The sequence below is a fragment of the Durio zibethinus genome, chromosome 16 (assembly GCF_047325235.1).
Source record: "Durio zibethinus cultivar Kanyao isolate XHJ-2024 chromosome 16, ASM4732523v1, whole genome shotgun sequence".
Classification (NCBI taxonomy): Eukaryota; Viridiplantae; Streptophyta; class Magnoliopsida; order Malvales; family Malvaceae; genus Durio; species Durio zibethinus.
In genome coordinates, this window is record NC_143177.1 from 21680516 (window position 1) to 21808893 (window position 128378).

Consider the following 128378-nt stretch of genomic DNA (forward strand, 5'->3'; position numbering starts at 1 on the left):
TTGAAAGTTACATCTTAATCTTAGTATATATAAAAATATATATATGTAAATTTCATCTATATCCTTAAATTTGAAGCATAATTTCACTCAAATTCATTAGTTTGAAAAATGAATACTCCTCCCCAAACTTTTTGATTAATAAGACAATAAAGTTGTTTGGTCAATTATCTTTTAATTATTTCTCTAAAAATCTTATTAAAATATCATTTTACTCTTAAAAAATTAATGTTTTCAAATATTCATATAAAGTAATGATTTTATAATAATAAGTTTTTAAATTTTTTCTTAAAATATATTAATAATAGATAAAAATATTTTTAAGTGCAATATATAAAAACAAAATTCAAATTATAAATAAGCTAATATGTAAAATATTTATAATAAAATGAATATATTGAACGTGTAACAATTTTTTAACATGGAACAAATTTCAAAGAAAATGAACATGTAAAATATAATAAGAAAAAAATGTTCGGTTGAAAAAAAAAAAGAAAAAGTTTGGTTAAAATTTTTACATGCTTAATATATTCATTTTATTATGCATATATTGACATATTAGCATATTTATAAGTGCAAGTTTTATTTTTATATGTTGCATTAAAAATTTTTTTTATATTATTAATATATTTTATGTATCTTAAGAAAAAATTAAAAAAATTTATTATTAGAAAATATTGCATTATATGAGTATTTAAAAATATTAAGAGTAAAATGATTTTTTAAAGAGACTTTTAATGAAATAATTAAAAGATGACTAATAGAAGGACCTCATTGTCATATTAATCGAAAAGTTTGAGTTTACATTTTTCAAATTATAGACTTGATTGAATTATGCTTAAAACTTATGGATTTAGATAGAGTTTACCCAAAAATATATTTATTATTTATTTAATTTTATATTTATATATGTATTTTATTAAAATATTATTATTTAATACTTTAATTTAATATGTCCATGCTTCAAAGGGAACCGGACGCAAAGTACACAAGAAAAAAAAAATCGTTAACGGTCATTAAGTCGTGTGGGTCCCACCAAAGCCTCTACAATTTCGTTCTCGTGGAAGCAGCTCTAAGTATGACACTCGTGGAAACGTTAGTGCTATAGTCTGTGAATTTACTTGAATTTTTGAGTTGATGGACCGTGTGATAGTGAGTCGAGGGGCGAGTCAAAAGAGCAAGCGGTTTGACGTGTTTGATTTCGCCGACGAGGAAGAGAGAATTGAGAGGGAGTCCGCGGAGATTCTTGGAAGGTTTAAGAACCCTAAAAAATGCCGCCAGACAGCTTCTCCTCTCAAAAAATACAAGTTTCTTCAGTGCTGTAACTTTCTCTCTCTTTTTTATGTGCTGACTTGATCTTCTTGTTGATTGCTCTGTTTGGAAGCCGAAAAAGTGCGGGAACGCCGTTTGGTTTATTCTAGTTTGATATCTTTTTTTCTTTTTTTTCTTCTCTACTGAATTTTTAAAATTTTTTCTTCTATTTTGCCTCTTTGTTGTTTAAAATAGGACTCTGTTTGCATTTGAAAAAGGAAAAATAGTTTGACACATTAATTTTCGTTTTACAATTCCTAGTTAACGAACACACCGTAACCTAATGCATTCCATTTGTATTCGTGTCCTGTTCACTTCTTTGTTAACTGCCTTTAGTATGTGTATCTATGTAATATTTATATGTACGTTTATTTAATTGTAGTTGCCCGGCCAAATGAAATTATTAAGACACCAATTGATCTTGACGTTGAAGGTATGGAGTAGGTTTAGGGTTAGTGTTATTTTTACTCTTTTGTTCTTGATTTCTTGTGTAATATATAGCTGTTCAATCCTTTTTCTGTCTTCTTGTTCTCTAGTTGCAGATTGTAGCAGGACTAAGCAAAAGGAAATTAGCAGTGGACCCATTGAACTCGATTCTGAAGTTACAGAACTCAAATGTGGGTTGTTATTGTTATTGCTATTTTTTGTTTCCTTTGTCTGTTTATGGCTTTGCATGATATTTGATCTTGGTTTGGTTTCTGGGAACATATATTTCCCTTGTATCACACAGCATATTTGTAACAGTCCATTTACGAGTGTTTCCTTCCTTCTTAGGTCCTTATTTTTATGGCTTAGAACTATTTCTTTGCTCTTGTATCCATGGATCATCATGTGAGATGTAAATGTTCAATCATGGTCTCCTTGAATGCACGGGCTATTTTTCTCTAACTGCTTTACCTCTTATTGATTTCTCTGCATTTGTAACTTCCATGATTTGTATTTTATAATTTATTAATGGCAACTTCCATTGCTTTTGATTCTTTTCTTGGTTATTTGTGTTGGGAATCTATTTCCTTGTTATTTCACCCTTTTCCCCTGGTGGAAGGAGCAATCAGGGGGTATAATTCAACTTGGACTTTTGAAGGAGAGGTGTTGCAACAAGTTAGGCCTGGCAATGTTTTGATATGTTGTTGTTCCATTAGCCGTTTGCATGATGATTGCCATGGGCATGTGCATTACAATGACACATTTAGTAATTACTTTTAGTATTTATCTATTGTTTGCTTTTGATAGCTTTTATATTTTCAGCCCTTGTTGCTGCTGTTTAGGAATAGCTGAATTATAAATAAAGAGGTAAATGTAATTCAAATATTAGAGTAAGACAAATATATAAAATAATTAGAAAAGGTGTGGATGAGAAAATAATAGAGTTATTCTTGTATCATTGAATTACTCATGTAATAATGTTTATGTAGTGTAATGCCTCTGTTTCTTTTGTCTTTATTTATAGTTTTGCAAAGTCACAAGACTTGGGCAAAGAAAAAGATTGATGGACCAATTGACGTCGACACTAAAGGTATATGGCATCAGTGTACATCTTCATATCAGTGTTAAAATTTCTAATGTACATGTAACTTTGTAGAAGTGCAAGCGACCAAAACTGCAGAAAAGGGCACTGGATACAAATTTGGCGATGTTAATGCTAGTGTTACTGGTCAGCAATGCACATTTCCTTCAAACTGTCCCATGAAGATGAGACAAGAGGATATTTTCGACTTGGATACCTCTTTGCAGTCTTTTTCTTCTAGCTATAAGGTATATTTGCCCATCCTTAATATCTTGAGAACAAAAAAAAAAAAAAAAATTCAAACGGGATACATGCTTCAGACTGCAGTAAATATTTTAAACACCATTCTGGCTTATTCTCTGTGAAATATGAATCTATTGTTCTGATACTGAAATGCTTGCAAAAAAACATGCATGGGTCTTGAAACTCCCAGTTATTGTTCAATCAAAATGGATGCAGAATGAACGATTTGGTATGATTTCAGATGATGACAGGATCGAAATGAGATCATCAGCTTTTGCCTCTTCTCATGTAGAGTGTAGAGGTTATTTCCTTATCCTTTTAAATTTTGCTTCATAGGTGATGATACCTTATTTTCTCAAGCTTCTCGTTTCTGCTTGTGATCTTATACAACATTCTGCTTCTTTATATTCTCCAGAGGAGCAACTTTCAGTTCATGGTTTTGATGGCCATGGAATTGTAAGTATAGTACTTTCCTTTGTATTATTAACTAAGGAATTTTACTTTGGATGGCTGTTTAGAGGGAAGTTATTGAAACTACTGACCATGTGTTGATTATTTAATGTGCATAAGGTTAGAATGTGAAAAATTGTATTGAAAAAGTGTAGCATTATGTTTTATATATCTATATGCACGCATAGAGAATTTTTTTGGTTATTATGGTGACTTCATGCATTGAGATTCTTCAATTGTCGGTGTTCTAGAAGGCCCTCAGAAATTCATTAATATGTTGACTTAACTCCTTCATTAATATGGCTATTTTTTTTTCTTGTTATGTCATGGGTTTTTACATTTGCTTACCAGAATCAGTTGTTGAGTTGTTTCCTGTCTATGATTTTTTTTCATATTGTTTACTAGAACGGAAGAATCATTGATCTAAAAATTATCTCTGTTTTCCACATTCTGCTAATTTTTTATGCTATTAAGTTACATTTCTTGATAGGCCTTTTTATTTATTTTTTAACTTGTAGGAAACAGAAAATGCAGAAGTTGTCATTTCCCCTGATTTTATGTTTTGTAGAGGTATTTATTGCACAGAGGGTCAGTTAACTTTTTCAAAAACCTGCCTCAAGTTTGAGGGCTTGACTGTAAATGGGACCAAGAAAAAATTTAGTTTTGTATGGACCGTTGGTGATATCATCAGTATTGATGCAGAATGGATTGAAAGGGTAAGTTACAAGAGCTGTTCTTTCTTTTTTTTTTTCTTTAAAATTTTGAGGATATACTCTGAGAAGATAATCTTTGAGCTTCTTTTGCTGTTGGAAATAGGTTGAAACAGCCATTATGAATCTTGTTCTACAGTCAAACAATTCTAATAGGGCTGGAAATGCAAATGAAACTTCAGGTTTGTGAATTTTCAGATATGATTTGCATTGTACTCTTTTTTGGTATAGCATGATATTTCATTATCTAAGAGAGTAAATGAACTCTAATTAAATTATATCACCCTTTATAGCTGACTGCTTGCCTCATAACCTCGTATCTGTGTCGATTTTTTATTGTGCCATCTCAAAGAAATTGTCTTCAACTTCTATGTTTCCGATAGGAATTGTTTTAGAGGAAGCTCTGATCTCGTTTACTGATTGTTCTTTCTCATCAATAAATTTTGAACTAGGATATTCTTAATTGCTGCAGCCATTGAGTTGTTGAAGTTTTCAGTTTGTGATCCTTCTTGGTCTGAAAGGCAGGAAGCAATCAAATCGTTGAGTATGAGATACAGGGATATATGGAACACTGTTTCAGAGTAAATTTTCTACTGACTTAGTTTCTTATCAAGTTATTATCACATTTTTAATATAGATGTACAAAGTGATGGTTGGTTTTCTTGTATTAAAATATAGGTATTTAATTTTGACCAGTCACATATGTGATTTTTTATGTATCAATCGGTTTGACTTTTTTTTTTTTTTGGCTGTTGTATAGCTTGAATTCTTGTGGCTTTCACACTGTGTATTAGTCCCTTTCTCCTAGTGTAACTTCTTATTTATGTGTGAATGAGGCAAATTTCTTTTATAGTTTAATTGAATAGATTTAACCATTCATGTTTTGACCCTGCAGTGAAAATGAAGAAAATACCTTCACGGGACAAAGTAGCAAGTTTTTTTCAAAGCCATATTTTTCTGAGTAAGCTGAAAAGGTTTTATGTTATTTTCGTATTTGTTGCATTTGAGACAGAAGATCTGATACTGATTGGTTTCTTAATGCATTTTAGTGGCCTTTTCTCTCCCTTCTTTACCAAAACAAAGGAAAGGATAATATAAGCTTTCAGTCAGAAGCATAATATCTCTGTAAATGTCTTTACCATTGTTTTTCTTTTAGGTAGACTATAGGTCTATAGCTATGTATGTTCCAGCCCTGCACTTCTCTTTGATGATGGTTCAAGAAGCATTAAGATATAGTCCCATTTGAAAGTGCTATTTCAAAAATTTTAGCATAGAATGAATTGAGAGGTAACCTTCAAGTATCAGTATTGTACATGCATGTTATGCCATTCATTCTTTTAACAGAACTTACTTCTTTCCTTCTTTATATATAGGTGTGTGTATTATTTGGTTTTAATGCTTAAATCTTTCAGCTGTATTTTTTTTATTAATCACTTGACACTTTTTTTGAGAATCTGCAGTCGATACATCTAACTAATTTGTTGTACAGTTTTCATGAACATTTTGAAGAAGTTATCTATCCGAAAGGTGATCCTGATGCTATTTCAATTAGCAAGAGAGATGTTGAACTTCTAGAGCCAGAGACATTCATCAATGATACCATTGTTGACTTCTATATTAAGTAAGCTAGAGATATATATTCTATATTCTATGTTTTCTTATTCATGCTCTGAGTGTTAGCCTTTTTTAGATCTTGTATGTGCTTGTTTTTGTTCAACCTTGAGGATTGATATATGAAATATACATTTGAAATATACTAATGGGACTAGAAACATCTCTATAGCTATTCTAAAAGTTACATATTCGTATCTAGTGTATATTTTAGAAATCTCTTGTTGTCATTATCATCATGTATTCTCGATGCAGCATATTTAGTTCTTTTGACATTTTTTGAGCAGCATGCTTGTCTTTCTTCTGAAGAAATTTAAGTACTTTATAATTTTCGAAATGGTGATATGGGCTTATATAATAGACATAATTGAAATTATCATTTCAAAGATCGAAAGTTAACTCGCTGTTTAGACATCATAATCATGATTAATGTCTAAGTGCCTTGTGAGAGTTATTGAGAAACCATCCCTATGTTTGGTTTGTGATCCCAAACTTTTGCATTATTTTCTTGGTTGGTTCTATTTACTGATTTAAAAGGGCTGATGTTTGGTTTTATTCATTGACAGATATTTGAAGAATAAAATTCGACCTAAGGAACAATATAGGTTCCACTTTTTTAACAGTTTTTTCTTTCGCAAGCTTGCTGATCTGGATAAAGGTTTATCTAGTGCTTGTCAAGCCAGGGCAGCATTTCAACGTGTTTGTAAATGGACAAAGAAGGTGGATATCTTTGAAAAGGATTACATTTTCATTCCTGTAAATTACAGGTCATAAACTCTATCTGTTTTTTTTTTTTTTTTTTTTTTCCATGGTATGAGAGAACAATCCTTTATGTAGCTCTCTAATCTGAGAATTTAACGTATCTCCATGACAGTCTTCATTGGAGTTTGATTGTCATCTGTCATCCTGGTGAAGTGGCTAATTTGAAAGGCAAGAGCTTAATGGACTGTTTCAACTTATTGTTCAACTTATTGTAGCAACTAGGAATATCTCCACTTTTACCTTTTTTTCAGTTGTCTTGCAGATGATGAAGCTGAAAAATTACTTAAAGTCCCTTGCATCTTGCACATGAATTCAATTAGAGGAAGTCATAGGGGCCTTAAAAATCTTTTCCAGAGGTAATTTATTCATGATTATTTTCAATAGCAGTTAGTAAGCGATTGCTTTTTGCTTGACACAGAGAAAACCTTTTGGGGGCTTTGTTGTCTTTTGTGTGTCTGTGTGTGTTTTCATTGGCATTATTACCCAAAATGTTACAAAATAGTTAGTTTCAATGTGTTTGTCTGAGTTTTTTGCTTTCTTTCCAATCTTTCTAGCTTACTTGAGCAAAACAATATTTTGCCGAACCATAAAGGAAACACCATGAATTGCAATATTGTAACATAATTATGAACTTTTGCAGCTGTGCCAACCCTTTTGAATTTCTTTGTGCGTGCATTCTTCCAATGTGCATTAAATACCTTAACCATCTCTTTCTTTCTCTGTTTTCAAGGAAAAGAGTAATATGCCCAACATTCTGTCATTAACTTATTTGACAGTTTTAAGGTCCAAAACATACATGTATGAAAACCGCTATCGATACCAGAAGTACCCTATTGACTTCAAACTTTTAAATTCATTGCGTCTATGCAAGGGAGTTCATGAGGAAAATTATATCTATGGTTCTACAATTGGTCTCATTTACAACTTATCATGTATGCTCTTCGCTATGGCTTTGGTCATTTATTATACAAATGTTGGAAAATTAGAAGCTCTAATCAACCAAAGGATAGTTTTGTGATGGTCTGCAAATAATTACCCTTGTCATTGAAGGAACAGTTTAGCTGCTTCTTCTAAGATGGGTTGAGGAAGCAATATTAGACGCATGAGTAACAATCCTTTAGTAAATGCCTGACTGAACACTATACTCAAAGTTATAATTTCTTAAGTCTCATTTTTACAGCACCTTTCTCCTCAGCTTGTTGCATGGTTATTCTGTTATTGGAGAAGTGTCTCTGGTCACCATTAAACTCACCTAGCTGTGATATACTTTGTCAGATTCCTTAGTATAGCATTTTTTTTCTGCAAAGAGTCAACCCATTTTGTTATACTTGAGATGATCATTGGAATGTTTTCCTTTTGCTTTCATCTAGTTTTTGAGATGCCATCTCTTTTCACCAATGGGGTTTTCGTCCACCAACTACTGGGGAATGTATGATGAGAACTGGTATTGGTTTTGAGGTCCTGGCATAAGCATTTAGCAGAAGAAAGAAACAAGGAAAAGAATCATTGCATCACCTTTTATGAAATTAAAGATTTTGGTGTTAAACTTGCAAAAGATTGTAGCTATTATAGTAGAGCTGAAACTGTGAGGATCGTGCTGATTTTTTAAACTTATAATGACATGAACCATATAGCTCAGAATTCTGGCTTTTGTAGATTATGTCCTAATGATGATATTCTTCACTGTTTTATATTACTCAACAGGTGTTATCTATTTGTGAAAGTAATTGAATGAAGAAACATAGAAATTGTTGGAGAAATGATCTGGCATATGTTATTTAAAGGATCTGTCTATCTTAAAATTGTCTGCTCTATTTGAAATAGCCATTTCTCAGGCTTTAAAAGATCTTACTGTTGATTATTGTTTCCTCATTTGTTTGTCATGAGATGACAGTTACTTATCTGAAGAGTGGAAAGAGAGGCATAGAGAGGCAGCAGATGATGTTCCTTCAAAACTTCTAAATTTACAGTTTGTCCCTCTGGAGGTATTTCTTCTCTTTATATCCCTTTCTTTAAGTTCCCCAACCAAAATAAAGAGCCACGTGTTTAAAAATGCTCACTCATCGATAGGAAGTTGTTTTGGGGCCAATTTTAAAATTTCAGTACAAGGCTTAGTTTAATTGGGGAATTGAGGCAGAGGAAAAGCTCATAAAGAACTGTATTTTTGCATAGCCATGTTTCTTCTGTAGTGTCAATTAGCATGTTATGTCATTTGGTTCTATTAGAAAGCATCATTTCACATATGCCAAACTGGTTGACTGTTATTTTTTAATTTTCCTTCTGTATTATTCAGCTGCCACAACAGGAAAATTCATTTGACTGTGGCCTTTTCTTGTTGCATTATGTGGAACTCTTTCTTCTTCAAGCATCAACTAAGTTCTGCCCTTTTAAGGTAGTAGATCATCCAACTTTGTTAGTACTGTGGTGGCTTTCTACTGGACTTGAACTTGCACAATGTTATTCTTTTTGCAAGAAGTATATCATTATTTATGACTACCATTTTACTTTTTAATTTTTGCTTGGTTATCTCTGCTTGCTGCCATCTAGTCTTTCTATTGCAAATGACTTGGGAAAATAATTATTGGTGTTGTTTGTTCATTGACCGGTAACTGAATTACTAGTATGAACTTGTGAATATGGTCCTCTTACTGAGCTCTGTTTCTGTCCTATCTTTCTTGAACATCACCTGTTTATCTTATGGAACTCAAACCTCCCAAAAATGCTTTTGTTTTTAACATGAAAATGTAGATAAGATTTCATATGTATTGTTCACCTTTTCTAATATTATCTTTGATCTTTTTTCAGCTTAATATGAATTGGTTTCCACCTGCTGAGGCTTCCTTGAAACGCTCTCGTATCAGGGAGTTAATCTATGAAATCCTGGAGGAACAGTCTCCTAGTTCCACATCAGTTGATGTCATTTATAAACGTCCATCCTCCCTGTTACCTGGCCGAAGTGAGCAAGAAACTGGAGTACAATCTAATGAGCAGATTGGAAGTTCAACAAAAACATGTCTTCGTCATTCCTCAAATTCCAGTGTTAAGCAGGGTTCTAGCAAATTTGCACTTTCTGCATCCCCTCCTACAGTTCTACAAGGCCGTAAAGACTCAGGATTGGAAATGCTTGAGTGTTATGAGGTGGGATTTTGTGGGGGATTGCTCTCACAAGGAAATTATCATCAGATTAATGCACTCAGTAAAAGAAATGCCATGTCACCTATAGTGGTAACCTTTTGTTTCTTTATTACCAATAAGCTTAAAGCATGATATAATATCAATTTGCTAATGAAAAATAGATGAGATGCAAATCACCTCTCTCTCTTCTCTCTGTTGTATCGATGGAAATTTTACCATAGAAAATATAAGTTGAATTCTCTAGCTGTTTTTCATTGTTATGTAACCGTGTCTGCTTCCACCAAATGAAAGGACTGTTGTCAATGAGATTGAGCATGTTCACAAGATTGTGTTAATTTACGTCAAAGTTGCCAATGAGATTCTGTTAGCAAGGGAGAGTGAGAGTAAGGGAGGGACATTTAGCCCACGAATATTGACATGTAAAGGAAATGTAGTATAATTTTTTGTTTATTGAGAATTTTGGTCTGAAATAGTTGCACTTCTTTTTTTTTTGCTTGAAACAGGAAATAGAAGAGACAAGTGAAGAAATTGCTGCTGATTCGCCCTCAGATCTAGATGTTCAGCAAGTTGTTGGATCGGTAACTGAACCTGGCTTATTCATGCAATATCATAGAAAAGATTTCAGACTATTAAGAACATCATGGAACCAACAGACAACATTGCATTTCGAGGATTCAGCTTTTAACAAGTCAAGTGATTCCCGAGATTCATCAGAGATAGGGCTAGAAGATGATCAAGTTCTTCCAGATTTTGAGTCATATTCCCATCAGGGGGGAAATGATAAACCTGAATCTTCCTCAACCTCAAATGAAGTTTACTCTGATTGTATTGTTGAAGATTCTCAAGAGTCGAATGGCATGCATGATGAAAGTGTGAGTATATGTTCCCCTTCGTCCTTTCAGAGGCACTTTTCTGCTCTATCCCATCAACAAGAAGATTTGACTGCAAAAGTTGATCTTAAAAGACAATAACATGCTAATGAGCGACGGAAATCATGTTTCAGAAGGCGATGAACAGCCAGTTGCAAAGGTTCCAAAGCCAGATACTTGGCCGAGGAAAGCACTAACGAGAAGCCTTTCAGAAAAGTTGCATTCGTGATGGCACTGGGAATGGCTTTTGGTAAACTGTAAAAAGATAGTAGCTTTCTTTTGGTAATGGCTTTGTTTACTCTTTGAGAAAATTATTTTATCTGATGGTTGTTGTTACGGTTGCAACTTGCGGCTGTAAGTCTTGGCTCTCAGCTCCAAAAGTTTAACGTTACAAAATTTAAAAATATATATTTTAGCTAATTTTAACCAGCATTAGTACTACACGCAAAATTGCTATAGCAAAGAAATTAGTGGAATTAATGGAAAAAATAAGAAGAAATTATGCAATTGCTAAAAATTTTCCAATAAAAAACGCAATTGGGAAATATTAAAAAGGTAAAATAAAAAGGGGAAAAGTCTAATTATCCAAAAAGTCGTGGAAAACCGTCAAAAAATACATGCGGAGAGGCTTTTTTTTTTTTTTTTTTTTCTCTCTCTCGTATATATATGCAACGATATAGATTTAGGTCCATTGGCAACCACCTCTCGACTCGCCAAATCCAAAAGTGCAAGGTCTCTCTGTGTCTTCTCTCGTTTGTCATAATTTCAAGTTTTCAACCCACAGAGAGAGAAGAGAAGAGAAGAGAAGAGAAGCGAAAGGATGGGAGAAGAGAGAGTGAAAGAGGAGGCCATGCGGATTATTGGGATGTTCCAAGTTCTTCCTCGTTTGGTCGTTTTCGATCTTGATCACACTCTCTGGCCTTTCTACTGGTTTCTCTCTTCTTTCTCTCCTTCTTTTTATAATCTTGATTTTCTTTCTTTCTTTAAGTATATGAACAATTTGTGTAGTATTAGGGTTTTCAAATGAATACCCACAAATATTTATCTTAATTCGTTTCATTTTAGTACTTTGATCTTAGTTGTGTATAAATTATTGTAGTAATCGCTTAAACAAGGCTTAATAATGGCTTACGTGTTGAGTTGATATACGAATTCTGTTTGCGTATCCTCCGCATAAATTTCTGTAATCAGTGGTTGAAGAAAAAAGAAAAAAAGTCATATTTCACTGTTCTTTTTGATGAAATAGACAAATAGTTGACTTTTATTATGTTGAAAAATATATTCCACATCAGTTTCCCTGATTTGTCACCATTAACCAATGCTTGGATCATTGAAATAAACTTGGGGTTTCATCTTATTTGTCTAACTAATAGGACTGCCTTTGTTAGTGACCTTAGTATCTGGCCCTTGCTCTGTACCTTTCTAAACTGGACAGTGAAATGACATTTTTATTGTGGAGTAGTTTGGTTGGAAAATTGTTTCTGCTAATGGTTAGTTCATGCGACTAATTTTCAGTGAGTGTCGCTCCAAACGCGAAATGCCGTCTTTATACCCCCATGCGAAAGGCATATTATCTGCACTCAAGGACAAGGGGATTGATCTAGCTATTGCCTCTAGGTCTCCGACCTCAGATATAGCAAACACATTCCTTGACAAATTGAGCATCAAGTCTATGTTTGTTACCAAGGTGAGTCAGTTAGAATTCTTTCCTTGCAAAGTTTAATTCTTTAGTAACAGCTCCGGGTTTGAGGAGCATATTTACAGGCTATGTAGAAAGATATAGCTAAAAGATTATTCTTCTTGTGATCTTCTCTTAAATAAGACTATAAGCATTATTTCTTTCAGCATTTTCTTACTTTAGTGGTAGTCATTGGACCTCATGTGTAAACTATTCATGGAGGCCTTTCTTATGTATGTATTTTCTTTGTAATAATAATGGGTCTATGCTAGAGCTTGTTTAGAATCAGTTGCTCATATACAAGTTGGATTTGTGTTGGCCATTACGCATTTCTGATCGCAAAGACATGAATTTCATAATATTGAACAGTAATAATTTCTTTCTGATGCTGTAACATTCAATTGTTCTTCTTTGGGATATTCAGGAGATTTTTTCAAGCTGGACACACAAGACAGATCATTTCCAGAGAATTCACTCAAGGACTGGGATTCCCTACAACTCAATGCTCTTTTTTGATGATGAGAATAGGAACATACAAGCTGTAAGAATGACTTTTCCTACGTTCTCCTTTTGCTCTGTTTTTCTTTCTGGCTTGGTCACTTGCTGATATTTCTTGGAGCTAGATAGTTGGATCTTGTACCTTTATGCATTGTGGTTGTAAGAACCTTCTACCCCTTCTTTGTTATGGTTTTGAAAAGAGCTGGTTTGAATTATGCTTATTTCACTTGACAGAATTTGTACTGACAATTGCAGGTCTCCAAGATGGGAGTGACGAGTATATATGTGGATAAGGGGGTTAATCTCGGAGCATTGAGACAAGGTTTAACAGAATTCACTGAAAATCGGAATGCATCTGAGAAGAACAAGCAGAAATGGCTAAAAAAATACTGTCAGAATTCAAATTCATCTGAGAACATCAACCAGAAATGAATGTTCTTATATGATTGTCCTTGGTCTACAGTATTAGAAATCAGGATTATTTTCCAAAATTGTGTGGATATTTTTTGAACCCACATTCAGTTTATAAATTAAGATGTTCTTTATATATATATATAATTACTGAATGTTGCTTTTTAAAGTACTTCTGTCAGATGATTCTCCCAGCGATTCAGTAGAGTATCGATCTATCAAAAATTTCTGAGAACATCCCACACAAATGTTGTGCAGTAACATTTCTTCTGGGGAGCTCATTAACCATCTGGAGCCATTCAGCCATTCTCATTGTTTGGGAATGAAAGTTTATTGCTTCTGTTTCCTTTTCATTTTATGAATATTGATTTTTCCGTGTCTACTGAACTTTTCAATGATGTATATGACAATTTCCATGGTTATTCCATTAACCATCATGATCAGAACCAATGGTAAGTTTTCCAATCTAAATTTGCAAATTCCACCCTCACCCTGTTGAAAACGAACTCTGATTTAAAGTATGATCTTTTTTTTTGGATGTTGGATCCTGAATATTACTAATTGAGAGTGGCAACTTCTAGATTTTAACATCCACGGGATGACCCTAATTTTGGGGAAAATGATTTTCATCTTATTCAATAAAAATAATATTTGTTGATGAAGTTATTAGTCTAATTAATAATTATAATAAAATATTATGTTTTATATAAAAATTAATGAATTAAATCAATCAAATCATTAATAAATAATTTGTTGATTCTAAAATTTCATGATCACAACAAAATAGTCATTTTGATAATCAAACGGATGTTAAATGCCATCTGATACATATGTGACTGACTAATAGAAGAACTATTTCGTTATGATAATGAAAATACAAAGATCGACAAGTTACTTTTGATACTTTAAGACCAAAATAATATGCCACCAAAAGTTTTAAGGATAAGGAGTTTAATTTACCCTAACAGTGGTTAGGCCACTGAGAATCAATTTTCCCATTCCTGTTTCAGGCATCACCCCAACCTGTAAATTCCAACAATGTGAATCTGGTAATTCCAGAAGACTACCTTTCCAGAATGATCCCCATTTCTTGTATGTAACCCATAAATCTAACCTCATACCTAAATGCAACATTCCATGTTCCACTTGCTTACCTATTTCATTCACAACTTCTTTTCTTAGAATTGGTTGGTTGCCTTCCCATCCTGTATTCCCAAATTTCACATGCACTCTTTTATGTTCCTCAGCTCTTAAGTTAAAAGGCTCAATGGAAACAGTTGAAATCACGTTCTGATCATGGTCTTCATTATTATAAAAGATATAGGCCTTGATGTAATCGTAGTAAATCCCTGTGCGATCATTCCCTGATGTCATGTTGTAGTCACAGTTTTCGCATCCGAATGTGAAATCAGCTTCCCAATTGGCCGCCAGTCTGGAGTAGAAGATGGTGAAGTTGGATATGGCGAATGAGTTTGGATTGAACACTACGGTGGGTGAAGAAAGATTATATGTTAAGATATTGTATGAAATGACTAATGCAATAAATGCGAGTTTCGTGTAACTGGCGCAAGCAGGTTCGTTGTCTTGTGGAGAACAGAACTCGGAGGAGATTTCACCCACAAACTGTGGCTCCGGACCTCTTGATCCATGACCTTGAGCTGAAGGAAGCATTTCTATTAAAAAGGAGGATATGTCAGAATCATCTTCCCGTGGCAGGGGTGAAAAGGCATAATGGTAGCCATCGCCCTGTCCACTTTTTAATTTAATATTCTTGGATGGAGAACACTTTTTTTTGTTGTTGTTTTACTCTTTAATTCCTTTTTCCTGGATTGACAAAACCTGTTCTTGATGTTAATATATATAAAATAAGTAATGACGTTTGTTTCACTTTGCTGGATAAATAGGTTTAATTATCTTAAATTCTAACCATCTTTTTTCTCTAAACATTGTTTGGTAACAGAAATAGTTTTGGAACTGATCGATACATTATATTCTTCAAAATCGGAACAGTCTCAACGTTACTCAAACCCAAATCAAGTGATTAGCACTCCCAATTTTGTAAGAACTTCAATATATAGCTACGTATTTTATCATTAAGGAAAAATTTTTTTTCTTTTTTGGCAAAGAAAAGGTATTACACGATCGTATTGAAAATTTGGAATCAAATTTGTTATTGAACCAACACGAGAATTTTGGGGGGAAAAAAAAAAAACACTATCAAAATGGGAAGGGGAGAACAAACAATCATTGGCACGTCTATTTTTAAATTTTGATAACAAAATCAGTAAAAAAAATTGAATATACATTTTACGACAGTTCACTTTCAACGTGAAAATTACGTCCATTTTGCAATGGTTGCAGAATTTTTTCACTGTGAAAAAGGTGAAACTACAAGTGCAACAATAAACTCTTAATCTATGGTCCTTTAAATAACAAAATAATTAGGTCTATTTGTGTACTTGCTATTCATTATACAGCTTAACAAGCAAAAGAGAGAAGAATAGAACAGAAAAAACAGTCTTCATATCTTTGTCAAATGTAATGGGTTGCGAACCAATGTTAGTGAGTTGCATGCAGACTTTCTGCATTTGATGATACACCATGCATGCTGTTAGAATCATAAATCTAGAACAATATCTAGTGAAACTGATTTTCGATTCATTGTAGAACATTGGAATTCTGCTTAACAAACACAATGTAAATTGAATTCCATAAAAGAAATTCTAGAAGTAAACATTATATAGAAAAAGAAGATTTTATTGGCCAAATCGAGGCTCCCAGCATTCGTCCCGGCCACCACCAATGAGCGTTCCAACTCCTGTTGTAGCTGAAAACCTGACCGCCAAATCCCAACAGTATGAATTGACACCATGACCTGCACCATCCCACGACAGTACTCCCCATTTCTTAAATAAAACCAGATTGTCGATTTTCAATTTCAAATGCATGGTTCCATTTTTAAGATCTTTTTTCATTTGCTTCAGAATCTGTTGTTCTATCAGTAGTTTTTCACCTTCCTCTCTAGAGGTTGCAAACTTTAAATGGGTAGTCTTCAGCTCCTTCTTTCCCAAGCCAAAAGGCTCCACAGAAACCATTGACAGTATTCTCTCCTCTTTGTATAAGATGGCACCATTAATTCTACGGAAAAGAGTCGCGTAATCACAGTCTTTGCATCCAAATGTGAGATAAAAGCCGATCACCAGATTCGAGTCTGAGACATTAAACCTCGAAAATGAAAATGATCCTGGATGAAGCGTATGCGCATGTAGCCTAAATTGTTGGTCTAACAAACACGATAATATTGTTAGAACGAGGATTGGAATTGAAACTATGCCACCCAAAAGTTGTATAGTGGTGAGGATTTTGAAGTCTTCATCTTCCAAATCGTTATCAATGTTCTCAGCGTCATAACGTATAGGCGAAAAGGCAAAAGGGTGCCGATCAGTTTCAGAATTCAATTGAGACTGTGCTCGAGACACCATTTTCTTCACCCTTAAGATTGTTGAGATTGTGATAAAGAAGCATTTGTGAACCTTGATGGATGATGGCATGTACTGGCCATTTACTGATGGTATACATAGAGGATTCTACTGCCTGCACATTAAGTTGGAATTGCAACCGATTGGAAGCTAGTAATTAGCAGCTTATCCTTTGGGGATGTCACAAATTCCAAACACTACTATATCCTTTATTGTAACTAAAGAAAGTTGTTTTACCGCTGCTAATATAGTTGTAACCAATTAAGTTGTTTTAACTTGTCAGTGTGAAGAAAAGTATTGTTTATGATCATATGCTAAGGCTCAAAGTTTAACAGTTCATGGTTACACAAGCCATCGATCTACTAGAAGTTAGAGAAAATGCACGCGCAATAATCTATTGTATGTTTTGTAGAGACAATGTCATAAACTTCTAATCAAACATCTAATCTTAAATATAAGTAAATTACATGATTTAGCCGAAAAATCATGAGAAACCAACTGTTTTAGATCATAAATATACAAATACAATGATCAGAGTAATAACAAAAAAAAAAAAAAACCATATTAGAGAATTGTAATAAAAAGGAAATAGATTTAATCTAAAAATCTTTTTCCTAAAATTCTGGTTTTTTTTTTTTTTTCTTAGATGTAAACAAACTGAACTTCAAGCTTTTGAGGTTTTGATAATCTTTTGTTTAGATAAGCCCCCATATTTTTATTGAACTAATATAATTTTGGGTTTTTTTTGTATGTAAAAAAACTTTTAATTTTTGTATGGGTTTCATGTTTTTTTTTTTTTTTTTTTTGCTTTTATTTTAAATTTTTTTAATGAAAAAGATGCTATTAAAAGTATACATATTAGTTCTATTAATTTATATCTTTAAAATGGAATGAAAAATTTTATATTTTTAATGACAAAAAAAGATAAGCTATCTATAAAAGAAAACAAGATAAGGAAAAAGAAAAAAAAATTACAACAGATACTGTGTTTGCAAATATTAATAATTTAGAATAATTATTTTCAAAATTTATAAAATACAAATTAAGTTGTCTTTGGAATTTTTTTAAATACAAAATTTATCGATTTATAATTTTAAAAATAAAATATTGGTACCTCTCGGAGCAAAGAGATTTTACTATTTTAACTAAAAAATAATTATATCTTCCCTTTTATAATTGTTTTTTAATGAAGAGAATAAAAGATTATGACTAAAGTAATATATCATGCGGAAGCAGTACTTTCCTTTCAAATGCCTCCATATATTTTAGTAGTTTGGCATTTTTTGGACTATCGATGATTTAAATTTGAATGTCTACTTGGATGCTATAGATTTTGCATATAAATCATTTAAGTGATTAATGTAATTATTTTTTAAAAAAATGATATTTAATAAGTTTGAAGTTTAAAATTTTATCGTATATAATTCATTATTTTATTTTCAGATTGCAATCTCCTCTTTCTGTAAAAAAAAAAAATTGTTATTTTTTTTTAATTTATAAATTAGAAAGGGATAAAAATACCAGTATTAATTTGAGAAATATGGAAGCATAGCACTTCTCAGCTTAAAAGTTAATAAACAGACACAAACATATGGACCTATATATAAGTTTGCAAGCATGCATTTAGGAATGTTTTCGCTTTGCACACTGGAAAGGAAATCACCAAGCAATAGTCTTATAGTGGAGGAAGGGTCTAGCCAATCCATGGAAGAAAACCCAAAACCATGACTTGGAAGAGCGTTTTTCAATTGTTTATAGCATGAAATATTAATAGATATGACAAATGGGTCCAATTTTTTTTTGAGTTGGTTAATGGAAATTGGAAATTTCAGTTATGAAATATAGTGTGATTCCACCCTTTTAACTGATAAAACTTTTTCTTTCAATTCATAGAACCAATCGGTGGAATGCTAAACTTGCAGTAAGGCAATTTCTGCAAAATCTCAAGCTATTTTCTACCAAAAACTGCTGTATAAAGACTCAAGTCATTCCTTTCATTCATTTTATAAAAAAAAAAAAAAAATCAAGATATTGGCCTTAAAGACCATGATCATCAAGATTTTATACTAATTGCAGGCTCCACATTTCATTAAGTCAGTTTTCACGAATTAGGGAACCTTTTAAACAAATGCATCCAAGGGGAAACAGAAAAAAGTTCATCTATATCACCCCCTGGTTTAATCTGTAAATCTCCATTAATGCTGATCAATGACCTCGGGCGGCCTGGCACTCCTTTTGTCCCCCAACAAACAACCTTCCAGCCCCCGTTTCGGGTGCAAACTTTACCATCGAGTCCCAACAATATGAATTAACTCCAGGTTGTGAACCTCTCCATAACAAGCCCCATTTTTGGTATGTAAGGAATGTATTGATTCTCATGCTGAAATGAAACATTCCCTTTTCTTGTTCTTCCTTTATCTCCTTTAAAACACTGTTTTCTACAATGGGTTGATCACCTTCCCATCGTGAGGTCACAAACTTCAAGTGCACGTTTTTCTGCTCCTTCCTTCCCAAAGGTTGCCATGAAGTCATTGCCAACGCGATAATCCTGCTTGTAGAAAATGGTACCCTCAATGCCAGTAAAGAGAATTTCATAGCCGTTATCTTGGCTGACAAAGGCCAAGTCCAGCTCCCCAGGTGGCTGCCAACTTCGAGTTTGAACATTGAAATTAAACACAGAAAATGAATCTGGTTGTAATTCAGGTCCTTGAACAGCAAAATTAAAATCCAACATCATGAAGAATAATGGTATAAATAATGACCATTATTGACATAAACGTGATGAACATGAAATGAGAAATACTGTCCCAAGGCTTTCAGATTCATGAACCGCTTGCAAAAAGTAGAGTCTCAAGGGGACCTGAGGGACATCCTTGGGCAGAGGTGAATATTCAAATGGATTTTCAACATTTGCAGTTTTTGCTTGAGGCATAGCTCTTGAGTTAAAGAAAATGCCTTTTTTTCTGCTTTTTTCTTTCCCTCCTTTGCTTGATCGAAGAAGAAAAAAAAAAAAAAAAACAGGGAGTGACAAAAATATATGTTGGCATCTTTGAATTGTTTGTTTGTCTGAACTCTAACGTGTGGGCCAAGAATAGGTACCAGTTTAATGTTGTTCTAACTTCTTGTTTTGGTTAGGTTAGGATTTCCTAACATTAAATTTAGTAACTTTTATAACTATGAGTTACACTAAATAAAAAAAAAAAAAAAAAAAAACATTTTGCCATGCAAATAGTAAGTGTTCAAATTAGGGCAGAGTATAAATTGGTTTATACGGAAAAAATCGATAAAAATTATTTATTTTAATTTAATTAAATCGGTTTATTCAATTTAAATAAATAATTTAAAAAATATAACAATTTATGTGATTTCATTAATCGATTTTCGATATCTAAAAATTGACAATCATATAGATCGAATTAACTTATAACAATTATACAATTTTCTCAATCACCTAAAAGAAACCCTAGTTAATTATCCCAGAGATTCCCCCCCCCCCCCCCATTTTGCTCACCCCAATTTGGCAATTTATCATCTACTTCTGCAGGCTACAACCTTTTTTTTCGTTTGCGCTTTATTTCTTTCTGTTATCACAATTTTTCATCTCTTAAATTATGTTAGAAATAAGTGTGTAAATGATACATTAATACTCGTAAGTTATTCAGATTCAATTCGAATACAATTCGAATTCGATTCGATTATTATTGAGTTGAGTTCGAGTTCGAATAACTTGATTCATCAATCGAACCGAGCTCGAGTATTCTTATACCCAGTTCGAGTAACTCGCGAGCCTAATCGAATTTTTATATTTAAATATTTTTATTATTTTAATTAATAAAATATCTCGAATTCGAGTTCGAGTACAAATAATCAAACTCTTGTCGAATATAAAAATCGAGCTTATTTTTACATATTAATTGAGCTTAATCGAGCAAGCTCAAGTAACTCGATTTCGATTACAAATCAAGTTCGAGTTAGAAAAATAAAACTCAATTAAGTTGGAGTCGAGTATCGAGTCACGAGTTAGGAGTCGAATTCGAGCTCGAACTTCTTACTGTATCGACTCGACTCAATTACACCTTTAATTGAAAACGCTCTTAAATTATAATAAAATATTTAATTTAATATTTAAATTAAAATTTTTTTAATATAATATTTTAATTATAAATTTATTGATTAATATAATATTTATAAAATTTTTTATTTATTATCTATTATCATTTTGAATAATTATATTAAAAATAAATACAATATTAATTAATATCTTTATAATTAAAATATTATTAAAATTTTTTAAATTTAAATATCAGATTAGATAAATATTTTATTACTAATTTAAAAGCTAACAATTGTTTTAGTCCACAACTCAATAAAATTATTCGAAGCATTTTCCCGTACCATTAAAAAAAATCTTCCCATGAAATTATTATATCACAAAATATATGAGAAACCCATGTTTACCTGCAAATTGCCCACTATCCATACTTTCTTTTTTTGTAGCGAGCGGCCGTTCCACTCAAAATGGCATAAACCGTAAATATTCTTATTCATCAGGGGCCTTTTCTTAACCCTCTCATCTCCTTCTTCCTCCTCCAATCTTCTATTCTACTTCCATTCCGTCTCCGATTGCTTCACAAAAAATAATCATTTCCTAAACCCAGATTAAGAGTTTGGAAAAAATTTTCATTTATTGTTTTTTATAATTTTATATTTGTTAACGAATTCTCTTCTTAGTTTCTCCAATTGCTTTGTTTCCCTTTCAGAGAATTTTATTCTCTTGCATTTCTACTTGTTCTTTTTTTTTTTTGAGTTATTACAGTAGAAGTGTTTGGCAGTTTCGATGCAAAAGGAATGGAAATTTCGAATCACCAGCCAGAATCAATGTACGGTTCAGGTGCCATGAACGTCCAACAAAACATGGACGAAGAAGACGACGACGTTACAGGGGGAGGAGGAGGAAGGGAAGAGTCGGTGGATAACCCTCAGATTGGATACGGAGAAAGCGGCAGCGTTGTAACGGTTATGAATAATGGCATGGAAAAAGCTTCTCATGCCAATATTTATGGTCAAGGATCCGATTTAACCGCCGTTCCCGGTAATTCTGGCGTTGATCAGCTCACCCTCTCGTTTCAAGGGGAGGTTTATGTGTTTGATTCCGTTTCACCTGACAAGGTCCTTTTTTTTTTTATTATTAGTTTTGATTAGTATTATTTTTTTATATAGTTTTGATGCTAATTTTTCTTTAAATTGTTTACATTTTGCATCCGGGTTAGGTTGATTGGATGGATTAATGAGTTTATTTGTTAATTTGACGAATTATGCAGCAGCCGTTTGTTTTTTAATGCTAATTTAGCTGAAAAGCATTGGTTTTTGCATCTATGTTCTGGTTTATATAGTCAATTACTCAATTAGTTTGTTTAAAGTAATGTGGTGGGTTATGCATTATTACCTTTACTCAAATGAAGAAAGATCCTTCCCTTTCGCCCAAATTTACATAAAGTTTTTTAGTCCAAATCTGGTTTAGTTATATCTGCTTGGTATGATGTGCATTTATTCATTAATGATGTTCCATGTTAAAGAGAATAGACTTACCATTTGAGTTCCTGTTATGTTTTTCTTTTTACTACTTTGGGTTAATGTTTCAAATGATCCTAAATTATAGGGTGATATCTGAATTTTAAAAATCTTTAATATAGTACTTGAACTATGAATCTATTAACTAAGGTGGTACTCACTCCTAATGTGGTTACTTTCAAATAATGACACGACGAAAAACAGCTCTCCAAGGACTACATTAGTTAACAGATTCATAGTTTAGATACATTTGTACATTTCAGGTATCAAATTAAACATTTCATTATAGTTCATGGGGTATTCGTAACATTAACCATATTGCTTTTAATGTACCCTCTTTTGTGTAAAAAAGGGTTCTGCTCATTGAGACAGTTGTGTTAGGGTACTAGTGGTTGTCATTATTGAATTTGGTTTGTTCATTTTGTTGATTATGTAAGTTATATTTATTTGAAGTTGCCTTATGGCTGTTTTAAAGTGACGTTCTCTAGTATGGACCTCTCCCATTTTCTTTCTTGTCGGGGTCAGTTCTGCAAATTTAAGTGCACAGTTAGGTGGTTATGATATAAGACTGACATGGATTTTAATTGATCATGTAAAATTAATGATGTATTGAATGCTAAACTGTGGTGGATGAATTGAAGTGGTTGCTATTAGGGCTTGCAGATTCAGATATGAAGAAGTAACATGAGGAAAATCATAATTTTTTGTGCTTGATTTTCCAGGTACAGGCAGTGTTGTTACTTCTAGGTGGATATGAAATCCCTTCAGGCATTCCTGCATTGGGGACAGTTCCAGTCACTCAAAGGGTAGGTTTTAGGTCAATCATCCTAGTTATCTTGTGATTAATTCTTTTAAGGAGATTCTGTTTTGTTCATATTTTTACTTCTTTTATTATGTTCTCCTAGGGCTTGGGTGACTTTCCTGGGCGGTCAATTCAACCACAGAGAGTTGCTTCTTTAAACCGGTTCCGGGAGAAGAGAAAAGAGCGGTGCTTTGAAAAGAAAATCCGCTATACCGTACGGAAAGAAGTGGCTCTTAGGTATTCAATTATCAGTTTCTCTTCTTTTTCCACATTCTTCTTTCTTCAATCGGCTTGTTCTTCAAGCCAACTTTTTAACATGTCAGGTGTGGGTTGTCAGGATGCAGCGTAAGAAGGGTCAGTTCACATCATCCAAGGTGATTTCAGATGAAGTAGCCTCAGCCTCTTCAGGCTGGAGTGGAACAGGTTCTGGACAAGATGAGAACATGCAAGAAACTTTGTAAGTAGATTTTCCTATGAACAACCTTTTTTTAATTTATCATTGGGTTGGTATTATATCTCACTTTCAAGATGTTAGTTTCAAGTTTTCACTCCAGTTATCATTTGTTATGTGCCAATAAAAGGGACTTCTATAGACTCTCTTATTTATTTTTTTTCCTCAATATTTTGCATAAATTTTCTGTGTAGATGTACACACTGTGGAATTAGTTCTAAGAAAACTCCTATGATGCGACGTGGACCTGCTGGTGCTAGGACTCTATGCAATGCATGTGGTCTCAAGTGGGCAAATAAGGTTTGTGAAATCAGGAAAGAGTTGTTCATAAGTCTATTCCTCGTTTAATTACACGAAGACTCAAGAGAGCATGCTATGAGATGATTGAAATTCCTCTAACGTTTTGTTAATTGTGTGGTCTCTGTTATTCTTATGATATTTAATCACACAAGATTATGATTAATCTTTGTGATTGTTAGAGAGGCATATCTCAACAGTATGACCAATTATCATGTGGAGCTTATTGTTAATTAGTCTAGAAGATATTTAGTCCACACGTATTATTGATGTAAACTAAAATCTTAGAATTACTTATTCTTTGTATGAAAGAAATAGAAGAAAACTTACTGGCTAGATGAATCAGCCAGAATTATACTTGTTATTTTATGTAAATTAAGTAAAGACATGGTGGATACTTGTCACTTCACAAATCAGTTACTTGATCAGACATGAATAACTTACCTCCAATATTTCTTTATCCTTAGGCTTTGAATTGATGGTGAATTTGAACTTATGGAACAACTTCATAAATGGGCTTGGGTACCATACTATGGTACTATCTTGTTTGAGTTATTTTTGTCTGTGATTTGCTTTTCGTTTTTCTAAAGATTAAAGACCTTTTACAGTCCTATAGATAATTGAGTTGGTGAGAAAAATTGAGTTCCTTCTTCTATTGACAACTTAGCGTGATGGAAGCCATGGACCATCATTGGCCTTTTAGCAACAGCTGAACATTTTGACTTGCCATCAGTTACTTAAGTTTCTTAGATGGGAGATACGGGGAACCCTGTGTTTTTGGTGCATAATCAAGCAAACCTTAAATTTATTCGAAAGCCAAAGACTAACCTTTAAGCTTTCCTTATCTGATGATCTAATGAAATATTGATCTCATAACCTCCATAGAAAGGGACAAACCATAAATTCAGAATTTTAGAAGATATAACCTTGGGATTTAGTTTTCTACATCTACTTGGTTGTTTCTGGCACCAGCTAACCTCAATTTTGATGAGCTTAAGAAGTAGATATATCCTTTAAGCAATAAGTCATGTCTTCTGAAGCTCAGTAACTTGCAGGGGATAAGTCTTAGCTCTTAGAAAATGACAATCTTCTATAATCATTTTTAATTCTTAGGTCATTCACATGGGAAGTTTTGATTTGCAGGGTGTTTTGAGAGACCTTTCAAAGGTTTCCACTATAGCAATCCTGGATCTGCCTGCAAAGACAACTGAGCAGGTACTACGAACTTAAAAAAGTTAAAATAAAATAAAACAACAACAACAACATTGATCACAGTTATCTATAACTTATTTTCCTTGAGTTATTTTCAAAGTGTTTCATGAATCTTATTACATTGTTACTTCATGGGTGTTTAGCAGAGTGATGCAGAAGCTAATGACAGTACAGACGTTGTATCTTAATCTATGGAGATACCTTCTCTGCTGTCCGTGCTGAAAGATGAGTAACAAATGCCTCCATTATGGTGAGTTCTATGCTACTTGATGTTTGAAGGCAGATGTCAACCTTTGTTATAATAACTAATTTCATTTGACAACTGTACATATGGTTCATTGCCTTTGCTCATTATGTATATCATTGCGAAATTGTGAGATACAGCCTCTGTAGCTGGGGAGTAAGAAGAAGACTTAGTGTCACTTTAACATTAGCAGTTGTTCCTTTCGGTTGCATATATGTTAAAAGTAGCAGCTTGTGCTTACAATTTCTTTTCTTATCATACTGAAGTGGAAATATTGCATTTAGTGAAAGATAAATTTAAGGCTAAAATAATTTTATCACTTTATATAAATAAATTTTTATATTTTATTGCATTAAATAAATTTCTAATTTTTAATTTACATTCAAATAAGTTTTTAATTTTTTTTCCAGATATGCCCAGTCTTATATTAACCAATAAATTGTCCCCTGGCATTTTTGTCCTGCCAATAAAGCACATAATTCTTACAAAGTAACTATAAATTAAGTCCAAAAAACACTATGTTTGGTACAAGTTAAAATCCAACAACATGATGTTTTGATTAATAATTGTTACTGCCACTCTCGTCTCCTGCAGTTTCTCCAATTTATCCACGCCTATCACAGCAACCTCAGATGACTCACCCTCCGATTTTACGTCCTCAAAACTAAAAAATTTTTTTTAAACAAATGAAAATTCCAAGTTTCCGAAGTTCAACGGAGGAATTCATAGGAGGAAAGAGCAGTCGGAACACAAATGTTTCGATGAGTGGAATTAAAATTCCAATATATTTAAATTTACAGATAAAGCAAAATATTCGCAAAACTCCTTTATTTTTAATTACTTTTATTTGATTATTTATTAATTGTATTATCCGTTTTTAGGTTCTGAATTCTGACATTATCTTACTACTTTGAACATTGATAAAGAATCTAACCATCACCCCCCCACTATGAACATTGATGGGACCAGCACTAGTTCGACCAGAGCTAATATTGATGCCAGAAATGGAGGACCAGAGGAACTTGATACTTTGAGTTTGTCTACCACTATTTCCACTGATAATTCTGGAAGCAGAAGTATTTCTTCTTCTGAGGCTATTGAATCTAGCACTGATACGGCAATGGAAGGAGTCAACTGACTATGTGACTTACTTATCACATTTAAATCCTTTTTTTTTATGAAAGTCCTACTTTGGAATTTTAGAGGTGCAGGAAGTAAGGATTTTTACCTTGGAATTTTAGAAGTGCAGGAAGTGAGGATTTTGTAAGAACAATCAGAGATCTTGTTAATCAACACAAGCCTACAATTATTGGTTTAATGGAGACCAGGGTCAACAATGTCAGGGCAGAGAACATTATTCAGAGAATTGGGTTTCCTTGGTGGAAAATTGTTAACGGCATTGGGTTTGCTGGTGGAATTTGGTTGCTGTGGAATGATGCTGAGGTTGATATTCACGTGAAAGAAATAACATTTTAATCTATCACGGCAATAGTTACAAAAAATAATTCATAATGTAAGCTTACTACAGCCTATGGTAGCCCAATCCCAGGACTCAGAGATGAGTTGTGGAACATTCTGAGGGAAATAAAAAATAGAACTAATATGCCCTGAATAATTGGAGGTGACTTCAACGAGATTGCGGCCTCTTTGATGAATCCAACTTTTTTAACCTGGATGTAAGTCGATATAAGAGATTCCAAAAGGTGATACACAGTTGTAAGCTCATTGACTTAGGGTTTGCTGGTCCAAACTATACATGGTGCATGTCTCCAAAAGGACGATCTACAGTTTGGGAGCGAATTGATAGAGTTTTATGTGCAACATCCTGGAAAGACTTGTATCCTGAAGTAGTTGTCCTACATCTTCCAAAGGTCAAATCTGATCATTGCCTAATTCTCTTAAACACGAAAAGTATTCTTAATCCTTCTCCTAATTTAAGACCTTTTAGATTTGAAAAAGCTTGGACTTTTCATGATGGGTTTAAAAGAATTGTACAAGAATTTTGGGATCATAATTATGATAAGTTTCCCGTCAAATTGGATAACCTAGCTACTACTTTAGTCGAGTGGAATAAATCTACATTTGGGACTATTTTCAAATCTAAACGAAGAATCCTTGCTAGAATTAGAGGGTTACAGAAATCTTTATACCAAAGCCGAAATCCTTTTCTTTGGAATATTGTGAGAAAACTCTAAGTTGACTATACACAAAGTTTGAAACAAGAAGAATTATTGTGGTTTTAGAAATCAAGGGAGTAGTGGATACAGTCTGGGAACAGAAATACAAGCTATTTCCACACATTGGCTCTCGTTAGAAGAAGAAAAACAGGATAGCTGCCTTAAAGAAGCATGAAGGACAATGGATCACTAAAGCTGACAGCCTTAAAGAATCTGCTCTTAATCATTACAAGGTACTGGACAATGAAACTTTGTGTGATATTGAAAAACTTGAGATCTCTACTGCCTATCCGAAACTCACGAGAGTAGAATTAGAAAATTTTTATGGATTAGTCAGGGATGATGACATCAAAATGCACTTTTCAGCATTGGACCACGTAAGGTTCTTGGACCTAATGGTTTCCAAGCTTGTTTCTTCTAAAAGAATTGGGACATTGTAGAAGAAGAGTTGTGTAAGGTGATTCATGAAATTTTTTCATCTGGCTCCATTCCTGAGGGTCTCAATAGAACCCTCATTACCCTCATCCCTATAATTAACCATCCTGAAAATATAAATCAACTTCGCCCTATCAATCTCTGTAATGCGGTATACAAGATCGTCACTAAGATTTTGGTGGAAAGAATTTGGACTGTTCTACCTACTCTCATTGGTCCCATTCAAAGCAGCTTTGTTCTTGGACAACATATTGTTGATAATGTGGTTATTGTGCAAGAAATGATTCATTCCTTAAAAAAGAAAAAAGGGAAAACTGGTGCAGTTGCATGGAAGATCGATCTTGAAAAGGCGTATGACAAGATGTATTGGCAATTTATTCATGAGATTCTTATGGAGATTGGTCTGAATAGCTCTTTTCTTTCCCTTATCATGTCCTGTATCAGATCAACGACTTTTCAATTGCTTTGGAATGGTGAAAAAACTGAAGAATTTCAGCCTACCAGGGGATTGAGGCAAGGAGATCCACTATCTCCATATTTATTTGTCCTTGGAATGGAAAGATTATCCCACATCATACTAGAGAGAGTTGAAAGGAAAAAATGGACACCTGTGAAAGCTTCACGTAAAGGCCTAAGCATTTCCCACTTATGTTTTGCTGATGATTTGGTGACATTTTCTCTAGCCAAAGAAGATCAGGTGGAAACTGTTAAAGAAGCTCTTGAAACCTTCAGAAAATAGTCAGGACAGACGGTTAGTTTCAACAAGTCAAAAATTTTCATCACCAGAATGCTCTGGAGAGAATAGCAAGGTTACTTAGTAATATCTCTGGCATTCCAAGAAACAATAATCTGGGAAAGTATTTAGAAGTCCGTATCATGCATGAAAAAGTCTCAAAACGAACATATTGGAACCTTGTTGAAAAGGTTCAATCCAGATTGGCTAGTCGGAAGATTAATAAACTTTCCTTAGCAGGTAGAGCAGTCTTAATCCAAGCTGCTTCAGCCCAAATTCCTATATATACCATGTAAACGACCAAAGTCCCTAACTTCATTTGCCAGCATATCGACAAAATTAATAGGGATTTCCTTTGAGGCAGCTCACTGGGAAAGAAGAAAATCCACCTGATGAGTTGAGATGCAGTATGCAAGCCATAGGCGAACGGAGGACTAGTTCTCAAGAAAACTAAAGAGATGAACCTTGCCCTTTTAGCTAAATTGGGATGGAGACTAACCACTGAAGAAAATTCTATGTGGGAACAACTAACTAAAGGAAAATATCTGCATGGCACCTCCTTGCAAAATTGTAAGAAAATTGGGAATGACTTCTATACCTGGAAAAGTCTTTTGCATGGTAAACCTGATCTTGAGAATGGACTGAAATGGAGAGTTGGCGAAGGGAGCATGATTGATTTTTGGGAAGACTAGTGGATTGACGAACAGCAACCTTTGAAGAATCGTTTTCCAACAACTCTTTCCTCACAGCCAAATAGCAAATTAGTTGGTGATTTTATTGTTAATAGTGAATGGAACCTTCATAAACTTGGTATGTTCCTGCCTCCTGAAATCATTAATCAAATATCTGCTATGCTTGTGGGCTTCAATAATAGCCAGTTCGATAAAATAATTTGGAGTCTCACTTCTAATGAAAATTTCTCAATTAGATTCGCCTACTTAAGCCTGTTTGAGAATATTAGTGATAGGAACCTCTTGTTTATAAACATTTGGAAGATACAAGTGGTGCCCAGAAATTAAACATTTCTCTTGCTTGTTTCTAATGATAGAATACTATCCAATGAAAATAGAAAGAAAAGGAATTTGATAGAGGATGGTAGCTGTAAAATTTGCAATGCCTCGGTGCAGTCCAGTTTGCACGTATTGAGAGATTGTGTTGAGGTTAAACATATTGAGAACAATCTTTTTAATCTTCTTCAACAAAATTCTTGCTGGAGCTGTAACCTTTTTGAATGGGTTAATCTTAATACTGTGGACTGGAAGAAAAAGTATACAAGGGAATGGAAGTAACCTTCTGTATTCTCTTACACCTATTGGTTTCTTTGGAAATGGAGAAACACTTTTGTATTCTAAGGGAAAGTCTCCACAAATGCCCAGAAAAAGGCAACCATCTTTAGAGCTTTTAATGAATGGGCAAGCTACATAAAAAAGGATCAATGCCAAATTTCCAGAACTGACGTTTTGAGGCATGAGAGAGACCAAGTGAAGGTTGGGTTAAGCTCAATATCGATGGAAGTTGGAATCAACAAAACAACGCAGCTGGAGGAGGAGGCTTGATAAGGGATTCTTTTGGCGAAGGGAAGGCAGGTTTTGCATTTCACATTGGCAAGTGTTGCATTGATCTTGCATTAAGTCTAGGCCTTATATCAAGGTCTTATTTGTGCTAGGACTTAAGGATTTAAACTCGTGAAAATTGAGTCAAACTCCGTAAATACTGTTAACATGATCAAGAAAAGAGTCCATGAAAATCGCCCTCATTTTAACCTCGTGCGGGCTATCAAAGATCTTCTCCAAAAAGAATGGCACTGAAAAATCTCTCATATTCATAGAGAAAGGAACAACGCCGCGGATTGGCTAGTTGGTGTTGTTGATCTGGTGTACCCGACCAAAGATTTAAACTGTCTTACTAGCAGATCTTGTTAGTGTTGGCTATCGTACGAGTATTCCAATGTAACATCTGGGCTATGCCCCCTTAGCACCAAAAAAATAAAAAATTTAGACAACCGATTTTCACTCTTCAACCAACTGCTTTCTTTCTCTAATTTAAAAAAAAAAAAAAAAAAAAACCACAATCGCATAAAGCACCTTAAAGTAGATGCTGAAAAACATCACCTGTGACCATCCCACGAATAAAAAAGCACCAATTCTACGTTGTAAATCAGAGAGAAGAGGAAGAAGAAATGAAGAGGAGAACAGAAACCCATTCGTGTTTACACAAGAAACCCTCGCACAACAATCAAAAAGAGGACAAACTTCTCAGTCTTATATCATGCACAAGATGGTTGACAGCTGCACCTACAATATTTACAATGAAAACAACAGTTTGATGATTGCTTTTCCTTTTTCATTTTAATTTCAAATATTCTTCCCATATTATCAAATGCAAAATTGTAATTACACGTTTCTTTACAGGCAAAACCAAAAACGTGGAATTCAAACATCTCATCAATACATGAAATACCATTGGATACAAACACCATGGCTAGCATATGGGCCGCGTTTAATGCTTGATGACAAACAAATATGGGGGGAAAAAGTGCAAAAAGAAAAGTTATAGAACGAAAAAGCTATTGTTTCTGACTCACTCCCATTATTCTTTCTGGAGCGAAAAACAATGTGATTATAACCCTATATTATGCTAACAGAACAAGGAAAATATATCAACCAAAAAACAAATGCATAATAGCTGACTTGGAGATATCTAGTTAGAAAATAATAGCAATTTACCAATACGCCAGCTTTGATTGGAGGAATTCCAAAGAACTTCAGGGAGAAATTAGACTAAGCAAATCAAATGAATATAATGCCTCCATATTTGATAAAAAGAAACTTGGACCAAACTGCACAATTGCACATTCAAAATGGCTTACAGATCAGCTGTCGGATAGAGGCCTGGCATGTAACTACGTCCATTTCCATTTGAATCCGCATTAGCAAACAAGTGTGACTGTAGTTCCCCTGAGTGAGATGACTTGCGAGATTTTGGATTTTTAGGAGAAGCTGCAAAGGAATCATTTGAACCACTACTTGTAGAATACATTGATGATGTTGGCAGCCCATGGATCTTTGGCAGGCCTGTTGGATCAGAACCTAAACTGTATCCCCTCTCAACTGTTTCGGCTTCCAACGGCAATTCGTCCAATGTCTATTCAAAGGGATTTTAATAGAAAAAACAAAGTAATGTGACTGCAACTTCCTCAGGCACTTTATGTTGTGATTCAGTAAGAAAACAAAAATTAAGAATTAGTAGGGCGTCAGGTAATATGCTGACATGCATGAAAACATGGAAAAACATTTGACATCTGCCCTCTTAACATATATATGAAAACTGTTGTCACCATTCTAGAGGTTATGATATATATGTTGACATGCAGTCAAGAGAACCCACCCTGAATGCCTGTTGGAGAACCCGGAGTGTTTCTCGAGTACGTTTTCTCTTTGAAGCAATCTCATCGGGTTCCTGTAACATTTCTTCAAACAGGTTTTCTCTGTGTTGGATCACAAGACATACAGGATACTCAACAGTCAACAAAGAGATTAGCGAAAGGATAAATAATTGAAAGAAATTGAAATAAAGTCAAATGGCACAAAGCTCTAGATCACCTGTAAAGCTTTTTGATAAAAACATTGTGAAGTTCACCTTTTGTATGGTTTACCTGGACATAGATATCATCAACAGGAAGAGATTAACACTCATGCAATGCTTTGGCTTAACAATGCAATATTGCACCACAAACAATTCTTAGGAAGACACAGCTTATATTTACAGGAAATTACAACATTTTCAGGTTCCAATATAAGAAATATATGGCAAACATAACCTCTTAAAGCTCAAGCAAACTTTTTGACCAACTGGCTAACTCCATACTTTAACAACTATAATTAAAAACAGACCAACCACACACACACACGCATATATATATATATATATATATATATATAAACGGTAACCTCGTTCAAAATGCATGATATATGCTTCTCTCCAGATTAAAATAGTGGATGATGGAAAGCAACATACTTAGCACCAACTCTTGTTTAGGTCAAAACCACATAGTAGTTAAACTGATGTAAGGTGAAAAATGGAAATTAATTTGGCTGGAAAGATTTACAATGTCCTAAATATAACATAATGCTTTTCAGAATTTCATAGGTACCAGGAACTTGGCTGTGAACATGGATAAAATAGGGGAACAAAGCACAAAGAAACATAATTTGCAAATCTACTCATCAAACTTACCAAGAAGTGCATAATTGCTTTAGGGACAGAGTCCTCTACATTCTTCCTAACAATGTCATAATATGATCTTAGGAGCAATTTCGTGATAGCAATTTCAATAGCTTCATTCTCTGAACGGTCTTCTGAAGGCCTCAAAACAGGTGGGGGCTAAAAAGAATAAAAATCATGCATGTCAAGATCGAATTAACACTATTTAAGTTACCACAGGATCCTTGATGGATTATCTGATGTGTACGCACCTCTCTCAAATGGATCATGGAAAAGGCCTGTTCCATGTTATGAACAGGTTCACTATATGGCTTGTTTGTCAAGCTCTCTTTAACTGGGGAACGGTTATCACTGCCACCAAATATAGATGAAATACCCCAGGTTGAACCACTTGTGCTTCCTGATAAAACCCACATAGAACATCATTTATTCCTATAATGCTTGATAATTACATATCAAAAAATAGGGTAAGCAATATCAAAAACACATATTCAGCCTTTCAGAAAAATTGGGGGGGGGGGGGGGGAATGCTCAATACTTGGCTGTCTTATCACGCAACTATCACAAAAAGAATATCAGATATTAAAGGTACATATTTAACAAATTAAAAATGGCAGCCTAAAATGCATTACCAGTGGATGGAACTTTCTCAGCATCTGCAACAGGACGGACTCCCTGAATACCAATGGAGTAAAAAGTTACAAGTTCTTTATCATAGAAAATAGACAGATGTGGGGGGAAATTTTGAAAAGCAAAAAGGAAGGTAGGGAAGGAAAGCATATATTGGGCAGCAGAAACACAAATTTTCTTGCCTGATCAGCCATGATTCCATTAACTTGTCTTGCAAGAATGGCCCGAGATTTAATACTTCTTTCAGAAGTAGGCACCTTGTCAGGCTCTAAACCATCCTGATTAAGTCAACAAATAAACAGAGAAAGAATAAAAATCAAGAGGAATTAAGATTAAATAATAGCAATGATACTAGTGAAGTGACTATTAGTAGAGACCTACCTTTGATCTAGAAGATATAGGCAACGGAACCCTGGAATTCTTGATCTGCTGACTGGCAAGCTCTACAGCCTTGCTCCCACCAATAAAATTTGGGTGGGAAGTATTTATGTAATCCATCTGCAAAAATGAATGGCTTATCACAATTCACAAAAAAAAGCTAAAGATCTTTGAAAAGAACATATGAATATAACATGTATCGCACAGCAACTGAAATGAGTTCATAATTTATAACAGGATTAGGAATAGAAGCATAAAATAATATAACAATAAAAAGCAAAAATATACCTCCATTTCAATAATATGTCCTATCATTGTCTCAGATGGTTCTAGGCCTTCTCGGAGGAAATTCCCAACAACTTGATCCATATGCTTTCTCAGAACAGGAAACCGCTGCAATTCATTCACCATACAGCGATGGCTAATCTGGAAAGAGAAAAATTCTATTACGAAAATCGAGATTGTCAAGCGATAGAGCCGTGAGACTACAATGATAATCTGGAAGATAAAATTACCTTTATTAACTCATCATATATGAACCTGGCACATTGAAGGCTTGGATCTAGCAAACGACCTATTTGCCTCCGAACAAGTACTTCAAATGGGACCTAAATATATAAGATGAATCATAACAATATGCACCAAGTTTAACATAAAACAATTCCAGGCAACAATTTGGAAACAGCAATTTATATCTGTATAAAAACAAAATATCCCTAGATTAAAAATTAAAGTAGAAGCCACTAGAACCTACTTCTGGTACAAATAGTGCAGATCGAGGACCAGTTGCATTCTGAATGGCAGTTCGAACGTCATCATCAGTCAAATCTTCACATGGATCAACCTCCTGTACAACAAATCAGTTAAAAGCAAACTCAAAATCTGCACCAGGCAAAACTATTTACATAAATGCACTGGCTCAGAGGTACATCTGTGCATCAACAATTTCTAGAGTTGCAAAGTAAGACTCCTAATGTATGTATTTTACATGAAGCAGTAGCTCTAAGCAAAAGATCAAAAAGTTATATTTTATTGAAAAAAAAAGAGGGAAGGTGAGAAATTGCTTTCACTAACATCATGAAAATAAATAGCCATCTATTTTGATGAAGTTATCATTTTTTTCATGCTGTACATGCAAAGACTATGCACAAAACCACTGTGGGAGGACTGAAATGCACGTATCACTGGAACCAACAGAATTGTTAATGATAAAAGATAGTAATTAATAACCAATGGTTTGTAAAATGATATAAATAGTAATTAATGACAACTTTTGTACAATGAAGCAAAGAAACACCCTAAGATGAAGAGATCTATAAAAAAAACAATGCACCTCTGACATGGAAAAGAAGGAAATCTGGCAAGCAAAAAATTCCTCATAGTGAAAGGGCATGCCAATATCAAACGCACAAATGTCAGTTTACACACCTCTAAGCTCTTAACAAAGATTGATTGAAAAATATAATGAATCCTTGCTCCACCAGACAGTTCAGATGTAGACATTTCTTCATTTTTCCCCTCTACCATTGATGAGAATGCTGTTTCCAACAAAGCATTGATTCACAGTATCATTACAATTTAGTAGAATGTATAAAGTAGGCGTATTTCAGCATATTAATTAGAAAAAAAGAAACAATTTACAGACAACCAAACAGAACATTTACCCTCACAGTACTTTGAAAGAATATTCAGTAGAAGAGCCCCCTGTCCAGCCTATAGGTTACAAAACCATAATCTTGTAATGAGAAAATTATTTCAGATGCTTTTACTTGACCAAGTTCATGGTAAACAAGCAAATACACATGCCTTTGATTCTGTGATTTCTCCATAGCTTGCATGCTCCTTTGCCACAGAAACCAGTGCAGAACTAATGCGTGACTTCAGCCCAGGAAGTATTGCTTTGATATGTTGTACTAAAATCTACATAGGAAATAGCATAGAAAGACTCAACAGGAAGATAAAAGAAACACAGAAATTCCCCCTATGCTAAGCTGTACATGTCTCTTTGACATGCACAACTAAGTTGCAACACAGAACTAAGAGAATTGCAAATAAGTCCTCAACCAGTATAAAGCCTTCAATAGATCCTATAAGCATGAAGGTGACTTGCTTCAGGTACAAGGATAATAGAAAACAGGAATGCTCAAGATATAACTAAGCCAACAGAAAATTGCTCCAGATAGAGCATAATGATGCAAGTTTACAACAGGTCCATGTTACAATCTGGTCAGAAGTAAATGGAACCTCTTCTTTTTCCGCCCAATGCATTGCACAAAGAAGGGGGATAAATAGATGGACTAGGCAAAGTAAATATTTATAGAAAGTCTGAACAATAAAATGAAGCATTCAAAATTTTGAATTAAATTTTGAATTAACTCCATAAAAGTTTTGGAAACTCCATCTTGAAAATATTTTACCTGGTTCAGCTTCTTGGCCAACTGAGGTACACCACAACGATCAGCTAGACCATTATATACCTATGTACCAGCAAAAAGAAATAAGCAAATTGATGATGAGAACTGTATCAAACCATGAACAATTGCAAAAGGTTGGTACAGCCATACTGGACGACTTCGGAAAAACTTTTCCTCTGCCACAAGGGCATCCTTGATACTTCGGTTGAGTAAAATATCCTGTTTATAGGACAATATTCAAGGTGCAATCAAAATATCAGCACACTAGTAAAATAGGAAACCTGATAAGCGGTATACAATATACAAGTAAGAGGAAAAAAAAGTCATTCAGAGCAACTACATACGGAAAATTTTCCTAAATGAAATAGTAGCATAGTTGAAGCAATATGATAATTTACTGAAAATTGAAATAGCTTTTAGTTGCTTTTGTGGAGGGAAAGAAATAAGAGGGCTTTGAGGCAGTAGAGTTACCCATATAGAGCTCTTGCAAACAATGGTTTTTTACACTCCATTCCCCGTCTAGTAACTGGCAATTTTCAGAAGTCTAAATGGCCTAGTCTTTATTGATATGCTATGCTGTAAAAATCAGCCATGTACTTGGCTTTCTCACCCCTTGGAACATTTCAGTGATTCTGTTTTAATTCCTTTGACTAATCATCTAGGTTTATCAAATTCTCCATTTTATTCTATGCTACATTTTCAGGTTGCCTAAAAACATAAAAGTTTTGAAGATATTACACACCATTTTAAGGAGACAGTGAAGTGACAATAGCATATGACCACAAAAAGAAAATGACAGGGCATGAAAACAGACAGGAATATCTCACCACATAAAATGGCATAATAAATTAAAATGTGTTCTAATAATGGAGCAATATGAAGAAAAACCAAAATTCCATTAGAGCATTTCAATGTAATGACTACAGTGTAACATTTAAGAAAAAAATCTAAAAATGATAAATCAGCCATAGAACAATATACTCAGAAATAATTAATTTAAAAAGAGTAACAAAAATACAAATTGATGGATTACTATCTTCATTCCTGTAAGATTACACGGTTACCTCCTGACTACGATTCACAACACCTATGTAACCAAGTCGAAGAGGAATCACTTTCCCAAGCAACAAGTTACGAGCATCAGTACCTCTGTCCATTATATCCAACTGATTCATGTACAAATAAGCCAAAACTAATCAGAAACCTAGAACAGCTTATGGATAAGAAACGTCACAATTTAAAAAGGAGATTTTCAAATTAGAAGATGCACCTTTGTAATAACACCAATGGTTCTATAACCTGCCAGCGGAAAATTAGCAAAATGATTCAATTAAATACACATCAAACAGCAACTCAATGCAGAAATTGGGATTTTGATAGTAGAAATTACCATCAGGATCAGCATTTCCTGCAATTTGAAGAGCATCAGAGTTTGCTAAGTCTGAATTTGCTGGAGTAACAGCAAGAATCAGACAGCTTGGCTGTTTAATGTATGACATGATCATTGTTCTAATTCGAGCTTCAATATCAGAGGGCTGGTCACCCACAGGAACCTTTGTGATTCCAGGAAGATCCACAAGAGTAATATCAAGAACATTTGGTGAGAAAATCTTAAGTCGAATCTGCTTGTCTGAGACACCTTTGTTCCCTCCAGCCTCCCTATCTGTCTCAGCCTGCAGTCAATTTAGATTTATTTAATCTAAGGACATTTTAGATTTTTTAAATACTTATGAAAAAACCCTCAAGGCCACAAATTATAAACATTCTTTCTTGATCTAATAAAAACTATTATGACTTACAATCAATGAAAGGGTAGAGCTTGTCAGAGACGTAAGGGGAGAGAGAAGAAATCTAGCTAAAATGCTTAGCCAAGAAACTGTAAATTAAGTGTTTCTCTTATCCACTCAGTGAATCTAAGGCCTAAAGACTCTGATGTAGAGAAATCAATATCATTGTCACCTGAAGCCTAATTATTCCTTTTGGCAAGCTCAATTTCCCTAATCACAACTTATTGCGCCACCAACAACCGCAACTTGATTATTTCACATATCATCTAATTAATATCTTTCTCGCTTCAATATTTATCTCATACTCTTACTACTCTTTAAGCAAAGGAAAATTCAAAAATGCCTAACTTCAAAAAAATACATACTAGGAACCCTAACTTTCGAATTGAAGGACCTAAAAGCCTAACTTCTGAACCTCTCAATCAAAAAGGCAAGCAATAAACAACCTGAATCTCCCTGCGAATCTCAGAGAAGTCGTAAAAGCGCTTGCCAGGCAAGTGAAGAAACTCGCCATACTCCTCCCCAGAGCCATCAGATTTACGCTTGGTCTGAAGGAGCTGGAGGACGAGGGGACGGCGCGTGCAGATATCGGAACCGCGAGGCAAGAAGTCGCGGCCAACGAGTGACTCAAGCACGCTGGACTTTCCACTGCTCTGGCTTCCGACCACCGCCACCTGCGGCAACTCTATGGTGGACTGGCTACCAAGCTGAGCGAAGATATCCTGCAGCTTGTTCACTATCGGTATGACGGAAGATCCCAATGGAGCCGCTGATGATGGAGGCGGCGTCGATGCTGCTGCTTCTTCAGCCATTTTTTTTTCACTGATTAATCGATTGATGAAAAAGATTAAAGATTTAGATATGAAAAATTTATGAACCCTAGGTTTTGGAAATTTTTTTATAGAAAAAGCTGAATTTTTTTTTAAATGTTTTGTGATAACTAAAATGAAAAAAAAAAAAAAAAAAGATGACTTGAATCTTTTGATTGTATGATTAAAGAACAAAATGCAATTGTGGTTTTGAACAATTTTTAGGATTTTTTTAAATTGAATTATTGGAGTATTTTTAGATATTGCTACTACTGTTAAGTATTATTAATTTGTGATTCGTACAATATACAAATTATTTATATATATATTATACATATAAATAAGTATTTTAATAAAATAATATTAAATTTACATATTATATTCAATTTATTTATTTAATAAAACAAATTTTTTGTCAATAATTTCTTTTTTTTTTCTTGATCCAAAATTCAAATTTTATCAATTTGATCAAATTTTATATTGAATTTGTTTAATTATGTTCTAATATAAATATTGATTTATTTATTTGTTTAATTTAATTTGATGATTTTCTAATATGATTGTAATATTTAAACAATATTATTGTTAAATAAAAAGAAAGTTGAAATTTATATTAATTCAACGTTCTTCATCAATTTTACATTATTTATGTTTATTTTAGTTAAATATAACTTAATTTATTTAAGAAAATAATAAATTTATATATTAGGATCATAAAAGTAATGTAGATATATTTTTGGTACAATTTCAATAATATCTTTCAATAATATTTTAGCAAATTTAATTCATAAAAAAATGTAAATAAACTGTTTTTTCTTCTTCTTTTTTTACTTTTCTAAGAAAAAAATTTTTAAAAATTATTTTCAATAAATGATTACATGTACTTTTTCATATAAGTTAAATTTATTGTTACTCATGACAATTTATTAATAAAGTAAATCGAGTTTAAAAGAAAAAAAAATATATATAATCATAATTTATTATATATGTGCTTATGAGATATAAGTTTACAATTTGGTTGTTGATGGTTTATAAAATAATCTCATAGCAAAACTGATCACTATAATAAAATTCTCAATTAAAATCAATATAATTCTTTGGCTTAATATAGAAGAAAATTATGTAAAAGTAACCCATTTGGCATAATAGTATTCTACTATCAAATTATAAAAAATTTATATATATTATCAATTTGCTAAATGATGGGTTGCTTATTGATTAAATGCAAATACCAAATATTGTATGACAATAAAAGAACCATGAGCCCCACATTTATAAAAAAAAAAATTGTTCAATAACATGAAATATATCCATAATATTTTTTTCTCTTGCATATTACTTACTATATTTGCATATATAATAACAAAAAAATTAAAGTTTAATCCTTATAGCAAGTGAAATGAAATTGCTTATCAAATAAGATATTATGAGAAAAGTAAGGTTTTCACCTTGTTTGTTTTACTTATATTTTGATTTGTAAAAGAAAAATAACAACTATAAGATTTAGGAATTTTTTTTATAAAACATAAATATTATATGATAATTTAACAATTCTAAGATTTTTATTTAGCAAATAAGATTATGTATAATACCATAATACCATTATTATACCATTATTATATTTTATAGCAAAAAATAAAATAACATCAAGAAAAAATAAAACACTAATAGGAAAAATCATGAGATCAACAAACAATATCACATAAAAATGGAGAAAAAAAAATCAAAATAACTTATTAAAAAGAACCTAGAAAGAGAATCGTACACAAAAAAAAAAAAAAGATTAAACAATTACACTTATCGAAATTATTACACTATTTTTAAGATATTACTAATATATATAATGTTTTACATGTACATGAATGTTTTAATCACAAAATTTTGTGGATTAACCTAGTTTCCGTGTTTGAAGATCTGCAGAAGGAAAATTTTCAAATGTTGTTGCATTAATCTTTTTATTGATGAAAGAAATCCACAAACTTATAGATATAATACCATTCAAACATTGAGGGCTTTAAAATTTATACTTTTTACATCTTTGTCATTAGAAAATTAAGTTATCAATTGAATGGTATGACTTAGGAGAAAATGAATTTATATATTTTAAACTGCAACTAGCAAATCAAATACACAAATATTCTATTCCATAGATGCATAGTAAGAGAGAAAAAAAAAAAGAATTACAAAGACATAATAAAAATTATATCAATTTATAAAAAATTAATAGATAAAAATGTGATTAAACATATAAAAAAGTTTTAATAACAGATAATAATTGCATATTAAAAGTAGATATTTAAAATACTTGATATTGACAACGCTCACTCACCAACCACAATTTTGTAAATGTCAAAGCATATGGAAGAAAACTAATAAATTAACATTGAAAAGGAAAAAAAAAAGTGAAAGTTATGATCTATTAAGTGATAATTATAAACAATGCAAATGATAAAAAAAATGTAATGAGATCATATTATTAAGAACCTAATATTTATGATATTGAATAAGAGAGAAAGTAATAATAGAATTTAATAATATATTTTGAATTAATTTAGTATTTAATTAAAAAAATTAAGAATTAAATAAGTTTTCTTTCATCTAATTCAATTTTAAATGTTTAAAATTTTCATTGAAGATGATTAAAGAAAACGCTTATATATTAGATGTGTTGGCAAATTTGGTTTTTAAATTTAAATTTAAAAAGCATATAAAAGGTAATGTAAATTAGTTTTAAAAGATTAATTAAAGAGAAAATTAATTGGTCGGTTTTCAATTGATGGTTTTTATTTTTGGAATATATCATGAAAACATATCATCTAAATTAAGAATAGTTGTTGATCTTTTCTCATAAAATAATTGATTTTTTATAAAATTATTATAGGTGATTTAAAACAATTGATTTTAAATTAACACTTATTTTGACTGCTTTTATTTTAGTACAATAATCTTATTTTATGTTGGAAAGTCTATGTTTAACATTTTGAAAAAAAATATTAAAAAATAAATTATTGTGCCTATAAATATGTACGATTGCCAATAGAAATAAATATAAAAATTATATATGTTTGCAATTAATTAGACATTTTATTTTTGGTTTGAATTTCTAGCATTATATATTTGGCTTATATATTCATTTAGATTAATAAATACATAAATTATTTCATAATTAAACACTAAAATTACAGTTATTAAATAGCTAATGCTTTCAAAACATGTTTCTTATTTATAGCGTTCATGTTTAATGTTTAAAATAAAAAATTGATTTTTTTGAAAATGATTTAAGATAATTGATTTGTAATATATATTTATAAAAGTTAAGAATATTTGATTTTTATAAGAAAATAAATACACTTAATTTAGTCAAAATAAATCTTTTAAATAAATAAATTTTATGTGAAATTAAATCAAAACAATTAAATGCAACAAACATGAAAAATTTTCAAGATTGTTCACATGTCAATAATATAAGTTATCCACATTGAATAATTTTCATTTTTGTCAAAAACTTTGGCTTTTATATATTTATATAAGATTATAAAAAAATTATACTAAAATTTATAGTTTATAAAATTGTTATTCTAAAAATAAAACCTAACAATTACACAAATAAAAAATATATGAGTAAAACCTCGATAAACTTATAAAAGAATAACAAGCAAAACTATAAAATAAATTTCTTACAATATAATAGAGACAAAATTGCAATAAAACAAATTTAAAGAATAGTAAATTTTGATTTATGTAATATTCTTTTTGAAAAAATATTTGTATTTATATTGCTCTTAAGAGATATTATCAATAACGTATTAAAAAATTATTATTATTAACCATATAATATAACAAGTAATAAAAGAAATGAAATTAATGCCATTTTTCTTTCAAAATGACATAATTCTTGCTTAATTTGTATTTAAAAAGAAAATCTTCCATAATTAATGATATCATTATTGTCAACCCATTAAATGGCTAATTTCTCTTTCCTTATTTACTACATTAAATTTCATTTAATTTTTGAGTAATTAGATGATATGAAAATATATTTATTAGTAATTAACTTTTTATTTAGTTTCTATTTTTATTTTTATTATTGGCCAAATTAATTGTAACTTATTCATATAAGGTAAAAATATTGGATATTTAAAAAGTAATAAATGTAATTAATTTAGTCTAACTAATTATTTTTAAGTAATAAAATGTTACTATAAAAAATAATAAAATATTTTAAATAAATAAAATACATTTAGTAGAGAACACATGATGATTTTTTATACACATCCACATGTAAAAAATATAAGCTATTCACATTGGACTATTTTTTTTTTTTATAAAAAATTTTGATTTTTATATATTTATATAAAATTTTTATATATTACTACAGTATATGAAACTATCTTTAGCTTTCTAGTTTAGTGGTTAAAAAGATGTAAGGGTTTCATTGTTTTCATTCTTATTTCTTATCTAATAGACCAAAGAACAAAAATAGTATATGGGGATTAAGAGGAGCATATTAATTATAATAATTATGGTATAATTAAAATATAATATTTATAGTTTTAAAAAATTATATATATTTTTATTATGATTAAGTAATTGTAAGATTATAATAAATAGAATTGAAATGCAATCAATTTGATTCATTGAATTGATTAAATCCAATTAAATTGGTCTGGTTTGTTGGGTTTTAATAATGATTAGTTAAAAAAATAGTTTAATTGATTAAAAGATTGATATTTGTTGTTAAAATTAATAATTGGATTCATAGAATTAATTAATTTTTTAATAAAATTGCAATTGTAAATATATTATGTAATATAAATATATAAAAATATTTTTTATTCAAAATTTTAAAATGGTAAATATGACATTAATGATAAAACTATAAGATAAGTTTTATTGGATAAAATTATTATTTAAAATTGGTGATAAAATAATGATAAAAAAATTCAGTATTTTGATCGAGTGGATTAATTTATGTTGGTTTGATTATTTTGGATTATTAAAAAAATGGATTTTTTTATTATTTTTTGAAAAAGGTTAATTAAATCAAATTTTTATTTTTAAAATTTAATTTATATTTAAAAATAACAAAATATAGAATTAGTGATAAAATTATAAAATTAGTTTTATTGGGTGAAAGTTGTTACAAAATTATTATTTAAAATTGGGGATAAAATAATGATGAAAATTTTTTATTTTTCCACTAAATCAATCAACTTATATCGATTTATTATTTTCATTTATTAAAAATAAATCGATCAATTTTGATTATTTTTTAAAAGATATCCATTAAATTAATTTTTGATTTTTAAAATTGAACTTTAATTTTACACATAATCAATGAAATATCCAATTGTTTAATCAAATGGGATGAATATTTTTAAATTTTGATTAAATCTATGCGCAATAAATTAAACTGAAACATAATAATTTCAAAACATTCACATAAATATTATTGTTTATTGGCTATTTTCATTATTACCCTAATAAATAAAGTAAAGTTACATTATTATCTTCAAAATTTGTGATTATGTAGTGTTTAACTTTTTATTTATCTCAAGATTTTGGTTATTTTATGGATTTATAATCATGAAATAATAGTAACTTGTGTAAAACAATTAGGCAAATCTCACGTTCAAATTCGTTGTAATTATTTTTTACAAAATTATTTTCACTTTATCATAAAAAAATCAATAAAATGTGCAGTATTTTAAATTATATAAAACTTAAGTTAGTAGTCAAGATCATGATTTAATTTAATTGATTCATTCAATTATTTTTAAAAAATAATATTTATTAAAATAAAAATTTTAAATTTCAATAACTACATCCTTTTCCTTTATTTTTAAATTGCCAAATCCTTTAAAAATAAATTTATATCTGAAAAAAATATATCCATAGAGATTTCTATTTTGGGCTTTTGGCATAAGGTCTAATCGTTGACATCTAGGATTTATATATCCAATCATATTATGCTAGGTATTTGATATCAACTACATCGTTTCTCACCCACACACCGTGTTTAATCTTTACTAGCTTGTATGACATGCTATGTGGTGTGAGTTACCAAAAACATTATTTATAACTGTATAATGAAAGTAATCTCTCAATTAATATTGTTGATCGTACTATTTATTAAACATTTTGATATCATAGTTTCATTGGCTATCATTCGGAGAAAGGAGAAGCTTTTAGACCGTAAAACTAAAACACATGAGGATAAAGAAAAGAGAAAGGGGAAGGAAAAAAAAAAAAAAAAAGGAGGGTAGGAACGAAATAGGAAGGAGAAAAAAAGAGAGGAGATCGGAGAAAGAAAAAATGAAAATGGTGGGAGAAACTAAAACCCATAGGCTTACTATCTCATAAGCTCCATTCTTTTGCTCTTCAACCTTGGTCATCCTCAGGTCTACCAAGCTTTTCATGGTATCCACTCTTCCTTTGGCTCCAAGTTAGTGTCTTTCTTTCTTTTTTTATTTTTATTTTTTATTCATTATTTTATTGTTAAATCATGGATGTTGATTTATTTTCTTTAGTTATAACTGATAATGGGTTTGGGTCTTTGTTATTTAAAAAGATAAAACAAAAGCTTCCATGTCTAAAAGCTTAAAACCTGGAAAACTGAAAACAGAAAAAAGGAAGGAAAAAATAAGAGGGATAGCGACAACACGAGTTGGATCTATCCTTTGCCTATCTTCACGCTGCTTATAAATAATGGCAGACATTTGATTTTGAGGGGTCAATTAATATCATACTAAATTTTATTTCTTTCATTAATTTATCTGATCATAATATTAATACAAATATCTATACAAGAAATGTACTAAAAAACCTCACAAAATTATAAATTTTATCAATTCATAAACAAATGTACAAAGAAATATATAATATATCAAACAAATAATTTTATTTTAAATTTGGAAAAACTTTATAAAAAATAAATAAATCAATTGTTAAATATATATTTTTCTTCAAAATAAGTAAAAGTAAAATATACCGTTAAAGAATAAAGTTAAAATTTTGGGATTAGAAATTATGATTTTTTTAATATTTATCAAGTGGTTTTAATCTAATTTTTATATTGAAAAAAATTGTATGTTAACTGGAGAAAATATAAATAAAAGTGAAGATTATATGTAAAAAAAGTTATAGCTGATTAAAAAGAAAAGAAAAATATGTTTGGTACTTGATTGTAAACTTAAAATCTTATAAAAAATTAATATTTCAAAAAATTCTTATAAAGAAGCTAAAAAAAATTAATTTGAATTTTATTAAATTAACATATTCTTATAAACAATTTCTTGATTTTAAAAATTTAATTTGCAAATAATGATTAATTAGTATAATAAATAGATAAATAATAATGTGATTTCAATCTTTTTTAAACTACGATGCATAAAAATAAGTTAAAATGGCTAAGTAAAAATAACAATAGCGCTTGGTTTAAAGGATGAATTTAATTTATTTAATATATATATATATATATATATTTGAGGGTTTAAAATGTTTAGGGGGCATGACCCCTCTAGCTTGTATTATGAGTCGCCCTTGCCTATAGCTGTTCAAATTTCAATCTCTCTTTTTCTATCCTCTATCCCTTTAAACCTTTGTTTGGTTGGATTTTTTAAAGATCAACATAATGAAGTTTAGTATTCGTATGTTAGCCATGAGCGTAGCCTTTCCTGCTTTGATGGTTCATCCGATTGGTTTTTGTCAAAACCCTACAAAAAAAAGGAAACAAGCTGACTAAGGTGGTCACATCTTTCTCTTATCTTTGACAGACTCCTCTGCCATTATAATTATATTATTATTATGAGTGTCCTTGCTCAATCGTAATACCCAAAGAGCGAAACTTTTGATTCGCTATGGCTACTCAAAAACGATAAATGTCTTTCTGAAAGCTTATATCTCTTATAATCTTTTAATTAAGCTTAGGTAGTTGAAGTTACTTTCCATATAATTATGATATTTATTAATTCTTTTGTTGTTTACTGTTTTGGTTGATTCTCTGTGGATTTTAAATGACAAGTGAAAATAGTTTCACTTTTTATTAATGCTTTGTTTAAACTGATCTGCCATTTCTATTGGATATAGTGGCAGTTGTGTGTTGAACTTCAACAACTTCTAGTTGTAGAGATATAAGTTGCTATTTGCTCTAAATTTCAAATAAATTCTGATTGCAAGGATTATTGATTTGTTGATTTCTTACAAAATGTAGTGGACAACACTTATTAGTGTGTGTTCTCATTTAGAGTTTGGCGTTGACCTTGAAGTGACCCAAAATCTTCTATTTATCATAGAAAAATATCTATCAAGTTATTCATATTAAACTTCAAAGTTTACTTCTTTTGTGATTTTGAAAGAAAAAAATTGTCATTCAATTGGATAAACTAATTGTGATAAGGAAACTATAGATATTTTGGAGAGTATGAAACAACAAGAATGCTCAAATTGTAAGTTGAAATTCTTTGAAAGAGATAATATTATTTTACTTGGTTAATTAGTTTAAGATCTCATTCCTAAAAAGTTTCTAACTTGACTTTCTATATGTTATAACGTCTAAATTTGAGTATCCATCGTTAGACATTAATTTGAAGGAGTCGTCACTATTCTTTTTTATCTAGATGCGATTGACCACCTAAGGAATCTATCCTTTTAAAGAACACATAAGCTTAAGGGTCCTTAAAAGAATAGGTTCAGGTCTATTAACCAGAACAGGATTCGGGAGTTCGGTTACGTGTGAGGAAGGTTATAACACACTCACAACGTCCATCGAAAAAATGGTACCAGCTTAATTTTGTGTTATCCAATAAGCCTTAAAACTTTATCAAGTAATTAATTATTAAAAATTATTCTCAATTGACTCTAATACTTTTAGCAAAAAATTGAAAAAATTCCCTCACCTCAAGAGTATGCAAGAAAACTACTGTTTCACTTGTAGAGGCTCCATCATCGGATTATTTAACATTAAAAAAAATTTAAGAAAATAAAAAGAAAAAAAAATGATTGCTTTAGATATAAACTTTTTTCTCTTCAAAAACTCATTGCTTTTGTACAAGAAAAATTGATACTTTCAACTTTTCCTTAAAAAAAAACCTTTTTTAGAAAATTATTTTCAAAGAAAATTGATAATTTCAACTTTTCCTCGAAAATATTTTTTAAAAAACTTATTTTCAAGAAAAATTGATATTTTCAACTTTTTCTCAAAAATATTTTTTTGGAAAAACTTATTTTCAAGAAAAATTGATACTTTCAACTTATCCTTAAAAAATATTTTTTCGAAAACTTATTTTCAAAGAAAATTGATACTTTCAACTTTTCTTCAAAAATTTTTTTTGGAAAAACTTATTTTCAAGAAAAATTGATACTTTTAACTTCTCCTCAAAAAAATATTTTTTAGAAAACTTATTTTCAAGGAAAATTGATACTTTCAACTTTTCTTCAAAAATATTTTTTAAAAATTTTTATTTAAAAAAAAATTGATACTTTCAATTTTTTTTTTCAAAAATATTTTTTAAAATTTTTACTTTCAAAGAAAATTGATACTTTCAACTTTTCTTCAAAAATATATTTTTTTAAAAATTTATTTTAAAAGAATCATTAAAAAAAATTGAAGAATGCTTACTTAAATAAATAAATAATTTCAATTTAATCAATAAATAAATAAGCAAAAAAAATGACAAAAAAAAAAAAAACCTTAACGTAGCTCAGCTCAACGGTTAAAATGGCTCAACTAGAAATTGGGCGCTGCTCAGAGGTGTGGCTTGAGACAAATATCGGTAAAAGTCACCGAAATCTCAAGGTGAACTCCACCACACAAAATGGTAGCACCCTCGTTCACAGCAATTGAGATAAATTTCAATACTTTCTCATATTGCCCTGCGCTAACAATGGGGCCAAGCCTACAATCTTCTTCTATAGGATCTGAAATCTTGATATTTTTAGTCCACTTTCACAAACTTGTCCAGAAATTATTTTGCAATGCTTTCATGTGCAATAAGACGAGATGTTGCACTACAGATCTGTCCGTTTGTCCAAAAGCAACCAAATGCAGTCTATTCAGTAGCCTTGTCAAGGTCAACATCCTTAAACAAAATGATTGGGCTTTTCCTGTCGAGTTCTAAAGATATCGGGTTGACCATTTGAGCTGCTACTTCCATTATCATGCTCCATGTTGCAGTGCTTCTGGTAAAGGCAATCTTGTCAACATTGGGATGAAATGCCAAAGGAATCGCAGCTTTCGGGTCTGATCCAGTCAGAATGTTCAGGACATCTGAAGGAAAACCAACCTCTTTACACACGTCAGCCAGCTTCAAACAGGTGATAGATACCAACTCGAAAGGCTTCAGTATTGTAGCATAACTTGCAGCCAAAGCAAGACCTATTTTTTATGTGGCCATCAACAGTGGATAATTCCATAGAGTAATCAATCCAACAACCCCAAGTGGTTCTTTAAGCATATAACTCTTAAATGTCTCAATAGAAAGAGAGATAGCAACCTTTTGCTTTGCATCTAAACCTTCAGCAAGGTACGTATAGTACTCAAAACATCCAACAACATCATCAATGTCCCAAGTTGCTTCATCAAGTGGTTTCCCGTAATCAGTTGCTTCAAACTTTGCTAATTCAGATTTTCTCTCTATTATCTTGGAAACAATGGCTCGTAAATACTTGGCACGAACAGTGCCAAAAGTTGAAGCCCAATCTTTGCCTTTGGTTTTAGAAATAGCTTTCTGAGCAGCAGCCATCGCAAGCTCCACATCTTCAGCTGTGGTTGTTGAAATATGATCGATGTTCTGTTCAATTACAGGATAGATAATTAAAATTCACTTCTTGAGAACAGGCTCTCTCCACTCGCTGTCAATAAGTAACATTTGACTCGAAATTTGGACCACCATATTAAATCAGTTTGCCTTTTTTTTTTTGTTTCACTCTCACCCTCAAACCAATGTCTAATAAGCTTTTTCTTTTTTTTTTCTATGATCTTTCTCTAATCTCTGTACTCTTGTTCCCCTATTGCTCTTGCCGTCCTTCTTGCTATAAATTGCCATCATTTATAAAACTATGTGATTGAGTTTTAGTGCAATCCTGATTATCATCCAAAGCTAAAAATTAGCACCAATCCTAATCTCATTTTTTCAGCTTTTCTTTTTTTTAAAAAAAATTAATCAGATAATGGAGAAAGAAAAAGAAATTAAACAATAGATAGACCATAAAAAAATAAAAATGATAAATACAAAAATAAAAAAAATCTAAAATAAAATGAATAAAAATCCCTAGAATCAAGCTTAGATTAGTCTCGATTGACAAAGAACCTCGGATAAAATAGGGTGCCTATAGCTGCCCCTCTTTGTACATTTCTGTGAAACAAAAATTGTGCAAAGACGTAGACACCCATTTAAGACTCAACTTGAATTTTTTTTTGCCTTTTTTTTTGTTAAAATTTTGATTAAAGCTCCTCTAAGTAGAGGCTCAACGATAAAGACTCAACAACTTTAAAAAAATAAACAAAGGTTCCTCTAAGCAGAGGCTCAACGACTTTGAAAAAATAAATTGCTTCTCTAAATAGAGGCTCAACAACTTAAAAAAAACAAACAAAGCTCCTCTAAACAGAGGCTCAACGACTTTGGAAAAATAAATAAAGCTCCTCTAAACAGAGACTCAACGACTTTGAAAAATAAACAAAGCTCCTCTAAACAAAGGCTCAACGACTTTGGAAAATAAATGGTTCCTCTAATAAAAGGCTTAACGACTTTGAAAAATAAATAAAGCTCCTCTAACAGAGGCTCAACAACTTTGAAAAATAAATGCTCTTTTAAACAGAGGCATCACAACTTTAGAAATTAAATTGCTCTTCTAAATAGAGGTAATAGAACTTTTAAAAAATAAATGGCTCCTCTAAATAGAGGCAACAGAACTTTTGAAAAAATAAATGGCTCATTAACAATCATTTCCAAATGAGTCATAAATTGTATCTGATGGAAACTCAAAGATTTATAATTTGAGTTTGCAAATCAAAGATTCAGATTCGCAAGAACCTTTCAGCTTCACAGAAATTCATTGAAATTTGATTATCAAAATTTTAGTTTCATAAGAATTCAAATTTGCAAGATCTTAAGATTCGCAGTTACAAATTATAAGTTTCGCATCTACGTTCTAAATATTCTTATTTGAATTTTGGAGATTCTCATCCAAAAATTCAAAGCTTCTCATTCAAGCTCAAAAGTTCTCATTCAAGCTCAAAAGTTCTCATTCAATAAACTTCAATGTTTCATATCTCAAATATTCTCATTTAAAACTTAAAGCTCCAAGATTTTTCTTTGAAATTCAAAGATTTTCATCAAAAGGTTCACAATTTCCTTTCAGGTGACCCAAAATTTTGCATGAATGAACATCATGATCAAATATGCAAATGCCTTCTTAATGATGCAAATGCAACAACCTAGATTCTCATTTGAAACTCAAAAACTTTCATTCGAGTTTAAAGATTTGCATTCAAGAAACCTTGAAGTTTCACATATTAAAGATTTTACTTTGGAACTTAAAACTTTAAGATTTTTCTTTGAAATTCAAAGATTCTCATTTAAAATTCAAAATTTTTATCAAAAGGTTCATAATTTCTTTCCAAATAACCTAAAATTTTGCATGAATGAATGTCATGATCAAAGATACACATGCCTTCTTAATGATGCAAATGCAACAACTTAGATTCTTATAATGCCATGCATGTCAAACATCAAATTATATAAATGTACTATTTAAGCAACGATGCCAACATGTTGCATGTAATACAAATGTCAATAATGTCATGAAATCTTAAATAATTATGGAATATGGTCCTCAAGACCCTACCATCTCACATTTTCCCTTTATTTAGCTTTTCAACATTTTGGAACAAGCTTCATCAATTGATCATCATTGTTTCCATTACTTGATCACCATCCGAAGGTTTCTCAGCACCAATAAATTTTACCTATTACCCCACATGCCAAGCTTATCAGCACTAACCATTTCAAAATAAGTTTAATCTTCTGTCACTTGGTCATCGTTCATAAGCTTCTCAATACTAGTCATTTTAAAATAAATTTCATCATCTGTCGCTTGGTCATCGTTCATAAGCTTCTCAATACTAGCCATTTCAAAATAAATTTCATCATCTATCACTTGGTTATCTTTCATAAGCTTCTCAGCACCAGTTTCGTCTATTGTCCCATTCATTTTCATCACTTAATCATAACTCATAGGTTATATCGACTAATACATCCTCATATTCATCACTTGATTATACCACCTTTCAAGATTACCTCATCTTCATTTTATTATCCAATCTATCATCATATTCTTTATTTGGTCACATCATATGTCTTTTTAAATCATATTTTTTGAGTTTCTACCATTTTTTTATTTTGTTACCACCATCATCTTAGATTTCTCTTTAAAGGAATGCAAGACCTTTTCTATGCACATTGTCATTCATTTATCATCATTTCAATTCTTGACAAATATAATGTACTCATATATTTTCTTGATTTATTCTAGGGATGTAACAATAAGAGAACATAATGTGAATTATGGTAAAGATAATCAATGAAGATCTATTTTGGTACAAAACAAATGAAAAAAGAAATAAATTGGATACATGTCATTAGGATGAATGGTATGTCCAAATGATGGATATTTAGATAATTTTGAACATTAATCTATGATTCTTTTTCAAAAACTCATTTCATTTACTGTTGAAGTTATTTTGAGCTTGATGAACTTTGCCTCAGTTTTTTAGAGATCTTCAAATGTCTTTGATCTTTCATCCATGTGAACCATTTAACCTAGATCTTTTTCTACCAAAATCACCCTTTCAGGTTTTCAATTTGAATCTCTTTTTTTTTTTAATTTTCTTATTTTTTTCCTCTATTTTTTTATTTTTTATTTTTTCATCATCTTCTTTTCTTTTTTCTCATTTGTCATCCATTGTTGATATCTTTCACACATCAAACTTTAGAGCAATGTAGCATGATTTCATTGTTTCATCATGAGCATGCTTTTGCCCAATATATGATCATTCAATTTAAGTATTCATACTTGATCCAAATGAACTTTTCAAGGTTGTAATGTAGGTCAAGGTGAAGGGTTTTAAAAAATGGATATAATAGGCTCAAAACATGTATTAAAAGGTTCAAAATCAAAGGATCATTTGATGCAACTTGGCATTTTGCTCCGACATCATTTCACTATTTTTTTCTTTCTTCACATAAAGGATTCTCATTACTTTGCCTCAAATTATATTTGACATTTTTTTTCTTTTGCTTTTCTTTCTCTTTCCATCTTTGAGATCTTTTGTGATATATTTTTTCAAAAATTATCCTCAAGTGTAAAGGGTGATCCTTGGTTGGGTTTTTTAGAAAAAGAAATCGTAATAGGCTCAAAGGGGTAACAATAAATGGTTTTTCGAATGGTAAAAGAAATATGATCATTTTTCATCTCAATTGTAAATACTTTTCTTGAACATCATCTATTGAACAAAGCTCATGAACCTGTATAAAAGATTGCACATCTTCAAGATATATCTATTTCACCTCTAGTAATAGCTTACTTTTTGGCTCAAATTATATTCTCATATTAATGTGGATGAGTTCTCAAAATTAAATCTCAAAATTATTATTATCATTATCTAAATATTCATCATTTGAAATTTGAGAATGAGAATGTCAAGTTATAAAAGGTAACAGAGCATGAAATAATGATCGAGTGAAAGAGAAAATGTAATGAAATGCATTAACTTGCCTTTATTAAAATGATAACAAGTGAAATCATATTGCAAAAAAAAATTCCTAACATTACTTTAAAAGAACTCTTAAAATGACAAGTAGCATTCAACCAGTTTTAACATCCTTCTTTAAAATCATGCTTCTGTGCAATCAAGTGAAGGATTTTTATCTCGTCCCATCGATTCATTGTGACTTTTCAGGCCTTTTTGAATTAATATATTCTTGATTCTTATTCAGAGCATTGACGTTGTGATTATGCAATGGATTACCACTAACATTAGGTGTTATTGCTCTTTCTTGATCAAAACTTACCATTTCATCCTTGATTAACCGTTACACCTTATACTTTAGAGTAATGTAATTTTTAGTGAAATGATCAGCAATTTTATAGTGGTAGTCACAGTGAGCTATAAGATTATAACGCTTAGGATAGGGTGACTTGAGCGGCTCCACACGGCCTGAGAGTAATCAAGTGGCTATTATAGAGCTCTCGGTATAACTCTGTATAAATCATGAGGATTGGATCAAATACGAGCTTTTCTCGAATAGTTTGTTACTCTCAGAACCACTTGCCAGGCTAACAAGGTGAATTTAGGGTCTTGCAGAAGTTTGAATGTTAAGACTGTATGTGAGAGCTTGAGAGATAAAAATAGGCTGGTATGTGGATGAATTAGGTAATTGTGGGACTGGTTGGTATGGATAAGATGAAGTATTATTCACAGCAGGATAGTATAAAGAGTAACCTTGGGGTGGATAGGGTTGATATGCCCCGAACTATCTGTTAAAGCCTATAGCTTGAGCTTCAGTTTCTTTCTTCTCGGATGCCTTCTTGGTTTCTCTTCCTTTCAGTTTGTCATTTTCAATGACATTCTCAATGATTTCGTCTGAGATCATCATGTCAATAAATTTTTGTGGCATTTCCTATCATTTTTTCATAATAGGGAAATTTTAAAATACTGACAAACAATACAGTGGTCTCCTTTTCAGTCAAAAGAGATTGTACTTGAGAAATAATATTCCTCCATTATTGGACATATTCTTTGAATGATTTAGTTACTTTTTTTTTATATTCTGTAAAGAAAGATGATCAAGGGTCAAGTTTGTTATATGCTAGTATTAACTAATGAAAGTATGAGCTATATCGCTCTAAAAACGAATACGATTCCTGTTCAGCTGGACATACTACTAAGCAACAGAGCCAGTGAGGTTATCTTGAAAGACATGCATCAAGAGTTTTTCATTATTGGCATGGACAACCATTTTTTGACAGTACATAGTAATGTGAGTTTTTGGATACCTTGTGCCATCGTATTTCTCAAACTCTGATACTTTAAACTTCGAAGGGATAACCACATCTAGGATTAAACAGAGTCTAGCAGCATCTACAGAACTATAAAAACTCATTTTTTTCCACTACTCGTAGCCTTTCTTCTAACAAGTTTATCTTTTGTTCAACTTTTGAGGCTTCTACAAGCTCTTTCTCTTTGGGCCTCAATTTTGTTTTTCTTTTAGATCATCCAAATTAGGGACTGATATTGATTCTACTACCTTTTCAGTAAAGACAAAATTTATATAACTTTGGTACTGTTTTTGATTTGAAGCTCATGACATTCTAGGATATGTGTACCCTATAAGATAGGTGAACTGCTGTGATGATGGACCTTATGCAGGTTGAACTTGATGTGGCTCGAAACCAAGAGGGTATAGTGGGTCATCCTCTTCTTGTGGGGAATGATCTTATTGGCTTGCATTCTCCTCTATTGCCTTCCCCTTGTTTAACTTGTTCAAAGCCTCTAAAATCTTATTCAACTCCCATTCTAACTTCTCCTAAGCTTTCTCTAATCTCTCGAGATGATTGAAATTTTTTTGTTTCATTTGTCTGGCTCGAGCTCTTATATTGTATTGGTGAGTGGGGTTGCTTGGTGGAGCTATCCTTGTTTTAAGCTTTGCTAATTTGAGGAGCAATTTATTTTTTCAAAATCGTTGAGCCTCTGCTTAGAAGAGCCTTTATTTATTTTTCCAAAGTTGTTGAGTCTCTGTCATTGATTCTCTGCTTAGAGGAGCTTTGATCAAAATTTTAACAAAAAAAAAAAAAAAAAAGCAAAAAAAAATGTCAAGTTGAGTCTAAAATGGGTGTCTACGTCTTTGCACAATTTTTGTTTCACAGAAAATGTGTAAAGAGGGACAGCTGTAGACACCTTATTTTGTCTGAGGTTCTTTGTCAATCGAGACTAATCTAAGCTCGGTTGTAGGGATTTTTATTCCTTTTTTATATATTTTTTTATTTTTGTATTTATCATTTTTATTTTTTATGGTCTATCTATTATTTAATTTCTTTTTCTTTCTCTATTATCTGATTAATTTAAAAAAAAAAAAGAAAAACTGAAAGAATGTGATTAAGATTAGTACTAATTTTTAGCTTTGGATGATAATCAGGATTGCACTAAAACTCAATCACATAGTTTTATAAATGATGACAATTTACAACAAAAAGGACGGCAAGAGCAACAAGGGAACAAAGTACAGAGATTAGGGAAAGATCATAGAAAAAAAAGCTTTTTAGACACTGGTTTGAGGGTGAAAGTGAAACTAAAAAAAAAAGGCAAACTGATTTAATATGGTGGTTCAAATTTTAAATCGAATGTTACTCATCGACAGCGAGTGGAGAGAGCCTGTTCTCAATAAGCGAATTTCAATTATCTATCCTGTAATTGAACAGAACATCGATCATATTCCAACAGCTACAGCTGAAAATGTGGAGCTTGCGGTGGGTGCTGCTCATAGAGCTCTTTTTAAAAACAAAAGCAAAGATTGGGCTTCAGCTTCTGACACTGTTCGTGCCAAGTATTTACGGGCCATTGTTTCCAAGATAATAGAGAGAAAATCTGAATTAGCAAAGCTTGAAGCAATTGATTGCGCAAAACCACTTGATGAAGTAACTTAGGACATTGATGATGTTGCTGGATGTTTTAAGTACTATACGTACCTTATTGAAGGTTTAGATGCGAAGCAAAAGGTTGCTATCTCTCTTTCTATTGAGACATTTAAGAGTTATGTGCTTAAAGAACCACTTGGGGTTTTTGGATTGATTACTCTATGGAATTATCCACTGTTGATGGCCGTATGAAAAGTAGCTCTTGCTTTGGTTGTAGGTTGTGCTGTAATACTGAAGCCTTTCGAGTTGGTATCTATCACCTGTTTCAAGCTGGTTGGCGCATGTAGGGAGGTTGGTTTTCCTCCAGATGTCTTAAACATTTTGACTGGATCGGCCCGGAAGCTACGATTCCTTTGGCATTTCATCCCAATGTTGACAAGATTGCCTTTACCATAAGCACTGTAACAGGGAGCATGATAATGGAAGCAGCAGCTCAAATGGTCAAGTCGGTATCTTTAGAACTCGACAGGAAAAGCCCAATCATTTTGTTTGAGGATGTTGACCTTGACAAGGCTACTGAATGGACTGTATTTGGTTGCTTTTAGATAAAAGGACAGATTTACAGTACAATATCTCATCTTATTGCACATGAAAGCATTGCAAAAAAATTTTTGGACAGGCTTGTGAACTGGACTAAAAATATCAAGATTTCAGATCCTGTAGAAAGAAGGTTGTAGGTTTGGCCCCGTTGTTAGTGCAAGGCAATATAAGAAAGTATTGAAATTTATCTTAATTGCTGCGAACGAGGGTGCCACCATTTTGTGTGGTGGAGTTCACCTTGAGATTTCGGTGACTTTTACTGATCTTTGTCTTAAGCCGCACCTCTGAGCAGCGTCCAAATTTTCAGTCCAGCCATTTTAATCGCTGAGTCGAGCTGCGTCAAGGTTTTTTTTTGTCATTTTTTTTTGCTTATTTATTTATTGATTAAATTGAAATTATTTATTTATTTAAGTAAACATTCTTCAATTTTTTTTAATGATTTTTTTAAAATAATTTTTTTTAAAAATATTTTTAAAGGAAAGTTGAAAGTATCAATTTCCTTTGAAAGTAAAAATTTTAAAAAATGTTTTTGAAAAAAAATTGAAAGTATTAATTTTCTTTGAAAATAAAAATTTTTAAAAAATATTTTTTGAGGAGAAGTTGAAAGTATCAATTTTTCTTGAAAATAAGTTTTTCCAAAAAAATATTTTTAAGAAAAAGTTGAAAGTATCAATTTTCTTTGAAATGAGTTTTCTAAAAAATATTTTTTGAGGAGAAGTTGAAAGTATCAATTTTCCTTCAAAATAAGTTTTTTTAAAAAAATATTTTTGAGAAAAAGTTGAAAGTTTTAATTTTCTTTAAAAATAAATTTTCTAAAAAATATTTTCGAGGAAAAGTTGAAAGTATTAATTTTCTTTGAAAATAATTTTCTAAAAACTGTTTTTTTTTAGGAAAAGTTGAAAATATCGATTTTTCTCGAAGTTAAAGTTTCAAGAAAATATTTTCGAGGAAAAGTTGAAAGAATTAATTTTTCTTGTACAAAAGCAATGATTTTTTGAAGAGAAAATAGTTTATATCTAAAGCAATCATTTTTTTCTTTTTTATTTTCTCAAATTTTTTTTAATGTTAAATAATCCGACGATGGAGCTTCTGCAAGTGAAACAGTAGTTTTTTTGCATACTCTTGAGGTTAGGGAATTTTTTCAATTTTTTGCTAAAAGTATTAGAGTCAATTAAGAATAATTTTCAATAATTAATTACTTGATAAATTTTTAAGGCTTATTGGATAACACAAAATTAAGCTGGTACCATCTTTTCGATGGGCGTTGTAAATGTGCTATAACCTTCCTCACATGTAATCGAACTTTTGAACCCTGTTCTAGTTAATAGACCCGAATCTATTCTTTTAGGAACCCTTAAGCTTAGGTGTTCTTTAAAAGGATAAATTTCTTAGGTGGTCAATCGCACCTAGATAAAAAAGATTGGTGACGACTCCTTCAAGTTAATGTCTAGCGATGGATCTCCGGATCTAGACGTTATGACACTATGCCTAAAAGTTATTATTTTGTCATGAAGTTGTTCTTGGATTGCCTTTGATTGAGTCAAAGTGCATAAGCAAATATATTATATCTTAATATTGTTTTTTTATTAACATGAATACACACACACACACACATACACACACACACATATATATATATATATATAAAGAGAGAGAGAGCTTTTATTCATTGTTTTTCTACTATCACTTTTTAGGTGATCAACAATAAAAGTTATGACGGAGCAAAGGTAGATCTATAGTTATGTGGCACGATAGTTTCCTCTTAATGGTTGGTTATTTGCCTTTTGAAAACTATAATTTAATGGCTCTACATAAAAAGATGCCTCTTTCTTTTCTATTACTCTACATAAAAAATAATTTGCACTTTTTATCTTTTGTTTATTACATTTATATGAAGCTTGCATGTTAATTTATTAATTTGAAGTCAAAATTAGTTTCTCTTTTTGTTGTGAACCTATGAAAATGGTGATGATGTTGCTTGCCATTTATTTTTATCTAAATATAATTTTATTCTTTAGTTTATCATATAATTGTTTATCTTTTAAGATTATATTTAATTTTATTTTTATATAGGTTTTGGTGATAGGATAAGAGTAGTCTTTAACTTTCTTATCTTTTGGGAAGTGAAGTTTATAAATATAAATTTACATTTGCATGTAATTCAAGTTGAATTCAACTAAGATTGTTTAATATGTTCATACATTATTCCATGATTATCGAATTACAAGGAAAAATTATGAAAATCAAGTTTATTAAAAAATTTTGAATTGTTAAAATTAAATCATTACCACATGCCATGTGCTATATAATTTATATGATTCTCTTAAAGTAGACTCTTAGTTCAAAAAAAAATTTTTTTTTATGTGTGTGAAAAACGAACTCTCATATAAAATTATAGTGTAAACAAGCCTTTTAATAGTTTTCCCAATAGCACAAACCATTCTTAAAACAGCGAAATTGGTTGACATTCCTTATATTGATCTCTCTTTTGAAATTTCTAAATCAAACTTCACAATTATCAGACAATAACCATAAATCCTTAAAATTTTATTAAAAAATACATAAAAAAATGTGCTCTTTCATCTATTAAATTTATTATAAATACTATTATTTACAAATAAAAAAATTAAACTGGTGAAGCGTGAGAAAATTTCTAGTGTTTATAATGAAAATCATAAAAATAACAATAAAAGTATTACAAATAAAAAAATAAATACATTTAAATCACATAAAAGTATAGTCTAGAAATATTCATAATCAATTAAAAAGGACATGAAACTTTCTTGATCTATATTTGTCTTAGATCCCCAATACCAATTCATGTCAGCCATATCTCTAAACCAAAAGCTTGAAAGCATTTCATCTTTTTCCTCAAATGCTATTAACCATATTATTTTGCTTGCATTTATCAACAATAAATTTTAAACCAAGTGATTAAAATATAGCATAACTACTTTACTTATTTAAAAAGAATTCAACTGGCTTAAGCAACATTGGTTTGAGTTTGGAAGCTCTATTTCTTTTGAGATAGTGTTACTTTTCTTATGTTTATTCCAGTAAGCATCAGTTTAAGATCAAGAGTTTCAATAGCTAACTAAAATGAACATTAATCATCCATTTAAGATCAAGATTTTAACCTTTACGCTTAAAAAAGTAGTTGCCCAAAACTCTAAATAAGATATATATGTGAAACTTAAGCAATTCCAATATCAAGACTAATGCAGGAATAGATAGAAAATATAACTGTGGCCATGATTGAGAGCCAACATATATGATCATCACTCATAAACTTCAAAGATAATTGCAACCATATATTATAATTATGTAATATATGGAAAAGTGTCATAATTTATTAATTACGGCAACAATGTAACTTAAAACATAAAATTAAATGAGAGAGAAATGTGGAGTTCTAATCGCTCAAATGAATATAAAAAGATAGAATTTATTAAATTTAAGAGCAAATTTGATTGCCAAAAGATTCAATTGCAACTACACAATAGGCTGCAATATCAAATTTATTTGATAAATGAGTAAATGAAACACGAATCAAAAAAATTAAAAATTATGAAAATAAGATGAAACACATATTAAAGAAATTAGAAATTATGAAAATAAACAATCATATGTTGGCTCATTTCTTATTGAAGCCAAATTTAATAAATTCACACCAATATAAAACTATGATCAAGCAACAATAAGGTAATTGAGCTTATAATCATTTGACATTATCAAACAAAATGTTGTTTTTTTTTTCTATTGCTAAGACGAAACTTTGTTGTATTTTTTGTTTGGTATGAATATATAAGTGTCTACTTAATAATTACTTTTTCTTGTTAGGGAATATAATTGCTTTTAATGGATAGTGAAAGTATTAGAACCTAATTCCAACTTTTACTGATTTAATGTAAAGATACATTATGCATATGTTAAAAATATATAAGCAAAATAATAAGAATAAAGAAAACAAAAATGAACATTAAAAAAATAATAAGAACAATTGTGTGCAAGTTACGATGCTTATTAGTTAACTATAATCGTATGATATTAATAGCACTTTGACATGTTACCCTATCACTCGTTAAGTTATGTAAGAACAAAATACATTAGGGGCAATTTCATAAAGGACCATTTTATAATCTCAAGTAAAAGAGCTGTTCTAAATATCTTAATATTTGATTGGATCCCAAAAAATAATAAATGTGATTTTCTTATAAAAAATAATAAGATCCCAAAACGCCAAAAAAATGTTGCAAAAATAAATCAAGTGCTAAAAATAAGTTAACAAAATTTATAAGACATTAAGTAAGCATGACAAACAAAATTAGCATCTAATCACTTAATAAACTAAACAAAGAGACAATTGCAAATTCAACAAAGCATATAGCATTGACCAATAAAAATGATTGTGAAAACTTTTAAGTTAAAATCTTATGGATTAAAAGCCTCATTATTTGGCATATACTTACTATGGTTTCAAGTGAAAACAAATGAGTAACACTTATTTTCATAAAAAAAAAAAATTTCTAGATACAATAAAAAAGTAGTAAGGTAAAAACAAAATGACAAACCAAGCATTTAGTACACCAAAAAAATAATATTACCAAATTGGAGAATGCTCTAATAAGTTAAACACAAAACCTGAAAATGCAAAAAAATTAAAAATCAATTTAAAAAATAAACTATGCAATGATTAATTTAAAAATAAAATCAACTTCGAAACAATTAAGAAAAAAATAAAAAAATTGAAAATACCTTCACTTAAACCATAAAGAAGCAAATGTAAAAAATATGAAAGGTACAACTTAAACAAAATAATCAGATATAAAATAAATAGTAATAAAGAAGATGATCATCCTATATGGCAAAGATCAACATATGCAAACCATTAAAAATAAACACAAACAAAATTAAATAAAACAAAAATTAATAAGATAATTAAAAAAATAAATGCAGAATTTGAGTGAAACCAAAACTTGAAATTTTTGATAGCTTATTTTATAAAATTAAAGTAAAAGTCCAAATAAATATACATAAAACACATTCATTGTCAATTTTCTTCTTTTTTGAACTTGAGTAAAATTTTTTTTTAGTAAAAATAAACTAATAAAATATTTTTTTAAGATACAGAGTACGGGGGAGAGGGATGAGGTCCTTAGACTAAAACCAGGACCTCTATGTACTTTAAAGACCTTTTTGGCCACTAGGTCGAGAGGTAAAGGGCAAATGATACAATTTTTTAAAATGAAAAAAAAAATAACTAATTAAATGAAATAAATCAATGTTTGTTTTCAAGTTGGCATAACAACTCGATCTGACCACCAACTACGAAATTAATCGACAAGCCATTATCTTTCACCCTTTACTTTTAGGTTTTCTATTCTCCATCCTCAATCCTTTTTTTTTTCCATAATTTCTTCCCCAAGCTAGATCAAAACAATGAGAGAAGTGAAATCTAACCATTCATTTATTTATTTACCCTTTTTCCCCATGTTTTTCCATTTTTCCTTTATCTCTTTTTTTTTTCTTTTATTAATTTTATCTTTACCTTTCGAAGGTTTTAAGTTCTATCTCCTAAAGCTTCTTATACATTTTTTTTTTTTTAAGTTTGCAAACCGACAACATTTACACTTAAAAATTAAAAAAAAAAAAGTTGATACTAAAGGTTGATATGATAAGTCAAATAATTAGAATTAACCAATGAAATAATGCCAATTGTAACTAAAATAAATTGCTAGAGAATAATTTTATATAAACTAAATAATCATCCAAGCTTCGGGAATATAACAAAAGTGTAATCCATATACGAGGGTTCAAAGATTGAATAATAAAAATAAGAGAAAAAAATGATATACAGATTTTATACCATTTAAAATATTTGAATATTTACATTAGTTAATTTGGATGATGATGATGAGATGTAAAAGTAATTTGTTGAAAAATAATTGGATTATAAAAAATAATTAAACATTGCATAATATTGCACTATAAAAACAAAAAAATTGCTAATTCCAAATATTAATTACTACAAAAAAATAATTTTGATATTGGAAAGAAAAGTTAGATGGAACTCTAAAGTTTACCTAAGCTCTAACAAGTTGGATTTTCATTAACAATTGAATATGCAAAAAAAAAAAAAAAGTCTAAAACATCATAACCTGTAAAAGTGTCATTGGTGTTAAATATTATCTCATTTAACCCGTAAATGTGAAAATGCCTTCGAAATATTTTCATTTACTTAAACTAACTTCAAAATCTTCTAAGGATGGCAATGGATCGAATAGAGACAATTTTTTACTCACCTCAACTCCAACCTCGTTTTAAAAATATTCTATTTGTCATTCATTCAATTAAATATCATATTATTATTTTTTTATACTCAACTTCGACCTAAAACATATTTATTAGATTTGCATCTGACCCATTATTAATTTAATAATTTTAATTTAGTATGATATTGATGAAAATATTATTTTTAATATAAATTATATATTAATTTTATATAAATATAGTGTTTTTATTAAATTAATATCTTAAATTACCATATTAAATAATATTTTTATTAATATATACATATATTACTATAAAATTAAATAAATAATATATAATTTTATATACCCTAGAGCAAGTCAAGAAGAAATACTTTGAAATTCACCTCCAACCTTATCATGGTTTTTAAAAATTGTCTCACCTCTAATCTGACTTCTAATTTAAAAAAAAAAGTTACTTCTAGGTTGAAACAATCAAAATCTATCAGTTATAGATCATTTTATCATCTTAAAGTCTCTTTAAATTTAATTTAAAAAAATTTGACCTTGATAAATATTAAACAAAATCTTAAATATCTTAATAAATATAAGTTAAATGTCTATATCAATCCTAAATAAATAATAAAATATCACAATTAACCTTAAAAATTGAATTATAAAATCATATTTCATCATACTCTTATAATATTATGCCCTAATTGATTTTCAAATTATTTTTATGACAAGTGTTGGTTGTATAAAAAATTAATATCAATTCAATTAGAGATGGGGAAAGATAAATTTACATCAATGTAAAATTAAAAAATTATATATTTTTTAATAATTAATTTAATAAATTTAAAGATTATAAAGCAACTGAAAAAGAAAAAAAATGCTTTAATCATATTTTTTTAGATTTATTAAAATTAATTATTAAAAAATATAAAATTTTTTATGTAAAATGATTTCTCTCTATTAAAGATAATTTTAATATATTATACAGATAATATAGATTATTATTATTATTATTATATAAAAAAATTGAATAAAATTTGCTTACGTAGATATTTAAGTGAATAATTCATATTATTAATATGTAAGATAATTTTAAATAATTTTATCTAATTAATTATTTAATTTTTAAAAATTTTTAAATTTACATTTATCCAAATATTTTAAAATATATAAATTTTATCTTAATTTAAATATAAAAATTAATAAAAATTAAAATTTTAAATTATAAAAAATATAATAAAAAATTTTCGTGCAGGACGCAGATAAAAAATAATAAGTTATTATTATAAAATAGAACGCTCTGCCTATAAAATAGCGAGGATTGACTCTTTCTCCAGAAAAGTCTCTAACTCGCCGTCTCTTTTCTTCAACAACATGCCTCGCCGAAGCTCTGGTTTGCTTCTCATCTCGTTTCTCTCATATATATTTATATCCAAAATATTTATTAACTTTTTTTACATCTAATTTATTTGTATTTTGTGTACCCACGTCTACTTTGCCCTGATTTCTAAGTTAGTTTGTATTTTTTTTATTTAGGTTTGTTTGTTCTGATTGAGTTATTAACTTTTTTACATCTAATTTATTTGTATTTTGTGTATCAACACCTACTTTCCCCTCATTTCTGGTTTAATATGTATTATTTGATTTAGGTTTGTTTGTTCTGATTCAGTATTAACTTTTTTACATCTAATTTATTTGTTTGTACTTTGTGTTCCCACGTCAACTTTCGCCTGATTTTTAGGTTAGTCTGTATTATTTGATTTAGGTTTGTTTGTTCTAATTTGTATTTTGTGTATCCACGGCAATCTGTATTATTTGCTTTAGGTTTGTTTGTTCTGATTGAGTTTTTTTAATTTCGGTACCCTGCTTTTAAAATCTGGGCTTGCTTTAGAATAGATTTATTATCTCCTTTTTTATTTTATTCTTTTACCTTGGTATTGGAGCATTTCAATGTGATAAAAGTTAAGTTCTTTGGAGGACGGTGTAAGAATATTGATATTTATATGTTATAAGTATATATGTTTTAACCAGAGCTATGCCAATTTTTTCTTCTTTTTTTTTTGTGTTTGTGGAATTTCTGTTCTGTTCAGTTTATATTTTTTCCGCTTTTGTTCTTGTTATTTTGCAGGAAGGTCTGCTTCTCGCCCAGCCCCTCGTCCTGCTCCTGCACGCAGCCCGCCACCTCAATCAGGTAATTGATGCTTTTATATATCATGTATGGTTATGTCTGTAGCACATAGGGTGAGAGTTTCAGGATCTGTTAATCTTGATATCCATCTTTTTAATGAGGTTTGTTTTAAAGTTGGATTTAGTAAGTAATTACTTATTATGTTTTTATCTTTCGCTGCAGCTCAACATGCTCCTCCTCCGGCTCCTGCTCAGAGTGGAAGTGGTGGATTGCTGGGAGGCATAGGCTCTACCATAGCTCAGGGTATGTGAATAGATATCCTTATGAGATGGTGTACTATTTACTTTTTATATATCTGGTTGCTTTATTATGATACATTTTGTTAATTCATTTCTTTATCTCCTTTACAGGTATGGCTTTTGGCACCGGAAGCGCTGTGGCTCACAGGGCTGTTGATGCTGTTTTGGGTCCTCGTACTATACAACATGAAACTGTGGTTTCTGAGGCTGCCGCTGCCCCTGCACCAGCCGCCGCCACCAGTAGTTTTGCTGGCTCTGATGCATGCAGCAACCACTCCAAGGCATTCCAGGATGTATGTGAATTTCACTTTCTTTTACTTGGTCACTTGATAGTTCGGTAGTTTGTTAAAATGTTGATAAATTTTGCATGCTATGGCTCATTGAACTTTGATTCCCAAGGATGATTCCTAGATTCTATCTGTTTAATTGTGCTCTTTGGGTTTACAATTTGCCTTATGTCATTTACTTGATTTGGAATGAATGACATATGGCCCAGCTTTCTTAATTAATTAGTTAAATCAGTTTTGATTCTGATTTTTTACACTTATGGTGGATGCCATTAGTATCTATTTATCATGTTAGTATGCATGGTGCAGAACTCTTTTGGAATATCCAGCAAGACTAATGTACTGATATGTTGTTTGTGTTTCTTGTAGTGCCTGAACAGCTATGGAAATGAAATCAGCAAGTGTCAGTTCTACATGGATACGTTGTCTGAGTGCAGGAAAAACTCAGGATCCATGTTGGGTGCCTAAGCTTATTCCCTATTCATTGCTGTGCAACGGAATGTCAGCTTTTGGACTTCCACTTTTATTTATCATCATTTCTTTTCTGTTGATGATTATGAAGCTGAACTCCGATAATGGTTCAATAATCTCTATGAATACTCGATCTAAGTGATATTATTTTCAATGATTGGACCTTGATATTGTTATAGTTATTGAATCTCGATTAGTATCCCTTCATTTATGCTTTTAGCGTGTGACGGTGTTGGTGTTGAATCGAATCAAATGCAACTGAAATTTGATGGTGGCTTACTGCTGCAATGCTTGATTAAGTAGGATGAGAAGATATCTTCTCTTGGACACCTTACCCTTCATTTTGCCCTTGATTCCTCTTTTCAACTTTTTGTTTGGTTGTTTGTTATGGTTGAGAAATTAAGTTTGCCATGTGGTGGGGGATTATGGACTATGTTAGCTCACACGGAGATTTGGAGGAAGCGTTATTGGGCCTGATTGAGATGAATTTTCACGACCTCCTTGGCTTGTAGATGGAGGTCGTGAATTTGATGTAGCTGTTGCCAATCTTAAGTTTATTATGGAGGGGATTGAAATTGTTAAGAAAAAAGCTGCCAATCTTTTACTAACCCGGAGAAGACAACATCAAAATTTTTACCTAAGCACAGCTTTTACATGCTTAAATGTAGCCTTGTGTTTTCTTAGAATGTAACCCCCCTCGCTAAACTAGTTTCAAATTTCAACTTGCTAAATGGGGTTCATATTTACTTTTTTTTTTTTTTTTTTTGACAATTTCCAATAAAGAAAATTTTCATCATAATCTACCCTTGAGGAAGCTGGTACACAGTTTCTTCCATGCATCCCTATCAGGCTCCACTTTTCCCGGATTTGCCTCCAACTCATTAGCATACAAATCCTGCATTTGATATAAAACGTGTCAATACTTATTCTTTCATCTAGACTTGTTACAAGGAGCTTGGAATTTATCAGATGGTGGATGTACCGCAATAAAACCGCGCATCATGAGGCGGTTGGTCAGGTGAAGCAGAATGTCATTGTTGTTGTCAGGGTGGCCTTGGATGCCCATCATATGATCTCCATATCTAAACATCTCGACCCCAGTCTTCTCAGACCGTGCCATCACCTCTGTTTTTGGTGGAAGTTCTCAAACCTAGCATACACAAACATGTTTACAACACAATTGAAAACTTTTCGGTTTCTTCTTTGATCGTTTGGTTCCTAAGTTACCAAGTTCATTTTTGAACTTTCTTGATCAATTAAAAAGGAAGTGAAGCTTTCTTGATCTATATTTGTCTTAGATCCCTAGAACCAATTCATGTGAGCTATGTGGTTGACCATCCCATTTTTCATATTCAGCAATATCTTTAAACCAAAAGCTTGAAAGCATTTCATGTTTTCATCAAATGCTATTAAGCATATTATTTTGCTTGCATTTATCAACAATAAATTTGAAGCCAAGTAATTAAAAAATAGTACAACTACTTCACTTATTTAAAAACAACTCAACTAGCTTAAGCAACATTGGTTTGAGTTTGGAAGCTCTATTTCTTTTGAGATAGTATTACTTTTTTAATGTTTATTCCAGTAAGCATCATTTTAAGATCAAGAGCTTCAATAGCCAACTAAAATGAACAGTAATAATCCATTCAAGATCAAGATTTTAATCTTTATGCTTAAGAAATTAGTTGTCCCAAAACTCTAAATAAGAGATATATCTGCAACTTAAGCAATTTCAATATCAAGACTAATGCAGGAATAGATAGAAAATGTGACTGTGGCCATGATTGAGAGCCAACATATATGATCATAAACTTCAAAGATAATTACAACCATATATTATAATTATGTAATATATGGAAAATTATGGCAACAATGTAATTTAAAGCGTAAAATCAAAGGAGAGAAAAATATAGAGTTCTAATATCTCAAATGAATATAAAAAGATAGATTTTCTTAAAAAAAATTTAAGAGCAAACTTGTTTATTAAAAAATTCAACTGCAACTACACAATAGGTTACAATATCAAATTTATTTAATAAAATGAGTACGTGAAACACGTATTAAAAAAATTAAAAATTATGAAAATAAGCAATCATATGTTGGCTCATTTCTTATTGAAGCCAAATTTAACAAATTCCCACCAACATATACTATGATCAAGCAACAATAAGGTAATTGAACTTATAATCATTTGACACTATCAAACAAAATGTTGTTTTTTTTTTTCTATTGCCAAAAGGAAACTTTGTTGTATTTTTTGTTTGGTATGAATAATTTAGTGTCTACTCAATGATTATTTTTTCTTGTTAGGGAATATAAATGCTTTTAATTGATAGTGAAAGTATTAGAATCTAATTCCAGCTTTTACTAATTTAAAGCAAGGATACATTATACATATGTTAAAAATATATAAGCAAAGTAATAAGAATAAAGAAAACAAAAAAAAAAAATAATAAGAACAATTGTTGGCAAGTTACGATGCTTATTAGTTAACTATAATCGTATAATATTAATAGTACTTTGATAGGTTTAGGTTATGTAAAAACAAAATACAGTAAGGACGATTTTATAAGGGATCATTTCATAATCTCAAGTAAAAGAGCTCTTTCGAATATCTTGATATTTGAATGGATCCCAAAGAATAATAAATGCGATTCCTTATAAAAAATAATAAGATCCCAAAACTCCAAAAAAATATTACAAAAATAAATCAAGTGCTGAAAATAAGCTAACAAAATTCATAGGACATTTGGTAAGCATGACAAACAAAATTAGCATCTGATCACTTGATAAACTAAACAAAGAGACAATTGTAAGTCCAACAAAGCATATAGCATTGACCAATAAAAATGATTGTGAAACTTTTTAAGCTAAATTCTTATGGATTAAAAGCCTCATTATATGGCATATACTTACCATGGCTTCAAGTGAAAACAAATGAGCAACACTTATTTTTATAAAATTTTTTTTCTAAATACAACAAAAAAGTAGTAAAGTAAAAACAAAAATACAAATCAAGCATTTAGTACACCAAAAAAAGACTATTACCAAAATAGAGAATACTTTAACAAGTTAAACACAGAACAAAAATGCAAAAAAACCAAAATCAATTTAAAAAATAAACTATGCTATGATTAATTTTAAAAAAAAACTTCAACCTTGAAACAATTAAAAAAAAATCAAAGAATTGAAAATACCATCACTTGAACCAAAAAGAAGCAAGAATAAAGAATATGGAAAGTATAACTTAAACAAAATAATTAAAAATACAACAAATAGTAATAAAGAAGATGATCATCACATGCAAACCATTAAAAACAAACACAGTCAAAATAAAATAAAACCAAAATTAATAAGATAATTAAAAAATAAAAGACAACAAAAATGTAAAAGCAAAATTTGAGTGAAACTTAAACTTGAAATCTTGATAACTTATTTTATAAAATTAAAGCAAAAGTCCAAACAAAGATAAATAAAACACATTCATTGTTTATTTTCTTCTTTTTTGAACTTGAGTAAAATTTATTTTTATAGTTGAAATAAAATGATAAAATGCTTTTTTTTTAGGTACAGGGTACGGGGGAGAGGGATGAGATCTTTGGTTCGAAACCAGGACCTTCATATCCTCTTAAGGCCTCTTTGGCCATTAAGCCAAAAAGCAAAAAATAATTAATACAATACTTTGAAATGAAAAAAAAAAAAAAACCAAATGAAACAAAACGGTATTTGTTTTCAAGTTGCCATAACAACCCGATCTGACCGCCAACTACAAAATTAATCGAAAAGCCATTATCCTTCACCCTTCACCTTTAGATTTTCTATTCTCCATTGTCTCTTTTTTTCTCCATAATTTCTTCCCCATGTTAGATCAAAACGATGAGAGAAGTGAAATCTAACCATTCATTTATTTTTCTCCCCTTTTTCCTTTTTTTTTTTTTTTCCATTTCTCCCTATCTCTTTTTTTTTCTTTTATCAATTCTATCTCTGTCTCTCAAAGGTTTTATCTCCTGAAGCTTTTTTAACATTTTTTATTTTTTAAGTTTACAAACTGACATCATTTACACTTAAAAACTAAAAAAAAATAAAAAGTTGATACTAAAAGTTGATGGGATAAGTCAAATAATTAAGATTAACCAATGAAATAATGCTAATTGTCACTAAAAATAAGTTGTTAGAGGATAATTTTATATAGACTAAGTAATCGTTCAAGCTTTGAAAATATAATAAAAGTGTAATTTATATATGAGGGTTTAAAGATTAAATAACAAAAAAAGAGAAAAAATATACAGATTTTATAACATTTAAAGTATTTGAATATTTACATTTGTTAATACTGATGACATTGAGATATAGAACTATTTTGTTGAAAAATAATTAAACCTTGTATAATATTGCACTATAAAAACAAAAAAGTTGCTAATTCAAAATATTAATTACTACAAAAAGTAATTCTGATCTTTGACAAAAAAGTTAGATGGAACTTTAAAGTTTACCTAAGTTCTAATAAGTTGGATTTTCATTAACAGTTGAATACATACAAAAAATATTAGTCTAAAACATCATCTAGTGTAAAAGTGTCATTGATGTTAAATATTATCCCATTTAATTAAAATGCCTTTGAAATATTTTCATTTACCTAAACTAACTTCAAAATCTTCTAAGAATGACAATGGATCAGATTGAGGTAACTTTTTGCTCGCCTCAACTCCAATCTCGTTTTAAAAATATTTTATTTGTTTCCGATTCAACCAAATATCGAATTATTATTTTTCATACCCGACTTCAACCTATCACATATTTATTAGACTCGCATTGACCCATTATTAATTTAATAATTTTAATTCAGTATGATATTCATAAAAATATTATTTTGAATATAAATTATATATTAATTATATATAAATGTAATGTTTTTATTAATTAACATATTAAATAAAAATATTAAATAATATTTTTATTAATACATACATATAATAATATAAAATTAAATAAATAATATATAATTTTATATATTTCAAAGCAGATCAAGAAAAACTACTTTAAAATTCACCTCCGACCTTATCATGATTTTTAAGAAATATGTCTTACCTCTAATTTGACTCCTAATTGAAAAAAAAAAATTCGCTCATGAGTTGAAACAATCAAAATTTGTCAACTATGAATGATTTTATCATCCTAAAGTCTTTTTAAAATTAATTTAAAATTTTTTTTGACCTTGATAAATATTAATCAAAATCTTAAGTATATTAATAAATATAAGTTAAATGTCTATATTAATCCTAAAATATAATAAAATATCACAATTAACCTTACACATTGAATTATAAAATCGTATTTCATCTTACTCCTAAAATATTATACCCTAATTGATTTTCAAATTATTTTTATGACAAGTGTTAGTTATCTAAAATGTTAGTATCCATTGAATTAGAGATGGGGAGAGATAAATTTGCATCAATGTAAAATTAAAAAACTATATATTGTTTAATCATTAATTTAGTAAAATTAAGGATTATAATGCAATTGAAAAAGAGAAAAAATGGTTTAATCAGACTTTTTGGATTTATTAAAATCAATTATTAAAAAAATATAAATTTTTTTGTGTAAAATGATTCCTCTCTATTAAAGATAATTTTAATATATTATATAGATAGTATAGATTATTATTATTATTATTATTATTATTATTATATACATAGAAATTGGATAAGATTTGTTTATGTAGATATTTAGATGAACAATTTATATTATTAACATGTAAAATAATTTAAAATAATTTAAACTAATTAATTATTTAATTTTTAAAAATTTTAAAATTTACATTTATCCAAATATTTTAAAATATATAAAATTTTATCTTAATTTAAATATAAAAATTAATATAAATTAAAATTTTAAATTATAAAAAATATAATAAAAAATTTTCGTGCACGACACGGATAAAAAAAAATTAGTTATTATTATAAAATAGCAACGCTCTGCCTATAAAATACCGAGGATTGTCAATTTAAAGCTAAACCCTTTCTCCAGAAAAGTCCGCCTCTTTTCTTCAACAACATGGCTCGCCGAAGCTCAGGTTTGCTTCTCATCTCATTTCTCTCATATATATTTATATCCAAAATATTTATTAACTTTTTTACATCTAATTTATTTGTATTTTGTGTACCCACGTCTACTTTGGCCTGGTTTCTAGGTTAGTTTGTATTTTTTTTTATTTAGGTTTGTTTGTTCTGATTGAGTTATTAACTTTTTTACATCTAATTTATTTGTATTTTGTGTATCCACATCTACTTTCGCCTGATTTCTAGTTTAATATGTATTATTTGATTTAGGTTTGTTTGTTCTGACTCAGTTATTAACTTTTTTACATCTAATTTATTTGTTTGTACTTGGTGTACCCACATCTACTTTCGCCTGATTTTTAGGTTAGTTTGTATTATTTGATTTAGGTTTGTTTGTTCTAATTTGTATTTTGTATATCCGCGGCAATCTGTATTATTTGATTTAGGTTTGTTTGTTCTGATTGAGTGTTTTAATTTCGGTACTCTGCTTTTAAAACTGGGCTTGCTATAGAATAGATTTATTATCTCCTTTTTTATTTTATTCTTTTACCTTGGTATTGGAGCATATCAATGTGATACAAGTACTTTGGAGGACGGTGCAAGAATATTGATATTTGTATGTTATAAGTATATATGTTTTAGCCAGAGCTATGCCAATTCTTTTTTTTTTTTTTTTTTATTCGTGGAATTTCTGTTCTGTTCAGTTTATATTTTTTCCGCTTTTGTTCTTATTATTTTGCAGGAAGGTCTGCTTCTCGCCCAGCCCCTCGTCGTGCTCCTGCACGCAGCCCGCCACCTCAACCAGGTAACTGATGCTTTTTTATATCGTGTGTGGTTATGTATGTAGTACATAGGGTGAGAGGTTCAGGATCTGTTAATCTTGATATCCATCTTTTTAATGAGGGTTGTTGTTTTAAAGTTGTTATTAGTAAGTAATTACTTATTATGTTTTTATCTTTCGCTGCAGCTCAACATGCTCCTCCTCCGGCTCCCGCTCAGAGTGGAAGTGGTGGATTGCTGGGAGGCATAGGCTCTACCATAGCTCAGGGTATGTGAATGGATATCCTTATGAGATGGTGGACTATTTACCTTTTATATATCTGGTTGCTTTATTATGATACATTTTGTTAATTCTTTTCTTTATCTCCTTTACAGGTATGGCTTTTGGCGCTGGAAGTGCTGTGGCTCACAGGGCTGTTGATTCTGTTTTGGGTCCTCGTACTATACAACATGAAACTGTGGTTTCTGAGGCTGCTGCTGCCCCTGCACCAGCCGCCGCCACCAATAGTTTTGCTGGCTCTGATGCATGCAGCATCCACTCCAAGGCATTCCAGGATGTATGTGAATTTCACTTTCTTTTACTTGGTTACTTGACAGTTTAGTAGTTTGTTAAAATGTTGATAAATTTTGCATGCTGTGGCTCATTGAACTTTGATTCCCAAGGATGATTCCTAGATTCTATCTGTTTAATTGTGCTCTTTGGGTTTACGATTTGCCTTATGTCATTTACTTGATTTGGAATGAATGACATATGGCCCAGCTTTCTTAATTAATTAGTTAAATCAGTTTTGATTCTGAGTTTTTACACTTATGGTGGACGCCATTAGTATCTATTTATCATGTTAGTATGCATGGTGCAGAACTCTTTTGGAATATCCAGCAAGACTAATGTACTGATATGTTTTTTGTGTTTCTTGTAGTGCCTGAACAGCTATGGAAATGAAATCAGCAAGTGTCAGTTCTACATGGATATGTTGTCTGAGTGCAGGAAAAACTCAGGATCCATGTTGGGTGCCTAAGGTTATTTCCTTATTTGTTGCTGTGCAACGGAATGTCAGCTTTTGGCTTGCACTTTTATTTATCATCATTTCTCTTCTGTTGATGATTATGAAGCTGAACTCCGATAATGGTTAATAATCTTTATGAATACTCGATCTAAGTGATATTATTTTCAATGATTGGACCTTGATATTGTTATAGATATTGAATCTCGATTAGTATCCCTTCATTTATGCTTTTAGCGAGTGATGGTGTTGGTGTTGAATCAAATCAAATGCAATTGAAATTTGATGGTGGCTCACTGCTGCAATGCTTGATTAAGTGGGATGAGAAGATATCTTCTCTTGGACACCTTACCCTTCATTTTGCCCTTGATTCCTCTTTTCAACTTTTTGTTTGGTTGTTTCTTATGGTTGAGAAATTAAGTTTGCCTTGTGGAAGAGGATTATGGAATATGTCAGCACACACGGAGGTTTGGAGGAAGCGTTATTGGGCCGGATTGATATGAATTTTAAGCGTGTTTTACAAATGCCTCCTTGGCTTGTAGATGGAGGTCATGAATTTGATACAGCTGGTGCCAATCTTAAGTTTATTATGGAGGGGATCGAAATTGTTAAGAAAAAGCAGCCAATCTTTCACTAACCCGGAGAAGAGCACATCAAAATTCCTACCTAAGCACAGCTTTTACATGCTTAAATGCAACTTTCTGTTTTCTTAGCATGTGACCTACCTCACTAAACTTGTTTCAAATTTCAACTTGCTAAAAGGGGTTCATATTAACGTTTTCTTTTTATTTTTTTGGACACTTTCCAACAAAGAATTTTCATTATAATCTACCCTTGAGGAAGCCGGTGCACAGTTTCTTCCATGCATCCTTATCAGGCTTCACTTTCCCCAGGTTTGCCTTCAACTCATCAGCATACGAATCCTGCATTTGATATAAAACGTGTCAATACTTATTCTTCATCAACAAGACTTGTTACAAGGAGCTTGGAATTTATCAGATGGTGGATGTACTGCAATAAAACCGCGCATCATAAGACGATCGATCAGATGAAGCAGAATATCATTGGTGTACTCAGGGTGGCCTTGGATGCCCATCATATGATCTCCATATCTAAACATCTCGATCCCAGTCTTTTCAGACCGTGCTATCACCTCTGCTTTTGGTGGAAGTTCTTGAACCTAGCATATAAAAACATGTTTACGACACAAGTGAAAAATTTTCGGTTTCTTCTTTTATGGTTTGGTTACTAAGTTACCAAGTTCATTTTTGAAATAGACCGACCTCATCTCTGTGGCACTCGATCAAGGAAAGAGTGGTTGGGATTTTCAGAGATGAGAAGAGCTTTGATGAAGATGATGAGAAATGGATGGCTGTGATTCCAATGTCCCAACCTGAGATGGCACGCCCGGTCTTTCCTCCCAGTGCACGACTAAGAATCTGATCAAATTACAACAAAATACTTTTGAGCTTTTTATCTTTGAAAAAATGAAAACACACAGCATTATCTACAAAATATCTAACCATAGATTCCTCAAAAATGCTTAATTTTCAAGCCTCTAGAGTTGCTAAGGCCAACCCCAATTCAAGTAATTCTCAGAGAATTGAAAACATCCTAAACGTAAAGTGCCAATTGTGGGTTCAATCGGTTGAGGTTAGTAATGGCATTGAAAACTCGAAGAAAAGAGCAATACAAAAAGAAAAACAAACTAAACCCATGTGCAATAAATTGCTCCGAGCCACTTTCTCTCCACAACTAAGCTTTTGGCCCCTTGAGAAGCCAACGATATTGAAAATGACATTTAAAAAGTGAGATTGCAGTAATATTTTTTTGCACATCTACAGTCAAGACTCAAGACACGTACATGTTTTCATACCATAATTTTCACATGTTAAATTATACACATGGCAATGCTGAATGGTGGGAACCTATAATCATGTATTCACTTTTTCAAAAAAAAAAAAAAAAAACCTTAGCACATGGTTAAAAGAAGAGCAGCAGATTGCATCTATGAAAGATAAGGAGGGTCCAAAATGTTGACATAACAACCTCCAAATTCAAAGGAGAGTATTCTGCCGTACACAAAAAATTCAATTAGCATGGGGAGACATATTGGGACCAATATCAGATGCCAGATTTTGTTAGCAGATTTAAAGCCGTTCAACCGTGACCGCGGCTTCAATAAAAAAATCATACTACTACCTAACGTAATTTTCACATCACAGTTCACAGAGCTCTTACATCTTGGTTTCTGTGAGTAATTCATAAACTGAGTTTAGTGAAATTATATCAAACACTTGGTTAGCTCCAGGTTTTCCATCTATTTCTGCCATCAAAATTGACAAAAAAAAAAAAAAGAAAGAAACTATTTTACATTCAGTTCTTTACACCTAATGTCGACTTAATTGATCTCAGTTTCATCAGCTGACGTATGTCAAATACAAATTTTAGTGTATTTATTAAAAGAATCCCACATCTGCTTTTTGATTACTCCTTCCGTCTCTTTTTTTATTCATTTTTTATTTTCGAATTATTTTAAAATTATTTTTTGAAATATTTAAAATTTTTATTATTTATATTTTAAAATTGTTTTTATTTTTTGATATTAAAAATTGTAAAACTTTAATTTTATAAAAAAATTTTAAATTTAAATTTAATATATTAAAATTATTTTTTAAAAAAATTTCATAAAAATCAATAATCCTCAAATAATTTAAAACGAAAAGATAATATTTTTTCTCTTATATCCTCCCTCACTTCACCATTCATCAAATGCCATTTAAGATTTTGGTTGGAAGTTTCTAATTAAATCATATTAATAAAAAATTTTGAGAAAAGCTTTTTGTTTTTTAATTGAAAAAAAACCAAAATAAAATAACTTTTTCAAGAATGTTGGAATGAAAATAAACCAGAACCAAGCGCTTCACATCGACAATTTAAAACATGGTATCAGGAAGTACCATTTAAAATTTTAATATAAAAATTTCGTAAAATTAAAAAAATATGTTTTATATTTATTACATCTTCACAAATAATGATCAAATAACTCTAGCATTAAACAAAAAGTACTACTAATAGTAAAAAAAAAAAAAAAAAAAAAGAACGTCGTTAATTTGAAGGAATTACCTGGTGACCAAAGCAAATCCCAAGAACTTTTTTCTTCAATGAATCCAACTTGTTCAAGAGAGCAATCAACCTACAAATCCAAACGTCATTGCCATGTGCATCATTGCAACTCCCGGTTATAACAAAGCCATCAAAGTCACCAATCTCTTTATCGTCAGGGAACTCACCATTGGCCACCCTGAACACATCCCAGGTCTCCCCTTCCTCCGCCAGCATTTCCACGAAAACCCCATAATACCCTCCATATCTCTTTTTAATATAATCAGAATCCTCAGCACAGAGAAGAACAGCAAATCTCTTCCCACCACCCATAATCAAAGTATCTTATATTCCCTTTTTTTTTTTTTCTTTTGTTTCAAACAAAACCTATCTCCCCCTCTCTGTCTCTTCAAGGCAAAAGGTTGACCCTTTAGAGAGAGGAAGATAATGTGCAGATCAGGCTATTAGAGAATAATGGAAGAGGTTCACACTGTTCTCCTGTCTTTTTCTTTTTCCTTCTTGCGTGTTGTCGTGCGAATGTAAAGATTTCATTTAAGGTGTTAACGTTAAAAAAGGGGACATGTTTGGTAACCTAAATTACAAAAGATGGCCTCGGCTGAGTTGGCTTGCGGAATCTGCCCTTTTTTCTGGGTTGTATTCATTTCTTACTTGGGCTGTGGCTAGATAATGTAGTTTTTGTGAATCATAGGCTCTTAGCTGGTTATATGGCATGGCCACTTCAGGGGCACAACCTTTTATCTATTAAATATCATAGATTTTAAACCATTTTTCAACTGTTTCTTAAAAAAAAAACTCTTCATTTTTACCTCCCAAATGAGCATTATCTCATATAACATGATATGTGATGCATCTAATCAGATTGCGAGAACTCATACGTATAATGTATTCTTTTTATGAATTAAATAGATAGAAATAAAATGAGTATATATTGAAATGGGATTATATTGTATTTTCTTTTCTTTACTTTTATATATATATATTTTGTGAAAGGATATTGTATTTTAATAAAATCTGAGTCCTTTTTAGCAAATTACTGATGTTTTTAGTGGCAGATTCAAAATTTTTCTGAATGTTTATTTAAAATATATGTAAAACATTATTTACATATTTATTAATTTTGTAGGCAAAAAAAAAAAAAATGTTGAGAAAAAATATTTTTCAAAATTTTTTATTTTTTAATATTTGAAGGCGTTCACACCCTATTTCATAGGGTTAATTTACCTTGCATATTTTTCAACAAGATCAGAGGCAAATACAAAGGAGCAGGCATAAGTCATGGCCCTCTAAAATTTTTTTTATAGCATTTTAGTATAGTAACTCAGACTACTTAATACTAGTTTCGACTTTCTTTTTTTATTAACTTCACTGTTTGACTCTCTTTTTGCCTTATGTTTGGCTTCATTCCTTTCAATTTGATAATAATATTGTGGTCCAAAGGAAAAATGCACTAAGCATCACAAAAAACAGAGTAATTAAAGATCTATCCAGTTTTTTTTTTTCTTTTTTTCTTGTGCATGACAAAAGAAAGTGGAAAATTGATAACATTTTAGAGTTATGGGCATCTTCTCTCTCCTATGTATCATTTCAATTTGATCTGATGTTCTTGCCAAGGAATTATGTGACCTTCTGTAAGCACTAATTAGATCATCATCTCAAAGTTTTTGTTCTTTTTAGTCGTTTAAAATACCAAAATTTTATTGTTTCTTAAGATTTTGAGTCAATTCTTTTAGTATTTCCTCAATAAAATTTGGTACATATATTAAATAAAATTTGATATATATATATGTATGTATGTATGTATATATGTATGTATGTATAGTTTCTAATTTTCTTTGCAAGAAAATTAAGTTCGCAATTTTGTATACGAAATTACAATGTTTTGTGCATTTTCTATTAATCACCTTGTAGTTTTCCTATAAGCAAAAGTAGCCAGGATTTAGGGATGCACCTGCGTTTGCTTAAAGCATGAAATATGTATTTTAATTATTAAATTTTTTTATAAAAGAGGTCGCGGAATGAGAATAGAAAAAGTAATTACGAATATTGAGATTTAAATTTTTTATTTTTTGATTATTATATTTTAAAAGTGATTATATAAATCGATTGAACTTCGAATTTGTATTTTTAATTATTAATTATATTCAATTTATTTGTTTCAATACCTTGAAATTGATTTAATAAATTTGCAAGTCTAATATGACCAATTTATAGAAGCGAAGGGCCAAAATTGCATTGGGTACAATATTTGCTTATTGTTTTCAAAATTCACAATTGAAAATATTTAATGAGGTATTTGGTTCGGAACAATCCAAAAATTCTTTTGAAATCTTAATTGTAGGTATTTAATTTCTAAATTTGGTGTAGGTTATCCGATTCTAAGGAAAAATGTCTTATCCTTAATACTATGCAAAAATTCTGAAAAAAAAAACCCACATTTTTTTGTGGTATTTTATAATTTCGGATGAAAAGTTACTTAAATTTTACATTTGACCTAAATAAAATTTTTTTCTATTTATGTTACCCTTTTTTCTTGAAAAGAAAAGTCTGTGAATGAAATTAAAATTTTTTTAAAGTTAATCATGATGTTTGTAACGAGCAAAATGCAATAATGATTCATTATTTTCTTTAATTCCATATTTCTATTATTTTATTTTTTAAAAAAATACATAGTAATTATGAGAGAGTGTGACTTTTATAATATTTCTATTATTACGTCTATTTGTAAAAATGCAGTAATTGATTGAAAATTTTATTTCATTTTGGTAATTAGAATTCTATTTTTTTATTTTACGTAATTTTTTTATTATTAATTACTGCATTTATTTTCAAATAAATGCAGTAATTAAGTAATTTAAAATTTTTTTTTTCAAAAATCATGTTTTTGACATTATGAATGTTATAATGTCTAATCAAATTCAAATGAACATCTTTTTAATAAATATTAGGACATTTTTACATAAGAAATGTCGTAATTGATGTCTTCATCATATTTCAATAATAAAAATCACTTTCTGATTTTTATTTTAATATAGCAAAACTCTAAGCAAATACTTTTTTGTTTCAACCAACATCAGTTTTAACGTTCGTCATTTAATTTTCGTGTTATTCAATTTATCTGTATTTTTTTCAATAAATGGTATGTCTAATATCTGTTACCTAATTATCTATTATGTATTCTTTGTTGCATTCAAATGCTTTCTTTTTTTTATTTGTTTAGATATTGTTTAGATCTTAATTGAAAATATGTTGATATATCAAATTTGTTATTCATTTTGGTTTTAGATCCTTCATCCACAAATATTTTGTTGTTGGTTTATGTTTTGATTTTAGATGTGTGACAAATCCATCCGTCATATGCAAAGATTTTCTTTTTAGTTATGTTTTCAACATTAATGTGAATCTTTATTATAAACAGTTATGGCTCATATATCACTACAAAAGAAAATGCAATTGGTTACAATGCTTGTTTGCATTTGAACTAGATGGAGACTTTATTGCATGTGTTAGTTATTGTTACTATGACTTTAATTGCAATAAAACTTAGAAAATAGTGTAGAGTATCTTATAGTGGAATCTCTTATGATAGGCTACATATAAGAGAGTTAAACTTAAATGCAATAATTTTTTAGAGTGATAGAGAGTGTGTAGATAATATTAAAATGGATAAGAGAGATTTTGTAAAATTATATTATGTGCTTCAAACAAAAGGGGGATTATAGGCATCTAGACATATGTCAATAGAGAATTAGTTACTTATTATATAAAAAATATGGTTATGAAGTGTCAAGTAGCAGTATCTGAAGAGACAATTAGTAGGCAATTTCATTTTATGTAGAATTCTATTTTGAGATCGCATACTCTGTTGTTGAAAAAACTTGAATCGATATCCAAAAATTCAATAGATAATAGATGAAATTGGTTCAAGGGTTGTTTAGATGCTTTAGATGTGACATACATCAAGGTTAATGTAGACACAATTGACAGGTCTAAACACAAGACTAAGAAAAATGAAATTGCTACTAATGTCCTTGGTGTCTGTACCTTAGATATGCAATTCATATAAATTTTATTGGGATGAAAAGGTACTGCAGTAGAAGGTAAAGTGCTAAGGGATGTCATTACACATAAGAATGTGTTTTGGATCTCACAAGATATTAGCTTTAATATTTTAGTTTAGTTTAGAATGGAACACCTTTTTTTTATATGTATTAATGTTGTTCCATTTTAATAGGTAATTACTATTTGTGTGACGCACATATGAGGAAGATTTTTTGGCACTTTATAGAGGTCAAAGATACCATCTTAGTGATTGGAGGCCAAGACTCCAACTGACAACCCCATAAAAATATTTCAATATTCTTTAAGTAAAAATTGTATCGAGAGATATTTTGGTATATTGAAAGCTAGATGGATAATTTTAAGGGAGAAGTCATTTTATTTAATAAACAATGTAGAATTAGTTTTGCTTGCTATCTTCTTTATAACTTTATTAGGTCTAAGGTGGTAATTGACCTTATTGAAGATGATGTTATTGAAGAAAGTAGTAGCTAACCAGATGAATTTGAACATTAATATTTGATTACATATGTTAAGCCAATTGATGTTGGACTTAGTTTAGAGATAATTTGGCATTGAGATGTTCATGAATTGGTTACAATCCCAAGGATAAAAACATTATATATTTTTGTTTATTTCATTTTTTTTTTGGCTTAATTGATGTTTGTACGATATGGTTGAATGTATAATTTATTTTCTACCTTTGTTGAATATATATTTAAGTATTTTTTTCTTGTTTAGTGTATAATGTATATGACAATTGTTTTTAATAATCTTTGTTTTCTTTCTATGTCTATTGGTTTAATTCATGCCTTAATACAAACGTTTGACTTTTTTTTGGTGTTTGATTTATTATGTTGATATTGTTGCATGATGTCTAACCATGTGATTAAAAAATCAACATGTCTTCATCTTATGCCAATCTTTCTCGATTTGTAAGAGGCCTATCTATAATAAGAACAAAAAGCTCGAGGGTAGGTAACCATCATAGATAAAGGGATAAGGATTCATATCCTGAATGCCTACATACATTGGCAAATGATCCTAGATGAAGAGCAGATAATGAAACATTCCATATTAGATATCTAAGGTATCTTGAAATAATGATAAAGAAACTCATTCTCAATTCTCAACTTAAAGCCACCCCCAATTGAGTTAAGGGTTAAACTATCAAAAAGATAATGTCATACTATTTGTGATATGAAAAATATAAGTGGATTTAGGTGTAACAATCGAGATAAATGTATCACTACTGAGAACACAATTTTTGATAAGTAAGTTCGGATAAGTTGTTTAAGATTAAACTATCACTTAACTTACTTATTTTATGTTTTTTTATTCATTATATTTGATTTGTATTTATTTTAACTTTTGTGTAGACTCATTCATATGCAAAAAGGTTAAGAAACAAATATTTTCTTTTTTTTGATGATTTTAAAGTGATTTTTGAAACCGACAAAGCAACAAATCAGAGAGCTGAAACAGTAGTTGATGCCGTTGAAACAATAAATGCTACTGAGGATGCTTATTTCTTTCTAAAGTTTGATCCCCATCATGAAAGAAATATGAAAAGAGCAGAGGATGAAGAAGAAATACGTTCAACTACTCTGACCTTGACTAAGACATTGTCAGGTAAAAAGCATTATAGGAGCGAAAATGGACCAATTGCTGAATTGATTGAGCATATAGGCAATCTAAGAGTTGTATATGATAAGGTTGTGGGCCAAATTAAGGGCATTAAGCTTTCTTTAAGAAAGAAGCCAAGAGTAATGATAGAAGAATGTCACTTTTCAATAAAATTATGTAACTCGAAGGTTTCTCGATTGAAGAAATGCTTGTTGCTAGTGAGTATATATTAAAAGAAAATCACAAAGTAAAAAATTTCTTTGCATTGCCACATGTATTTAGAAAGAAATACATATAAAAACAATTAAATAAGTGTAATGCTTATCATCAATCCTTTGATTTTCCTCTACTTTGACATATGTAGAACATAGTACATATTGCCAGCATTCATATCTTATGTGCTGTTCATATACATTTAATTAGTATAAAGAGATTTTTTTTATTGCAAATAGATTGGCATATTCTAACTTCCTTTTGTGATATTGAATTTAATATTTAATCTTATATCTATGACAATTATCTTATTTGTAGTAATAGAACAAAAATCGTACTTGTGTGAATGATGCAATTTTTACTTGTATAAATTAATAAAAAAAAGATCATGATAGTGTTTAATTGAAACAATTGAGATTGGTATTAATTGAAAAAATTATGATTTTTATTAATTAAAAACTATATATTCATATGAAGTATAATGAATTTGAAACTCTTGCATAAATTTACAATTAAATGATTGTCATCAATCCCTAATGTGCAAATTTGGATACATAGTCACACTATTCTTAACGGACTTTATCAATTTCATTTTACATGAAGTGTTATTTCTTTGCCCACTATTAATAAAATATAAAGACTCAATGTGAATCAATTTGCATTTTTTATATATGTTTAATAAAAATGTATTAGTTAGTAGATTCTATTTATGCTACCCTTGTCTAGTATTCTTAGTAGATCATATATAACAATTTCTCTCATAAAATAAAAGACATAATATTCACATTTTACAAGTCCTGATTGACGAAGAACGTGAAAATAAAATTTGTTTAGTAGTCAAAGTGATTTTAAACAAATTTAGTATAAAAGAATATATTTTATACTTATTGAAAATGTCACTCATTTGAACTTTCTACTTTTGTGAACAATACCCAATCCCCTGAATCAACATAAACAAACTCGTAGATATAAATACTAGTAAGTACACATTTTATAAATTTATTCTCTTAAATGTGAATGTAATACCTCTTTATTATATTGACAAGCTCAAGTTTAGGCTTCGACCTTTCTTCTTTTGAGTCTAATAATTAAGGAGTAAATATGTTCATATCAGTAATAACTAATTGCCAATAATCCCTGCAAAATAATATGCATGATAATGTTAAAATGTAATACTTCTAACAATTATACAAACTAGATATCATACATAGTCAAGTATTTACTATGAATTGAACTTACTTCAAATTACAGGATGTCAGAAAGTATTTTGATTGTTTTTACAATGCTTGACCTACAACACAAGCACAAATCATGAAAGAGTCAGAATCATGACTGATACAATTTGGTTAATGAATTTGTATATATCAATCAAGTATCTCTTTTTCAACCTTCTGTGCAGGAATATGTATGATGAAAATCAATAGCAGTATCATACCATTATACATGACCTAAGAAAATAGTTTTATAGTATATATTTGAATTAGTATATAAGCTAATCTCATATACGCAACAATTTCAGCAGCTGATATCTCCTTCATCTCACAAAATGCATCAAATTCTGGTTGTCCAATGAATGTTGTCAAAGGATAATTAAATAATTCATGCTCGACCTCTATCGTAATGCAAGATCGTTCTAATAAACACTCATGCACATAAGTAGTGGCGTAATCATACTAGATTACGCAGGTTGGATGATCTAAAGCTAAACATCCTATTACAAACAAATATAAAATATTATTGTAACAAAATCAAATCATAAAAATCAAATTAAAAAATAAATCAATTCATAAAAATAACCAAAATGATTATTATTGGAGAATGGGTTTGCTTTAAAACTTGATTTGCAAATTCATTTCTTATAATATCAATAACAAACTGATCTCAAGCCATGTTAGGTTCCATTGTTGCCAACGTTACCTCTAATGCAGTAAGTTGTTGTTATTGCTCATTAAGTTGTTGCTCTTACTTATTAAGCCTTTACTGTTGTTGCTCTTGCTTATTAAGCCTTTACTGTTGTTGCTCTATTATGGCTTTATATGCAACATTCTTTGTTACACGGGGTTAAAGTTGATTTTTGAAATACTATGTTGGAGAAACAAAGGTCCCAACCCCCCAAACACGACTAGGTTTATCTTTTGATCCAAAAGCTAAGGATAAAAGATTTTTATCATAATCGATTCTTAGCTCACTGGATCATATATCGTAGCAAAGTCTTTCTGAAACACAAAACGCTAGTAAGTAACTAAATAAAATATTTATACATGCATAAAAGCCAATTCAACATACATGATATAAAAATGAAATGAACTTATAATCTTCTTAGCCATTTGTTCAATTGCTTCATTCCCATACGTTTCATCCTTTTACATATGTCATTTTTTCTAAAATCCCATTTTGGTGGTTCGATGCTTGAACTGGAAGTTTCCTAAAACTATATGAAAATATAAGTTTATAATTTTTATTAAATGAAGTTCATAATCTTAAATCAAGAGTATAATAAAAATGTTTAAATACTTACAAGTTCATACTTCACATTTACATAACCCTTTTTCAAGGTTTGATATTTAATACACTTATTGTGCCTATATTTTCTTTTATTGTTTTTGTTTTTTTTTTTTGTAAAAAATAAAATCAATCACATATTAACAAACGCTTGATTTGAATAATATATTATAAAAGAAAAAAAATATTGATATGCATATGCCGAATTCAAATAATAAAAGATCTCAAACAAATTGCTACCATTTTGCTTCACTGATAACATCTAAATATGTCTTTAAAAGATGAGCCAATAATCCAACATTATCAGTAAACAATAAAATATATTTGATTGTCTATATGATTTTAAAGTTTCTGAATTTCAACTTAGCATATTGCAACACAAATTTCTTTTACTCAGATGGGACATAAAACATTTATATTAAAAGATTAAATTAAAATATGTCAACATTATAATTGCATTCTATAAACAATGAACAATAAAGATTAGTTAGTTTGGATTTCATTGTTATAACTTACTATAATCGAGTCCCATATACTATCCTTCTTATCATTTAAAACCTTCCTCTAATTAGGGTAGTAAATGGATATAGTCTATTGGATGACACATCCAATATGGCTAGCCATTTTTGCCCCTCCACTTAACATAAGTTGTCTATCTTCATTCAACTCAACATGAATTTTTTTTCATTTGTTTGAAGCGTTTTACCATGTCCCTGAGATTTTTTCTTTTTCAAAGAAGATGTGTTAATTGAGAGTTTTTCTTCATGTTCAATAGAGGGAGATATGTTTTTTTGAAGCCATAATATAAACAAATCTATATGAATTTATTTATGGAATAAGATTAGCATAAAATATTAGAAATACCAAAATATATAAATACAAAATAGTAGCTGGATATTTTGCATATTGATTCATGACAATATGAAGAATGGTTTTGCATTTTGATCTTTTGGCATAAGACATAGCAAACACAAAAAATATTTTGTTTTGCATATTCATTTTGTCTTGAAATAATAACAAACAGTTTGTTTTGCATATTGATGCATGATAATATGAATGATAGTTTTGCATTTTGATCATTTGGTATAACATATAGCAAACAAAACAAACAATTTGTTTTGGGTATTGATGCATGATAATATAAATGATGGTTTTGCATTTTGATCTGTTGGCATAACACATAGCAAACACAATAAATAGTTTGTTTTAATATTCATTCTTTGTTGAATTAGTAGCAAATGATTTGATTTGCATAATGATGCATGATAGTATGAAAGATGGTTTTGCATTTTGATCTTTTAGCATAACAGATAGCAAACACAGCAATAGTTTGTTTTGCATATTCATTTTGTGTTGAATTAGTAGTAAATAGATTTTTTGCATATTGATGCATGACAATATGAATGTTGATTTTGCATCATAGCTCAAAGATTTATTTTTTACACTGTGTATGTCACAATAAAATCTTATAGAAATGTGCAGACAAATTTATCCTTCTTGTTAACAATAAACTAAGTTTTTCATTGAAAACAAAGATTAAATCAAAAAAAAAATTCAAACAAAATTGATCAATAACAAGATATTTGTTGGAAGCATGACATTTAAAATTTGAACTTACCTAAATAGGCTATCAACAATAGCTCATTTACTTTAATGTATATAACTCAGTTTATGTTAGTAATGTAATAGTTTGGTCTTCATTACCATTTAGAAAAAAAGGTTAGAACATATAAAGTAATAAAGTGGCATTACAGTAAGAGATAAAATCTAATAATAATATGTTATGCAAATTAAGATTATCAAATTAAAATAATCATAATATTAATAAAAAACCTAATCAGAAAGTGGCATTACAAAAAGAGATAAGAACAACATAATTCAGATAAAAAAATAATTAAATAATCATCATACCACCAAAAAGCGCACAAATCTTGATACATAATTATTACTATATTATACAAATGGACAATAGCTTAGATTAAAGAAAGATTTCAAAAATTATTTATTGTTTAAAATTATCTACACAAATTCACAAATACACTGTTTATTGCTTAAAAAAAGCAACTTGCCAAAGTTAGGCTTAGCAACGGTGGTGATAATTTAGGCTCGACCACGATAACAGAGACCCAACATTTAAGGCAGTCATGGATTAGGGGTTTTTTGCTTCAGGTGCTTTATTTGTTGGTTGAGGATTTAGGTGTTGTAAACAAAATGGTTAAAATCGAATAACGTTTATGATTTAAAATATATTAATTATCGAATTTCTTTTAATAAATGCAATAATTGAGTCAAGTAATTTTATAAAAAAGATCAATTACTACGTTTTTTTAAATGAACGTAGTAATAATTCCTCGTAGGTTTATTAAAAATATTAAATGATCAATTACTATATTTTTTAATACAATGTAGTAATTATGTGAAGTTTTTTTTTAAATAACAATTACGGCATTTATTTATTTATTATGTAGTATTTGATCATTGTAATCGTTTTATAACATCATCAATTACTACGTTTATTTAAAAAAAACATACTAATTTTTCATTGTTATTTTTTTAAATTGTACCAATTACTGTATTTTTTTTTATAAACGTAGTAAATGCTACAATTTAAATTTTATAGAAAATATTAAATACTTCGTTCTTTTGAAGATAAATGCATCATTTGTCATGTTTATTTAGTTTTTTTTATCAAAATGTTATGTTTGTTATATTATCAAGGATATTATGATAAAAACACATGATTTAATAAACATATATTCTCCTCGACCGAACTCAGAAATTTAAAAAAGGGATATCCTAAAAATCACACCTTTGTCCAGGAATTACACTTTCCCTGATATCACACTTTCTTTCGAAATCTAACATTTCGTGAATAAATGCCTTCTAATTTTAAAATATTTGTATCCTAACTAAAATAGTTTAAAATTTATTGGAATAATATTAAAATGATCATAAATTATAGTGAAATATTTAATATAATATTTAAATTTTAAAATTTTCTAATATGATATTAAATTATAAATTTATTAACTAATTTGATATTTAAAAGATTATTTGTGTGTCTCGTGTCATCATTTGAAGTTAACTATATTAGAGATGAGTATTGGATTAATTAACAAATTCATAGTTCAGGTGTTACATTAAAAACTTTTAAAATTTATATATTATATTAAATATTTTACGATAATCATGTGACTATTCATCACATTAACCCAAATTTATTCTAATCACCCATTTTCGAACTATAAACTATAATGGTTTAATAATATACATAACTATACTAATCAAATTATTAATGTTTTCTATAATTTAGGAGTGTTTCTTCAATCAATTCCGTTAGTTTTAAATCGAATTACTTAAAATCAAATTAAATGAATTATGTTATTTTATTTTCGTTAATCGAACAAAATTTTTTAATTTTAAAATTAATCAACCCAAATTAATTATGTAAGTTTGGTTAATTTTTTTGGTTAACCAAATAATAAAATATATTAAATTAAATTATATTTTAAATTCTTAATTTATCATATGTAAAACAAATTAAATAAAATCATCCGATAAAAATTTTTAAATACCAAAATATTAAGTTAAAAATTCTAATAACTTGAAGTGAAATAGTTAATTTCATATATTTTTAATTTTATATATAGGTATTGCTATATTTTGATTAAAATTTCAATTAATTCGATTTTTAAATTGAATTAATAAAAAATTATTTATAATAATCAATCAAAATTAATTCATTAATCAACCAATTCATTGATTAATTTAATTAAAATCAAAATTTGAAGACCCCTATCGCATTCAATCTTTACCGAATATGATAGGAGTGCACCACACGCATTGTCATTGATTACCAATCAAACTAATGCAACCTCTATTATTTTCCCAATATCTTTTTGGTCGTTGGAGCAACGATTGTTTGTTTGAAAAGAAAAAGCATGGAGATAGGTTGAAGGTTGAAGGTCGAAAGAGACCACAATTAAGAAAAGTGTCTTGGTGGAAGGACGCATCACGTTAGAAAGGTCAAGAAATATTATGTGGTAACATGTGGGATGTCAATTACTTAGGTTTTAGGCTGAAATGTAATCAAATATAAAGTTCGATGAATTGTTTGTAAATAAATTGAATTTTAATTTATTTCTTAATTTTAATATATGATACGAATAATATTTTAAAATTTATTAATTAATTAAATAAATTATAAATATAATAAATTTTATTTGTATTTAATTTATTTACATTCAAAAATATAATAGAATATAACATTTGAGGATCAATTTATTAATAAATTTAAAATTTATTTATTTATTAATTTAATAAATGATTACAAATAATATTTTAAAATCTATTAATTAAACAAACAAATTTCAAGCATAATAAAATTCATTTATAACCATTCATTTTCACTCTCACTTTAAAATCAATCATAAAATATAAATTTCAAGGTTAGTGGGAAAATTCCCACCACGATCCTAAGCGACGCTTTAATGAATACGACATTAGTACTATTTGAAAATAGGAAACTTTTTATGTGTGAATCCATCATTTTCAAAAAGACAAATTAAACTTGGCTACTGTTCAAGTAAAGTTTCCATTAATGATTGCTGTTGTTATTGTCACTCTTACATGAACAACCTTTTAAAAATGCAGAATTATTTAGGGGCACGTTTTCTTTTTCTTTTTCTTTCTTACTTTTTATTTTTTGTCTTGATCTTTGGACATTATTTTCTTTTGCACGATGTGTCACTTGTCACCTCTTGTATACGTACACTGCTCTAAACTGTCGTTTTTTCAAACAATTTCCTCCTGATGACTAATTCTTACCTTCACAATTACAATCGACACGTGTTTTTTATTTATTAGCCAAGCACTGTTATAGACTGTTAATATTAATTGAGATCACGTGTCTTGGAGGCTTATTGTTAATGGGCAAAGGAATTTTACGTTTGGACAGTTCATGCATGCATGGGTCGTTATGGCAGATTTTAGATAATAAACGAATAAACCAAGTACCAAACCCTCAAAAGATTAATTAAATACCTGTAATACTACAGCAAAAATTAATGTCCTAACAAGAAAAAGAAAAAAAAAGCATGGAGATAGGTTGAAGGAGACCACAATTAAACGTTATTATTTATCTTCCTTATCTCAAAATACCTTGAACATTATAAATCAAAATGCAGCTACAAAAACTTCAAAAGTGTCTCTTAAGAAAATGAAATCACTTGTATGTTGGTTTTTAATAAAAATTTTTTTCAAGTTCACATACAGCTTGATAAACCGTATAAGTGATCGGGGCAATCAAAACAACAGATCAGGTGGTTCAAGGTACATGTTAACCACTAAATTGTTAAGAAAAAAGCATTACAACTGGAGGTAAGCATGATTCTGATACAACAATGCTGACGGCTAAGATATTGCACCAGTCTGCTGCGACGGATCTTCATAGTGGCAAGAGATAAGCTAAAGAACCAGAAATATGTATGGCATGGTCAGAAGAACTCAAGATTTGGCATCTCGGGGCTTGCCAGTGGTTAGGTTTCTCAATTTTCTGTCATGGTTTAACATGGCACTTACACCCTCAACGACTAGGATAATCTGAAAAAGAAGGGCAGAGTAAGGGAAAGAAAAATCAATTATCAGATTAGGTTTAAATTTCTTTTCACTAAGCAAGCATTGATAACTTCAAAATGGTAAGTTGAAACGTGAATATTTTGTTAAATAGATGAAAGCTACTAAAATCCATAACTTCAAGCACAAATCACTAATTAGATAAAGCAAATGTCAATTTATAAGGAAATACATCAACTGATGCCGTTTTGCCAACGTTGACTGCTTTGGTTGAAAATTAAGCCATAAGCATTAATCATATACAATTGAAATTAAACTAAATATAAACCATAAAACCATGTCAAGGTGAAGATGATTTCAAACACGAACAAAGTTGATCATGTCTATATAAGACATTTTAGTTGAACGTTGGAAATAAAAATGATCATACAATCCATTAAAAAACGGTAGAACTATAAAAAATTCAGCAGGAATTAGAAAAAGATATGATCAGAATTATTTTCTATCATTACTCTATGCTACTGTGAATGACATTCACAATATCATCCATAAATAGCAAGAAGCTAATTTGCTTCAATTGAAATTTCATTTTGGACTACCTGATTTCAAGTTATAGATAAAAAACAATGAATCAGAAAATAGAAATAACTCACCTGCAAGCAAGCATAAACCATAGCCGTTGCAAAGTAGAAGTTTGCGTTGCCAGTGCCCTGAAAATTTCAGCCAGTCAATCACAGTATTAAGGAATTATATACTTTCTATTCATTTGGCCATTAAAAAGGAAGAGGCGTACCCTCCATATCCATAGGTTGTGCATGACAGGGCTGAGAAGAGAAACCCCAAAATATCCACAAAAGAGGAAGAAAGAGAATTGCATATCTGCATGGCAGACATAAGGCTTAAAATATGAAACCATGATAAATTCCATTCAATATCAAAAGAGATCCTATTAACTTGCCTGCTAATTCGTTAACAAACCAACCCAACAAACCCAAATACAGGGCTGAATCTCCAACCTAATCAATATTAAAGCACAAAAGGTTAGGGGAATGACCAATCAGATTTGTAATATTAAATAAGTCCACAAATCTCTGCAACAGCTAGATAGACTAACAATTTCTCATGTATAGAAAAAAGGGTCCAGAAAAAAAATGATAGTGTAAGTGCCACAATCTAGCCACAGTTAGTTAAAAAAATGATAGTGTAAGTGCCACAATCTAGCCACAGTTAGTTACATGCACATGAGATGCAATGTGAACCAAGACGAGCAATATTTAGAGCTTGTCCTTAAGTCAACTTATGTTCATTGAAGAACCAGAGGATAATGACAATAAACTTACCGTATCACATTAAGGTAAGCATGCAATAAGACAAGAAAACAGAAAAGGATGATGAGGCAGGAATACACAATGGACTCCTATGTATAGAGAACCCAGGTGGGCAACCAGATAAATTATTCATTATGCAACATTAAGGAACACTTTTGGATATTTAGAGAATCTTAGTGCTCAAGAAGGGTGGCACAGGCAGTCAATGTTCTCATAATCCAACATTCACAATCAGCTTGGCACAAGTTACATATTCACCCACTTCATGTGGATTTTATCCAAAGATGTTATCTAATATAGTAAACATCATCATTAAACCAGGTGTATTACAAGCATCTAGCAATAAAGAAAAAAGCCCTTCATCATCTAACCTAATTCAAGGACCTAATTGATTGCACCAACTAGATTATGCCGGACTGCATGTACGTGATTATCTAGCTCATGTCACATATATAGATAAGACTTACCTAAAATCACAAGTTACTGATGTTGCATGTCAAATTTTCAGAAATCAGTTATAAAAAAAAGGTAAAAATAGAACAGCCAAAAAGGAATAGTGAAAACTTACTGATGGGTAGGACTTTAGCATGGAAAATATGGCAATGTATACAAAAGCCAGGAAGCAGGGCCGGTGGCAAAGCCGTATGGCTAATGGCAATATCATAAATATAATATTCACATGGAAAACTATCAAAAAGAAGTTCCTGAAAAAGTCAAAAACTTCTGCAAAGAAGTACCTGTAACAAAATATCAGGGACATCAGACAGTAGGTAATGATCAACTTAAGCTGCATCACGCATGCAATAAGGTTAATTTTGAACTCACCATAAAACGCCTATATTTGGAGACAAATCTTCCACAGTGAGGATGAATCCATATGTGCTGCAAAACCAGCCAAACAGAATGAACAGTCAAAATCTTTTATACAACGATCTTATAAGACAAAGTACGGACTAACTCATAAGTCAAAAGCAATAAAACGCTAGATGACTTAATTATTCTGCAGTTAAATTCTGGAAAATCATTGAGGATAAATTCATCAACCTCAACAAACTTCTTAATTTGGTTTCACATTGAAAGATTGTTGCCAGCATTCATAATAAGCTGCTGCCCACTACTTCATATAAAGTAAATTACCAGTACTAGGCCTAGCAAATGAAGAGTCAACTATTCCTGAGAGATTTACAATATTGATGAAAGAAAAAAAATATAACACAAGCAAAATAATTCTTGGGTTCTTCCTGCAATTTAAACCCTAGCACAATACAGATAAAAAGAAAGAAGCAAAAACAGCAAAATGATAGTACCTTTTAAACATTTCCCATATACCACCAAACTGTTTCAAAGAAATGCCACAAAGAACCAACACATAGACTGACCACAGAAGAGCCCAAAATGCAAAATGAATGATTGGTCTCCATGAGAAGCCAAGAGGGAGCTTTGACTGGTTCAACACTTCTTCTTGTTGGTGCCTTTGCAGAAACAATTTCCTAGGAGGAGCATCTGGACCGCATCCTAATAAAAAGATCACCTGTGAGAAAACTGAACAATGGTTATACTTCTTGGAGATTGACTTATATTGAGAAAACTGAACAAGGAAATTTGAAAGATATCTAGAGCATGTTATAAGCACTTTCTCTGTATACAGATAGATAAAGCAAATGAAAGGCGTACCGGAATGATCAGAATAGCAGGATAAAGAGACAAATGAGTTGCAATGACCCATCCAAAAGCGGCCAAGGGAATTAGTCCTGCAGTCCACAGAAAGATCATTATTCAATGGCAAATGCTATTATGCAAGGGTACCAAATACACACAATCCATATATATGCTGATTGCTGCTAATCCCAGCTGAAAACTCCACAGAAAATTTTCATCAAATGATGATCCAAAAGCAACAATATATAACAACCAATATATAAAATTTCCGTTTATTACAGTAAAACGTAGAGCAGCACATATGAACACTTTTTCAATAAGTAGCTACAGACTATAAATATATCCAAAAACAAACAAAATGTTCCCCAGGTTTGAGATATAAAGAGAAAAATATAACGTTCTCTGCCTCTCAACTCTCAAGTAACATATTACAGATGAGATATCTCTCAACCCTCCACTTTTGGGCATTTTTAGGAACCTTGGTGGAAACCTTAGGAACCCTAATTAACTCGGATAGTTATCCCAAAAACTATAAGTATTTGAAACTCTAATTCTGAAAGTCAGGTTATCATAAAAAAACTAGATTTGTATGATGCGTGAGAATGTATCCAGATGCTAAAATTTTGAGGATAACCGTATCTGACACTCCAAATCTATGTAGATACTCGATATCCATGTCCTTAAAGTCTAAATTAAAGCCCCATGATTAAAAGAAGCATAAGGATATCAAATGAGAAAATTGAACATAAGTTATAGCAGTATCAGAGATAAAAGGTTTCATGCACCAGAAGCATGATCCCCAATTCATTGGTTTATATGCATTCACAGTTATTGAGATGAATGCATTTCTCAATAAGAAATTGACAAATCTCAACCAAGAATTGGAAGAAGAAATAAAGACAAATAGAATAGTGCTCAAAGACAACACACATGCACATAGCCAAACATACACACAGAAACCTACTAATCAACAATCAGAAGGAGGTATTACAGCTTTTAAAAATCTCTTACGTGAACATGCTCCATAAAGGCACAAAATGACAGCCATATTTTCAACTGGCGATGTTGACAAGCCCACACATGCAACTATTGTGAAAGGATTCCATAAGTAGATAAGAGCGGCAATATCTCCAGAAGAAAGGATCTCTGGTTACGATCAGTAACTAAGTTCATCAGCTTTGGATAAGAAAGAAGAGGAATAAGGCATGCATTTGACTAAAATTACATGAAGAATGCATGCCGATGTATGTTATCTTCCCCCCTAATAAGAAGGCAACACTAAAGAATTTACCTGAAACTTCTATTTGTTTAACAAGGTCTAAAGATTCCAAACTAAAAAGGTAAGCAAGCCGAAGATTCTGTCCAGTAGCACGAATAAGCATTGCACTAAAAACATCTGCAATCACAGAAACCAAACTGTATCCAAAAATGTGTAGATATTAACTACATGAGCAGAAAAATACATATTTTTTAAAGAAAAAATCGGCCATACTCTAAAGAAAAGGTCCACAAAAGAACTGATCAACATTTTGCAATGAATAGTAACACATTAAAATTGCCACTAAAACGTATTAATGTAAATAGAACAAAAGATCCTACCTGTACAAAAGATGATCAGGCTGTCCTTCAATTCTGCACCACCCAAAAAAAAAAAAAATCAAAACTATTAAATCATTAAGGAGTGTAAATTAAAAAGAAAAAAAAAATATTACAGGTTAAAGACAAAAATAATAAGCTGAAGTGGTACCTCTTAACTGTAAGCGGTCCAAGAAGCGACAATAACAAAGGGGAACCATGGTACATAGATCCTGAAAAACATAAAACCAGAAATCAAATACATTTCTTATTTTTATCGAATTTATATGAAAAATAAAAAATTTTCGAAAATGTTGGGCAAAGAAAAAAGTGCAAAACCTGCGTAAGGAGACATAGATGACTGCTTTAACCAGTAACCTTCAGCCACTGCACCCAAAAAATAAAAATAAAAAGAAAAGAAAATTTAAGTCAAAATATAAATTAAGGAAGAGCGGAATTGATTTTAAAATAGGGAGGGAAAGGGAGAGTACGGCGACGGAAGCTGGTGAGAGGAGTGGAGACTTCGGGACGAGAAGATAGGTTCAGGTTTTTGGGGAAGTAAATCAGAATCAGTCTGAAGATGATCGATGCTATCACCCAAATCCAAAACGAAAACGATGGCGTTTTCTTCTTCAGCTTCTCCATTTCACTGGTTTTCTATGTGATTGATTTCTTTCGACAGAGATGGGGAATTGCTTGAACCCGGTGAAGCGTGGTTTCAAACGACGCCGCCACGGCCTTAGCTGATGTTGATCTTGGGTTAATGGCCTATGTTAAATTGGGCTAAAAACATGCCCAAACACTACCAGAATTATTAGCATATCTTCGATTAGAAGACTAAAATATTAAAAAAGTACTCAATTATTTCATTTTTAGAAAAATTTTTTTTATTATACTCAAATAAATTTTTATCTTTTAATTTGTATATAAATAAATTTTTAAAATTAATTTATGTTAAAAATTATTTAGTCCAAATTAAAAATAAAAGATTTATTTAAATATAATAAAAATATAAAAATTTATTTCAAGAGTTCTTTTTTATTTTAACTTTTAAAAACAAAAACAAACTGTGATTAGTTTATTAGTGTTGGAATTGACTTAAAAAATAAGATATCAAATTAATTCTTCTCTTTTTTTTTTTTGACGAATCAAATTAATTCTTCTTAAATGCATTTATAAACGCTCTGACTTGAATGCACTGTAATTTGACATTGAAAGCTAACCAAATTGAACCCAAAAAGTGAAAAAACACAAAGTATAAAATTAAAAGAAATAAGCTTTTTGCATTAAAAAAAAAAAAAAAAACCAAAGAGTTTGATTATCTGTGCAATTCAATCACCAATTTGGCAAATTCTTGGTTATAAATAAATAAAGTTAACAAACTCCATCTATAGAAAGTTGTGACCGAATTCCTAGATGCCAAGGACCCAAGGCTTAAAAGCGCAACATGTGAACGTCTTGCCAGTCACGATCTAACCATCCTAAGCCTGACATGCAAGTTGGCTTGTGCAGCTCCGAATGTGCAGTTTTCATTCTAACCACAGCAAAATTTAGTTATTCCATGTTTTCGGCTTTTAAGCTTGATGTTCCTAATAGTGTCAGAGCATATAATGAGGAGGATGGTGTACCGCAGAATCATGTTTTAAGTGGAAACCCAGTGGAGAGATTGGAACTCTTCCTCAAGATAATTCATGGAAACTGTACACAGGGCTTTGATGTTGCAGTTTCGGGAACCGGTAGGAATGTTAGGTGCTGTGTCACGGATGTATTCTTGGATCCCTCTGTGGTTCGGTCCCATACAATCTCTCATCCCATATTTATACTGATCTCGTCCGAAGGCTTTTCAGTCATGTTGGAGGTGACGAAAATGGTGCAAAATTCCAAGACCAAACTTTGGAAGCTATTCCAGGGTTATCTGGAATTTACGTTACAGATTTGTCTGCTGAAATATTACCCCAGAGGTTCAAAATAAACATTCTTTTCTTACATGTGTAAAATTGGGTTTGTTTTGCCTAGAGCTACTCATTGTCTTGAATTTTTGCTAAGAGCTTTTTCCCACCCGACTCCTAGATGTTCTCAAAGTCCATGTTCCCAAATTGGCTAAATGTTGGTTTCCTAACACAAGAACTACCCCCACCTCCATTACTTCCATCAGATTCAGATGCGACAGGGTGTTTATCATGGTTAGACAGGCAAAAATCGAAGTCTGTCGTGTATATTAGCTCTGGAGTTGTGGCAACCCCGCAAGGCTATGAGTTAATAGCATTAGCGGAGGCACTTGTAGAGAGTCACATTCCATTTCTTTGGTCTCTAAATGACGATCATAAACACCACTTACCTAATGGATTTCTTCAAAGAACAAGCATGTAAGAATGGTGGGGAAATTGTTTCGTTGGCACCGCAAACACAGGTCTTGGAACGTGCTTCAACAGTCGTTTTTGTGACACTGTGGAGCAAACTCTGTGGTAGAAAGCGTTGCAAATGGAGTGCCAATGATCTGCAGACCAATGTTCGGGGATCATTGGATGAACGAACGTGCTGTGGAGGAAATGTGGGGAATTGGTGTTAGAATCAAGGGGCTTGTGTTCATAAGATTGGTGTACTCGAGCTTGAAGCTCATTTTGGCACACGAACAAGAAATGAAAATGAGAGAAGGATTACAAAACCAAGTGAAAACAATCTTAAATTCTTAATGCTGTAATCTAATATTAGTACTTTATTAATTAGATTGTTTTCTTCTTGGATTAAAAAATATGAATCCATAATTAACAAGCACAAATTTGTGTAAAACATTACTCTTTCAATTTCTTTACAAGATTAAATCACAACTCTAAAGATGGAATGAAAAATTAGAAGCTACCATTAGGCAATGTGCACGTGGCCAGGAGTGTGTACTAAATTACTTAAAATGCTCAAAAAGCGACAACTAAGAAAAAAAGCAATATCACCAAACCGACCTTAAATCAGTTTGGTTCATGCAGTTGGCATTTGGTTATGTTTAGATTCAAATCCCAACACTTGTAACACCTTTTCTATTATCTATCATAAATCCTTGTTAAATGCTCCCTAGATAGAATGCATCTACAGAGCTACATTAATGTAGCTGAAGCTACAGTTGTATGAGAACAAATCGGCAAAGAAAATAAAATTTTGGAGAAGAAAGAAATGAAAGAGCAGATAATAGCTGAACTGTAGTCTTTACTACTTTAATCTATTTCCAAACTTGAAAAAATGAGCATCTAACTCTCACCCTAATGAGCAATAAAATAAACAACTTACAGTGCCAAAGTTTCAATTTCATGGGAGCTAACTAACTCCTCATTCGTAACATCTTTCTTAGTAGCATGCAAAATGCTGAAGCCTGCATCAACTTCAAATTGGTCTAATTCATCATCTTTCATATAAAGCTTCAACTTCTGCTTGCACAACTGCAATTGATTTTCCAATAAACTCCTCTCTGACTCATGTTTCATTACAATCCATTGCAATGATTCGATAAATTGTTGATCATATTCCTGCATCTGCTCTGCCATTCGCTTGAACTGATTAGCATCAATTTCCGCTAAACTCTTCTTGCTTTGAAGGCGCAAAATCATGGCCATTGCCTCATCAGCGGCCGATGCAGCTGCTATTCTTTCCTTCTCAAGCTCTTGATAAGCAGCTTTTGTTCTTCTCCTTTCAATTTTAACCAATTTCCTCAATGCCAACAGATCAGATTCTTCATCTTCAGGACAACATTCTTTTTCTTTTTCATCACTATCCTCGACTATAACAGATTTTGCTTTACCATAAATATGTCCCTCTAAGAGTTGTTTGCACTTGTCTAAAAGTTTCAATGGACCAAACCGACAATGCCTAATCTTTGGATCATAAGCTTCATGGAGGACATGTTTTGAACAAATCCCACCTCTCAAATCATATAAAAATTGCATTACACATTTATTAGTCAAACCAAATTGCAAAAACTTTAACCCCAAACCAAACATCAAAAACAGCCCCAAAACATTAAAAACATGCGAGAAACGACCAAACACCAAAAACCTACATCCAAAAAATTCATTTCCTGGAGTGAAAAACTTCAAGCATGAAGCACAGTCGATCATGAAAGCCCCAAGGAAACCTGTAAAACGCTCTTGTGCAACTTAAGAATAGAGCACACAATCACCAACAAAATAAACCGACCCAGAATCTGCATGTGGGTCCTCCAACAACTTTGAGCCACTCTTATCTATATCCTTCCGACAAAATCTTGGAAAGCTCAAAAACTTGTAACATAAGCAAGAAACAGGCATTCAGATTTCACCCAAGTTTTCAATTTTTGGGCCAGATTTTCTCTCCCTCGTTTAGAACTCACGAAAAAAAAAAAAAAGAAAAGAAAAACAGAGTGTTGAATTTTGGTTTCTACCGAGACTGACCTTTAACAAGAGAGAAGACCCATCAGGCGATGTTATTTGTTAGAGAAAAAGATCAGACGGGGATTGCTGGTAGAGAGAGAAAGAGAGAGAGAGAGAGAGAGAGTGGTGGCAGTTGCTTTTTGTATCTGTGATAGTGTGTTGTTTCATTGCGAAAGGAGAAGAAAAGAAGCAAAGAAAACGAGGGGGCTTTTGAGTAGGATATTTCACTTTTATTCTCAAGACGGGAGTCGCCAAATTTTGATGTTGACTGAGAATCAAGAGTAATAAATATGCTACTTATCCAGTTGTACTTGGATTACCACTATTTTTTTTTTAGGGCTATTATTTTATATTTTTGTAAAAAAATAAAAAATATTAATTCTTATTTGGTAGATACTAAAAAGTCTATTTTACCTACGATAATGGGTAGTGTAAAAATGCTTTAATGCTTGCGCAAGACCTTCTCGGTTTTTGCTCATTTTATCATTTTTGTTTAAAAATCTTAATAGCAATTAGTGCAGATTCAAGAGCAAGAAATTCAGTGCCATGAAAAGGCAATAAAATGGAATTCTTTTCACGCTAGATCCGAACCTATACTATAGATTCTAGAGGATAAATTAAATATTTCATAACTTAGTGTTCACACAATTTATCCATAATTACATTAGTTGGTGTATATTACAAGCATTGACTGTATTTGTACATTTGTTTTAACCAAACCTGACATGAGAAGAGAAACTTCAAGCATAACTTGACTGCAAGGGAGAAACATGCCAATACAGAAATAAAACATGTAGTATATAAACTGAGAACCGACTGATGGCATGTCCCAGAGCCACTCAGAAGGGAAGAAGTTGAAGAAGAAGCGACGCACGTTGATGATTCTGCTGAGGGGTGCTGGTTGGGGATTGCTACTTGAATTACTGAGTCCAGATTCTCCTCAAAGGACCGGTAGCATAGGATGACATAAATGAAAGTATAAGGTTCTTAAATGAAGCAGAAAAATCATCTGAAACAAGCATTTCTAATGGGATAAGGGGCGGTGCAACATCAAAATTAAGCATACTAATCACTTGTTTCATTGAAGGCCGAAAATTGTAATCTGGTTGAGCGCAGCACAACCCAAGAATCATCAAGCGTTCCATTTGTTGCTCACCAAAATTCCCCTGTAGTCGGGGGTCAGCTGCTTCCATGAGCTTTCCTCTCGCATAGAACTCCCAAAGCCACTCCACTATGTTTATTTGATCCCCATTCTCCTTGCACAAGATAGGCTTTCTTCCACAAGCAATCTCTAAAGCAACTATGCCAAAACTATAAACATTTGTTTCTCGACTAGCTCTGTGTCATGAGCCAACCTTGTATAGGGCCATGACTGAGGCTTAGATTATCATGAGCCACCCATGTATAGGACCATGGTCGGGTAGATCTCTTGTACTAGGAAAAGTGTCCCCATTTCAAACATTGTAATGGTTAGTGGTAGCATAGTTCTAAAATCTCTAAGGCTCTTTAGGGGGGGTGAACGGGCAGCATACTGTTGGGCTGTCTCACCGATCGTGATACAGGCCTAGGCCATCCGCCAAGGGCTTCCCTTATGGCCCTGGCGATGTTGGAAAGTCCCGATATAATATCCTCGATTTTAATGAAATTTACCCTCGATTCTATTATCCCGATTGTTGCCTTGAAGTGCTTTTCTTTTGTCGATGTGAATGTGCTTTCTTGTATGTGTTTGGAATTGATCTCGGTATGATTGTGCCTTATTGCGTATGCTAGGGACTAACTATGGCTTATGGTTATTTATTCAGATATCGAACTATTGAGGGCTGACTTGGGTGGGAGCGTCCATTCAAGTGCCGCACGGGCTATTGCTTGTTGAGAGAAAGCCTAGTTTGTGACACATGATATCAGAGCACGGTTGAGAAGTGTTAGAATATGGAGGAGATGGCCACAAGTGGTGGACCCAATTATCAACAGAGAATTGATAAAACTTGAAGCCGCGGTGGCCGCAGTGAAAACTCACATGGTGACTAAAGATCGATTGAGGGAGATCGAGATAACCCAGCGAGAGTTGTCCGATACTCTCCACAACGTGAGCGAGGAGGCTAGAGATGCCTTGAATATTCTCCAAAAGGAGTTTGAGGAGCTTAGAGCATAAGTGAGCATCTTACAAATGGCTGTGGCCAGATCGGGTTCGAGCTCGACGAAAAAGGGAAAAAGGGCCAAAGTGCTGGAGCCTATATGCTATGAGGGGGCAAGGGATGCCAAGGAGCTTGAGAACTTCCTGTTTGACATGGAGCAGTATTTTTGAGCTGTACACACTGATTCAGAGGAAGACAAGGTAGCAATGGCATCGATGTACCTCACAGGAGATGTCAAGCTATGGTGGCACTCCAAGTTTGTCGATGATGAGTGTCCGATTAAGACTTGGACGAACCTGAAACAAGAATTGAAAAACTAGTTTTTTCGTGAGAATGTAGAGTATATGGTCCGAAAGAGACTTCGAGAATTGGTGCAAACAGGAACAGTGCGAGAGTTTGTAAGGAGTTTTTCTACCATGATGTTGGATATTCAAGACATGTCTGAAAAGGACAAGATGTTTTATTTTCTTGAGGGCCTCAAGCCATGGGCCAGGACAGAACTACAAAGACAAAAAGTGTAAGACGTGGCCACGGCTATGGCTGCAGCTGAACGTCTCCACGATTATAATGATGGCTCTTCAAAACGAAAAAATCCTCTATCAACTGGCAGTAGCTTCAACTTTGAGAGTGAGGGAAAGATGACTAGGTTGGATTGGTCTTTCAGTGGGGGATCAGATAGGAGGTCTTTTGGTTGAGATAGCACTCAACCCAAGACAAGCAACGCAGTGACTTTCAAGCCTAGGCAATCGCTAGCTTGCTTCCTCTGTAAAGGGCCACATTGGGTGGTCGAATGCCCACACAGAGGAGCCCTTAATGCCTTAAAAGCCTCATTTTAATAGTCTACAAAAGTGCCAGAGAGCATTGAAGAAGTTAAAGAGGAGCCAGCCATAATAGGTTCAATAAGGTTCATCAATGCCTTTCACACACAACTGAACACAATAAAGAAAGAGCAGGGTAGAGGCCTGATGTATGTGAACTTAATGATCAATGAGAAGGCCATCAAGGTCATGGTAGATACGGGTGCAACCGATACCTTCATCACACCAAAAGAAGCAAAAATATGTGGTCTAAAGGTTAGCAAGGACTGTGGACGAATGAAGGCAGTCAATTCATCAGCCTTTGTAATCAGTGGAAGCTCCAAGAATGTGACGACCAAATTGAGGCCATAAGAAAGAAAGGTAGACTTTATAGTTTCTCTTATGGATGACTTTGATGTTGTTCTCGGATTGGACTTCATGATGTTGGCTCAGGTAATCCCTATTCCCGTCGCTAGTTACGTGTTGTTCTTAGGGGAACACCCATGTATGGTGCCGGCCACTATCCTGCCAAAGAATGAGAAGAAAATGATTTCAGCTTTACAGTTTAAGAAGGGGGTAAAGAGAGAGGAACCCTCATTTGTGGCCATGTCGATCTATAAAAAAGGGTCAAGAGTGGAACCGATACCCGATGATGTGAAAAAAATGTTAGAAGAATTTGAAGAGGTGATGCCAAAGATGTTGCCTAAAATTTTACCTCCTAGACAAGCAGTGGACCATGAAATTGAGCTCATCCCAAGAGTTAAATCCCCTGCTAGGGCCTTTTACCGCATGGCCCCACCAGAGTTGACCGAACTAAGGAAACAGTTAGATGAGCTTCTACAAGCGGGGTTCATTAGACCATCAAAGGCTCCTTTCAAAACTCCAGTGCTATTTCAGAAGAAACATGATGGGAGTTTACGATTATGTGTTGACTATAGGGCCCTGAACAAAGTCACCGTGAGAAACAAATATCCCATCCCTCTTATAGCAGATTTATTTGATCAATTAAGCCGGGCCAAGTACTTTTCCAAGTTGGACTTGAGATTTGACTACCATCAGGTCAGAATCGTTGAGAGAGATGAGCCAAAGACCACTTGTGTAACACGGTATGATGCATTTGAATTTCTTATTATGCCCTTTGGACTGACCAATGCTCTTGTTACATTTTGTACATTGATGAATCAGGTGTTCCATGACTATCTAGATAAATTTATAGTCATCTATTTAGACGATATAGTGGTATATAGCTCCACTCTGGAAGAACATCAAGAATATTTATGCCAGGTGCTTTGAAGGTTATAGGACCACCAGTTATACGTGAAAAGGGAGAAGTTTGTATTTGTTCAGACCCAAATCCATTTTCTCGGTCACTTTATCGAACGTGGCCACATTCGAATGGACATAAAAAAGGTTAGGCCCATCAAGGATTAGACAACACTGAAAAATGTTAGTAAACTCCGTTCATTTTTGGGACTAGCCAACTATTGTAGAAGGTTTATGGAAGGGTACTCTCGTAAGACCATGGCCCTCACGAAACTATTGAAGAAGGAGCATAAATAGTGTTGGACAAGTGAGTGCCAAGAGGCCTTTGAGGGATTGAAGAATGTTATTATGAAAGATCCTATCTTAGCTCTCTCTGATATTGAAAAGCCTTTCGAAGTTCAGATGGATGCATCTGATTTCGTTATTGGAGGAGTGCTTTTATAACAACATCACTCGATAGCATTTGAAAGTAAGAAGCTAAGCGAAGCTGAGAGGAAATATACGACCCAGAAAAAAGAGCTCATGGCGGTAGTTCACTGCTTGAGGGCTTGGCGACATTATTTGTTAGGTTCACACTTTGTCGTGAAGACAGACAATACGACCGTTAGTCATTTTTTTACCCAACTAAGGTTTACAACGAAACAAGCTAGATGGCAAGAATTTTTAGCGGAGTTCGACTTTTGTTTTGAGCACACAGCTGGAAAGACTAATCAAGTAGCCGATGCATTGAGCAGATGAATAGAGTTAGCGTTTCTTAGAAAAATTACCCCAATGACGACTAGCAGAGCCACGATAGATATTCGTAAGTTGATTGAAGATCATTTAGGGAAGGACTCGCAGGCCAGTGCCATCCTGAAGCTAGTGGAAGAGGGAAAGTCTAAGTACTTCTGGTAAGAAAATGTGGTCTTGTGAACCAAGGGGCCTCAATTATTTGTGCCAAGAGTAGGAGGTCTGAAACAGATGCTGATGAGGGAATGTCATGACACACTATGGGCCAAGCATTCGAGCTGGCAACGTACTTTGGCTTTGTTGAAACATGGATACTATTGGCCTCACATGCGACAAGATATGATGGACTATACAAAAATTTGCCTTATTTGCCAAAAAGATAAAGTTAAAAAGAAAAAACCTACAAGCATGCTTGAACCACTACTGGTGCCCGCCAGACCGTGAGAAAGCATCTCTCTCGATTTCATTTCGAGCTTACCCAAGGTTGGTGATCTTGAAGCTATTTTAGTGGTGATTGATCGATTCTCTAAGTACGTTACATTCATTCCCACTCACAAGTATTGTACAGCGAAAGACACAGCTCGACTATTGTTTAAACATGTGGTTAAATACTGGGACCTCCCTCAAAACATTATCAACGATAGAGATCTAAGATTCACAGGGTCCTTTTGGAGAGAACTTTTCAATATATTGGGTCTCAACTCAACATCTCCTCAAGCTACCACCCTCAAACCGATGGTTAAACGGAATGGTTCAATGGATTACTAGAAGAATACTTAAGGCACTTTGTTCAAGCCAATCAGAAGAACTGACCTTTGTTATTGGACGTTGCTCAACTTTGCTTTCATTCCAACAAAAGCTCTTCCACTAACAAGAGCCTATTTGAGGTGGTCACCGGATAATTACCAAGACTATCTCACACTTTCTTGAAATAATATGGAGGGAAGAATTTGAGAACCGTCAACCTCGACAAGGAGTGGAAACAAAACACGGAGATTGTATAAGCTTACCTGGAGAAAGCATCGAAGCGAATGAAAAAATGGGCAGACAAAAGTCACAGGGCACAACAATTCCAAGTTGGTGATTTGGTTTTTGTTCGACTAGTCCCTGAACAAACCAGGTTCTTGATAAAGAGAGATCGTAGACTGGTGCGCAAATATGAAGGTCCAGTGAATATCCTTTCCAAGATAGGGAATGCTTCGTACAAAATCGACCCACCAAAATGGATGAAGGTGCACCTAGTATTTTATGTGAGTAACCTGAAACCTTTTCATATAAATCCTATAAATGCTAGCCGAAGGGAGCCAACCGGAGTTGTCATCACCATGAAGCCACCCTCAAAGCGTCGAGTCGAAGAGATCTTAACTGACAAGGAAACCAAGATATCTCGAAGACTAGTTCGAAAATACTTAGTGAAGTGGGAGGGATTAAGACTAGAAGAAACCAGTTGGGAAAAAGAACACGACCTTCGGAGATTCAAAAGGAAGATTGAAGAATTTCAAGCCAGCAAGTCGACGAGGACGTCGATAGAATAGGTGGGGGAGGATGTCATGAGCCAACCTTGTATAAGGTCATGATCGGGGCTTAGGTTGTCATGAGCCACCCATGTATAGGGCCATGACCGGGTAGATCTCTTGTGCTAGGAAAAGTGTCCCCATTTCAAACATTGTAATGGTTAGTGGTAGCATAGCTCTAAAATCTCTAAGGCTCTTTAAGGGGGGTGAGCGGGCAGCGTACTGTTAGGCAGTCTCACTGGTCGTGATACGGGCCTAGGCCATCTGCCAAGGGCTGCCCCCCTGGCCCTGGCGATGGTGGGAAGTCCCGATGTAATATCCTCAATTTTAATGAAATTCACCCTCGATTCTATTGTCTTGATTGTTGCCTTGAAGTGCTTTTCTTTTGTTGATGTGAATGTGCTTTCTTGTGTGCTTGGAATTGATCTCGGTATGATTGTGCCTTATTGCGTATGCTAAGGACTAACTGTGACTTATGGTTATTTGTTCAAATATCGAACTATTGAGGGCTGACTTGGGTGGGAGCGTCCATTCAAATGCCGCACGGGCTATTGCTTGTTGAGAGAAAGCCTAGTCCGTGACACTCTGCCTGTTGAAGCATACTTTGGAGCTATATACCCGAAGGTTCCACAGAATTTTGTGTTTTGCGATGCTTTTTCATGGGTTACAATCCGAGCTAGCCCAAAATCTCCAAGTTTAGCATTGAAACTTGAATCCAACAAAACATTGCTTGCTCTTATATCCCTATGTAACACACATGGTTCGCATTCAAAATGCAAGTAATGCAACGAGGAGGACAAGCCTTGAGCAATTGCATACCTCTCCGTCCATGTTAGCAACCTTTCTCCTCTAAAGAGATGTGAATATAAGCTGCCATTTGACATGTACACGTAGACAAGTAGTAGCTCCTTCTTTTCATGGCACCAACCAATCAGTTCTACCAAGTTCTTATATCTCAATCGGTTAGTGACCATCACTTCAGAAGCGTACTCTTTTATGCCTCGGCGAGACGTTGTAGATATCCTTTTAACTGCAACCTCAAAGGTCAGATCCTTCAAAAATCCCCTGTAAACAGCACCAAACCCTCCCTCTCCGACCTTCTGTCCCCCTGCGAAGTTATTGGTTGCTTGAACCAATTCAGCAAGTGTTTTCTTCTTGGCTCCTGTAACCCGTTCAAATTCGCTGTTCATGGATTGAATAGCAAATAATTCGTCTTTACCTCTTTTGTTCCTCTTTTTCAGAAAAATAAAAGTCAAGCATAATCCACCAAGCAATATGCATGAACCAACAGTAAATCCCACCACTAGTCCGGTATTGATGTTACCTTTTTTGTGAGAATTGGAACTAGTTTTATTTCCAAATATCTGTAAATTAGAACTGAAATACCATGAATGAATTGTATTTAACTCGTAGTAAATTCTCGTCGCAGATGAAAAGCCAAAAAGTTACCCATTCTGACAAGTAGTCCCTGAAATCAAGTTCATACTGAAGGTTCTGTTGGATTGTGGTATTACCTTCAAATCCTGTGAAGGAAACATGCAAAAATTTCGAACTGGAACTATAATTGATCCAAGCATCCATCATTTTGCCATCCATAACACTGCTGTACCATGCAACATTCGCAGTAGATACTACAGAGTTGATGTTGATACCGACATGATCATTTTCAGGGTCCCAATCATTATGATATGTATCAAACTCCACAGCAACAAATGGATTTTCAGTTGAGTTGAATCTCTGGTCCCCAACTGCAAGACAAATTCCACTCCCGTCCGCTGCATCTGGTGTACGGTATTGAAGGGAAGCAATAAAAAAGGCAATCCCATCAGCATGAGTTAGTTGTTTTGTGCGTTGATGCAAAAGGAGAAATGGGTGGTAAAGTCGGCAAGACTTCCTGAGGAGTTATCCCAAAGATGCATTGGCTCAGCAGATATAGCATGACCACTCTTCCAAACATCAGGTTTGGTAAGTTGGATGACTGAATCTATTACAGTAGCATCTCCTTGGCAGCTTATCGTGAGATCGCCGGTGTCAAAGCTGGTATAGTTGAAGGATTGTGAAGCTGCCAAAGGAAATATTACTATTAGAAGCAAGATACAAACATCCATGACTGGAAAAATGAGAAAGAGAACTGTCCCTGAATGGAGATGATTATATCAAAGCTATTGTGTTGTTTAAATGTTAATGAGGGACTTGCGAGGGGGACGCCTTGCCATTAGCATCTTATTTAAAGTAATCAAGGCGGATGTCACCTAATAGTTAAGATGATTTATTTTCCAAAGTCAAATTCCCTTTCTTCCTTGACTTACTGATAAAACGGATTTTTTACTAGTTATCACCAATTTGGCAGCAATCTCCTTGGCGATGTTATCTGGGCATATAATTTCTCATTGCAGGCTAGATGGTCAGCCTACAACTAATATCTCGCCAGAGAGGCAAGAATGACTGAGATGGCTGTGTTTCTTATACCATGCTACATCAACTGTTTTTTTGTTTGGTAAGAAAATTGGATTGACTTTATACCATGTTTTTGTATATTATATTTTTATATACCAAAATCAACCAGATTGGTCACAGATAAAATTAAAGAAATCTATACATTTAGAAATGAACGTGTTACAGATAAGTATCAACAACAATGAAATAATTAAATGGAAAAAACATGATGATGTTAACAGTTGTGAATCAAAGTTGAAACCTCTTCAGGTGAGGTAGTTGGGTGAAAACATTCAAATATGGTGTTTTGGTTTGTGTTGGCCGTTGTTGAAAATGTAGAGGTTTGGCTCGTAGCCTCACTCGAACCTGTAAAATTGAATTGATTCGAAGAAGCAGGAGGAAAATACGAGGCCACTGGCATCTGGGATAGAAGAATGGGCAATGGGACTTCAAAATTGAGTACTTGAATTGCCTGCCTTATGGATTGCCTTAGCTTATAATCTGGATGAGTGCACCATAATCCAACAGATATCAAGCATCTCACTTCGTCTTCGTCAAATTCTCCATTCAATGTTTCATTAACTGCTTCAAGAAGCTTTCCACTCGCACGAAGCTCCCAAATCAACTTGGACAAGACCAATTTGATCTCTTCTTCGTTATTTTCCACAGCTCTGCGCCCACAAGCGACCTCTAGGGCCACAACCCCAAAGTGAAACACATCACATTCCTTGCTAGCTTTGCTTGTGATTACGTACTCAGAAGCAAAATAGCCCACAGTCCCGGCTAAAACTGTTGTCTGTGAGCCAAGGACATATGTTCTATAAGCTTAGCTAGACCAAAATCGCCAACTTTGGCATTGAAGTTCGAATCCAGCATTATATTGCTTGGCTTGACATCTCTGTGAATCACACCTTGTTCCCATTCCTCATGGAGAGAGAGCAAGGCAGAAGCTAATCCTTTAATAATTTTATATCTGATTGGCCATGAGAGACGATTACTCCTTCCATACAGGTAAAAAGAGTCTAGGCATCCGTTAGGCATGTACTCGTAAACTAGGAGATTAGCATTTTCACAATTTCATGGCTCCAACCAATAAGTTGAACTATATTACGGTGTCTCAAACGACTTATTGTCTTCACCTCAGAAACATACTCCTTTTTTCCTTGCTTGGAGTTGCTAGCTACTTTTTTGACTGTAATTTCATTGTTTTGCTCTGCCAAGTAACCCCTGTAGACACCGCTAAAACCTTATTGCCGTAGTTTTCCCTATTCTGAGAAGTTTCTGGTTGCCTTAACCAATGCCCTGAAGGTGATTGTAGGATATGGTGATGAGGAATTTGGCTACAGGGTATGAGATCCAGTAAAGAGAAAGACAGTCAGAAGCAGAGATGTGGTCTTTCATGAAAAAGAAACCATAGCAGACTTTGAGAAAAATGAGTTACTGGTGAGTGTGATGTTTCAACACCGACAGGGATTCCACAGAAAAGAGCCACAGATGGTGAAAATGAGCAAGAAACAGAACATAGGGATATAAATGAGTCAGCCACAGTTGGTGATAAGCCAGATGCTATTAGTTTTGAGCAGGAGGGGCAATCATCTCTACCTGAGAGTGTTGAGCAGGGGGAGCTACCTTCGACATCAAGTGATGTAGAGTCTCAACCCAAGAGATCTACTAGAGAGCGCAGGCCATCTACCGGGTATCCTAGTTCAGATTTTATTTTAGTTACCAGTGAAGGGGAGCCAGAAAGCTTTCAAGATATGTAGGCTACTCCGGATAGAGAGCACTGGTTAAAAGCAATGAAAGAAGAGATGGAGTCATTGCGAAAGAATGGTACTTATGATCTTGTTAAACTTCCAACAGGGAAGAGGCCATTAAAGAATAAATGGGTGTTCAAGTTGAAAAAAGATAGTGACAAACTAGTGAGGTACAAAGCTCGATTGGTAGTAAAAGGTTTTTCTTAGAAATCAGGCATCGATTTTGATGAAATTTTTGCTCCAGTTGTAAAAATGAGTTCTATTCGAGTGATACTGGGATTGACAGCTAGTTTGAATCTTGAACTTGAGCAACTTGATGTTAAAACTGCATTTTTGCATGGTGATTTGCAGGAGGACATTTATATGAATTAGCCTGAGGGTTTTGAAGTGAAAGGGAAAGAGCATTTAGTTTACAAATTAAAGAAAAGCTTGTATGGCTTGAAACAAGCTCCGCGACAGTGGTACAAAAAGTTTGATTCTTTTATTGTGAGTCATAGCTATAAAAAAACAGCAGCAGATTCTTGTGTGTATGTTAAACAATTTCCTAATGGTAACTTCATTATCCTATTATTATATGTTGATGATATGTTGATTGTAGGATAAGATGTTAGTATAGTTTGCAGGTTGAAAGAACAATTGTCTAAGTCCTTTGATATGAAGGATTTAGGTCCAGCAAAGTAGATTCTTGGTATGGACATTATCCAGGATAGGAGAGCTGGAAAGCTATGGTTGTCACAGAAAAAGTATGTTGAACGAGTGCTTGATAAATTCAACATGCAATATGCTAAATCAGTTAGCAGTTCACTTGCCAACCATTTTTATCTAAGTAAGAAATCTTGTCCAGTGTCTAAGGAAGAGCAACTAGCTATATCTAGTATTCCTTATTCTTCTGCAGTTAGTTCTTTAATGTATCTTATGGTTTGTACAAGGCCTGACATTGCTCATGCAGTTGGTGTAGTGAGCAGATTTTTTTCTAATCCAGGAAAGGTTCACTGGGAAGCAGTGAAATGAATTTTTAGATATTTGAGGGGTACCTCAAAAATGTGCTTGACTTGTGAAGTTTCACAACCAGTTCTAGAAAGGTTTACTGATGTTGACATGGCAGGCAATCTTGATGGTAGAAAATCTACTTCAGGGTATTTATTCACTTTTACAGGAAGAGCTGTATCTTGGCAATCTAAGTTACAGAAGTGTGTTGCTTTGTCAACTACAAAGGCTGAGTATATTGCAGCAACCGAAGCATGTAAAGAAATGCTTTGGATGAAACGTTTTTTTCTTGAATTAGGGTTGAATCAAAAAGAGTATGTGATATTTTGTGATAGCCAGAGTGCTTTAGATTTGAGTAAGAATACCATGTACCATGCTAGAACAAAGCACATTGATGTTAGATATCATCAGTTACGTTCAGTGATTGAAGAACAGCAGATGTTATTGAAGAAAATCCATACTGATAAGAATGTAGCAGATATGTTGACTAAGATACTTCCCAGAGAAAAGCTTGAGCTTTGCGGTAACTTGGCCGGAATGAGTTTTCTGGCCAAGGTAAGTTCCAAATGAAACTGCTATGGTGATGAATCTCCTCCTAATGGGACTGAAGGGGGGGATTGTTAGGAAAATGGGGTCCAGTCCCATGTAAGTGATTTTGGACCAAGTAAAGGCCATGGGCCTTGATCTTTTATTTTACACAGAACCCTAGCTACTTAATAAAAAAGAGGTAGGGCTATTTTTGGTGTGTGTCGAAAATCAAGCAGAGAAAGAAAAAAAGCCAAGAAAAGCAGAGAGAGAAAAGGGAGAAGGGAGAGTTGGTTAAACGAAAGTTGCTCCGTGGTCCGATTGAGTTAGAACCTTGTTAGGAGGTTTATGATTCAGAGTTTTACATTCTGAACGGTGAAGATTGAGTTTGAAACTCTCTAGGAACAAATTCAGGGTGTATTTGTTGAGTCACTTATTTGATGAGATTTCTCCAATTGTTTCTCTAGTTGTTGATTAGCTCTAGTTTTAGCTAGAGAAGAACTTTGTATAACTATTATTTGATAGTGAAGATTTTTTTGGTGGCCCATGATTTTTTCCTTCTACACTGGAAGGTTTTTCACGTAAATCTTGGTGTGCTTTATTTTTTCTACGTATTTAATTATTGATTGTTGTCTGTTGCTTCTGTATTGTTGTGATTATTGCTTCAGGCGCAACAAATTTGTGGTAATTTTATGCAATTTTCTTCTCCCTTTGACTTTTGATTATACCACGTAATTTGGAATTCATCTTGCATTTTTTTTTTAAAAGAAAAGAGTTAATTGTATCGACAGATGATAAAAATTAATTTGTTATTAATTTAAAAATCCAGCGCTTTATATTAGACTCTGCAAATTTGTTCCTTTTAAAAGGATGCTTTTGAAAAACATTTTGTAACATTTAACTTTGCAATTTTACTATAAGTTTTTCATTTATTTTCTTTCAAATACGTACTTGAAAAATAATTAAATATGATAATGAAAGTAACATTTATACGAGGAAATTACGTATTAGAGACTGGACCAAAATTTTGGACATCTAATTTTGACAAGTCAATAATATTATGTATGTAATTTGTATCTTTCAAGGGTGAGTTACAAATTAAATAAAAATTCCCAAGTTTTCTCCTCATGGGTCAAGTTCAAAATTATCGATGCTAATCACACAAAATTTCCTATCTAAACAAATGCTAGAAAGCAACGTTGTTGTATACTTTACAAAAAATACAATGTCCCATAAGTACCGCAAAAAAGAAAAAAAATGAAAAACTCATAAAGTAAATTTGCATTAGTGGGTGGACTTTGTCCATGTTAACACTTAAATTCAAAGAATTTAGATTAATTGTTCAATGAACAAAGTAGAAAGGGTCTTTTTCTTTACCATCAATATGTCCCTATAAGAGTCGTTTGCACTTGTCTAATAGTTTCAATGAACCAAACCGACAATGCTTAATCTTTGGATCATAAGGTTCATGGAGGACATGTTTTGAACAAATCCCACCTTTCAAATCATCTATATATAAAAGTGTGAACTCTAAAACTATTAAAAGTAAACGACATAAATACTCTTACAAATTTTAAGAAATAACAAATTTACCTTTAAATTTCTAGCATTTTTTATTTATGTATTAAATATTATTTTTCGTTAAATATCTAGCATTTATTAGTTAATTATTTAAATTAAACCAAAAGTGTTAAAAGTGAATAGCATAAATATCCTTATGAATTTTAAAAAATAACAAATTTACATTTAAATTTCTAGTATTTATTTATTTATTTAATAAAGATTATTTGTCATTAAATATATATCTTTTTATTCGTTAGTTATTTAAATTTAAATCAATTAAAAATTTACCCATAGAATTTATATCAAATTAAACTATATTAAAAATTTATTTGTGGAATATAGTGGATGTGTTGTCAAAATTAACCCAAATTTACTCTTATCCTTTTTTTTTTGTAGGATTCTTTTTTGTTCAATTTCATAAGTAATAATTCAATTAAATTCATATAAAACACATTTCTCATCCTATGGCTATGGCATACTATCAGTCCCCTTTAAATTTTTAGTAGTTTTTATTTATGTATTAAAGATTATTTTTCATTAAATATGTAGCATTTATTAGATAATTTTTTGAATTAATCCAAAAGTGTTAAAAGTGAATAGCATAAATATCGTTATGAATTTTAAAAAATAATAAATTTAAATTTCTAGCACTTATTTATTTATTTAATAAAGATTATTTGCCATTAAATATATAGCTTTTTATTTGTTAGTTATTTAAATTTAAATCAATTAAAAATTTACTAATAGAATTTATATCAAATTAAACTACATTAAAAATTTATTTGTGGGATATGGTGGATGTATTGTCAAAAATTAACCCAAATTTACTTTTTTTTTTGTAGGATTCTTTTTTGTTCAATTTCATAAGTAATAATTTAATTAAATTTGTATAAAACACATTTCTCATCCTATGAGCTATGGCATACTATGAGTCTGTGATATTGAACAAAACATAAATAAAATATATGAGTCTGTGATATTGAACAAAACATAAATAAAATCTTTCTTTTGTTACTCAATTAGTCATTATTTTAAACTAAATTATTATATCATAACATTTATGCCCCAAAAATATCTAATTTTATCTTAAGTAAAACATATAAGTTTTCTTTCTCAAGATATAACCTAATTTACTCTTTATCTTCTTTAATAGTACATACCATGAGTCTTTAAATATATATATATATTTTTTATTTATTCAATTTAGATAAATTAAATTAAAGTTCATACAAATTATTAATTAAATTATCAAAAAAATTATTGAGAAAAAGTAATATATGTGTTGTGGTAAGTTTGTATATTTGATTTTTTTTTAATTATAAATATACATTTATATGTTTAATGATTACAATAGTTGATTTATTTTACTATAATATTTCTAATCACTTTATGCAATCACGTCTTAACGTTACAATGCCTAAATGAATATTTGCTTTATGAATATAATCTCTCATATATGTGAATTGTTACTAAACTTAGATTTTATTGTCTTCTATAGATTGATTATATATTACATCCAAGTTAATTTCAATCAATCTTTATTTCTTTTATTTTTAATTTCAAATATTTTGTACTTAAGATATTTTTATGAAACAATAGTCAATATTGTTAAGAAACATTAATCTTGAAGAAAAGAAATTATTTGATATAATATTAGTTGATTTTTTTTTAATTTCACAAGTGGGTTAAAAAATTAACACATCATTCACTTATTTTTTCAATTAGGTTTTTTCTTTTTTAATATCACTCACTTATTTTTTTCAATTAACCTTTTTTAATGTACTCTGAAGCTTAAAAGGTATTGTGTTACGTTACTAATTTAAATTGTGAAATTTAAAAACTCTACTATTAATATATTTTTATAATTTTCCTTTGAATAATATAAATTTATTTTTTTCAATTAAGAATGCTCTAGAATATTTTTGTATTTTGATAGTGAAAAATATTTTAATCACATGATTAATTGTGTACGTTTTATTGAATAATCAAAGCTTTGCTAGTTTTGTAACCAATTATTAAATTCTTTGAATCAATAATGTTATAGTTTATTTTTTGTTATTTGTTTATACTCTTTAAGTATATGATTATTAATTTGTACTCTCATCATGAAAGCATCTGTTTAATAATTATATGTAGTTTATGAGTGTGTTTATTACAGATAAATAAATTATCATCTATGATATATACATATAAAAGTGTGAGCTCTAAATAATATTAAAAGTGATTTTTTAATTTGTTATACTCCTATTAATAATACACTACATGCCAATCATGCATGTCCAACCGATTATTCAATTCATAAAGAAAAGAAAACTTACAATTAAACTCATTGCAGCATGATAAAAAATTTGAAGTATGAGGATGTGAAATAAAATATGTTTATTTATATAATCTTACAATTAAGATAAAAAATTAATTCAGTTGATAATGTTAAATTATATATATACAAAAATAAAACAAATGAATCAATTAATATTTCATATATATCATAAAATTATTCAATTAATCTTTTTATTACTCGATGGGTCAATATATCATAATATATAAGAAAATGATTAAAAATAATAAAGGTGTTGGATGACAAACGATAACGTGACCTTTAATTTTTTTTTTCTCTTAATGTGTAAAAAGTGCTCCACTTGGAATTTAGCCAACTTTACTATAAAAAATTTATTTAAATTTTAGCTAAATATTTAGAATACTCACAAATATATACATACTTTAGATTTTATAGCCTATCTTGAATAAGACATTTTACAATTAAGAAAATGTTTAATATATATCTATATTATATAAAAAAATGTGATAAGTTATTAAATTATCTCATTTGGTTTTATTTAATATTTTTTAGTAAATTAAAATATTATCTACTTTTTATTTATTTTTTTTCATAAAATAGTTTTTATTTAGTTAAGTCATTCATGCCCTAGTTAACACAAGCAATACAAGTAGAAGGCTTAAATAGTTTTTCTACAAATGAATAATTTAGTGTTTATAATATATTACACCTATTAATATGATTTACACAATTAAATTAATTATAGAAGATTTAATGATAAATTAATTATAACTTAGTACTAAATGTGTAATAATATACTAGCAAATTATTGATAATTTAGTTATAAATTAGTGATAATTTAGACAAAATTAGTAATAACTTTATACTAAATTAATGATAACTGTATAGTAAATTATGGATAACTTAATAGTAAAATAATAATAACGTAATAGTAAATAAATAATAATTTAGTAGTAAATAATTGATAAAATAATGTATGATAACATAATAATAAATACATAATAACATAATAGAAAATAACAAATAACTTAATAGTAAATCATTTATATATAATTGTAAATGTATAACACATATTAGTAAATTAAGTATAATTTAATAAAAAATAAGTTATAACTTAGTAGTTAATTATTGATAACTTGGTAATAAATTAATGATAAGTTAATAGTAAATTAATGACAACTTAATAGTAAATAAAATTCAGTTTAATACTCCCTCCATCCTAATAAAATTGTTACATTTTGATTTTTGTTGGTCATTTTTTAAGATTCAGTTTAATACTCCCTCCATCCTAATAAAATTGTTACATTTTAATTTTTGTTAGTGAATTTTTTTCAATTTTAATAACCTATTATTTTTTATTTATTATTGATAAAAATATGAAAAAAATATTTTAAAAACTTTAAATGAAGTGGTTTCTAAATATATGTTTTGTAAAATTTAATTTATTAAAATATTTAAAATAATAGATATCAAAGTTAAAAAAATTTAACCAAAAAAATCAACTGACAATTTAATTGGAACAAATAAAGGGAGTAGTAATTAATTGATAAATTTAGTAATAAATGATAAATAGCTTAGTGATAAATCAATGATAATTTAATAGTAAATAATTTATAACTAAGTAGTAATTAATAATTGGAAATTAAAAATAAATCAATATAACTTAATAATAATCATCAATAAATTAATAGTTAATTAGTAATAAGTTAATATAGTAAATTAGAGATATAACTTAATAGTATATAAATTATAATTTAGTAGTAAATTAGTAATAATATAATAGTCAAAGCATAATAACTTAATAATAAATCAATTATAACATAATTGTAAATGCATAATAACATAGTTGTAAATTAATGATAACTTTATAAAAAAAATGATAACTTAATAGTTAATCATTGATAATTTAGTAGTAAATCAATAAAAACTTAGTAGTAAATTAGTGACAGCATAATAGTAAATTTATTTTAGTTTAATAGTAATTAAATTATATTATAATTTTAGTAATAAATTATAAATAACTTAGCGATAAATCAATCATAATTAATAGCTAATCACTAAAACTCAGTAGTAAATCAATGATAATAAAGTAGCAAATACATAACAGTATAGTAGTAAATTATCGATAACTTAGTAGTAAATCACTAATAACGTAATAGTAAAACATTGATAACTTAGTTGTAATTCAATGATAATTTTGTTATAAATCAATGATAATTTAGTTCTAAATTAATTAATTATTAATAACTTTATAGTAAATCATTAATAACTTTATAGTAAATAAGTAATAATATTATAATAAATTATTAATAATTTAATAGTAAATTATCAATAATTTAGTAATAAATCGTTTAAAACTTAGTAGTAAATCATCTATAACTTAATGAGAAATCATGATAATTTAGTAGTAAATTAGTGATAAAATTGTAGTAAGTGAGTAGTAACTTATTTGTTAATTAGTGATAACATTTTTTTTATGCTTAAAGTTACTAATGATTGAACCTTGGTTACTAGAAAGAGAAAAGGATTAGGATAAACCTACCATGAACTTATTCATTAAAAAAATTTAGCAAAAATATTTTAAATTTGAACGAAACAATAATGTTATATTATATAAAAAGAAAATTATCTTATATATTGTAATTAATTAATAAATTAATAGTATATCATAAATAACTTAGTAGTAATTTAATAATAATTTAGTGGTAAATAATTGATAACTTAGTAATAAATCAATGGTAATTAGTAAATGCATAATAGTATAATAGTAAATTACTGAATTTAACAATAAATCACTAATAACGTAGTAATAAGTCACTCATAACTCACCTGTATATACATAATAATTTTGTAATAAATCATCAATAATTTCATAGTAAATTAGTTATAACTTTATAATAAATTATCAATAATTTAGTACTAAATCATCAATAACTTAGTAGTAAATTATTCATAACTTAATAATAAATAATTAATAATTTAATAATAAATCACTGATAATATAGTAATAAATTAATAATAACTTAATTGTCAATCGATGATAAGTTTTTTTATATTTGAAGTTTTTAGGGATTGAACTCCTGTTACTAGCAAAAGTGAAATAAAAACTTAGTAATAAATTAGTTATAATAATAAATTAGAGTTAACTTAGTCACAATTTATTAATAACTAAATGCTAAATCACTTATATTTTAGTTGTAAATCAATTATAACAATAAATCAATGATAACTTATCAGTAAATCAATTTTAGTTTAGTAGTAACGTTTGGATAACTTAATAATAAATTATTCATATTTTAATAATAAATTAGTGATATAACTTAATAGCAAATCATCAATAACATATAGTAATAAATCATTACTAACTTAATAGTTTTTTTTTTTGGTTAAATATTGATATAGAGCTATATTTTTTAATATGTCTAACATATTTAATTCATTTAAAAATTTTACTAATTGCCATTTAATACTAAGGTATTGAGTTACAATATTTGTGGATATTGTACATATATATAAATAATTAAAACAATATTCATGTACTAATTACTATAATAACATATTTTTATTAAAAAAATATATCAAATTTTGAAGTGAAAATTTTGAATAACTTTATCTATATTTGTATTTCATTGATTGTCTATTTGATAATATATTAATAGTAACTCGATTAATGCTATATCTTTACTAAAATAAATTGTTGTGTTTATGGTACCATTTATAACATTGATAGCAATTATGCAAAAAATTATTATCTTTAAATAATTTTTAAAATGAAAGAGAAAAATAATAAGTCTAAATTTATTGGAAAACACTATAGAAAAATTACCTATTAGTTATTTTCTAAGGTACATAATATTTTAAATTAAAATATATGATCTAATAATACTAATAATAGTATGAATTCTATAAATTATAATTTTAAAACAATATTGTTTAAATGATGAAGTTTTTATATGACTTATACTTGATATATAATTAAGTGTTCATCGAATAATGAAATTACTCCATTTTAATTAAAAAAGAGTTCAAATATTAAAAATATATTCACTATCAAATTTAAAGTCTAAGATTTAAAACATATTTAAAATATATTTTTTGATATTTATCTAAAATAGATCATATCTTATTAATTTTAAAATTATGATATTTCATTATTTAACAAACAATAATAATATTGAACCAAAGTTAATTGAAAAAAGTATTTGAATATTTAAAGAACAACATAAAAAATTATTTGATTAGTATAAGGTATACCTTTAAGTAAAGTTTGTCATTTAAACTCTTAGAATAACATATTTTAGTAAGTTTTGTATATTTAACTGCTTTTTAAAAAATCAATATTCGATACTAAAAGTAGTTTTAGTCAATATCTCTTATAAATATATAAATAAACATCATTGATTATTACATCGAGATATTAATAGTTTTTTATTACTTCATATCCTTTTTTTGGAATATGTTAATAAATTACTATTTTTAATTAGTAAAATTTATGTAAGTATGCATTTTTTACTATAAAATGAAATTACAAAATGATTTATATTACATAAATAAGTACATGTTAAAAACAAAAGTTAGTAATGAAAAAAAACATTATGTATTTACTTTATTTCATGTAACAAAAACTTTATAACAATTTGGTTTCAAATTAAAATAACGAATTTAAATTTTCAATAGTAAATAGATGAAAAGTAATAATTTCAATGAGTTCGACAATTAGCAATTGCCTAAAAAATTTATAAAATTGAAGATAAAAGTCTGCCACTAAAAAAGCTTTAAAAAGCTCTAGAAAAAGCATAAAATAGATAAGAAGGAAAATACAAAATTCGATTTGATTGTAATAGAATATAATCTGTTATAATAAAAAAATTAAAAAAATATATAAAAAAAAGAATGAAAATGATGACTTAACACTAAAAAACTTAAAAGAAAACTTCTAAAAAGAATCAAAATAAAAAAGATTAAATATTTATTTTTATTGGAATTTTAATTTTAATTTTTTGTTATATTTATTTTTTAAACTTAAATTTATATTTTTAATTTAATTTAGTATGATGATAATTATTTTAATTTTATTATTATAAAATATCAAAATTATTATATTATATTATAATTTGATTACCAATCAAGTACATAACACGTAGAATAAAACTAGTCATATAAAAATTGCATTGCACACTTATTAGTCAAACTTAATTGCAAAAACTTTAACCCCAAACCAAACATCAAAAACAGCCCCAAAACATTAAAAACATGCGAGAAACGACCAAACACCAAAAACCTATATCCAAAAAATTCATTTCCTAGAGTGAAAAACTTCAAGCATGAAGCACAGCCCATCGTGAAAGCCCCAAAGAAAACCTGTAAAACCCTTTTGTGCAACTCAAGAACGGGCACACAATCAGCAACAAAATTAACCGACCAGAATCTGCATGTGGGTCCCCCAACAACTTTGAGCCACTCTTATCTATATCCTTTCTACAAAATCTTTAAAAGCTTAGAAACTTGTAACATAAGCAAGAAACAGGCATTCAGATTTCACCCAAGTTTTCGTCTTTTTTGGCCACATTTTCTTTCCCTCGTTTAGAACTCATACAAAAAAAAAAGAAAAAAGAAAAACAGAGTGTTGCAATTTGGTTTCTACCGAGACTGGCCTTCAACAAGGGAGAAGACCCATCAGGCAATGTTATTTGTTAGAGAAAAAGATCAGATTGGGATTGTTGGTAGAGAGAGCAAGTGGTAGCAGTTGTTTTGGAGTATCCGTGATAGCGTGTCGTTTCATTGGGAAAGGAGAAGAAAAGATGCGAAGAAAACGAGGGGGCTTTTGAGTAGGATATTTGACTTTTATTCTCAAGACAAGAGTGGCCCAAATTTTGATGTTGAATGGGAATCAACAGTGATAAACATGTTACTCATCCAGTTGTTCTTGGATTACGACTTTTTTTTTTCAGGCTATTATTTTATATTTATAAAATAAAATATATAATTCTTTTTTGGTAGCTAATAAAAAGTCTAATTTTACCAGTGATAATGGGCAGTGTGATAATGCTTTAATGCTTTAATGCTAATTGCGCAAGACCCTCTCGATTTTTGCTCATTTTATCATTTTTGTTTAAAAATCTTAATAGCAATGAGTGAAGACTCAAGGGCAAGAACTTCAGTGCCATGAAAAGGCAGTAAAATGTAATTCTTTTGAGGCTAGATCCGACCCTATACTATAGATTATAGAGGATAAATTAAATATTTCATAACTTAGTATTCACACACTTTGATTGAGCAGAGTAGAGCTGTCACCAGGCTGAGAAAAAGGAAAGACCATTGAAATTTTCCTAGAAAACTTTTGTTGGTTTCGATCTGATTAAATTGTGCCCATGAAACTTGAAAACGTGGACCGACATAAGAATAATAAGAAATTTTCAGACCCTAGTTCTTCAGACCTTCGTTATATTTGGTTTCCAGTTAATGGACATTTTATTGTGAACTCGCAGAATGGGATGAAAGGATTCCAATTATGCGCGTCGTAATGATATCTTCATCAGTTAGAATTTTCTTTGACAAAGATTGTGCTGTGGTGGTGTTGACAGGAACTAATCAGCCAGCGTTTGTGTTCCATCGGCTAAGAGCAGAAGGAAAAAGGGAATGCGTGAAGCAAGATTGCACCTTGACTGAGCCACATTGTCATCAGAAGGGAAGTATTTTATTGTTAGGAAAATGGGGTCCAGTCCCATGTAAGTGGTTTTGGATCAAGTAAAGGCCATGGGCCTTGATCTTTTATTTTACACAGAGCCCTAGCTACTTAATAAAAAAAGAGGTGGGGTTGTTTTGTGTGTGTGTCGACAACCAAGCAGAGAAAGAAGAAAAGCCAGGAAAAGCAGAGAGAGAAAAAGGAGAAGGGAGAGTTGGTTGAACGGAAGTCAATCTGTGGTCCGATTGAGTTGGAACCTTGTCAGGAGGTTTATGATTCAGAGTTCTACATTCTGAACGGTCAAGATCGGGTTTGAAGCTCTCTAGAAACAAATCCAGGGTGTATTTGTTGAGTCACTTATTTGGTGAGATTTCTCCAATTGTTTCTCTAGTTGTTGATTAGCTCTAGTTTTAGCTAGAGAAGAACTTTGTATAACTATTATTTGATAGTGAAGATTTTTCTGGTGGCCCGTGGTTTTTTTCCCTCTACACTGGAGGGTTTTCCACGTAAATCTTGGTGTGCTTTATTTTTCCTGCGTATTTGATTATTGATTGTTGTCTATTGCTTCTGTATTGTTGTGATTATTGCTTCAGGCGCAACAAGTGGTATCAGAGCGAGGGTTATTTTGAGACATCGATACAGAAGCATCCCAGGATAGAAGTAAATTCTGTTTGAGATCATGGAGGGTGATACAGGTTCCATGATAAAATTGACAGCATCAAATTATTCAATTTGGAAGCCTATGATGGAGGATCATCTATACTGCAAAGATTTGTATGAGCCAGTATTGGGTGATTCGGCTAAACCAGCAGATATGAAAGATGAAAGCTGGAAGAAGCTAGGTAGAAAGACGCTGGCTACAATCAAAAAATGGGTTGATATCAGCGTGTTTCATCATGTAGCGCAGGAGTCAGATGCTCACATTGTTTGAGAAAAATTGGCAGCATTATATGAGAGAAAAACAGGTATGAATAAAGTTATGCTTGTTAAAAAAATTGCAACTTTACAGTACAGGGATGGACGATCTGTTACAGAGCACTTGAGTGATTTTCAAGATATATTTAATCGGATGACTACTATGAAACTTAAGATGGATGATGAAATGAAGGCATTATTTCTTTTGGGTTCATTGCCAGACAGCTGGAATACTCTAGTTGTGACTGTTCTTAATTCAGCTCCTGATTATAAGGTGACATTGGAGATGGTAAAGGACAGTATGCTTAATGAAGAAGCGAGGCGAAAAGATGTAGACCCTGGGAATCAAGCTTTGGTCACAGAGAACAGGGGTAGAAACATCGACAGAGGTCAGGACTCAAAAGGCCGTGGTAAGTCTAAACATAGATCCAAGTCTAGAGGTAAAGTGAAGTGTTTCCATTGTGGTAAGGCGGGTCATATAAAACGAAACTGTAGAATCTTAAAGCAAGAGCGAAAAGATGAGAAAGGCAAGAGTTCAGATGATGGCAATGTTGCAGCAGTGAATTCAGATAGTGATTCAGTTACTTTGATTTGTACACATGGTGATTGTAATCATGTTAGTGATCCCGGCATTGAGTGGATAGTTGACACAGGAGCGGCATATCATTGTGTTCCTAAGAGAGAGTTGTTTACAACTTACAAAGCAGGAGACTTTGGTTGTACCAAGATGGGAAACAAGAGTGTGTCGCAGATTGTTGGGATTGGTGATATTGTTGTACAAACTAGTACAGGCTGCATGTTGACTTTGAGAGATGTCAGACACATTCCAGATATGAGAATGAACTTGCTTGCTATTAATGTCCTTGATAAGGAGGGATATGAAAGCCGACAAAAGAATGGACAGTGGAAGCTTCTCAAAGGATCTATGGTAGTTGCAAGGGGAAAATTATGCTGCACAATGTATAAGACATGGATGCAATTGAACGGTAACCAGGTAAATACCGTTGAAAATGATGTTTCAGCAAACTTGTGGCACAGGAGGCTGGCACACATGAGTGAAAAAGGGTTACAGGTTTTGGCAAGGCACTCTCTCATTCCCTTGACCAAAGGTATGTCTCTCGATTCATGTGATTATTGTTTGTTTGGTAAGCATCATAGAGTTTCTTTTCGTAAAAGTTCTCAGAGAAAAGAAAATAGATTGGAATTAATTTATTCTGACGTATGTGGTCCCATTGAGGTTGAGTCATTAGGTGGTAGCAGATATTTTGTTACTTTTATTGATGATGCTTCACGTAAGATTTGGGTGTATATGTTGAAATATAAAAGTCAGGTACTGCAGTATTTTCAAAAATTTCATGCCATGGTTGAAAGGATGACAGGGTTACCCTTGAAGTGTATTCGAACTGATAATGGTGGGGAATACACATCTAAAAGCTTTGAAGAGTATTGCTCAAAGCATGGGATCAGGCATGAGAGGACAGAACCTGGAACACCGCAGCATAATGGTATAGCTGAAAGAATGAATCGCACTATTGTGGAAAAAGTCAGATGTATGTTGAGGATGGCAAAATTACCAAAGCCATTCTGGGGTGAAGCAGTCAACACAGCTTGTTATTTACTTAACAGGTCACCATCAGTTCTTTTGGGCTTTGACATTCCAGAAAGAGTGTGGACAGGAAAAGATGCTTCATACTCTCACTTGAAAATTTTTGGGTGTAAAGCATTCATGCATGTGCCGAAAGAGCAGAGATCAAAGCTTGACAGTAAAGCTACACAGTGTGTGTTTGTAGGATATGGTGATGAGGAATTTGGCTACAGGGTATGGGATCCAGTAAAGAGAAAGACAGTCAGAAGCAGAGATGTGGTCTTTCATGAAAAAGAAACCATAGTAGATCTTGAAAAAAATGAGAAGACTACACGAGTTACTGTTGAGTGTGATGTTTCAACACCGACAGGGATTTCACAGGAAAGAGCCACAGATGGTGAAAATGAGCCAGAAACAGAACTTGGGGATATGGATGAGCCAGCTACAGTTGGTGATGAGCCAGATGCTATTAGTTTTGAGCAGGGGGAGCAATCCTCTCTACCTGAGAGTGTTGAGCAGGGGGAGCTACCTTCAGCATCAAGTGATGTAGAGTCTCAGCCCAGAAGATCTACTAGAGAGCGCAGGCCATCTACCAGGTATTCAAGTTCAGATTTTATTTTAGTTACCAGTGAAGGGGAGCCAGAAAGCTTTCAAGATGTGCAGGCTACTCCGGATAGAGAGCACTGGTTAAAAGCAATGAAAGAAGAGATGGAGTCATTGCGAAAGAATGGTACTTATGATCTTGTTAAACTTCCAACAGGAAAGAGGCCATTAAAGAATAAATGGGTGTTCAAGTTGAAAAAGGATGGTGACAAACTAGTGAGGTACAAAGCTCGATTGGTAGTAAAAGGTTTTTCTCAAAAACCAGGCATCGATTTTGATGAGATTTTTGCTCCAGTTGTAAAAATGAGTTCTATTCGAGTGGTACTGGGATTGACAGCTAGTTTGAATCTTGAACTTGAGCAACTTGATGTTAAAACTGCATTTTTGCATGGTGATTTGCAGGAGAACATTTATATGAATCAGCCTGAGGGTTTTGAAGTGAAAGGGAAAGAGCACTTAGTTTGCAAATTGAAGAAAAGCTTGTATGGCTTGAAACAAGCTCCACGACAGTGGTACAAAAAGTTTGATTCTTTTATGGTGAGTCATAGCTATAAAAGAACAGCAGCGGATTCTTGTGTGTATGTTAAACAATTCTCTAATGGTAACTTCATTATCCTATTATTATATGTTGATGATATGTTGATTGTAGGACAAGATGCTAGTATGGTTTGCAGGTTGAAAGAACAATTGTCTAAGTCTTTTGATATGAAAGATTTAGGTCCAGCAAAGCAGATTCTTGGTATGGACATTATCCGGGATAGGAGAGCTGGAAAGCTGTGGTTGTCACAGGAAAAGTATGTTGAACGAGTGCTTGGTAGATTCAACATGCAACATGCTAAATCAGTTAGCAGTTCACTTGCCAACCATTTTCACCTAAGTAAGAAATCTTGTCCAGTGTCTAAGGAAGAGCAACTAGCTATGTCTAGTATTCCTTATTCTTCTGCAGTCGGTTCTTTAATGTATCTTATGGTTTGTACAAGGCCTGACATTGCTCATGCAGTTGGTGTAGTGAGCAGATTTCTTTCTAATCCAGGGAAGGTTCACTGGGAAGCAGTGAAATGGATTTTTAGATATTTGAGGGGTACCTCAAAAATGTGCTTGACTTATGGAGTTTCACAACCAGTTCTAGAAGGGTTTACTGATGCTGACATGGCAGGCGATCTTGATGGTAGGAAATCTACTTCAGGGTATTTGTTTACTTTTGCAGGAGGAGCTGTATCTTGGCAGTCTAAGTTGCAGAAGTGTGTTGCTTTGTCAACTACAGAGGCTGAGTATATTGCAGCAACTGAAGCATGTAAAGAAATGCTTTGGATGAAACGTTTTCTTCTTGAATTAGGGTTGAATCAGAAAGAGTATGTGGTATTTTGTGATAGCCAGAGTGCTTTAGATTTGAGTAAGAATACCATGTACCATGCTAGAACAAAGCACATTGATGTTAGATATCATTGGTTACGTTCAGTGATTGAAGAACAGTAGATGCTATTGAAGAAAGTCCATACTGATAAAAATGTGGCAGATATGTTGACTAAGATACTTCCCAGGGAAAAGCTTGAGCTTTGTAGTAACTTGGCCGGAATGAGTTCCCTGGCCAAGGTAAGTTCCAAATGAAACTGCTATGGTGATGAATCTCCTCCTAATGGGGCTGGAGGGGGAGATTGTTAGGAAAATGGGGTCCAGTCCCATGTAAGTGGTTTTGGACCAAGTAAAGGCCATGGGCCTTGATCTTTTATTTTACACAGAGCCCTAGCTACTTAATAAAAAAAGAGGTGGGGTTGTTTTGTGTGTGTGTCGACAACCAAGCAGAGAAAGAAGAAAAGCCAGGAAAAGCAGAGAGAGAAAAAGGAGAAGGGAGAGTTGGTTGAACGGAAGTCAATCTGTGGTCCGATTGAGTTGGAACCTTGTCAGGAGGTTTATGATTCAGAGTTCTACATTCTGAACGGTCAAGATCGGGTTTGAAGCTCTCTAGAAACAAATCCAGGGTGTATTTGTTGAGTCACTTATTTGGTGAGATTTCTCCAATTGTTTCTCTAGTTGTTGATTAGCTCTAGTTTTAGCTAGAGAAGAACTTTGTATAACTATTATTTGATAGTGAAGATTTTTCTGGTGGCCCGTGGTTTTTTTCCCTCTACACTGGAGGGTTTTCCACGTAAATCTTGGTGTGCTTTATTTTTCCTGCGTATTT

At 31.2% G+C, this 128378-nt stretch overlaps 11 protein-coding genes, 1 long non-coding RNA gene and 3 pseudogenes across 25 annotated transcripts; 6 read left to right on the forward strand and 9 right to left on the reverse strand.

Annotated features, from left to right (window-relative positions):
- The first annotated feature begins 1067 nt into the window (after window positions 1-1067).
- Window positions 1068-11015, forward strand: LOC111295447 (putative ubiquitin-like-specific protease 2A). Its single transcript, XM_089745393.1, is given in 20 exon segments — window positions 1068-1318; window positions 1691-1741; window positions 1845-1925; window positions 2759-2824; window positions 2891-3063; window positions 3275-3359; window positions 3474-3514; window positions 4027-4224; window positions 4325-4400; window positions 4691-4799; window positions 5114-5179; window positions 5708-5839; window positions 6396-6596; window positions 6704-6759; window positions 6854-6947; window positions 8486-8576; window positions 8885-8983; window positions 9397-9816; window positions 10230-10688; window positions 10690-11015. Coding segments are annotated over 20 exon segments (2817 nt in total). The 5' UTR covers window positions 1068-1134; the 3' UTR covers window positions 10825-11015.
- Window positions 11016-11288: 273 nt separating this feature from the next.
- On the forward strand, window positions 11289-13351 carry LOC111298667 (uncharacterized). 3 transcript variants are annotated; one of them, XR_016328698.1, is made up of 4 exons: window positions 11289-11525; window positions 12111-12282; window positions 12698-12930; window positions 13027-13351. XR_016328698.1 is itself a non-coding variant. In XM_022893390.2 (4 exons), the coding sequence occupies exons 1-4, from the start codon at window positions 11416-11418 to the stop codon at window positions 13201-13203; spliced, it is 576 nt and encodes a 191-aa protein (XP_022749125.2). In that variant the 5' UTR covers window positions 11289-11415; the 3' UTR covers window positions 13204-13351. The 3 variants fall into 3 exon arrangements, 1 of the variants encoding a protein (XP_022749125.2); XR_016328699.1 differs by having other exon boundaries at window positions 13006-13146; XM_022893390.2 differs by having other exon boundaries at window positions 12698-12814.
- Window positions 13352-14062: 711 nt separating this feature from the next.
- LOC149514430 (uncharacterized) lies at window positions 14063-14998 on the reverse strand. The gene has a single exon (XM_089745015.1). It carries the CDS (start codon window positions 14851-14853, stop codon window positions 14134-14136), a length of 720 nt encoding a protein of 239 aa, XP_089601141.1. The 5' UTR covers window positions 14854-14998; the 3' UTR covers window positions 14063-14133.
- Window positions 14999-21057: 6059 nt separating this feature from the next.
- Window positions 21058-25481, forward strand: LOC111295506 (GATA transcription factor 28-like). 4 transcript variants are annotated; one of them, XR_016328700.1, is made up of 9 exons: window positions 21058-21191; window positions 21494-21830; window positions 22955-23038; window positions 23138-23271; window positions 23372-23491; window positions 23680-23785; window positions 24926-24997; window positions 25138-25244; window positions 25379-25481. XR_016328700.1 is itself a non-coding variant. In XM_022889041.2 (8 exons), the coding sequence occupies exons 1-8, from the start codon at window positions 21076-21078 to the stop codon at window positions 25180-25182; spliced, it is 1014 nt and encodes a 337-aa protein (XP_022744776.2). In that variant the 5' UTR covers window positions 21058-21075; the 3' UTR covers window positions 25183-25481. The 4 variants fall into 4 exon arrangements, 2 of the variants coding, with proteins under 2 accessions (XP_022744776.2, XP_089601524.1); XR_016328701.1 differs by having other exon boundaries at window positions 21059-21191; window positions 25141-25244; XM_022889041.2 differs by having other exon boundaries at window positions 25138-25481.
- A 4780-nt stretch (window positions 25482-30261) lies between these two features.
- On the reverse strand, window positions 30262-30877 carry LOC149514431 (uncharacterized). The gene is made up of 2 exons (XR_016328702.1): window positions 30695-30877; window positions 30262-30553 (listed from the first exon to the last, which is right to left on the reverse strand). It is a non-coding gene; the product is annotated as an uncharacterized LOC149514431 (long non-coding RNA).
- A 132-nt stretch (window positions 30878-31009) lies between these two features.
- On the reverse strand, window positions 31010-39031 carry LOC111295475 (dynamin-related protein 3A-like). 6 transcript variants are annotated; one of them, XM_022888992.2, is made up of 20 exons: window positions 38463-39031; window positions 37620-37902; window positions 37500-37528; window positions 37294-37395; window positions 36380-36448; window positions 36233-36292; window positions 35622-35735; window positions 35480-35528; window positions 35244-35353; window positions 34570-34662; window positions 34331-34423; window positions 34104-34241; window positions 33819-33935; window positions 33620-33715; window positions 33440-33482; window positions 33059-33207; window positions 32820-32966; window positions 32186-32238; window positions 31971-32070; window positions 31010-31727 (listed from the first exon to the last, which is right to left on the reverse strand). In XM_022888992.2, exons 1-20 carry the CDS (start codon window positions 38826-38828, stop codon window positions 31449-31451), a joined length of 2490 nt encoding a protein of 829 aa, XP_022744727.2. In that variant the 5' UTR covers window positions 38829-39031; the 3' UTR covers window positions 31010-31448. The 6 variants fall into 6 exon arrangements, with proteins under 6 accessions (XP_022744727.2, XP_089601521.1, XP_089601520.1 ...); XM_089745395.1 differs by having other exon boundaries at window positions 31010-31786; XM_089745394.1 differs by lacking the exon at window positions 32820-32966.
- A 9269-nt stretch (window positions 39032-48300) lies between these two features.
- Window positions 48301-49717, reverse strand: LOC149514432 (aminoaldehyde dehydrogenase 1, peroxisomal pseudogene; annotated as a pseudogene).
- A 6055-nt stretch (window positions 49718-55772) lies between these two features.
- Window positions 55773-57347, forward strand: LOC111303361 (aminoaldehyde dehydrogenase 1, peroxisomal pseudogene; annotated as a pseudogene).
- Window positions 57348-64573: 7226 nt separating this feature from the next.
- Window positions 64574-66718, forward strand: LOC111295529 (uncharacterized). Of its 2 annotated transcripts, none has more exons than XM_022889060.2 (5): window positions 64574-64715; window positions 65451-65512; window positions 65669-65753; window positions 65861-66042; window positions 66406-66718. In XM_022889060.2, exons 1-5 carry the CDS (start codon window positions 64697-64699, stop codon window positions 66502-66504), a joined length of 447 nt encoding a protein of 148 aa, XP_022744795.2. In that variant the 5' UTR covers window positions 64574-64696; the 3' UTR covers window positions 66505-66718. The 2 variants fall into 2 exon arrangements, with proteins under 2 accessions (XP_022744795.2, XP_022744802.2); XM_022889067.2 differs by having other exon boundaries at window positions 64576-64715; window positions 65451-65513; window positions 65673-65753.
- Window positions 66719-72447: 5729 nt separating this feature from the next.
- Window positions 72448-74577, forward strand: LOC111295553 (uncharacterized). Of its 2 annotated transcripts, none has more exons than XM_022889088.2 (5): window positions 72448-72583; window positions 73312-73374; window positions 73537-73617; window positions 73725-73906; window positions 74270-74577. In XM_022889088.2, the coding sequence occupies exons 1-5, from the start codon at window positions 72565-72567 to the stop codon at window positions 74366-74368; spliced, it is 444 nt and encodes a 147-aa protein (XP_022744823.2). In that variant the 5' UTR covers window positions 72448-72564; the 3' UTR covers window positions 74369-74577. The 2 variants fall into 2 exon arrangements, with proteins under 2 accessions (XP_022744823.2, XP_089601525.1); XM_089745399.1 differs by having other exon boundaries at window positions 72550-72700.
- Window positions 74578-74958: 381 nt separating this feature from the next.
- Window positions 74959-77999, reverse strand: LOC111295545 (gamma-glutamyl peptidase 5-like). The gene is made up of 4 exons (XM_022889078.2): window positions 77480-77999; window positions 75637-75792; window positions 75366-75533; window positions 74959-75276 (listed from the first exon to the last, which is right to left on the reverse strand). Exons 1-4 carry the CDS (start codon window positions 77789-77791, stop codon window positions 75175-75177), a joined length of 738 nt encoding a protein of 245 aa, XP_022744813.2. The 5' UTR covers window positions 77792-77999; the 3' UTR covers window positions 74959-75174.
- A 13087-nt stretch (window positions 78000-91086) lies between these two features.
- LOC111295563 (uncharacterized) lies at window positions 91087-96825 on the reverse strand. 2 transcript variants are annotated; one of them, XM_022889104.2, is made up of 14 exons: window positions 96504-96825; window positions 96352-96399; window positions 96185-96245; window positions 96037-96069; window positions 95729-95833; window positions 95449-95583; window positions 94453-94529; window positions 94086-94309; window positions 93604-93660; window positions 93347-93515; window positions 92409-92466; window positions 92244-92329; window positions 92104-92160; window positions 91087-91477 (listed from the first exon to the last, which is right to left on the reverse strand). In XM_022889104.2, the coding sequence occupies exons 3-14, from the start codon at window positions 96231-96233 to the stop codon at window positions 91382-91384; spliced, it is 1146 nt and encodes a 381-aa protein (XP_022744839.1). In that variant the 5' UTR covers window positions 96234-96245; window positions 96352-96399; window positions 96504-96825; the 3' UTR covers window positions 91087-91381. The 2 variants fall into 2 exon arrangements, with proteins under 2 accessions (XP_022744839.1, XP_022744833.1); XM_022889098.2 differs by having other exon boundaries at window positions 95729-95853.
- Window positions 96826-97312: 487 nt separating this feature from the next.
- Window positions 97313-100564, reverse strand: LOC111298670 (protein FLOURY 1-like). The gene is made up of 2 exons (XM_089745016.1): window positions 99292-100564; window positions 97313-98550 (listed from the first exon to the last, which is right to left on the reverse strand). Exons 1-2 carry the CDS (start codon window positions 100113-100115, stop codon window positions 98364-98366), a joined length of 1011 nt encoding a protein of 336 aa, XP_089601142.1. The 5' UTR covers window positions 100116-100564; the 3' UTR covers window positions 97313-98363.
- A 665-nt stretch (window positions 100565-101229) lies between these two features.
- Window positions 101230-108952, reverse strand: LOC111298375 (L-type lectin-domain containing receptor kinase IX.1-like). Its single transcript, XM_089744974.1, has 4 exons — window positions 108736-108952; window positions 108294-108625; window positions 107427-108208; window positions 101230-101744 (listed from the first exon to the last, which is right to left on the reverse strand). Exons 1-4 carry the CDS (start codon window positions 108950-108952, stop codon window positions 101327-101329), a joined length of 1749 nt encoding a protein of 582 aa, XP_089601100.1. The 3' UTR covers window positions 101230-101326.
- A 563-nt stretch (window positions 108953-109515) lies between these two features.
- Window positions 109516-110354, reverse strand: LOC149514433 (L-type lectin-domain containing receptor kinase IX.1 pseudogene; annotated as a pseudogene).
- Between the last annotated feature and the right edge of the window lie 18024 nt (window positions 110355-128378).

What these genes read in the sequence shown, in the direction of transcription:
- LOC111298667 (XM_022893390.2), top strand. Translation starts at nt 11,416, where the DNA reads ATGGGAGAAGAGAGAGTGAAAGAGGAGGCCATGCGGATTATTGGGATG. An exon ending in ACTCTCTGGCCTTTCTACTG is followed by an intron (nt 11,526 to 12,110) that starts GTTTCTCTCTTC and finishes ACTAATTTTCAG; the next exon opens with TGAGTGTCGCTCCAAACGCG. An exon ending in AGAATAGGAACATACAAGCT is followed by an intron (nt 12,815 to 13,026) that starts GTAAGAATGACT and finishes TGACAATTGCAG; the next exon opens with GTCTCCAAGATGGGAGTGAC.
- LOC149514430 (XM_089745015.1), bottom strand. Translation starts at nt 14,853, where the DNA reads ATGCTTCCTTCAGCTCAAGGTCATGGATCAAGAGGTCCGGAGCCACAG.
- LOC111295506 (XM_022889041.2), top strand. Translation starts at nt 21,076, where the DNA reads ATGAAATTATTATATCACAAAATATATGAGAAACCCATGTTTACCTGC. An exon ending in CGGAAAGAAGTGGCTCTTAG is followed by an intron (nt 23,272 to 23,371) that starts GTATTCAATTAT and finishes GTGGGTTGTCAG; the next exon opens with GATGCAGCGTAAGAAGGGTC. An exon ending in GTCTCAAGTGGGCAAATAAG is followed by an intron (nt 23,786 to 24,925) that starts GTTTGTGAAATC and finishes TTTGATTTGCAG; the next exon opens with GGTGTTTTGAGAGACCTTTC.
- LOC111295475 (XM_022888992.2), bottom strand. Translation starts at nt 38,828, where the DNA reads ATGGCTGAAGAAGCAGCAGCATCGACGCCGCCTCCATCATCAGCGGCT. An exon ending in AGGAAATGCTGATCCTGATG is followed by an intron (nt 37,529 to 37,619) that starts GTAATTTCTACT and finishes TTCCGCTGGCAG; the next exon opens with GTTATAGAACCATTGGTGTT. An exon ending in TATATGATGAGTTAATAAAG is followed by an intron (nt 34,242 to 34,330) that starts GTAATTTTATCT and finishes TTCTCTTTCCAG; the next exon opens with ATTAGCCATCGCTGTATGGT.
- LOC111295529 (XM_022889060.2), top strand. An exon ending in GCAGCCCGCCACCTCAATCA is followed by an intron (nt 65,513 to 65,668) that starts GGTAATTGATGC and finishes TTATCTTTCGCT; the next exon opens with GCAGCTCAACATGCTCCTCC. An exon ending in AGGCTCTACCATAGCTCAGG is followed by an intron (nt 65,754 to 65,860) that starts GTATGTGAATAG and finishes TCTCCTTTACAG; the next exon opens with GTATGGCTTTTGGCACCGGA.
- LOC111295553 (XM_089745399.1), top strand. Translation starts at nt 72,565, where the DNA reads ATGGCTCGCCGAAGCTCAGGTTTGCTTCTCATCTCATTTCTCTCATAT. An exon ending in AGGCTCTACCATAGCTCAGG is followed by an intron (nt 73,618 to 73,724) that starts GTATGTGAATGG and finishes TCTCCTTTACAG; the next exon opens with GTATGGCTTTTGGCGCTGGA. An exon ending in ACTCCAAGGCATTCCAGGAT is followed by an intron (nt 73,907 to 74,269) that starts GTATGTGAATTT and finishes TGTTTCTTGTAG; the next exon opens with TGCCTGAACAGCTATGGAAA.
- LOC111295545 (XM_022889078.2), bottom strand. Translation starts at nt 77,791, where the DNA reads ATGGGTGGTGGGAAGAGATTTGCTGTTCTTCTCTGTGCTGAGGATTCT. An exon ending in GGATTTGCTTTGGTCACCAG is followed by an intron (nt 75,793 to 77,479) that starts GTAATTCCTTCA and finishes TAATTTGATCAG; the next exon opens with ATTCTTAGTCGTGCACTGGG. An exon ending in TCGAGTGCCACAGAGATGAG is followed by an intron (nt 75,534 to 75,636) that starts GTCGGTCTATTT and finishes TTTATATGCTAG; the next exon opens with GTTCAAGAACTTCCACCAAA.
- LOC111295563 (XM_022889098.2), bottom strand. Translation starts at nt 96,657, where the DNA reads ATGGAGAAGCTGAAGAAGAAAACGCCATCGTTTTCGTTTTGGATTTGG. An exon ending in TCTCACCAGCTTCCGTCGCC is followed by an intron (nt 96,400 to 96,503) that starts GTACTCTCCCTT and finishes TTTTGGGTGCAG; the next exon opens with TGGCTGAAGGTTACTGGTTA. An exon ending in TAAACAAATAGAAGTTTCAG is followed by an intron (nt 95,584 to 95,728) that starts GTAAATTCTTTA and finishes GATCGTAACCAG; the next exon opens with AGATCCTTTCTTCTGGAGAT.
- LOC111298670 (XM_089745016.1), bottom strand. Translation starts at nt 100,115, where the DNA reads ATGATCGACTGTGCTTCATGCTTGAAGTTTTTCACTCCAGGAAATGAA. An exon ending in GAAATTGAAACTTTGGCACT is followed by an intron (nt 98,551 to 99,291) that starts GTAAGTTGTTTA and finishes TTTCCTCCACAG; the next exon opens with CACGTTCGTTCATCCAATGA.
- LOC111298375 (XM_089744974.1), bottom strand. Translation starts at nt 108,952, where the DNA reads ATGGATGTTTGTATCTTGCTTCTAATAGTAATATTTCCTTTGGCAGCT. An exon ending in TTGGGATAACTCCTCAGGAA is followed by an intron (nt 108,626 to 108,735) that starts GTCTTGCCGACT and finishes ACCGTACACCAG; the next exon opens with ATGCAGCGGACGGGAGTGGA. An exon ending in TATGCTTCAACAGGCAGAGT is followed by an intron (nt 101,745 to 107,426) that starts GTCACGGACTAG and finishes CTCATGACACAG; the next exon opens with AGCTAGTCGAGAAACAAATG.